Source organism: Symphalangus syndactylus, chromosome 5 (assembly GCF_028878055.3).
Source record: "Symphalangus syndactylus isolate Jambi chromosome 5, NHGRI_mSymSyn1-v2.1_pri, whole genome shotgun sequence".
NCBI lineage: Eukaryota > Metazoa > Chordata > Mammalia > Primates > Hylobatidae > Symphalangus > Symphalangus syndactylus.
This window is the reverse complement of record NC_072427.2, coordinates 39,021,400-39,165,578: the sequence shown is the minus strand read 5'-3', so window position 1 is coordinate 39,165,578 and position 144,179 is coordinate 39,021,400. Positions and strand designations below refer to the sequence as shown.

Below are 144,179 nucleotides of genomic sequence, written 5' to 3'. Positions count from 1 at the left end.
ACCATTTCATTATCTTTTAACATTACATAAAAATCATCTTCAAAAGAGAAAACCAAATTTCATGCTTGCATTAGTGCATCTTTCATGTTAAAGGTAGTTTTTTAAATAAAATTTTATATCTCTATCCAGTTTATTATTATTTTTTTTTTTTGAAACGGAATCTCACTCTGTCGCCCAGGCTGGGGTGCAGTGGCGCTATCTCGGCTCACTGCAAGCTCTGCCCCCCGATTCAAGCCATTCTCCTGCCTCAGCCTCCCGAGTACCTGGGACTATGGGTGCCCACCACCATGCCCGGCTAATTTTTTGTATTTTTAGTAGAGATGGGGTTTCACCTTGTTAGCCAGGTTGGTCTTGATCTACTAACCTCGTGATCTGCCTGCCTCAGCCTCCTGAAGTGCTGGGATTACAGGCATGAGCCACCACGTCCCACCAAGAATTTCATAAACTTTTTAGAACCCTTTACAATTTTCCATCAAATAGCAGATCAGTTTTCTAAGAACACTCTGTTATTCGGACACATGGGTCCAGATTCTGGCCCCACAACAGTATCATTTTAATGTTTTAATCTACAGAAAAAAGCTAAATAATTTCTTTTAAATCTTAGCCAACTTGTTTATACCCACAGAATTTTTTACAAGATCAACCCTTTACAAGCCCCTTCAGTTTTGTTCCATTACTCTTTTAGGTTAAGACAATCTTGAAAACCCTCTGAACTACACAAAATTACATTCCCTTTAACAAAAGCCATATTCCCATGCCTTCTTACCATCTTTTACCAAAAACACACTCCCTACACACCTTGTATGTAAAACTGTTTCTCCAGTGGTCTCAACTACATGTTACAATGTTAAATCTTAGCAACTTTTATTTTTAGTGAAAAACCTGGTAAGTAAGCGATTTTAATTTTGAACTGGGGTGGAGCCTAGGACATCAGACAGAAATGAAGATAAGCTCTGGCTTTTAGCACAGCTGGCAGGCCTGGCTCTCCATATGTCCCCAGGCCTTATCTATCACCTAATGCTCCAAAGTAGGTAAACCAAACAATTTTCAAAAGTCAAACAGTTTGACCTTAAAGCATTTAGCAAATCTGATATCTGACCTTAATTTAGACCAAATGCCTACATTCTCAAGACATTTTATTTTACTGATGATCTTTAAAACTGTCTTTATTTCCGAAAGATTACTAAAGTCACATGAACCAAAAGGCGTTAAAGTTTCTATTTTTCTGATAAAATATTTAAGCGCTTATTTTTCTAAGCCAATTAATCAGAGCTCTTTTATACATAAACATCACACACACACACACACACAAAACATATAAATACAAACAGACAGAAGATTCAGCACTTGTAAAATTTTTCATTTGCCAGTTTCTTGATTGGATGTCTGGCTTCAGGGTGGAGCCCTTGGAGGAACAGGGCTGGGAAAGCATGCATTTCTAGGGCCAAATAAGCAGCAAATAAGCAGCTGAAGGCAAAGACAGATCCCCAAAATTAAGGGTGCCATTTTATACTGGATCCTGGATCCCCAACAGGAGGGAAATACTGTGGGACAGGACAGTGCAGTGCTTCTACCCTGCATTCCATTCAAGGCAACCCAAAGCCAATCAGCCCATTTTGTAATCGGCCCATCTCTCACGGGAGTCTCATCTCCCAGTAGGGGGCAGGGATGTCTCCTTATCTTCCAGATGGCCAAGAGCGTGCGTCTCTGATCCAAGTGTGCAGAATCAAATATCCCTCCATAACTACTATTAGCCATCCCCTAAAGTATATTTTCTACCTAGTTATCATAATGTGAAGTAATTTCTGATACCTCCAAAACTCAAAACCATCGGATAACACAATGCAAAACAGAACAGAGCCTTTGATTTTGAGAGGGATCTATCCGCTTTTAATTCCTGGGGTTTCATGAGGAAAACAGAGGGTGTTTTTTCCTCCAAAATGGGGTCTGTGGTGCCTCCTCTGTTTTTCCCAAGGAGTCCCAGGCTACCAGAAGTTATCGTAGGGCCTCTCGTGTGCATTAAGAGAGGCAAGATGAAAAAAAATAGAGAAAAATAATACAGTCGACTGAGAAGAAAAAATCTTGTTCCAGAAAAACAAATTCCAAGAAAAGAAATACGTAAGGGCCTTTTAAAGATACCTATAGCTTGTTTATCCACTTTAAATTAAGCTGACTTTTAACCATAGCACTCTTAAAAAATATCCTTTTAAATTTTTTTATTACCAGACTTTAGCCACACCAAGCGACCAATTTTTGGCTTTTGAATTCTACCACAAGTAACTTCCCACATGAAATTAATCAGTTTTAACTAAGGTTATAAATTAACCATGGACACATAGATGTCTCAAAGAGATGGTAAGCAGTTTTTTTTTTTTTTTTTTTTACAAGATTTAGAATCTCCCCCAGGGTAGTTTAGAGAAAGGAAAATTCAAGACAGGAAATCAGAAGCTATCCATGGTGGGGCGGCGGAAGGCGGGGGAACCTCAATAAATGGCAAAGTTATATGAATAAAAAACCAGAAAGGAATTATTCCGGAAGCCAAGAATAGAACTCAGGCTGCCATTGTCAAAAAGCAAAGCCTTAGCTACTGAGTTACAGCATTGAGCAGTTTCTATTGCTCTTCTCAGAAGGAGCCTAGAGAAGCCCATTTCAAGCTTGCACAGGCTTTTAACTGCTAAAGATAATTTTTAGGGCTAACATGAATCTCAAAATTCCTGTCCTCTGGATGGCGGAAACCAAGAGAAAGTATCCACACATGGTCATAAGGTTAAACTCTTAAGGACACAAAACAAGACAAAGAAATTTCATCCGGTATGGGTTTCAGAGACCTGCAGCAAAGTTTGTAACTGACCAGCCTGCCAGGCTGGCTTGAAAAGTGGGCTTATAGGGGTCCTAAGCCCACATTCTATTCTGCGATACCCCTCTCTCCATTACAGTACCAGAAAGACAAATTCTTAGCACAAAGTACACCAGATTTGCTACTGCCTAACACTAGTCTCACAAATCCTTTTTCTATTAATCAAACCCTTGCAGAGAGACAAATAGTGACATTTAATATTTACCCAGACAGAGAAAGAGATAGAGAGACTAGAAACTTGGCTGGTAAGAATTTCTTACCCTTTTTGGTGGCCTATCAGGTTTCCGGGTTCCCTTTCTCTGCAGCTTCCAGAACGGAGTGGCTTCTGATGACCCTGCTCGCTTGTGCTACAGCTGTGGGGTTCAAGCCACTTTAAAAGAGAAAATCACCCTTTACCGTTTTTTGGAACCACAGGCAAGATTCTTAATTTACAAGATGATGCCCAAGGGGATGCATGGGGAACCGAATTAACATTTTCCATCCCAGCAAAACACACATAACAAAACAAACATTAATCACCTCATTCAGCACCCAATATCAGCCTGGGAAAGCTCAAATTTTTCCCGTTGGTCCCTGTTGTCTTTGATCTACTCCAGGTGTGGAGGGATGACTTCTGAAAGGTAATTCACAATGGGGTCTCTGGGCAAGGTGAAAAGCAGATAGTCACCCCAAGAGACAGGCCTTTAGGGGTCATGGAATGTGACCAGACAAATAAGGAGTGTTCTCTGAGTTAGACCTGCTGGACTTCCATCAGCAACCCCTCGGAGATCCCTTCCACATATACAAACACACACAAAGATGAGATAGACAGAAGGCCTTCCAAATCAGATCCCTAACCAAGAACTCCAAGAGTATGCCTTCCAAACTATCCTTCTATTCTCCGTCTGAGAAACCACCTCGAAATCTTCCTGATTGAGGATAAGTCTCTCAAACCAAGACTCTATCAGTTAGAACCAACCAAGACATCCCCAGGAGCCAAACAAATACCCCACAATGGGGCTACAGACACAGACACCCCATGGTGGAGCTACAAACAGACAACCCTCAATGGGGCTACAGACACCACACCACAGGGCTATAGAACCAGTTGGGGAAGAAAGGAGGCATTGGCAGCACCTAGGCTACTCACCAATCCAGACATCCCATAATGGGGCTACAGACAGACACCCCACCATGGGGCTACAGACAGACATCTTGTGATAGGGCTAGAGTTAAGGGACATCTCCCCAGGACTATTTCTCCACTGCAATTAAATCCATGAACATTGGGTCAGCAGTGCCCTGCCAGTAGAGAGAGTACCAGAGTCAGCCCCTAGTCCAAGAGAATTAGGTGGCCACTTGGGCTGGCTTCTGGATCCATTGCTGAAGGGGGGCCACTGAACCAGGGGCAGGTAGCCATAAAGGCAATCCTGGATGAGCCCCCAAATTTGCAACTGCCCAAGGGGTTCACCTTGCCAGCTGCCTAGACAGAGCCAATTCATCAAGACAGGGGAATTGCAATAGAGAAAGAGTTATTCACACAGAGCTGGCTGTGCAGGAGACCGGAGTTTTATTATTACTCAAATCAGTCTTCCCAAGCATTTGGGGAGCAGAATTTTTAAGGATAACTTGTTGGGTGGGGGGAAGCCAGTGAGCCAGGAGTGTTGATTGGTCAGGGATAAAATCATAGGGAGTCAAAGGTGTGTTCTTGTGCTGAGTCAGTTCCTGGGTAGGGCCCACAAGATTAGAGGAGCCAGTTTATTGATCTGGGTGGTGCCTGCTGATCCATCAAGTGCAGGGTCTGCAAAATATCCCAAGCACTGATCTTAGGAGCAGTTTAGGGAGGGTCAGAATCTTGTAGACTCCACCTGCATGACTCCTAAACCATAATTGCAAAATCTTGTGGTTAATGTTAGTCCTACAAAGGCAATCTAGTCCCCAGGCAAGAAGGAGGTCTGCTTTGGGAAAGGGTTGTTACCATCTTTGTTTAAACTATAAACGAAGTTTCTCCCAAAGTTAGTTCTGTTCTGTCTATGCCCAGGAATGAACAAGAGCAGCTTGGAGGTTAGAAGCAAGATGGAGTCAGTTAAGTTAGATCTCTTTCACTGTCTCAGTCATAATTTTGCAAAAGTGGTTTCACTGACAGCTTTAAGCCTGAGGTCTATCTTATAAGAAGGTACAGGGGGTGGACCTTCTGGGATACTGCTTCAGGGACCCATAAAAGCCTTGTCGCCTGTGTCTGGCAGGCAGATGCCTTTAGAGGCAATTAACTACAAATCTGTCTCACTACAGGTGAGGAAACCAAGGCCCAGAGAGATTTGGAGATTTTCCACAATGTTCCAGGGTCACACAATGAAACGAAGGGACAGATATTTCAGGAGCACATTCTTGCACTTCCGACACACCAGAGCTTTCATATACAAATCTCCTCCCCAGTGTGTCTGCACTGCCGTGGGCATCAGCAAATGGACTGGCTGTGCAGACACTGGAGAAGCAGGCAGATCTAGGGCCTAATATCTGTGAGAAGGGGCTAGGAACATGGGGTCTTGGATCTTAGTGAAGACCCTGAGCTGGGGGAGTAGATTGGGGCCGGAGACAGATAGGAGTGGGAGAACATTACTGCAGGCTGAGGGATCCCTCCTGGTGCAGAAAGGAGATGAGCAGATAGCTCTGACCAGCTCAGAGATCAAGTTTTTAATACTCTGATAGAGCAGGCAAGCCAGTACTATCAGTTATGGATAGTATTCAGCAGCAGGTAACCAAGACTCAAAAAGCTAAGGCTTAACAAAAACAAAACACAAAAGATGAGGCGTATCTTTCTGTCTTGCACTGTGCAATCCAGGGGTGATCAGAACTGGGGCCACAACTCCAAGGTACCGCCAAAGACTCTAGCGTCTCCTAGCTTTCTTCTCTGCCAAGTGCCTGTACTAGTGGCTTTCACCCTCAAGGTCACCTTGTAATCACAAGGTGGCCATTGGCTCTCCAACCAGCAGGGCCACATTCTAGATAGGAGAAAGGAGGAGGGGGAAGGGTGTCTGGCAGCAGAGTCAGCTTCCTTTTAAAGGAGACTTCTTGGAACCCCACCCACGAAGGGAACAACTTTGACTTTTGCCTCATTGATCAAAATTGGTCATGCGGCCAGCCATAGCTATAAGGGAGGTTGGGAAATGCAGATTTTGTAGCTAGTTCATGGCTCCCCCAATCAGGGCTGTGTGAGTAAGGAAGAAGGGAATCACAGATATGGGGTGAACAGACCACAGTCTCTGCTTCCTTCCCATAATTTGCAGGTGAATAAACAGGCTCAGGGAAGGAAGCAATTTGTCCAAGATTGCAGATAGTCAAGGGCATACCTGAGACCAGACTCCAAAATTGCTGCCTCTGAGACTGATGTTTCTTCCACTGTCTTCACCTCTTCACTCTGTAGCCACACACCTGGCCCCACACAATAAAGTTATTCTTTATTAAGCATTAACTATGCACCAGGTACTATGATAAAGTCTTTCGAATCTTGTTTTCATTTAATCTCATAACACCATTTGAGGTGAGCATTACACAATTCCCATTTAAAGAGGAAGCAACTGAGGCTCAGCTAGATTAGGTGACTGCTGCAGGTCACAGAGCCTGTAAGTGCAGAAGCAAACTTCAAACCCAGGTTCCCGACCCAGGCTGTGAGCAGTTAGTGCTTGTCATTAAAATGATCCAGGGACACCCCCAGTAAGCTGCTGAGTGGAGGTGGGTCTCTCTCAGTGACTCTGTAGTGTCAGGAATGCCTTAGTCGGCCCCGAATAGTTGGGCAACAAGCCTGGCATCAACTGAGGGAGCTCCCAGTCCCCTGCCCACCTGGCTAGCCTCCCTCTCCACAGTTCCCCATTCCAGCCAATTACTCCTAATGGAGTGATATGAAATGTAACTAACTCGGGGAAATATCTGTATACTTTAATTAAATCAGTTTGCAATTAGCCATCTGAGTAATGAGGCTAAGGTGTTTTATCTCCCTGCGAGCCAGCGGGCTAGAGGAACCATAGGCAGAGGTACTTTGCGTGAATAGCGTGGTCCTGGGGGCCGAACTCCTCAGGGATGTGGAGGCAGGTGCTGGAAGCCCCAGGAGAGGGTTTGGCCCAAATTTACTCTGATTAAATAAATATGGCACTTTAGAGAGGAGCTACTAATTTGTGGGACTAAATTTTTAATGGCTACAGCATGTTGTCTTATTAAAGAAATAGTGGGGACTTTCATCCAAACACTTCATGGCGAAGAGCTAAAAATTACACGTCCACTGGGTGTCCCTGATATCCCCAGACATGGCAAATGCCTGGCTGGACAGGTTGACCAGTGTGCAGCAAGGGGCTTTCCCAGGTGGCCTGCAGCTGGGATGGAGGCCAGCACCAGGGTAAGGTGGGTGCAGCGACTGCATTGAGAGCAAAATTTAAGGAGGCATCCAAATACTCAGTAATCAAACAATATTTTCATTTGATTTTTATTTTAATAGATGATAAACAAAATTTTTGAGTTTTAAATAAAGACAAGGTCAGCAACATTGCCACGCATCATAGCCATATTGGAGCCTCAGGCCAAAGGAAAAGTTGGTAAGTAATACTGATCTTGTCTTTACTTAAAGTTTTAATATTTTGTTCATCATGGATTTTGTGCATTAATTTTTATTTTAAAAAAGACTGTATTAAAATAGGATGTATCTTGATTACTGAGCCTTAGCTGTGTTTCTGGGGGATGAGGCCTCACTCACTTCACCCCTGCCCCACACCTGCCACTGGGCTGCCCCTCAATATTTGTGTCTTTTTCGGGAAGGTGCTCATTCTGTGTGCCCCTCCAAGACCCAGCTAGGTTCTTAGGGCTCTAAATGTTAAAACTTCATGGTGGCTGAAAGGGGGGTGGCACTTGGAACTCAAGACCCTTCAAGCAGAGAGCAGTCTCATGATGGCTCCAGCATGGCCCAGAGACCACAGGCATCTGGCCTGAGGTCACACAGCGGGTTTGCAGCACAGTTCAAGCTGGAGCTGGATTTTCCTGTTTCCCTGCAGGGCTGTTTCTCAAGGGAGGAGGGGCAGGCCTTTCAGGTGATCCAGGGTGAACGTCCCCACAGAGCCACCCTGCATACTGGAAGGCTCTAATAAGATGACCCAGGGCACAGAGTGTTGACTGGCTGTCCTGCCTACCCCCAGCGAAACCCTCTTCTCCCTTCCAGTGACTGGGCAGAGGCTGCCAAGTGACCCAGCTCTGGCCATTAAGACATAAGCAGAAGTCACTGAGTGTGGCTAATGGAGACAGACTCAGCTTACGTCTCTCTGGCCCTTTGCTTACTCTCTGCTTCATTCAGGTCTTTGCTCTCTGTCACCTCCTCAGAGAAGCCTTCCCTGACCATCTTATCTGAAATAGCAACCCCATCACTTTCCACTCCCTTTTCTTTTTTCTTTTTCTTTCTTTTTTTTTTTTTTTTTGAGATGGAGTCTTACTCTTTCACCCAAGCTGGAGTGAAGTGGTGTGATCTCAGCTCTCCCGCCTCAGCCTCCTGAGTAGCCGGGATTACAGGCACCCACCACCACACCCAGCTAATTTTTGTAATTTTAGTAGAGACGGGGTTTCGCCATCTTGCCCAGGCTGGTCTCCAACTCCTGACCTCAGGTCATCCGCCTGCCTTGGCCTCCCAGAGTGCTGGGATTACAGGTGTGAGCCGCCATCCTGGCCTCCGTTTCTTTTTCTTGCTGTGTATTTTATGGCCCTCATCAATCCCTCCCTGCCATTATGTTACGTAATTAATTGTACTTGCCTCCTCCACAAGAATGAGCTCCACGTGGGCAGGGCTCTCCTGTCTGGTTTCAGGCCATATCCCCAGGGTGTAGAATGGTGCTTGGCACATAGTAGGTCCTTAATAAATATTTCTTGAATGAATGGACATATTCTGAGCCACTGGGTGCCCAAACCTTTACTCCTGCCTCTGACATCTGCCAGCTCTCTGTGGTGGCCAGTTAACTTTGTCCCTGGAATTAGAATTTCTGCCTCCTCTGGCACAAGCTCTCAGTACCTAAATGTGAATTCCCATTGTTGGCCCTGTGCTCCTCTGCAAGGGACATGTCTGGACACCTCGGATCCCAGCCAGCTTGCCCTCAAGCTCTGCCACCACCAGCTCTGTCTCACCAGACACCCAGCCATCTCCATCCCCAGTTATGGCTGGGGACCCTCCACCAGGGACATCCTTTCCCATCCTTCTTCATTCTTATCCTCAGTGTCATCATCCTTGTGGGATCCCAGGCAGTGATGACACTGCATGAGGACTTTCCTCCTCCCCCGTTGGCAATACTTCAAAAGCCATTACCTCCTGGTTCTGATTTCCAAAATGGAGCCTGCCTCTAAGAAAACAAAATGAATGGGTTTGGTGTGCCAGCCTCCATTAACTGGCTACCCGAACTAATCAACAGCAGAAATTCAAGGAAATTGCTGGAGCAAATTGAGAAGCCAGATTATTTGGGTTTCTTGATTGAGATTGGAAGAATAATTATTTGAGGGTTCCATTTAATAAGCTTTGTTTACTAACCCCAGGTCCTGTTTTGATATTTCCACTTCTATTATTGGGGGTGGTGCCCCCCTAGGATAAATAATTTTGACATTATTGCTGATAGGGGCCGCGGAACTCATTTAACTCAATCCTTTCACTGTATACGTGGAGAAAATGAGGCTCAGAGAGGAAAAGGAGCTGCTCAAGGTTCCCAGGGATTAGAGACTCCAGCCAGGGTGCTTCCACTTGTAAGAAAACCAGCAAGCGGGTTAAGGAGCCCGAGGGCATCCTTCTGAGATGAGACATCGGTGCATCCTGAAGAAGGCTACAGAGTGTCCTCACCAGGAGAGGAAACACTGAGACAATTACCCTGGCAGGGAGAGCATGCCATTGTCTCCAAGGACCTGAGTCTTCCTAGGAAGGTAAAAATGGCTGCCGCATAGGTGCTCCCTTCTGCTTGGGATCCCCGTCTTTACCTCGTAATTACTGACAATGCCACGAGTCCCCGTACTTCAGAGAATTACCGACTGCGAGGGGTAGTCTGGGGAGGCTTCCATGAGGCCCGGGGAGGGGACAGGAATTGCCCAGTTCCGGAGCAGCCAGGGCTACAGTCCAGGTCTCCAGAGTCCCCAGAGAGGGTACTGCTCCCCACTCCACACTGCCCCAGTCCAGTTCACAGCACTGAGATGTTGGCCTGGGAGGCAGTGAGGCCAGACCTGGATGGCCAGCCCTGGCAGATGTCCTCTGGTCCTTCACGTGAGCTGGGGAACAGGGTGAGAATGGACAGTAAGTGATCTGGGGAACCAGAAGAGGCAGGGTGTGGCCAGGGAGGCTTCCTGATGGGACAGTGGAGTCTCTGTGCCTGAAGGAGGAAAAGATTTTGGTGGGCCAAGCCATGTTTGTCAACAGTAATACTGAGTGGGGAATCAGGGTAAATTAGAGGGGTCAGAGGAAACTCATTCCTTCTACACATTTTCTGATCCTTTATTAGGTGCTGGGTTCCTGCATCTGCCATTTATTTTAATCCTCACAGCAACCATCTAAGGAGGCAGTCATTGTATTTTCACTTGGCAGTTAAGGGAAGTGGCCCAGAGAAGTGACATCATTGCTTGTTCACACAGGAAATAGTAGAGAAGGAATTTGAACCGGGAGTAGATGTCTCTTTCCACTCTAAGATGTACAAACTGCTTATAGTGGATTCCTAGGAATAGGCTTTCAGGGAAGGCTCATAGGTGGGCCCATAGGAAAGGGGGTTCAGAGGGCCAATTATATTCTGGGCCACTGCCACTGTTGGGCCTGGCTCCCTCTTTGAAATATTCACAGAAAGTCTGCTGATCCCTCTAATTATTCATATGTTTGTTCTTCCCACAAACGCAGCCAGCACCTTCTCTGCGTCAGGAGCTACAGTGACTATTGGGGATGTAGAGGTGCCTGCTTCCTTCTGCAGCTCAAGCGTCACTCACATGAAATGACTGCAGGATACCTGACCAGCTCAGCGCAGCAACCCAGCTTCCCTGGGTGGCAGGGCTGCTTCCCCAGAGGTGCCATGTGTCTGATGGGCACCATGACAGTGGGTCTGGCACCACCACCATCTTTACCCCACACTTGCGTCAATACAATCTAAGCTGACGTTAGTTCTCTTAACAGTTATATGACATCTTTATTTTTTAAGTTTCTGTTTTAGTTCTCTTCCTTGCAAGATATACCACATCTTTAGTTAGAAATTCATTTATGGATTACTAAAACCTTAGGGATTTTTTTTTTTTTTTTTTTTTTTTTGAGATGGAGTCTCGCTCTGTCACCCAGGCTGGAGTGCAGTGGCGCCATCCTGGCTCACTGCAAGCTCTGACTCCTGGGTTCATGCCATTCTCCTGCCTCAGCCTCCCGAGTAGCTGGGACTACAGGTGCCTGCCACCACGACCGGATAATTTTTTGTATTTTTAGTAGGGACATGGTTTTACCACTTTAGCCAGGATGGTCTCGATCTCCTGACCTCGTGATATAAGAACCTGCTATATCACATCAAGTGTCCGCCATCCCATGCTCATGCTCCGGCAATTGATTGTTTGAACCTAAATGGGAAACTTCACACTTTTTGTCTGTTCAATTTCACTTTATTGCATTCAGCCCGTTTTTTGTAGCCTATTAAACACTTTTCTAATCCAGATTTTGTCACTCAAGTGCATCTGCCCCATGCCTGGAGATGCAGAAAGTCTGCCTTTACAGTCTTCATAAAAGGGAGTAAAAAGCGGAATAGAACAGAGATAAGGATGGGCCTACACAGTTTCACCAGAGACCTCCCTCTAATCAATTGCTCCATATTCTGTGTGCAGGGTTGATTAACCAGCTGTGTATCTGCATGTTTAAACTCTCTTCTTGCCTCACCTCTCCACTTTGTTCACCAGTCTAACAAGAGAGACTTACAAAATGCTTGGCAGAAATAAAAATGCATTAGGCCTAAAGCATCTCATCAGAAGGGAAGCCAGGTGAGTTTGGGGTAACTTTTCTTAGTGAATCCCCATTGACTTTTAGCAGTCACCATTTCTTTTCTAATGACTTGTAAACTAGGAGAACACTATCAATTGCAAAAGAAAGTTGTCCAAAGGGCAGCAACCCCTTTGCAGGTCAAGGATGACATGATTCTATTGTAGCTGGAGACCCAGCTTCCTCCAGATGCAGGAGGTGCAGATCTGGAAGAAACTCACAAAGAAGGCTGCACTGGGGAGGGTGTGCCAGGAGCAAAGCCACAGTAGCATTCTGGGAGAGGACAATTAAAAACCCAAATCTGGGAAAGATGGTAGAAACAGAATGAGCTGGGACCTTTGGTCCTACCTCAAGATTGAGGCCATGGAAGAGAATGGTCCATTGAGTACAGCTAGGGCTGAAGCCTAAAGCCCTGGACCAGAAGCAGGTTAGACACAAGACATGGGCGCACTGGGAGCTAAAGACACCAGAGGGTGTGACAGCAGCTGGAGCTGGGGGGTCGTTTTCAGAGCCATTAGACTTGCAATCATGCAAAGAGGCTGGTTTTTTTTTTTTTTTTTGAGACCGAGTCTTGCTCTGTCACCCAGGCACCTCCTGGGTTCAAGCAATTCTCTGCCTCAGCCTACCGAGTAGCTGGGGTTACAGGCGCCCACCACCATGCCCAGCTAATTTTTATATTTTTAGTAGAAACAGGGTTTCACCGTCTTGGCCAGGCTGGTCTTGAACTCTTGATCTCATGATCCACCCACCTTGGCCTCCCAAAGTGCTGGGATTACAGGCGTGAGCCACTACGCCTGGCCAAGGCTGGCTTTTTAATACAGATATGTCCCCTCAAATCCTGGTTAATTGCCCCCTAGGCATCGTGCCTGCAAATCTCAATACAACCACCAGAGGCGGCATTTGCCATATTTGATATAGGTTGAATTTTCCAAAACTTGCCACCTGGTGGCTGCTATTTGAACCACAGGACCGATGCTTACAGGAGACACATGGGTTAAGATAACACATAGGATAATGCTTAGGATAAATCATTCAATTTGCATAAGAGTGTGCCAACTTATTTAATGTTTGTAAATTCACAGTAGCCATAACAATTCTGAGTGGTGAGAAAACCACTTATGGAGGAGAAACAAAGAAAAAATACCAGTGGAAAGAATTAAATAGGAGTATTTATGTGTTGGGGATAGATGGAAGGGGCTGTTCAGACAAGACAGATGACAAAAGGCAGAAATTTAGAAGGAAAAGAAAATGGGTCAGCTTAACGAGATTAGAGGAGTTTCTGATCCATGCATCAGATGCAGCTAATCCCGTCACTCCAAGGGGCCTCCCTCACTTTGCCACTTAATTTAGTTCAACAAGCTTGTATTGAATACAGAAGTGTTTCTCAAGAGGTGGCCAGGCCTAAGCGATCCAAGAGTCTGTTCTTCATCAAGCCTCTCAGAGAGTTTGTCTCCTGACTTCTGTGACATGCTTTGGGTAGGAAAGATATCTTCCTACCTCATGCATTTTAAAAACATTATTTTTAATTGCAGTAAAATATACAGAACATAAAAGGTACCATTTTAGCCATTTTTAAGAGTACAGATCAATAATAGTTTTTTTTGTTTTGTTTTGAGACAGAGTCTCTGTCACCCAGGCTGGAGTGCAGTGGCATGATCTTGGCTCACTGCAACATCCACCTCTTGAGTTTAAGCAATTCTCTGCCTCAGCCTTCTGAGTAGCTGGGATTACAGGCATGTGCCACCACGCCCGGCTAATTTTTGTACTTTTAGTAGAGACGGGGTTTCATCATGTTGGCCAGGGTGGTCTCCAACTCCCGACTTCATGATCCACCCACCTCGGCCTCCAAAAAAGCTAGGATTACAGGCATGAGTAACTGCACCTGGCCCAGATCAGTAGCATTAAATACATTTACATTATTGTACAGCTGCACCACTATCCACCTTCAGAACTTTTAATCTTCCTAGACAGAAACTTCGAACCCATTAAACCTTAACTCCCCACCCCCTTTCTCTGCAGCCCCTGACAATGACCATTCTACTTTGTCTCTCTGAATTTGACTCCCCAGGTACATTGTATAATTAGAACCATACAGCATTTGTCATTTTTTTTTTAAGAGACAGGGTCTCACTCTGTCGCCCAGGCTAGAGTGCAGTGGCGTGATCATGGCTCACTGCAGCCTTGAACTCCTGGGCTCAAGAGATCCTTTCACCACAACCTCACAAGTAGATAGGACTACAGGCACAGGCCACCACACCTGGATTTTTTTTTTTCTTGTAGAGACAGGGTCTTGCTATGTTGCTCAGGCTGGAGTATTTATCTTTTTGTGACTGGCTTATTTCACTTAGCATATTGTCCTCAAAGTTCATCCATGTTGTGGCACATGACAGAATTTTCTTCCTTTTCAAGGCTGAATAATATTCCATTGTATGGCTAGACCACATTCTGTTTACACATTCATCTGTTGGTAGACACGTGGGTTGCTTCTACCTTTTGGCCCCTGTGAGTATTGTGGCTAGGAACATGGCTGTGCAACTATCTCTTTGAGACCCAGCTTTCACTTCTTTTGGGTATATACCCAGGAGTAGAATTGTTGAACCACATGGTAATTCTATTTTTAATTTTTGAGGAACTGCCACACTGTTTTCCAAGGCTACCTCATGCCTCCTTGTGAGGAAATGCCACCCCCACTTAAGCCAAACAAAAAGTCCTCCAAGGAACGAGAGGCAGAGCATTCCCGAGGTGGAATTCCATCTCCGGCTGGAAAGGAAGGGCTTGTATTTTCCAGTTGTACCTTTTGCTTCTCCCCCTCATAGCCCCCACCCTGAACACGAGTAGAACCCATATATTTAAGCCAAATTTTAAATACTCCAAGGCTGGAGTGAAAAGCCTCAGTTTCCTAGTGGGATTGGAGGAGGCTGAGGCCAGGTAGTGAGTTGGGGGCCACTGTTCTCCGTCCACGGGAAGCCTAGTCCTCTTGACCCTGGAGGAACCTGGGATCCAGATTGAAGACTGGATATGGAAGGAGAATACAAGCCAAGAGGTAATGGAAAGACACAAAACCAGTCTCTCCTTCTAAACATTTGGCCTTGCCTCACTGCAGACAGGACAGCTAGCTCCTCTCAGAGCAAAAAGGCCAATGGAACCCAGTCCTGCCATTACTTTATGCCACCTGCGGGGGACAGCCTGGCACAGAGGAAAGTGCAGCTTTGGAATCAGAGAGAGCTGGGTTTAAATCCTTCCTCTGCTACTTACTGGTCCCGCGATCTCAAGTATTCCTCCACTTCGAGGCCCATTTCCTAGTCCTCAAGGCCGGCAATGATCATGTCAAGTTCTTCACTTTGTTGTAAAGAAAGGTGACGTGACATAGCAGATGGACAGCATCAAGCACAGTGCTGAGAACTTAGGTATTCCATGGACATTCCCTTTCTTCCTTCATCTCCAATACTTTCTCAGTTATTGATTTAGATCATCTTCTCCCAGTTTTCTTCTCTCCAGGCTGCTAGGTGCAGACTTGGGCGCTGATCTTAGCAACAGTGTCTCCACTTTTGATTATTTCATGTCGGTTTCTGGGTCCCCATGTGTAGCTCAGACTCATCCTTCTCACTCCTCCCTATCCAAAGTGTGACTGGGGATGGGGGGCTGAAACCACCCCACCCCTCCCAGAGCCAATTCCAAGGCCAGGCAAGCCAAGTGGTGTCTCCTCTACTCTTTCTTCTGGATGCAGACTCTGTGAGGGGAGTTTTGGTTTTGCCAGCCACGACCAGGCCAGCCCCTCCCTTGTCTGGCTTTTGTTAGATTGTGTTACAACCTTACTGTTACTTAACTGTAGAGGACTTTGGGATGTGCGTGCTGTGTGTGTGTGAGAGAGAGTCTGTGTGTTAATAGTAACTTGTGATAGATGCCTTTGGCGCCCACACATTCAATAACACCCACACTCACAAAAAAAGAAGGGGGGAGGGGAGCCGTTTTTATGGGAGATAACATAACTGCTTGCAATTTGGCTATTCATTGTGTCTTTGGCATTTTATGTACTGCATTAGCGGAGGCAATTTCATGCATATGGATATAATGCATTAAGTGGAGGCATTTAAATATAGTGAAACTAATTTTATGATGATTAGTTGAAGGAAAACATTGCATTCGTATCATCTATATAGAAGCCAATTTGCATGAAAATGCCCAAAGTTGCTATGCCAACATTTTCTGTGCTGCTGGTCGGGGTCGTCTCCGAGTCAAGACTTTGTATTAAAAATCGGTCTCCAGTGCCCATGTCTTTTAATTCATTGCAAGCTGTAGGCCATTTGCTCACAAAGCGCTCGCAGTAAAACAAATGAATAGCTAAAATACTCATTTGCATGATTCCCATTTGAAAACGATTCCCCTGAAATTAAAAAAGCGTGTTACTCGGTTGTGAAGATGGATGGGCCAGTGAGGCGGGCAATTAATATTTTCAGCGTTCTCTTTAAAGCCCTCCCAAGACTGAGAACAGCACATGCTAGACAAATTGGGCCCCACAACAGTTTCAGGGCCTCGGTGGCAGCAGCTTGCTTCCACTGTCTCTCCTTTATCGTCTCACTTACATTATGCAGTAATTAAAACTATTTACCATTCCTACTTATCCGCCATCTGCCACCACGGAAGGTTCCTCTTCTTTAGAAAGGCTTCTGGAAGAGCGGCAAGAACAGGGGAAGTCTTGGCGCTGACTCTGGAAGGGGTCTCAGGGGTCTTTTCCTGCCCCTGCCATGCCCACCCATCCCTCCATGAAGCAAAGGTGTCAAGAGGTCATGGTGTGTGAAGCTGAGTTTCTGAGTGAGTTGGTTGTATGTGGGGTGGGGATGTTAGAGCACAGCTTCCTCCACCTTTGGGAAGGAATCTCGGCTTAGATCTGGGGTTATCTTTATGTCAAGGGAGAGCCTAGGCCTGGATCCTCCCACAGGTGACAGCCGAAAGGGGTCTGGGAGCTTTGGCCATGCAGCTGGCCATCAAAGCCACCAATTACAGTTGTACAGGTTGTTCACTGCACAAGCATAACCAACCCAGGGCATTGTGAAGGCTGAAGTCCATCCTGTGATCTGTTCATCCATCTGAGGTCCTTGTGGAGTATGTCTGCCCCAAGGGGCCACCTTCAAATGCACACAGAAGGCATTCTATGACCTAGCTGGACCCTCATTTGAGGGAAGCCATTTTGAAAGCAAACAAGTCTCTGCCCCCTTTTCTGTGGCAAATGATACCTCCCAGAGTGGTCATTCTACAATGGGACCTAGCTTTGCGCAGGCTTAGCATTTGCTTGCAGAGGCTGAGCTAGGCTTTCCAAAGAGCAGCCTCTTCTGTGGGCATTTCTACTACCTCCTGCACCCAGCCCCCAAAGCCAGCACAGACCGTGTAAGGAGAAGCCAAATGCAGTCAGAAATGGGAACTAGCTCTCTCACCAGGACACAGTTGCCAGCCTGGAGCCCACAGACTCGTAGCAGTTGGCAGGCTCTGGGAGGACAGGGCCTGTTTCGAGAGTGGTTTCTGCTTCCTCTTCTTTTCAGAGCCCACCCCAACGCTGGGCACATAGCACGTTTCTCAAAGTAATTGTTGAATGAAGTGGTCAGCAAAGTTTGCAGCCTTCCCTTCACTGCCCAGCTTTGAAGCCTCCTCTGAAACTTCATCGAGTAGACACTCTCAGCTCACATCTTCCCATTTTAGTGATCCTTTCCTGGTACAGAGCCAGAGGGTTTATATCTGCCTAGAATTGATCCTTTTAGCTGTGACCTTTCTGGCTGCATTCCTCAGCCCATGCCCCAAAGCCATGCACAGCAACAGGTGCTGTGTCTGCCCAAGGCCTGGAACACCCCTTCCCTGTCTTCTCATCTCTGACACTTCATCTCTGTTTCTCCAGCCTCCTAGGAAATGGGACCTTGCTTGCCCAGGCCCACAGACTCAGCTGTCTTGGCCTCAGCTAACTTATGTGGGTTTGAGTTGGTGCTTGGTATGACTGTCACACCCTCCATCACCAGGGGGCTCTGGAACCTTCTGGCCTTGGGCAGATCGGGGAGGATGTCTGGCCATTCATAATGAAGTGATAATGCTTTATTGAATATATTGGCTTGGGTTCCACACCGGGAAAGATGAATTTCAAACAAGAGCTTTGTCCATCAGTGGTGAGGACCCCATCTCTGGAGTGAGGTAGTGAGTCCTGTGTTGTTGTCACTAAGGATGTGGTGGCATCTGAGAGTCACACAGAAGATTCTCCACCCCTAACTAACAGAAAGGCCCCTGCTGAGCACTGAGGGCTCTTCTGCTGCCTAGGTGAACCAGAAACTCATTCTCACTAATGGGACAGAGAAGGAACATTCGTGGACCATGTGGGTCATAGAATTAAAATAGATAAGTACATACGTGGGGAAATGGCAAGACTTAACCTAGAGAACAGTCCTCTCTAAGGCCTGGCTATGGGCACGGAGGGATCGGGGGTACTTGTGTAGCATTTCAAATGCTGTCACATCAGCAGCTGCTTATACCACCACCAGGAAACACTCTTCCCACACAAACCTCACCACGGTCCACCCAGGCTCCTGCAGACTGGCCAGGGCACCAGAGGCTACCAGTTCACTGGAAAGTACACTGACCTTGGAGTCCATAGCCCTGGGTTGGAGTCTCCCCTCTGCCATTGACTATCTGTCTGATTCTAGGTTGGTCATTGAAACTATGCTACTCTCAGTTTTCTCATCCATGAAATGGGCTTCCATGCCTGCCCATCTTGAGACAGGTTGTCATGTGTCCATGAATTAATAAATATATAGGATTCCAGAGTCCACCCTGTATCCCCAGAGCAGGTGTATGTCTTCCCAGAGCAGATGGAAAGACGTTTGTATGCTGAGAGAGTCTCTGCAGATCTAAGATGACAGTTGCTCTTAGCCTGCACCTGAGTATAGTCCAGCTCTGCAATTCGGAGTCGGGCACTTGAAAAGCTAGGCCTGCCCTTGCTGAGGAAGGGCAAGACAATTAAAGGCATATCCAACATTGCTTAACAGCCACTGTATACTGAGCCCTGTGCTAAACTCCCAGCAGCAACTCTTAAGGTCCTTGCTCTACTGATGAGAAAATTGGGTCTCAGAGGATCCCAGAGGAGGAAAACTGGGGCTTAGAGAACCCCAGAGGATCTCAGTGGAGTCCTGGAGTCCAGTGCACTTCCTAACTCACTGTGTGACCTCAGGCAAGTCGCTTGCCCTCTCTGAGCCTCCATCTCCTCATTTCCATCCATCTGCTGCAATTCTCCAAACCACACTACCTTCCAAATCCTCTGCTGGCTGTTAAGCTTGCCTCTCCTGGCAAAGCATTATAATAATTATTATGAAGCTTTGTTATTAAGACGTGAGCGAGAGAGAAACATTCCTAGTTGCTGAGGAAGACATTAGTAAAAGTAAACCAGGAAGCAGGAATCTGAAATGGAAGGGAAAGAATGAGCAGAAAATTCAAAATCAACCCCGCGAAAACCTGCACCTGCTTTGTATTGGGAAGGAATTGGCTACAAGAAAAGAAGGGGGAAAAAGCCAACAACCCACTTAGCAACTACCGCTAAAGATCAATACTGGACCAAAATAGAATCCCATGTAGGAAGCGATCTTGCTTCACAGCCCCGGAAAGAAAAAAAAAAAGTTAACATAGAGAAGCCATTTAAAGCAGAAAAAAATATTTGTATGTAAAAGGAAATATTTTAGGTAGGAGTTGAATACCAAATGATTTTGGGTCTCTGTGGGGAGTAATGAGGCATGGCAAACACACAATTCTATATGCATGTAATATTATCATCGCACGCCTCAGAAAGCTTTTAAATCACAGAAATGCAGTTAGGGACCATTGTACAAAATAAACATCCCACTTGGTGTCTTGCTTGCCCTAAGTTCCTTGATCTAGAGCGGCACTGCCAGATTTTTACAGCCCCGTAAATTAACGTGGTGCTGATTTGATTGAGCTAAATTAATAAGACTTGTGCTTTGTTGCAAAATAACTATTACAGTATGTTGTGGGGACGCACTGCCGATAAGGAAATTGCTGCCTTTAACAATCCCACTGAAGTTTCATGGAGGATTTCAAAACCAATTTTAATTAAAACAAAAGCCGATGTGTGGCCATAATGTGGGTGTTAAGGAAAGAAAATGCAAAATGCCTTTTTAAATCCATTTTAATATGTCTTAAGGACTGGATGATCGATGTGGTAAGAGCCAGCAGCTGACACTGAGCTGGGAGGCTGCCTGTGCGCCTCGCTCCAGTGACAATGGCACCGCAGGCTCACCCGGTGGGCCTCTGCGCTGGCTCTCCATTTCCAGACCTGGGGTCATCTCCCAAGTTGAAGCTCTGGGGAAGGACCCCTTTTCTGGTGCTTTCTCAGTCCAGAGGACTGTGGCAGAAGCTGAGCTTCGTCCTCCTGGCCACACAGGCTGGAGCAGAGGTAGACAGTGCCTCAGCCTCCAGGCCTGGCTCCAGCTTCAAACACAGGTTCTCCCCAGCTCCCCACCCACCTGTGACCAGCTCCCTGGCCGCTGCCAACACTTAAGGCACCTTCTGGGAAGCCTGGGGATGGGGAGGATTTTGAATAAGAAACATCTGGAGTGCACTAGCAAGAGGAAGGGCTGGTGCCCTGAGGAAAGCGAGGCAGAGCAGTGAGGATGGAAAACCTGCAGACCACGCAGAGGAGACCCTAGACCCGCAGTGAGTGAGGGCCCCGGAGGCTCGAAGCTGGAGCCACTGAGGGCCTGGGGCCCTCAGAGAAGTCCCCAGAGCGGGGCAGGGAGTGCTGCTGTGTGCCGGGGCAGGAGTGTGAGTTTGGTTGGGACTTAAGAAACTCACTCTTAAGTCTCAACCTCCTTCACCTCAGTTTCCTCAGCTGTAAAATGGAAACAGTGATAGAATTTACATCACATAGCTGCAGTGAGGATTAAATGAGGTTGGTACCTGACACATGAATGCCTAAAAATGATAGTTGTTGATATAAAAAGAACAGCAACATATGACTTTCTTTTTACCTGTCATGTTTTCAATCAGGGACAGCTCTTATTTGAGGTCCTGCCATGTGATATGGACAATGATAACACGAACAGGTACCAATATTTAGAGGTCCTAGGATGTCTCAGGTGCTGTTCTGAGCATCTTGTTCACAAGCACTGTCTCATCAGTCCTCACAGCAGCCTGTGAGGGGAAAGAAGTGTCGCACGACGTAGGAAGTGGTGGAGCTGGGATTTGAACCAAACATGCGTGACTTCAAATGCTTGCTCTTGACCACTTGGAACGTCAGTGGCCTTCAAAATTCTTTGAACACAACCCACGGTAAAAAAAAACAAAAAACAAAAAAAACACAACTTTTCCACAAGACCCAGCATCATACACACACACACACACACACACACACACACACAGTTATTGGTAGGTTCCACAAAATGATACTCTTATTACATATGATGCATATAATATTTTTATTCTGTTCTATTTCCTTTTTCAAAGGAATTATTCATGACCCACTCCATTGTAACCCAGCTTTGAGACTCCCGTTTTGGAAAACGCTGTCTGCACCCACTGCCATGTGAGAAAGTCTCCGTGTGCCTTCTCATTTGACCATCCCCCCGGCCCCGGAGGGCAGGTAGTGGTGTGCCATTGTACAGATGAGGAACTGAGATTCTGGATAGATTAGTGATTTGGCCCTGGCCCCCACACATCCCCATGCCAGCACTGACCACGCAGCTTGTGAATGCTCAGGTCTCAGCTGTCCCTCTGTCCCCGTAAGCTCCATGAGGGGAAGCCCCATGTTGGCCTCGGCTCTTCATGACAGGGTGAACTTAGGCAAGTTATTTCAGTGCTCTGAGCCTTAGTTTACCTGTCTATAAACTGTGTTAATTCGGGTTGTCCCCTTCTTCTTGCTGCAGCCCAGAGGGGTCCAGAGGGCAAAGAGTGGGAGTGCCCTCACCAGGGGCTCTCACTCTTTGCAGGAGCCCTTGGGACTCTTCCTTGTGGCCTGATATTGACTGCATTTTTCCTCTTTGTTCCCTAATTTTGTCTTAAAATCACCTCTCTCCTTCTCTCCTCCTCTCTCTTTTTTTTTTTTTTTTTTTTTTTTTTTTTTTTTTTGAGATGGAGTCTTGCACTGTCCCCGGGCTGGAGTGCAGTGTCACGATCTCAGCCCACTGCAACCTCCGCCTCCCTGGTTCAAGTGATTCTCCTGCCTCAGCCTCCTGAGTAGCTTGGGTTACAGGCATGTGCCACCACACCCAGCTAATTTTTTGTATTTTTAGTAGAGATGGGGTTTCACTATGTTGGCCAGGCTGGTCTCAAACTCCTGACCTCGTGATCTGCCCACCTTAGCCTCCCAAAGTGCTGGGATTACAGGCATGAGCCACTGCGCCCGGCCTCTTCCTCTTATTTTTAGGTTTTTATTATCTACCTATTTTTTTAATCTCACATTCCTATTTGGATCCCTTTTAATCAATCCTCTCATTTTTTTTTTTTTTTTTTTTTTTTTTGAGATGGAGTCTCGCTCTGTCGCCCAGGCTGGAGTGCAGTGGCTCGATCTCGGCTCACTGCAAGCTCCGCCTCCCGGGTTCACGCCATTCTCCTGCCTCAGCCTCTCCAAGTAGGTGGGACTATAGGCGCCCGCCACCACGCCCGGCTAATTTTTTGTATTTTTAGTAGAGACGGGGTTTCACCGTGGTCTCGATCTCCTGACCTCGTGATCCGCCCGCCTCGGCCTCCCAAAGTGCTGGGATTACAAGCGTGAGCCACCGCGCCCGGCCAATCCTCCCATTTTTATACTTTAAAAAATTATTTTATTATCATTTTAACATTTTGAATGGGAGAAACCCTTTTAGTTACTTCAAGTGAATCCTTCTCACTTTACATATTTTTATGTAAAGCTAGCTTGGGGATGTTTGGGGGCTGGGACAAAATCACTACTTCAATTCCTCATCTGTGCAATGGCACACCACTACCCACCTTCCGGGGCAGGCAGGATGGTCAAATGAGAAGGCACACAGAGCCTTTCTCACATGGCGGTGTGAGCAGGCAGTGTTTTCCAAACCAGAGATTGAGTCTCAAAAATGGGTTACAATTTAGTGGGTCATGAATAATTTCTTTTAAAAAGGAAATAGAACAGAATAAAAATATTATAGGCCAGGCACAGTGGCTCACGCCTGTAATCCTGGCACTTTGGGAGGCCGAGACAGGTGGATCACTTGAGTCCAGGAGTTCGAGACCAGCCTGGGCAACATGGTGAAACCCTGTCTCTACTAAAAATACAAAAATTAGCCAGGTGTGGTGGTGCACGCCTGAATAATTCCAGCTACTTGGGAGCCTGAGGCATGAGAATCACTTAAACCCAGGAGGCAGAGGTTGCAGTGAGCTGAGATCATGCCACTGTACTCCAGCCTGGGTGACAGAGCGAGACTCTGTCTCGGAAAAAAAAAAAAAAAGAATAAAAATATATGCATCATATATAAGGGTGTTATTTTGTGAAACCTAATAATAACTGTGTATTTTTATTTCACAGGTTCTTTTTTTTAAGATTAAATTGATTTTATTATTTATAAACTCACTATTTTCTACTCTTGAATTCTTTGTAATGTGTTTTTTGAAAAATGTTTCATCTTATTCTCATTCTTTATTTTGACCTTTCACAATTATCTTATCCTACCTTTGTCATCTGACCCTGCTTTCTTTTTTTCAGAGATAGTGTCTTGCTGTATTGCCCAGGCTGAAGTGTCTTGGCACAATCATGGCTCACTGCAGCCTTGAACCCCTGGGCTCAAATGTTCCTGTGCCTCAGCCTCCTAAACAGCTGGGACTACAGGTGCATGCCACTATGCCCAGCCATCTGACTCTGTTCTTTATTTTCCCCTTCTCTTAATCCCTTTTTGTGATTCTTTCCACCTGGGAGTGGGCATTTACCACAAGAAACAGGATGAAAGGATGCAAAGGAAGTCATAAGAAGGACCCCATTCATACCTCGGGATAATGGGGCACCTTGGCCCCCTATATTTGTAGTTGTCAATCTGGCATGCCCATTTAAGGAAGTGGCTTCAAATCCCTCGCCCAGGCAGTCTCACAGTGAGCTCTCCCCAAGCCACAGTTCTCAGTGTGGCCACAGGACTGATCCATTGGACTGGAGTTACCTCCTGGCCATTAATGTCAACTGAGCCTCAAGAAGACCTGACCTCTTAAACCTGCAGTCTTCACTGTATCAAGTTCATGGATCTGGAATGACCGTGTCAACAGGGTGATACTTGTTGGTGTCACTTCCTAATGTCACTCAATTTGCCCACTTCTTTCCCCCTCCCAGTTTCCAGTTCAAGTTCACCTTGACTGAGATTCGGGATGGAGTGGTGATGTGGCCCCAGCCCTGAGACATTGCCATGCTAGCAGTGACTACACCACTTGTGAAGGCTTGTGTCTCAGCTGACCTGAGCAACAGCTTCTGGACTTTTCCACCCAAGTCCACTGTCTTCAATTTCTCTTCACCCAGAAGTCGGAGCCTTCTCTTTTGGAGTCCCATCTGATTTCATTTGCCTACTTAAAAGCCTCCAATGACTTTGGCCTTAAGCCCTTCTCCTCTCCTCCCTCCAACTTCATGCTGTTTCCTCCCATGATGTCTCCTGCTGTGTCCCTCTCAGGACCCTCTGAGTGCCTGGCAGCGGGCTGGGCATTGGAAATGCAATGAACACTCAAGGAGACTGCTCAGAGTTGGGCACCGCAAGGCCAGAGAGGAATCAGACTGAAGCCACGCCTTCAAGGGGCCCCACAGTCCCAGGGAAAGATATACCCTCCTCCATAGCCTCCAGGGACAAGGAGAAAAGATGAGGGGTACCCTGCTGCCAACTGGCAGCTCCCTGATGCTAAGGACTCCCAAGGTGCTAAGGGCTCAGGGCCATGCACACAGCAGAAGAATTCTAACTAGAGACAGAGACCTGAAGCCAGACATGTGCTGGAAGCTGACATCAGAGTACAGGGTAGGAACAGGGGCCAGAAAGAGGAATGAGGATGAAGAAAAGTGAGGCAAGTGGCCACTAAGCCAAGGTAAGTGAGGCCAGGCAAAACAACTGGAGGTCAGGACAGTCAGGACAACCTTCCCTGGAGAACGCAGACCAATTACATAGGTGCATGGGCAAGGCTCATGTGCACTGGGTAAGGCCCCACCATCCTCAGCAGGAGGTTTTGCCCAACAACCACCTCTCCATTACTCACTCTATCCAAGAGACTGGACTGTACCACCTCCTGTTTTAGTTTCTCCAACAGAGGAACATACTAACCTCAGGTTATGGAAAAAGCATTCAGCAGACTGACATTTCCAGTAATATGGCAAATTGGGTTACTTAGACCAACCTTCACAGTAGATACAACAGAAATGGTGAATAAAAGTTAAAATATCTTCTTAAAAGCATTTAGGGGTTACAAGACAGTAAGAAGTTACCAGTCCAAAAGCTAAATGAAAGTAGGGACTCTGAGAGCACTGAAGCTACTTGTGGCCTGTGGGCATTTGCTCAACCAGCAAACTTGAGCTTCAGTTTTGATACCATGGAGGGCTTTGGGGAAGAGAAGATAAAGCTCAGTGCTCAGCAAAGATGAGGAATCTAATAGGACATCCTCCTTCATAAAGGTGAGACTGCAAAGGTAAATCCTCAGGTAAGTGTGAACCAGAAGGAAGACTACCTTACCCCTCCCACACTCAGGGGCTTCAAGAAAAGTTATGAGAAGAGCAGGAAGGAAAACAGCCATTCATGAAAATTAGATTTACAGCCCAAATTTACATTACCTCAATGGTCAGAATAACCATTATGATTAATTTAATTTAAAGTAGTCTTGGACTGTCTTCAGGGTACCTGGCAGAAGCTACTCAGATCTTTTCATCCCAAACCTCAAAGAAGTACGAAAAATAATTTTCCTGAGGAAAATGAACAAATAACTCAGGTCAAAAATAACCAAGAACTTGAGTACACAAGGAAACAAGGCTCCAAGCGAGAACAGCAGAAACAGATCTGCAAGATTTCAGATATTGGAATTATCAGGTACAGAATATAAAGCAATGATGCTTACTATTCAGAAGGAGGAAAAAGACAAGATTGATAATATCTACAGGGAACAGGAAAATGTTTAAAAGAGAGAGACAGACTTAGCAGATTCTAAAAAGAAGGAAATTACACATCTAGAAATGATAAATAAAGGAAATACTCAATGGATAAGTAAAACAGCATATTAGATATGGCTGAAGAGAGAATCAGTGGACTAGATGAATCCAACAAAGAAAGAAAAGGAGATAGGGAATATGAAAAAGAGTTAAGAGATATGGGAGATAAAAATGAAAAGATATAATATACATCAAATTAGAACTCCAGAAGGAGAAGAGTGAGAGAACTGGACAGAGCCAATAATTCAGAAAATAATGGCTAAGAATTTCCAGATCTGAAGAAAGAAACCAATTTATAATTTTAAGATCAATAAATCCTATAAAGGTAAAATAAATGAAATACACATGTAGATTTGTCAGAGTGAAACTGGAGAACACCAAACACACACAGAAATTTTGTTTTCTATGAGAAAGTGATTTATTTCTACAGGATAGGTAACAGTGTATATAGGACTCACATTTTTTTCTTAACATATAGGACTAAGAAGATTGAAATATTTTTAAAGCTGTCAGTGAAGGGGAAAAACTAGATTACAACATATTCAAAAGATAAAAGCTAGATTAACAGGTTACTTTCAAAAGCAACAGTTGGGAGCCAGAAGACAAAATTTTAGCATGTGTTGAGCAAAAATAACCACTGACCTAGAATTCTGTAGCCAGTGATAGTGTCTTTCAAGAACAAAGTAAAATTAAGGCTCTCAGATAAAAAGGAAGAAGAAAATTGCCAGAAGTGCCTCACTAAAGGCAATGCCAAAGTTTGGACTAAAGGGAAAAGGAAAATGATTCCAGGATGAGGAGCTAAAGTATAAAAGCAAACAAAGAACAGGAGAACTGGGAACTATGTAGAAAAGACTAAGTAAGCATTAACTACTTTAAGCACTACTAATAATGTTATGTGGAATTAAAAGAAAAGATAGAATCTAAAATATGAAAACATCAACACATAAGTCAGGGGTTAAATGGATTTAAAGTGTTATAAGTCCTTTTTATAGTTTAGGAGAAAGATAAGGGTATTGATTTGTATTAGCTATTGATAAGTTTTGAATACATGTGTTGTAATTTCTAGGTGAACTATTAAAATAATAGAAATAGAAAATATATCTTTCAAATTGAGGAAGTCATTTTGAATTGTCAAAAATATTTCATTAATATAAAAACAGCAAGAAAGGAGAGTAAAAGAAACATAGGCAAGGTGAGGCATGTAGAAAGCACAAAATAATGTAGAAAAAATAAATGCAAATATACCAGGAATTACATTAAACACAAGTGGATTAAATATTCCTGTTTAAAAGACTCCAGATTGTCGAACTGGGGGTGGAGGATCTTTTTCCAGGGAAATTCACCCTCTTAGCTATTGGCTGGAGGCCTAAGTTCCTCACCCCATGAGCCTCTCCATTGGCTAATTGAGTGTCCTTAAGACATGGCTTCCCTCAGAGCAAGAGATCAAGAGAAAAGAATGAGGAAGTTGCAGTGCCTTTTATAGATGTTGACATTTCCTCTCTGGGTCTCAGTTTTCTCACCTGCATAGCAGATACGTTGGACAGATTATTAATGGCAAATGGGCTTCATCTTGCCAAAGAAATGCATTGGTGCAGTGAGAAAGGTTCTTAGGCTGAACCTAAAGTCAGGGCTATAAAGTGCAGCTATTGATTAGCAGGGGAGCAGGAGCCTGGCAGCTTACTTCCCATGTGTATTTTACCTAGACTGAAGGAAGGATCATGAAACCCAGGGGAAAGCATCTCAGTTTCCCTCCTTGACTAGATAGAATTATTTTGTCAACCCAAGCTCCTTACCTTATCAGTGACAAAAGCAGCCACTCTCCTAACACAGAGGCCTTGTCATCCCAAGCCCTCATGTTTGTCATCACTTAATTAAGAAGCATTGGCCAGGGCTCTGGGGATAAACCTGGGTTCAGATCTTGTTTGTCACTTCACATCTGTGTGACCTCCAGCAATGTACTCATCTTTAAGCCTCAGCTTTCTCAGCTATAAAATGGAGATTTCTCCAATTGAATGAAACATGGCAACTAGCCAACCAGTGCATCAAGAGTCATTGGCTCACGCACCGTAAGCCCGTCCTTGAGCTAGTGGTGTTTTGGAGGATAGAAAGAAATGGACTAGAGTCCCTGCCCTTGAGGAACTTGCTGTCTATTTGGGGAGACAAGTTACATGACACTGTTAGAGAACATTTCAAGCAAGTACAAGTAACAAGCACAGTGCCTAATGATCTGAAGTGACTGGATATGCTCTAGGGGCTCTGAAAGTGGGGTCCCCAGATCAGCATCACCTGGGAACTGGTGAGATATGCAAATTTTCAGCCCCCACACAAGACCTCTGAATCTACCACTCTAGGACCGTGTCCTAACATGCCCTCTCAGAGACTCTGATGCATGCTCAGGTTTGGGAAGCACTACTTTGGGAATTCAGGACACAGAGGGACCAGGAGAAGCCTACTGGAGGATCTGGAATTTGATTCATAAAGAATGGCTCATTGGATGGACAGAAGAAAGAGCAAAGGCAATTTCAGGGAAAGGCAACAGCCTGAGCAGGGGCAAGGAGGCAGGACAACTCGGCGTGCGCCGACACAGCAAGGGAACCAGCTGGATGGAACAGAGCACAAATGTCAGGAAAAGTAGCAGCTCACACTGAATAGGGAGGCCCTCAAATGCCCAGTAAGGAGCTTGGCCTTGGCAGGGCAGGCCACGAGGAGTCTGTGCAGGTTTTTCAGGAGGAGAGTGACAACAATCTAATACCTTTTCGAGAGCCGGCAGCCACAGTCCTTTCCCAGGTCTCACTGCATTCCTAACTCAGACAAATGCCTCTATTCGCTGGCATCCTCCCAAGAGATCCCAGTCACGAGGCAAGGAGACTGCCAGTCAGGGAGGTAGGGAGGAGGGCTAAACCGGCCTGTCTCCCGCAGAGGGCCTCTGAAGCCCCAGCCCAGCACGGGCCTGAGCTGCTCCAGCAGCCACGGGCCGTGAGCAGGTATTGAATTATGAATGGATGTTGCCCAGAAATAATTGCGAACATTATTGTCCCCCACACATGTGTGTCCTCCGCAGGGCTACAGCAATAGATTTTGTTGCTTTAACACTCCAGGGTCATTATAAATTAGAGCTAACACATTAACAGTGGGTCAGGGGACATGGGGAGAGGGAATCCCGTTCGCAAGCTCTAAAAGGGACAGATCCCTCAACGGCACACGTTGGTTACTCTCAACTGTTCCTTTCTTTTGATCTATTCCACCCATCCCTATTAAATAACTAATTATTTAACATCTTTTAAAGCTTTGTTATATATTAGAACAGGCAGGACACAAATGAGTGCTTTTAATAATATAAAAGCCCATTAGCTTCATTTACTGTTAATGTTAAAATAAACATGAGGCAATTTAGATATACTATTCCAATTTCACGGAAACTTTGATGTTTTTCTTCTCTAGTCACATAATTAAGGGAAAAACTACTAATGATATTAAGTTTGTACAGTGTTAATGACAGAAACAGGCACAAGCTGAAATTGCAGCCATTAATATGAAAAAATAAAATATTTAACAGGGGAGATAGATGAGTGCAATTTTAATAAACCAAAATGAAGAAAATTAATTTTAGAGAGTTCCACAGTCTTTCACATGCTACCATTACACCAGCTGTCTAATACATTATTTTTGTAGTCTGGATTATTTACTGATGGTCCGGAGGAATGCCCTGGTTTTTGCACATTGTTTTGTGGATGGTGAAGATTTTGCCTTTATTTGTTTAATTCTCTTCCTATTTCCTTCACTCTACCACCAGTCCCCAAACTGCAATGGCTTTCTTACAGTGTATGCTTTGACAGAGGACCCTTGCCAACAACACGTAGGTGAGACACAAGGAGTGGGGCACAGTAACCTCCTGAGGGGGCCCAACAGGGACCACTGGCCACCAGGGGCTGGGTGGTCACAGGAGCTGAAATGTTGGGGTTGCCTCAGAGGTGACAGTGGCTCCCCTGAGTCTGAATGGGGACAGCCACTGCTTTGTCTTCAGCTTGTCTTTATGGATCATCAATGAGTCTCTTGGGAGGCAGGGTCCTGTTCTCCAGCTTGCCACGTGTTATGTGTTAACAGTGTTTGCCGAAAATGTATGTCCACTCAGGACCTCAGAACGTGATCTTATTTGGACACAAGGTCTTTGCAGGTACAATGCAGGTAAGAATTGAGATGTGATCATACTGGATGAAGGTGGGCCCTAAGTCCAATGAGAGTGTCCTCATCAGAGACAGAAAAGACACCCAGAGACACAGAGAGAAGGTGGAGGCAGAGATTGAACTGATGCTGCTACAAGCCAAGGAAGTTTCCTGAGGCCACCAGACGCTGGCACAGGCAAGGAAACATTCTTCCCTAGAGGCTTCAGAGGGAGCACGGCCCTACTGACACCTTGATGCCAGACTTCTGACCTCCAGAACTGTGAGAGAGTACATTTGTGTTGTTTTAAGCCATCAAGTTACAGCAGCCACAGGAAAAGAATGTCTGCTGCAGAGTAGCCCCACAGAAATGAGATTCCCTGGCCGTCTCATGAAGGCCATGGAAGGGCTCAAGCAGCAGGCAGAGGGACAAGACTGTTGAAAAGGGAGAGAATGCAGAAGCAGAACTAGAGCCAGCTGCAAGAAAAGGAAGTCCAGCTGGCAGCAGGACATGGCACCCGTAGCACGCATAGCATGAGGCTACAAAGCCATAGCAACAGGAAATTATTCAGGCAATCCAAAGACATCATGAACGACCAACCCAGAGAAACAGGGAGGAGCTGTGGGGCCTGAGAGTAGGTACTAAGCAGGTTATCGAGCTGGTGGCTTGAGCCCAGGGAGGTAAGGTGCAGAGCCTGGCTCTCTCTGTGAGGCACAGGGTATAGCTGGGTTTTTGTGAGTGGAGCATTCAAAGCCCATTTGTCAGAAAAGCAGCATGCAAGTTGATGGCCAGTAACAGTAGCTGAAAGCATGCTTACTGTGTGTGAAGCAGGCCTAGCATTAGCACAACCCAGTGAGACAACTGGTTTTGGTTTGTTTGTTTTTCAAGACAGGGTCTCACTCTATCACCCAGGCTGGAGTGCAGTGGCATGATCTTGGCTCACTGCAGCCTCAAACTCCTGAGCTCAAGGGATTCTCATGCTTTGGCCTCCTGACAAGCTGGAACTACAGGCACATGCCACCATGCCCAACTAATTTTTTTATTTTTATTTTTTGTAGGGACGAGGTCTCCCTATTTTGCCCAGGGTGGTCTTGAAATCCTGGACTCAAGTGATCCTTCTGCCTCAGCCCCCCAAGGTGCTGGGATTACAGGCATGAGCCACCGTGTCTGGCCCAGATAACTGGTTTTGATACCCTCATTTTGTAGACGAGGAAATGGAGGATAGGAGAGGTGAAAACTGGCTTGAATTAGCATGCTGAGGGAGGGAGCAGATACTTATGCCCAGGAATCCGAGCCAGGGTCCCAGTCCCTCAAGACCACACTAGCTGTGAGGGGGGCTTCAGTTCACTCTGATTAATGTTGACCAATGTAGCAGCCCTGTGCAAGGCACTGTGGGGGTCAAGAGCTGAATAAGACAAGGCTGTGTCAGTACAGAGGCTGGTTCATAACAGAAAAGCAGACCAGGAACAAGCAGCTCACACAGGGAGATATCTACTTTCTCCCATGCCAAGAAACCAAAGTCATGCAGCTCCATGCATTTTTAGTTCAATGCTTAGTGATGACTTCCATGATTCAGGTGCTCTCCGTCTGTGTCGGTTACCAGGCTGTTATCTCAGTTCCAAACTCACCCTTCTACACTGCTTTGTGACACAAGGACCGGGACTCCAGAAATCACATTTCTGCTTTGACAACTGCTCCATGTTAAACCCTGGCAATACGGGGAGCTGGATCCCTCCAGCAGGGCTGGAGGAGGGAGAGGGACTTCCTGTGCCTTCCCAAGGGTTTTACTCTTCCTGTCAGCATTGCTCTAGCGATACTTCTTCACCTCGGCAGAGGCAGTTCCTCCTGATAGAAGGCAAATCTAATTTGCTGCTTTTTCAACACACAGCCTCATTGCACACTGCCTCAGAGTCTGGGTCTGCCCTGCTGGGGTCATCCTCTAAGCTCAGGGACACCCACACCAACCATGCGGCACCTCCTTCTCAGAGGTCTCCTTCTCTAAGTAAGTGTTAGTGACTCCCACCCCTTTCCTGTTTCTCCCAGCCCTACAAGTAGCATCTGCTTCTTGCAGTTGCTAACTCCCTTTTCACCCATCCAGTTACCCAGTTGACATGCTTTGTCCCTAGTTAACATGATTCATAATAAATTATCTTTGTTAACATAACTGGTATGGCTTCTGACCCCTGCCTGGTTCTGCCCTCCCCAATATGCTGGTGACATCACACCTCATGGTCACACGGTGGCTGCAGCAATCCCAATGGACAAAAGTTGAACAGGTCCAGAGGCAGAAAATTACCTCTTTCCTTTTGCCCCATGTCTTTTTAAGCACAAAAGAAACACTCCTGCAAGTTCTCCTAGCAAATTTCCCCTCTCATTTCACCAGCCAGAATCAGATCTCACGCCCTCTCCTCAATCAATCCCTACCAAGGGGAATGAGAAACTGTGATCAGCTTAGATGAATCAGGATCCATCTCTCTGGGGCTGGGGCTGTGGTCACTCCCATGGCCAGGCAGAAGGGGACCAGCTGAACGAAAGTCAGGCTTTGCAAGACAGGAAGAAAGATCGAGGATGGGGACAGGTCTTATCTGCTGTGACTACTCCACCATCCCGCCCTCTAGCGGGAGACGTCAGCACCTACAGATCCTGGTGTTAGGTGCTAGGATGGGCCAGGCGCAGAGGATGGGGCGTGATCTCTGCAGGAGATCCAGGGAGGTCTCACAGAGCAGGTGGGGTGTGAACTGACACTCCAAGCCTGGGTGGACTTTCTCAGGCAACAGGTGAGGTAAGACTTTCCAGATAAAAGATAAGGCCTGTGTGAAGTCACAGGTAGGTGGTGAGAATGTGACATAACTGGGAACAGAAAGTGGTTGAGAGTGATTTGAGCACGGTGGGACACAGGGGATGTGGCCTTCCAGGTCAGCAGGGATGGAACAAGGAAGGCCCGGTAGGGCATGTGGAGGCCTCGGTGGGTGGCTACAGTGCCTGCTTCAGGTCTGTAGAGGATGGAGCCAGGGCTGCAGGTCTGGAAGAAGGGCCTATGGGAGGTGAGCACCTTGGAGGCAGAGAACATGAGGACCCCACAGCCCCCATCTCTTATCCTATCCCTTCTTTCCTCCTTCCCTCCCCTTCTCTTCACAAAGGCATTGCCTTTGTTGATATCACCAAACAGAAACCAGACATAGGAAGTATAGTCTCTGCCCACAAGCAGCTTAACGCCTTTTTTCCCCTTCATTTTTTTATTATGGTAAAAAAATATATACGACACTTCATCATAATCATTTTTAAGTGTACATTTCATTGATATTAAGCATATTCACGTTATTGTGCAACCCTCACCACCATACATCTCCAAAACTTTTTCATCATCCCAAACTGAAACTCAGTACCCATTAAGCACAAACTCCCCATCCCCTCTTCCCCATCCTCTGGCAACCACCACCATCCTACTTTCTGCTTTGTGAGTTTGACTACTTTATGGACCTAATCTGAGTGGAACCATACCGTATTTACCCTCTTGTGTTTGGCTCATTTCACTTAGCCTAATGCCCTCAAGGTTCACCCATGTTGCAGCCTGTGTCAGAATTTCCTCCTTTTTAGGGCTGAATAATATTCCACTGTATGAATATGCCACATCTTGTTCACTAATCCATCTGTGGACACTTGAGTTGCTTCCACCTTTTGACTGTTGTGAATAATGCTGCTATGAACATGGGTGTACATATACCTGTTTGAGTCCCTGCTTTCCATTCTTTTGTGTACATACTAAGAAGTGGAATTGCTGGATTGTATGGAAATTCCATGTTTAATTTCTTGAGGAACCAACATCCTGTTCTCCACAGCAGCCACATCATTTCACAAGGGTTCCAGTTTCTCCACATCCTCACCAACATTTATCTTCCGTTATTTTGACAATAGCCATCCTGATGGGCATGCGCGGTACAGCCTAGCTTTTGAGCCAAGGCAAACCCATGGGCAAATGAACCAGTAGTAAAGCAGTTGAAATATCAGCAACCATGATGGGGAGACAAGGACTGCGCAGATAATGGAAAAGAGGCGTGTGGGAGGGGTGAAGGATGCCTCAGATCCTGGAGGACATGGTATCCCACGGCAACCTTGGGGGAAAGCCCAGCTTTGGTCACTGCCTGGTAGAAGGGGACATGTGGCCAAGAAAGGGGAGGGCAGGTCATGGGTGTTGTGTGCCGGTGGGGAAGGCCATGAATTCACAGATGGAGCCTGGCCCCAGGGCTTGTCAAAACAGAGCAATATTCCCAACCAACTCTTGCCCAACCTGCAGACCCTCTCCAAGGTCTTGCTTTCCAGGGCCTCTTCCACATCCTTCCTTCTCTCTCTTCCTCAGTTACAGTCCCAGGGCCTCCATCAGAGTCTGGCACATATCAGGACCTTAGTGAATCGTTATTAATGGAAGGAAGAAAAGATACATGAAAGATGGTGTTAGCCCCCATTTCACAGACAGGGAAACTGAGGGTGGAGCTGATCTCACTCCACGGAATTGCTGCCCAGCCTGGGTTTTCATGATGCTCCCCAAGCTCTGAGCTCGCTGCTGGCTACAAGGGAGGAAGCATCCCCTTCAGATGTCTGCTGCACAAATGCTACTCCCAGGTAGTGCCCCAAACCATTCTACTCCCCGCTCTGCCCACTCTCTCCCTCGGCCATGCCAACTGGTTGCAACCTTTCAAAGGAAACTCCCCAAGCAGAGAGGATGTTATGATTTTCCACCTACCCACCCATGACAGAATATACTTAATTACATAATTAATTAAATAATTTCAGGAATTAATTGAATAAATTCCTTTCACTTGCATGGAACCACTTGTTTTGGGGGCTCCACATATGCATGCATGTGTGAGAGTGTGAGAGAGAGCCCCCGGCAGCTCAAATGGTGGACACAGTCATCTGTTGGCTTCCTCGGCTCTGCTGGCCAGGAATCAAGCCCTCACCTGGAGAGCAGGATTCCACTGGCCTCACCCAGGCATTTAGGTTGTGATGTATAACAGAGCATGTGTGATGTCCCCAGCTGCCACTGAGATGGATCCAGAGGCCAAAGGGAAATGCATGAACTACTTTAGCCATCCAGGAATCCAGCATAATGAACATCCAAAGGTGTTTTATTCCTAGCTCACTGTTGCTTGTCTTTACTTATATAACATTTAATTTTTCCTTACATTAATTCTTGGGTGGGAATGTTTCCATAATTTCAGGTCCGAGGAAAGGGCTAAGTCTCTCTGTCAGCGAAGGGCTCAAAGTTTCATAGACTTGAGCCAGGCACAGTGGCTCACACCTGTAATCCTAGCGCTTTGGGAGTCTGAGACTGGAGGATCACTTGAGCCCAGACGTTTGAGGCTGCAATGAAGTATGATCATGCCACAGCACTCCAGCCTGGGGTAACAAAGCAAGACTCTATCACCAAAAAAAAAAAAAAAGATTGGAACCATTTGGTATTTTCATGACATGTTCACTTCTGCTTATTAAACCATGTCAAGGCAGATGGACAAGGATAATTTTGAGACTTGACAATGTGGGTGGTGAGATATGAGGGGCATGGTGGCAGAAAGAGCCCTAGTTGATGAGTCCAAAGATCCAGCTTCTCTTTTCCAGCTGTTGCTAACTCTTGGTGTGACCCAGACAGAGTCACTTCACCCATTGATATGGTTTGGCTGTGTCCCCACCCAAATCTCATCTTGAATTGTAGCTCTCATAATTTGTACATGTTGTGGGAGGGACCCCGTTGGAGATAATCGAATCATGGGGACAGTTTCCCCCATACTGTTCTTGTGGTAGCGAATAAGTCACATTAGATCTGCTGGTTTTATAAGGGGAAACACCTTTCACTTTGCTTTCATTTTCTCTCATCTGCCGCCACGTAAGACATGCCTTTTGCCTTCCGCCATGATCGTGAGGCCTCCCCAGCCACGTGGAACTGTGAGTCTATTAAACCCCTTTTTCTTATAAATTACCCAGTCTCAGGTATGTCTTTATCAGCAGTGTGAAAACAGATTAATACAACCACTTTGGGTCCTGGTTTTTGTAGCAGACGTTATCAGTGCCCCATGAATATCCCCTGTGTTTCTCAACCCAGGCACTGTTGACACCAGGGGCTGGATAATCCTTTGTTGTGGCCCTTTCTTGTAAACTGGAGGATATTTAGCAGTATCTGTGGCCTCCAGATGCCAGCCAGACTCCTGTCCATGCCATGTCCTCAACTTAGCTCCATGGCAAGGCTAAAACTACTTGAGTGCAATTGAGTGCTATCACCCTCTCAATGCATGGCCACAGCTAAGCTCAGCAAGGGTTTGTTCACTCACCAATTGCCTGACCAGGGACAGCAAAGCAACAGGGGCAGGGAGTATCTGACCCAGTGACCCAGGGGAGCACTCAGTGGGTATAGCAAAGTGGAGATGGAAACCAACACTTACTGAGCATTAAACTTACATTAAGCACATAACATATATTATCCAACTTCATCCTCAGGATAACTTTTTGGGACCTCTGTTTATAATCTCATCAAACAGATAGTCAGTAGTGACTCAGAGATATTAAGCAACTTACCCAAGGTCACACAGATAGTAAAGCACTGAGCTGGGATTTGAACATCCATCTGTCTGGCTTCAAGATCCATGTTTGTTCAACTATGCCATCAATCAGTCTCAGAAAATCTGTACTTGTGGTTGTGTGATATAAGTCAATGTGAGGTTAAGATTTATCAAGCTCAAGATAATTTCAAAGTCATCTAATCCAGTTACTCATTTTTACTGTTAGTAAACTGAAGCCCACAGCAGAAAAATGACTTGCCCAAGGTTGTGACAGAGCCAAGACCAGCCCCTGGCTCTGGGTGACAGCATGGCCCAGCCCCTTTCCTCTGTACCATTCTCCAGGGACAAGAAAGCTCCTGGGCTTGGGAAATCAGGGAAGCTCATCCAGAAGGGAAGAACTCTGGCCTAGTTAGAGAAGGGAAGGGAAATTTCCAGGACATAAACTTTGTTGGGGCACAGAGAACAATACCACAAAACATGACTTTTTGGCATGCTAAGCACTTTGAAGTAAGAAAAATTGGAAGGCCTTAATAGCTGCTTAACTTTCTAACCGTCTCTTGTTTCTCTTCCCACAACCCCAGTGCAAAGGGAGGCTGTTTCTGAAATTTTCTTGTCTGACTAAGGAAACTTCTTTCTAAAAGAAATACAATTGTCTTAAGACCCCCTCCCCAGGAATCTCATCAAATAACCGGGAAAGATTAACCACTGGAGAAGAAACTAAAAGTCATCACCACGCCCAAACAGGCTTTTTATCTATTTTTCTGAGGGCACCTCCAAAAGGCTACCTGGGAGTCTTTATCTGCATGATAAGACAATCTTTGCTCACAGTGAAGACCTGCCCTCACCTTCCTGTCACCTCCCCCAGAGCTCAGATGAACTTTGTCTCAGGCCATTGTCCTTTGGGCTCATCCATTTTCCTCTGAAAATCATTCACCATCCCTCACAATCGCCTACGTTCCCCCCATTTCTTTCTACCCTATCAAGAGGGTATTGAAGCCTCAAACATCTGGGCCTTCTTTGAATCTCACATTTTCAGGACTGTCACGTTCACATATATGTAAATATATTTTTAAGCCTTTTTCTCCTATTAATCTGTCTACTGTCAGTCATTTCAGCAAAACATCAGAGAAGACAGAAAGGAGCTTTCTCTCTGCCCCATGACTTCATGCCAAGTAATAAGCATATACTATCTCATTTAACCCTCTCACAGGCTCTTTGGATTGCCCCTATTGTACAATTGTAGGAAAAGATGTGAAGGTTTTTGAAATGGGAAAGAAGAAAGAGAGAAAGACAGAGAGAGAGAGAGAGAAAGAAGGAAGGAAGGAAGGAAGGAAGGAAGGAAAGAAAGAAAGAAAGAAAGAAAGAAAGAAAGAAAGAAAGAGAGAAAGAAAAGAAAGGAAGGAAGGAAGGAAGGAAGGAAGGAAGGAAGGAAGGAAGGAAGGAAGGAAGGAAAGATTACTGGATGTCATGAATAGTGGACTTTTCTGGGTTATCTGTGCCTTTTGTCTTTGAGCCATTTTACAACTCTATACATTGGAGAAAACTAATGATAACCCAAATGATCTTGTCCACAGAGAAGAAAATAAATGTTGTTTGTTGGAATGCAATTGATCATCATCCTAAGGATACTGGCCAATTTTGTAACTATTTATGGATTCATTTCAAATTTCCTATGTTTGTGTATGTGTGCTCTTTTGAATTCTCCTTTGGACTAGTTTTTAACACGTTACTGGTTCCTGCATTAATTAGTGAGTTAAATAAAATCTGTCGACACTTATTCATCTTTGTATTTGTATTAAAGTGACTTCTTTACCATATTAGTCTATTCTCATGCTGCTGTAAAGGCCTGTCCGAAACAGGGTAATTTATAAAGGAAAGAAGTTTGATTGACTCACAGTTCTACATGGCTGGGGAGGCCTCAGGAAACTTACAATCATGGTGGAAGGGGAAGCAAGCACATCCTTCTTCACATGGCAGCAGCAGGGAGAAGTGCTGAGCAAAAGGGAGAAAAGTCCCTTATAAAACCATCAGATCTCATGAGAACTAACTCATTATCATGAGAAGAGGATGGGAGAAACTGCCCCCATGATTCAATTATCTCCACATGGTCCCTCCCACAACATGTGGGGATTATGGGAACTACAATCAAAATGAGGTTTGGGTGCGGACACAATTATCCTTTAACATAGATGTCAAAACTTAAAATTTAAGCCAGGTGCAGTGGCTCATGCCTGTACTCTGAGCTACTCAAGAAGCTGAGGCAAGAGGATTCCTTGAGCTCTGGAGTTTGAAGTCAATCTGGACAACATAGCAAGACCCCATTAAAAAAAAACCTTAATATTTAAGTAACTTGCCCAGAGTCATAGCTTGTAAAAGCTACAGACTAAGTCCAAACCTCCTGTTTTTTCTGCTATCTGCCCCCATACCTAGCTTTACAGCCTTCCTTCTTATAGCTTCTGATTTGTAAGAGTTGTGGCTGTGTGGTCATAACTCACTAATTAGTGAAGGAACCAATAAGGTGTTCAAAGCTAGTTCAAAGGAGAATTTAAAACAGTCTTGGTTTCCTCAGTTTTCAGCTGATGACTCAAAACCTAACCCTGCTTAGCTCAGTTATTCATGTAGAGTCCTGTATATGGACGTACTTTGAGAAGAGTGAAAGCCCCATGCATGAGTAAGTGTATTACGATAAGGGAGGCCCACGGGGCTGTGGACTTGGAATTAGAAGATCTGAGGGCAAATTCTGGCTCCACCACTTAGCAGCCCTGTGACCTTCATGAAATCACTCAATCTTGTCTTAGACCCTCAGTCCCCTTTGTTGTCAAACGGGGACCCCATCTGACAGTTATGCTGCCAATATCCCAGAGCTATTTTAAGGACGGAGCAAGATAATGGATGTGCAAGTGCATTATAGACTGTAGAGCACAATAGTGAGGTTAAGCATTAGTGTGATTTTTACTGTGGTTAATGTCCTCGCTCCAACTGCTGCAGAGGGGAAGGGTGAGGAAGTTTGAATGCAGGAGCTCCTGGCCCCTCTCCCTGTGGCCTACTTCTCTGGGGACAAACCAGGGCTGCTAAGAACAGGGGCTCCCACCTTGAGCTCCCTGCCCCTCACTCTCCTCTTCACAGCCCTCAGCCAAGCCAGCCGCAGTGGTCAAGTCCACCTTCATCTGGAGGTGCTTTCCCAATGAAACCTGGGCCAGGGATACATTTTCCCAGGTCCTGCAGACACTGCTAAGCCAGTACAGATGTTCCATGAGAAGACCAATCACAAAACCCTTGCATCAGCTCATCCGTGCTTCCCAGTTACTCATGGCTGCATGATTTCCGAGCCCTGTCCACCTGGATATTTCCCTAAGGTGACTTTTCCAGGTGTGAGCTCACTCAAGCCCAGCCAGCTGGGCAGGTGTGGAGTTCCTACCTAGTGCTGGTAAGAACAGTGGGAGGAGGCCTGGCCTCTCACCCTCACCCTCCATCAGGAGAGAGCATCACAGAACTTCAGGGGGAAAGACAGGCAGAGGTGATCAAGGCCAAAGGACTCCAGCTCCAGCTGCTAGGTATCAAAATTACTGCGGGAGCTTTCAAAAATTCAGATTAGGCCAGGCACGGTGACTCATGTCTGTAACCCAGCACTCTGAGAGGCCAAGGTGGACGGATCACTTGAGGTCAGGAGTTCATGATCAGCCTGGCTAACATGGTGAAACCCCGTCTCTACTAAAAATACAAAAATTAGTTAGGTGTGATGGTGCATGCCTGTAATTCCAGCTACTCGGGAGGCTGAGGCAGGAGAATCGCTTGAACCCAGGAGGTAGAGGTTGCAGTGAGCCGAGATCGCGCCATTGCACTCCAGCCTGGGCGACAAGAGTAAGACTGTCTCAAAAACAAAAACAAAACCAGAAAAAAACACAATCAGATTAGAAAGCCCACACCCTCTAAGTCAGAATGTGAAATGGTAAGGCCAATAAGATTTATTTTTCAAATCTTCCCAAGGCTTCTAGGGCCCAGCAGACCGGTTTGCAAACCAGTCTTCTAAAGCAATCTTCTTTCTATTATTAAGAAGGAGCCCATGACACAGAGGTGTTAAGTTCAAGGTCTCTTGGGTCAGCTTTTGGATCCATTGTTCCAAAGGGACAGGTTCTTAGGGGGCTGGCATTTTCTTGGAGTGAAGCAGGAGCTGCTGCAGGGGCTAAGAAAGCAGGAAGGAGCTCTTTGCTGCATTCCAGAGCAGATCTGGCTGTGAACAAACGAGAAAGAGCTTTAGTGTAAGCCGGGCTGAATGGATAATTAAACAGATAGCAAAATGGAATGCAGTTGCACACACCTCCCGGGAGCTGGCTGGGGGGAGATAATATGCCTTCCTGTCGTCAGAAGGCACAGGAGGAAAAACAACTGGGCCTGGCCGTTGGCCATTTAACAATATTGCTTTTGTAAACAAGTTGAAAAATCCAATAACTGTAAAACTTACGGCATGTCCTTAAAAGCCTGTTGCTGTTTTCCGTATAAATGGATGAGCGTTTCCGACTGAAGGTGCTCTAATTAAACAGTCTGCATCCCCAGGGACTGCGAGGTCATCCTAGGGATGGAGGATCTGATCCCTCCTCTTGGCCTCAGGACCACAGGTGGGGGTGGCGAGCTCGGGGTGCACCCAGGCAGTGTTTTGTTAGTCACTGTGCTGGATTGTAGCTGAACAGCTCTCTTCCTTCCTGCTGTCTACAAGGACTCCAAAGAGCAATCCAGCACAAACTCAAAGAAACAAACTCTTACGATAGAAGCACGGCAGTGAGTGCCCACCAAAGAGGCAGCCCTTCAGGCTGGGAAGAGAGAGAAGTCTGGATCCGTTCATCAGAAAACACTTTGGTGGTGCAAGCAACAGAAAGGTAGAAAGTCTAGTTCTAGGCCTAGAGGAGCTCACAGTCCTGATGGGAAGAGAATGCACTCACACATGCACACTCACGCACACTCTCACACATACACACTCACACATGCATTCACACACATGCTCACACGTACTCACACTTATGCACAGGCTCACAAACTCACATGCACACTCATGCACATGCTCACACATGCTCACACTTGCACACATGCACAGGCTCACATACACACATGCACGCTCATGTACATGCTCACACATGCATATGCTCACATGCTCACACACTCACACATGCACACTCATGCACACGCTCGCACATGCTCACACTTGCACACATGCACAGGCCCACATACTCACACACATGCACACTCATGTACATGCTCACACATGCATATGCTCACATGCTCACACACTCACACATGCACACTCATGCACACACATGCTCACACATGCGCACACACATGCACTCACACTCATACACATAGTCACACACTCACATGCACACTCGTGTACATGGTCACATACATGGTCACACACACTCATGCAGGCACACACACATGCTCACATACAGTCACACACACTCACAGGATCACACACACTCCCATTCACACACACTCATGTTCACTCACACACACTCATGCTCACACACACACTCACACTCATACACACACACATCCTAAAAAGGGAATCAAGGGGAAGGAGCCCAGCATTGGTAAGTGGAACAGATAGGTGGTGGTGGGCAGGGGGCAGTGCTCTGGAGCTGGGGGTCTTCGTACAGGAATCACAGAAACTCAGGGCTAGGTGGGATTCCAAAGGCCACTTGGTGCAAAAGTCAGCTCTCACTTTCTTCCTCCCCTTTTCTCATCTACGTGGAGCACGGCCACACTTCACAGGTAATGGGCACAGTCCTCTGCAAGACTGTCCTCACTCCAGACATCAGCTGCAAGCTCATGGGTTCCCCACGCCACCTGCACTGTAACCAGTTGGCTACAAATTTAGGAGTTCCCATGATCACCCTCAGGTTTGATAATTTGCTAGGAAGACTCATAGGACTCAGAAAGGCACTATATTTAAGATTATAATTTTTTAAATTGTAGTAACATACATATAGCATAAAATTTACCATCTTAGCCATTTTTAGGCGTGAGTTCAGCAGTGCTAAGCACACTTGCATTGTTGTGCAGCCAATCTTGGGAATGCTTTTCACCTTCCAAAACCGAAACTCTGTGCCCATCAAACAACCATTCCCCATCCCTCCTTCCAGCTCCTGGCAACCACCCTGGAATAGTTTCAGTGTCCACAAATTTGACCCCCTAGATGCCTTGTATAAGTGGAATCCTACAGCATTTGTCTTTTTGGCCATTATAGTTTTATTATAGCAGAAGGTTACAAATCAGAGCCAACTAGAGAGAGAGAGAGACATGTATGCAAGGTAAGGGTGGATTTCAAATGCAAAGCTCCCACCACCCTCAGGGACACATCACCCTCTCAGCTTTGAATGTGACCAACTCAGAGGACTGCCAACCAGGGCAGCTCACCCAAGCTTCAGTGTCCAGAGTTTTTATTGGAGTTTCATATAGCCATCATTGATGGAATTATTGCCCACGTGATGGAATTCAGTCTCCAGCCCACCTCTCCTCCCCAGAGGTCAGACTGATGTACTATGACTCAAAGCCCCAGCTCTCTAATGCCATGACTGCTTTTCCTGACATAGACAGTCCTTATCCTGAATTATCTCATTAGTGTAAATGATGGAGGGGCCCACCGAGAGTCACCTCATCAGCAGAAGCTACTAAATGTGGTCTAAGAGGCTCACAGTGAATAGAAACAATAGGGCCCTATAACCCTCAAGGGGGGATCAGGGATGTTTTTCTAACAGCTCATAGGCCCTACTGCCTTGGTTGAAGGGTGACCCCCAAATATATTCCCACATCCAGGAACCTGTAAATGTGAGTTTATTTGGAACAAAATGTCTTTTCAGATGTAATTAAGTTGAGGATCATGCACACACTCACACATACTCACACTCGCACACATGCACAGGCTGACATGCTCACACACACACATGCACTCATGTACATGCTCGCACATGCTCACACTCACACATGCACAGGCTCACACATTCACACATTCACACATGCACACTCATGCACACGCTTACACTCACAAACACGCACAGGCTCACATGCTCACGCCATGGGAAGACAGAGGCAGAGACAGGAGTGATGCTGCCAAAAGCCAAGATGCCCAGGCCACCAGAAGCTGGAGGAGTGAAGGAAGGATTCTCCCCCAGAGCCTTCAGAGGGATCCCAGTCCTGCTGGCCTTGATTTGGGGCTTCTGGCCTCCGAACTGTGAGGGAATTGATTTATGTTGCCTTAAGCCACCCAGTTTGTGGTGATTTGTTACAGCAGCCACAGGAAATGAACACAGAGAGCCTAAATGATACCCCACACACGCCATGGCCTTCCCTCAAGACAGACCGAAAGAGGGACTAAAGGGACACTGAGGCAGGCACCCAGGCAGAAGAGACGTGAGAGGCTGGGGCAGATGGTGGCAGCATGGCCCACAGGCTTCTCCATCTTCTCAATGGCAGGAGAAGCCCCGGCCTCTGTTGCCCACTCTCCTCTGCACAGCCATCCACTGCGGGAAGAGCTCCATTCTGGTTAGTGAAAGCTATTCATGGTAAACCTGCTTCCTTTGCCAGTGACGAGTCAAGGGGTGGGCATGTGTCCTGGCCAGTAAAATGTGAGAGGAAAGATTTCCTGGTTTTTACAAAAGTGTGTCGGGGAGGAGACAGTTCCTTCTCTCCTGGACTTGTCAGGGTGGATGGAGCCACAGCAGCCACCTTGTGACCATGAGGGCAGAAAGCTGGCTCACTGAGGAGGGCCGAGGGCAAAACAGGAAAGAACCTGACTTCCTGATAATATTGTCCAGCCCCTGATTCACCAGTCCCGCCCCCTGGACTTCTTGTAGTGGTGATAATTAATTCCTTCTTTTGGGGCCTTTTGGGTCAGACTTTTCTGCTACTTGTGGCCAAAGCACTTTTACTCAATGGTTTTCAAACATTTTTAATAAAATCTCACTGTGAAAATATTTTACACTGGAATCCAGATCCATACAGAGAACTGAAACAAATAATTCACAAAATAGTATGTACAACACATTCGGATATTTTCTATCCTTTTTTTTTTCCTTTTTTTAGTTACTGGTCACAACCTAGCATTTATTGATTGATTTCCTGATCCATCAGTGGTCATGACACACAGCTTGAAAAGCACTATCTGACAAAAAGAAAAAAGAAATATTTACAGGGAGAGAGAAAAGTAAGTTGCCCCAGTGGAGGCAAAATCATACAGATCCTGCCCCAGACACCAAGATGGTGTCTTGGGGCACTGGTTGGGCACAAAGAAAGACAGGAGTGGAGAGGGACACGGCGGGTGAGTCAGAGAAACAGGGAGACAGAGATGGAGGAAGAGCCCCGCTCAGCCGCAGCTGCACACCCACAGATGTTGACATGGTCCCCCGAGAAGGGCAGAGTGGGAGGCAGGCAGAATCAAGTGGAAAACACAGAAGCCCAGGGTTGGGAAGGAAGAGACAAAGAGATACAGGAAATTAAAAACGAGATGCAGAGACAGAAGTGCAAGCAAGCTGGAAAGTGGAGATTCTAAGACCGAGACCCAAAGGAGACACATCCTAGACTAAACCAGAGCATGAGGGGCCTGTGCACGGGCCGGAGTCTTAGTGACCAGAGTCCAGCTGCAGGGCTGGGCTCAGCCACTGATGAGCCTGTGGCCTTGGTCAAGTCACTTCACCTTTCAGCCTCTGCTTCCTTCTCTGGGAAACCCAGCTGGCAGTCCCTCCTTCGCACGGGTGTGGAGAAAGTCAGGCTGCAATGAGAGCACCAGGACTTGACGGTCTCTAAAGGATGGACGGATGTCCGTCCGGAACGGCGGTCCACACAGACCCCCGCCCTTGGCCGGACAGAGAGCCTTTCGCTGCCACCCACCCACGGCGTCCCCAGTGTCCCTCTCCCGACAGTCCCCTCCCCCGCTTCTCTGCCCAAAGTAGGGAAACCCATTTCCCTGGGAACAGCTGTGTTTCCTCAACAAACAAATGTTCCCTTAAAACGTTTTTGAGGAAGAGCGGATGGTAATGAGCGAACATCTGGCCGAGCAGCACACTTTCGTTTTTGGCAGCTCCGGAGCCCGCCAAGTGACTATTCCCTAATGTTCACCACATCCCAGCCCCTGCTATTCCCAATCAGGCTTGTACCACTACGCCTCAATTAAGAGCAGATGTGGGGCTGAGCGAACGAGGAGGAAAAAATACCCTTCCCCAGCGTCCCTCTGCGCTGCTCAAAATCCAAGGAAGTGGTCTGAGAACTCGCAGCGGCTCCAGCTTCTGCCTTTCTAATTCATCCATCCATCCATCCGTCCATCTGTACATCTGTCCGTCAGTCCGTCCGTCCATCCATCCAGCTGCCTCTGCCATGGCCTTTGGGGATACAGATCTGAACAACAAATCGTTTACCCCTGTCTCCTAGACAGACATTCTTCTTCCCTATAATACAGGCATTGGCAAAAAGGCTCTACGAAGGGCCAGATACAAAATATCTGGCTTTGCAGCCCACATGGTCTTTGTCACAACTCTTCAACTCCACTGTTGCAGTGTGAAAGCAGCCATGGACAATACATAAATGGATGAGCATAGCTGTGTTCCAATAAAACCTTACTTACCAAAATGGTGGCAGGCTGGATTTAGCCCATGGGTCTAATTATAATGTCTACTTGGGCAAGAGGAGATATGTGGAAAAGCCTGGCCCAGGGAGGATGTTCCCCTAGTGCAGGAGCCCAGAGCTCTGCCACCAGACCCTGCCTCCAGACCCTGCAGGCCACCCCTCTGCCCCAAAAAGGCTACAACATTTGGCTTCTGCATTTTCATTTGTAAGGTGTCTGCCTCGCCTCCCTGCCCACTTGTCTATCTTCCCTCAGCAATCTGCTGACCCCTGCTATATGACAACATCTGAAGTTGAGGTATTCACATCTTGGGGTATCTGCTTTTACTGTCCCTCACCCACTGCACTGCATGAGCCCTCCTATCTCCTTCCCACCCTACTCTGGTGGACTCAATTGATTGGCCCACCCTGGGAAGACACCGGTGGTGATACCTGACCCAAGTTGGGCTACTCAGAGTCTTTCCCCAGGCTAAGGAATTGGACCAAGTGGGTCAGTTGGGTCTGGAGCTGATTTACACTGGGAACCAAGGGACCACCATCTTCTTCCTGCCTCCTAGACAGAGATGCAGAGAAAAGGGGGCTGTAGACAGTGCAAAACTGCTTTTGTCTGAATATTTGCCTGTCCCCTAAATTTATGTGTTGAAACCCTCACCTGCAAAGTGATGGTATTAGGAGGTGGGGCCTGTGGCTAGATCATGAGGGTGGAGCCTTTATAAATGGGATTAGTGCCCTTATAAAGAGACCTCAGAAAGGCCCTTGCTCCTTTCATCATGTGAGGATACAGTAAGAAGGTGCCATCTCTGAATCAGAAAGCAGGCCATCATCACCAGGTACAGAATCTGCCAGCAGCTTGGTCTTGGACTTCTCAGCCTCTGGAACCATGAGAAATAGATCTCTGTTGCTTATAAGCCATCCAGTTTATGGCAGTTTGTTATAGCAGCCCCAAGGTTCTAAGATAGGAATGAAATAACCCATGTGGAGAGAGGCTGCCTGGCATCCTAATGCCCTTTCAGACTGTCCCCATCCTGTCCTGAGCCCTGCCTACATTCTGGCCCTGTGTTCCCCAAAGCCCTCTGGATCCTTCTTAAAGAGTCTGCTTTTCTGTTTATACTGGGGGCCGGGCGTGGTGGCTCACGCTCGTAATCCCAGCACTTTGGGAGGCCGAGGCGGGTGGATCATGAGGTCAGGAGATCGAGACCATGGTGAAACCCCGTCTCTACTAAAAATACAAAAAATTAGCCGGGCCTGGTGGCGGGCGCCTGTAGTCCCAGCTACTCGGAGAGGCTGAGGCAGGAGAATGGTGTGAACCCGGGAGGCGGAGCTTGCAGTGAGACGAGATTGTGCCACTGCACTTCAGCCTGGGTGACAGAGCGAGACTCTGTCTCAAAAAAAAAGAACTGTTTACTGTTTATACTGGGTTAAGTTGGTGCTTGCTTCAATTAACCAAGCAAGGCATTCTGAACCACTTTCTGCCTCTGCACTCCATTCATACAATTAATTGGCTTTTGTGCCAGGGCTTGCCCTGCAGTAGATACCTATGCAAGTAAGATATGTCCTTGCCCTCCAGCAGCAGATAGGTAACAAAATAGGGGAGTTGGACTTCCGTATTCCTCACTCTTGCACAACCCACAATGTACTGATAAGGAGTGCACAAACTGCCAAGGAGGAAGGGGTATGAAGTAGGAGGTAGGGGAAATCTGAGAGCCTTGGCAGAGGAGGGACCATTTGCAGGCCTTGGAGAGTGAGTTGACTTTGGGCAGAAAAATAAAGGGGAGGGGGCGGTGCTTGAGTATAGAGCAACGTATTCCAAATTAGATTCATAGAACACTAATCCCAGAAGGGGTTTTGTGGTATCCATCCTCCCCTTCTTTCTTACCCATAGACCTCCGATTCCATCCAACTGATAATGTGCGCCTTAGAAATACTTGTTCTCCCAGGCTCCTTTGTAGCCAGAGTGATCATGTGACATACTTCTGGCCAATGAGATGTAAGCAGAAGTCAGCTGGAGGATGCTTCCAGGATATAAAGGTTCAAACTCACCTTTGCACCTTGTCTTCTCCTTCTTCCTGCCTGGAATGTAGCTGTGGTGCCTGAAAGGGCTGCGGTCATTTTGCAACCATCAGGATGAAAGCAGAGCAGGAAGCTGGAAGGAGTCTGGATTCCGAGTGCCATGTCTGAGCCACCACATCAGCCCTGGACTGCTTATTTCTGTACTGGTTCCTGGCCACTACTGAGGGAGGTGGTTCTCTTATTTGAAACTCAACACATTTCTAACCAATGCAATGTTTAATGATAAAAGAGTTCTAAGGACCAAATCAGTCTGTGTATACCAATTTCCACCGTCAGAGATTCACAAAATAGATTATTACAGGTTCTGAGAAACCTTAACATGAAGATCACTGTCTAACCCAATGTTTCCCAAAATGTCTGTTCACCAACACCTCAACTGCCAGGATGCCAATGGGCATGCCATGGAACACACTTCGGGAAACAAGCTATAGAGAAAGGAGTATGGGCTTCTGAGTCAAGAAAGATCTGGGTTATAATGCTGTGTGGCTTCAGGCATCTCACATAACCTCTCTGAGCCTGAGGTTCCTACTCCATAAAATGAGGGAGGGACATTACAGGTTACAGGTAATCCAGGTAAAGCGCTGGGCACTGTCTGTGGCTCCTAGTCAGTCGTCAACGATTCTTGTTAGCTGCTAGGATCACGTTTTGGAAGGAAGATAGCATCAGAGACAGAAGACCCTGGTTTGAGTGATGGTTTGCCATTTCCTTTCTCTGTGACCCTGGGCCAGTGACTGCACTTCCCCGAACCTCCGTGTTCTGAATGGCAGAGGAGGAATTACAATGTCTACTTGGGCAAGAGGAGATGTGTGGAAAAGCCTGGCCCAGGGAGGACATTCCCCTAGTGCAGGAGCCCAGAGCTCTGCCACCAGACCCTGCCTCCAGTCCCAGGGGCAGGCCACCCCTCTGCCCCAAAAAGGCTACAACATTTGGCTTCTGCATTTTCATTTGTAAGGCGTCTGCCTCGCCTCCCTGCCCACTTGTCTATCTTCCTTCAGGGATCTCCACTGAACCCTCCTGGTTGCTCCCCAGTGCAGAGCCTCCACTTCAGCCAGCCCTGTCTCCTCATCACTCACACCTGCAGTGCCCAGTGCAGCCTCCCAGCCTTGGCTCAGGCCAGGGTCCCCTCCAGCCCTCCCAGGCAGCCACGTTGCGAGGCTCAAACAAAAGCACAGGTGCGTGGCCTGAAGACCCAGACTGCATGTTCACACTGTGTGCAAGGCCTTGGGGAAATGGCTTCCCCTCTGAGCCTCAGTTTCCTCCTCTATAAAAGGAAGGGGTTGCAGCAAATGGAATTGAAAGTGAAGATGATAAGACTTGCTTCACAGGGTTGTGAGGAAGAGTAAATGAGGAAAAAAAGCATATCTATACGTGCATTGATGATAACATATAATATTCGTTGGTTATTATTAGTTACATTTTATTTTCTCAGCCTTACTTTTGAGGCCTTTCGTTCTCCTTAGTTATCCTCTCCCCTCTTCAGAGTGAGCTTGACTTTTTATTTGACATGTGCTGAGTGTTAACTGTGTGCTGGGTACCCTGTTTGTATTATCTTATTTCATCTTCCCCCAAATTCTATGAGGTAAATCCTCTTTTTATTCCTATGTTCCAGTTAGCGAAACAAGCTCAGAGAGGCTAAGTCATTGGCTTGGGTCAGATGGCATATATATATATATAGCAGATCTGAGGCTCGAATCTAGGTATTCTGGTGTTAAAGCTTATGCTTCTAACTACAGCGCTATCCTGCTTCCCTACTGGCTGTCAAAACCTGTCTATCAATCCTGACTCCAGGCAAATGAGGCAGATACTAACTTGCTCATCTGTCTCAGGAACAGATCTCATGCCATATTAGTCATTGACATGTTAGCGTGAACTGAAACACACTTTCTGAAGTTCTTTTCTGACTCATCTCAGGCAGAGGTCCCTGCTACCTCCTTTGTGTCCCCAAAGCTCATGTAATTCCCCAGCATAGCCTTGCCATGCTGCATTGGAATGATACTTGTCTGTCCCTCTGAACTGAATTTGTGGATTGGTCAAGGATTATATGTATTCATCTCAGTGTCCCCAGTGACCAACACAGCACCTGCCACTAAGCAGACACCCAATTAAATCTGATGAATGAACAAATGAAGTGAGTTAATCATACCTCCTAATGAAAGCCATATGCATAAATGAACCTTGAGGCAGTTTTCATTTTAGTGAAATGACAGTGATACGTACTTACAGTCAGGGCTGGTTCTACCAGGAAGGGGCTATAAATTAGGGAGCCCCCAAAGTTCCCTTCTATTCCCAGAAACGCTCCCTCACCTCATTGCTGCTCACTGTTCTAGCTTTCCTTTCACTGTGGGCAGACTTTCCTTCCCCTGGAAAGCCCTCTCCCTTCCTTTAAACGTCTGTTCAAGTCCTACCTCCTTCCAGAAGTCCTCCACCCAAATCCTGATCCATCCCCCTTGTCTCTGAACTCCTGGGTTCGATTGCAGCTCATTTTGTAGCCAGATACTAACAGAAACCAACCATATATTAAACAGGGAACACATTGGAAGGCGGTTGAGCAGCGCTCAGAGCTGACGTGAAGGCGGGAGACCCAGGCATAGGAAATGCACAGGGTAAGGGAAGCCAGGCATTCCGTCCCCAGCTGGATCCACACTGCAGGGTTTACCTGGTGAGGTGGCCACCACTGGCCCTGGGCCTTGCTGCGAGGATGAGCACAGAACTGCCCTTACTTCTTCTCATCACTCACTTATAATCCACTTCCAGCTTGGAAGAAGCAAAGGGGCCAAGCTTAGATCAGATGTCCACGTCCTCAGCGCAGCAAAGTGGGGCTATGTTCCGTACTGGGCCACACACCAGGGTGTGTTGCACAAACGCAGCAAGGGCTTGGGGCCGCTGCAGTCCATCCCTCTGGCTGCCCAGCCTTCATGCCCATCCCTCTCCTGTTCTCATGGTTTGCCAGGGCATGAGAAGTGAGCACAAGCAAGAAAGAGCTTTTTAGGAGGCAAACTCAGCAAGGCTTGCAGATGAATTGGATATGGGATGAGGGGAAGTACTAAAGCCACCTCCTGGGTTTCTGGCCTGCAGAGCTAAGGGGATGGAGATGTCATCAGAGGTGAGACCACTCAAAGAGGACTTAGTGTTGGAAACAGGTCAATAGCTCACTCTCCGTACACCCCCTCCAAAGCTCCCAGACTCACCTCTTCACCCAGAGCAGTTTCTCCTGGCTCTGCTCCATGCTGTCCTCTGGCCACACCTCTTTACCAGGCCACTATTTCCCATTTTAGGTTCCCTCTTCCTCAGCAAGCTCTCTCTAGCCTCAGCCATTAGTGCTTTTTCTTTCCTTAGCAATATATAGCCTGTAATCCCAGCACTTTGGGAGGCTAGGGCAGGCAGATCACTTGAGTCCAGGAGTTCAAGACCAGCAAGGGCAACGTGGCGAAATCCCATCTCTACAACAACAACAACAAAAAATTAGCCAGGCATGCTGCCGTGAGCCTGTAGTCCCAGCTACTTGGTGAGGCTGAGGTAGGAGGATCGCTTGAGCCTGGGAGGTCAAGGCTGCAGTAAGCCAAGATTGCACCACTGCATTCCAGCCTGGGTGACAGAGCGAGACCATGTACCAAACAAACAAGCAAACAAAAAACAATACATATAGGCCGGACCAGTGGCTCACACCTGTAATTCCAGAGCTTTGGGAGGCTGAGGTGGGAGGATTGCTTAAAGGCCAGGAGTTGGAGGTTGCAGTGAGTTGCAATCATGCCACTGCACTCCAGCCTGGGCAACCGAGTGATACTGTCTCAAAAAAAAAAAAAGACCAGGCACGGTGGCTCAAGCCTGTAATCCCAGCACTTTGGGAGGCCCAGGCGGGCAGATCACAAGGCCAAGAGTTCGAGAGCAGCCTGGACCTGGACAACATGGTGAAACCCCGTCTCTACTAAAAATACAAAAAGCCAGGCATGGTGGTGCGTGCCTGTAATCCCAGCTACTTGGGAGGCTGAGGGTGGAGAATTGCCTGAACCCTGGAGGTAGAGGTTGCAGTGAGCCGAGATTGTGCCACTGCACTCCAGCCTGGGCAACAGAGCAAGACTCCATCTCAGGGAAAAAAAAAATCCCACATTGTACTTTATTGCTTGTCTACCATGCACCTGGCACTGTGTTGGGGGCTGAACTCACCTCCTACCCATCCTGCTTATGGGCCGGTGAGGCAGGCACGAGCTTGCTCATCACAGGCAGAAACTCAGGTTCAAAGCTTAGAAAGAAACTCACCCAAAGGTTCACAGCCACCCCACAGCAGGGGCTGGACTCAGACTCGCATCTTTGTCCCTTGTCCCAGCACAGCCCACCCCACTTGGGGCTGCCTCTCTACAGGCCCTGGGAAGAGAAGCTTTTTCTAATTGGCTAATTCTGTGGGGAAAGTTGAGGGGGTGTTTGGGGGCAGGTAGGGATTGGCGTGAGAGATGGGTGATGGAGTTTGGCTTCATTCTGGGACCCCCAGGCCAGGCTTCCTTCTGGTGGTGCATCCCCCCCAGGAAGAGAAAGCATGACTCCACTTGGACAAAGCCCTCTCTGAAAGCAGCTGCCCAGGCTACCGGAGCCCGCTGTAGAGAGAGGCGCCTGAACCCCCAGCAGGGCCAGCTCTGGGGGGCAGGGAAAGGGCCCTGCTCTCCCTCTCTCGTCTCCACATCTTAATGCCAGAGCAGCGGCCATAGGGAGAAAGGGGGACTCTGCAACCTGTGCAGCATTGAGGGCCCCTTAGGATGGTCAGAGAGGAGAGGGGAGGACGGGGAGAGGAGACCAGAGAGGGATGGAAATGGTTCCCCACCTCCCTGTCCTGTCTCCTTCCCTCCCTCTTCTTTCCCTTCAGAATGTAGGAGCCCAGGGCCCGCTGCGAGGTCACAGTGCTGAGCCGCACTACCTGGCTCCAGGCTGTGGCAGGGGGCCCGGTGGGGCTGATTTGTGTCGGTGTCCAGTGTGTGTCAGGGGCAGGGGCAGCTGCCAAGCCGTCTTCCCAACTGCAGCTTCCCCCAGAGCCCCCACCTGCCCTGAGAGGCCTGATGGTTCCCTCAGGACACTGAGGAGCCTGAAGACTCAGCTGCTACCTTGATACGAAGCTCTCCCAGCCCACAGCATCACAATGTGTTCTCTGTAAGTTATGTTTTAAGATAAGACCTTCCATTTGGACTCAGTGATGTGCATTAAGCACAAAGCAGCTGCCAGGCTCCCTGCACACACCCATTTGTGGAGTCTCCCAAGAAGGCCAGGGCTGGCGAAGGATTTTCCCTTGCAAAGGAGGACTCTGCACCTGGAGCCATGAGGCCAGGCCCCAGGGGCACTGTGCTGGGCCAGGTGTCACTTGGCACCTTTGCTCTCCCCCGAGGTTCAGAACTGCTTTTCCCAGAACCCCCTTCTCTGTAGGGTTCAAGTTGGCAAGATCTGCAAGGTGGAAGTGAAGTGCAGGGCTTGGGGCCAGGCCAGGGACACGCAGAGAGGAGTCCCGGGGCCCTGGCTTGTCCCCGCCCCAGCAACAAACAGCTCCTGTTTCTGACTCCTGACCCTACCACCCATCAGCAACCCCCAGACCACCACCAGGTGCCTCCACAGGGTCTCGGTCTTCCAGGCCTCCTCACGAGCTCTGCCTCCACAGCTCCAAAGGCCAGGGCCTGAAACCCAGAGGCCCAGGGAATGAGCGGCCGAGCTGGGGTACGGCGCAGGCAGGTCGTGGGGTGTAGTGGCCACAACACAGACAGACAAATCCCAGCCCCATCCCTTACCTGCCTGTAAGAGCTCAGCGGGGTCACAGCTCCCCATGGAGCCTCAGTTTCCCCATCTGAAAAATGCGGGTAATAGTCTCTGTCTACAGAGTGGATGTGAGGGTTTGAGATCACGTCCCAAAGCACCTGACCGTGGAAGGTACCCCACTCAGTGGCACACTTCACAATGACCTCCTGTCATAGAAACACTCATGTTACCTGTTTTCTAGAATATATGCACTTTGCACATGAATGTACATTTAAAAAATAATAATGAAGAAAAATGAAACGAACTCCAAGTCTCTGCTGAGCCCCAAGCCCAGCTCCCTGAAAGCCTGGTCCCTCTCAGAGGAACACATTGAGTTCCTACAGCTGGTCTGAAACCTTCTTTACACTTGGGTCTAAGAAGTGTCCCAGTCCTTCAGTTTTCTAAATCAAGCTCACCTGTATCCCCATGCCTTCCATCGTACCCCCTTTAAAAGGGCCAATTTCTTTCTTCTTCTTCTTTTTTTTTTTTGGAGACAGGTCTCATTCTGTCGCCCAGGCTGGACTGCAGTGGCACAATCTTGGCTCACTGCAACCTCCACCTCCCAGTTTCAAGCGATTCTCCTGCCTCAGCCTCCCGAGTAGCTGGGATTGCAGGCGCCCACCACCACACCGGGCTAATTTTTGTATTTTTAGTAGAGAGGAGGTTTCACCATGTTGGCCAGGCTGATCTCGAACTCCTGACCTCAAGTGATCTGCCCACCTCAGCCTCCCAAAGTGCTAAGATTACAGGCGTGAGCCACCGCGCCCGGCCCACAAGGACCAATTTCTAGAGCATATCTGCAGCACTCTATATTCCCACCCCTTTTTCAATCCTACAAGAAGTTGCTCATGGACACGGTGTCCCAGGACATGAGGCAGAGCCGGGCCCGCAGCCCAGGCTGTGACATTGACATTGATGCTGCCCCTTCCTCTGCAAATGTCTGCTACAGGACCTCTGGCCCCTGCTGCATGGAGCCAGCTACTGATATGTTCCAGTCCGCTGGATGTGCCCAGAGCCACCAAAGACCCTTGTCCAGTACCCTGACCCCCACCACCAGCCCAACAAGGCCCTGCCTGCACTGGGGAGCAGGCACAGGACCCCATCTCAGGAACTCACAACCTCCTCATCTCCTCTCCCAGCAGAGTATCCAGAGCCACTATCCTCTTCCAGGTACTTTGTCACCCTCTCCCTGATCCTGAGGGCACCCTATCCCCCAGGCCTGCTCCCACCCCAGGAAAAGCCAGATCCACCCCAAGATGACCAAATCTGGTGGCAGCCCCCAAAACACAAACACTGTTACTCTTGCTCACCCCTCACCCACCTCTGCCCCACCCTAGCACTCAAAGGCTTAGATTTCCCTCTCCAAAAAGAGGGGCTGAGATGCTGCTTTCATTTTCCTCTATCACAAAACTAAACTATGATCTTAAATATCTTTTTCAACAATTCACTTTGTAACCTGCACGCTCAGGCCCCTGGGGCCCAGCTGCCTGCCCAAGATCCTGGAATTCCAGAGAAAGAGCTGCTGCCCTGCTAGCTGGCCACCAAGTGCCCAGCCCCCAAAGGTGGACTTAGCTCCCCTCTCAGATCGGACTCACTCTCTGTGATTTGTTAATGGTGACACTAACATGAGTTTGCATTCATCGCCCTGACAAGGGTCATGTCCAAAGTGGAATGGGTGGGAATAAACCATTCAAAAATCCATTAGGAAGGGAGCCCACCAGTGGCAGAGTGACTGTGTGATTTATCATTCACCCAGGATATCATCTATGCTTGATAGGGTGACCAGATGATGTATTTTCTGAACAGAGACACTTGTGAGCAAGAACGAGGGGTCATTAGTAATTATGCCAGGCAGCAGGTGTAAATCAGGCCTTCCCCAGGTGCCTCAGACATGTGGTCACCCATTAATTGGAAACTGGGACCCATTTTTTTTTTCTCTCATTAGCTCCTGTGAAAGTCCGGGCAAGTTTCATGGTTTCCAATGCAGAAATGAAGAAACTGAAGTTACAAGCAGGGAGGTGATGTGCCCAAGGCCGGGCAGAGGTTAGGGCCCTTCCCGCTGGGCTCCGTCCTCTGCAGCCCTTGTGGCTGGCCCAGCCCCTCATCACACTGGCTCACAGCTTACTTCATGTCCAGAGAACCTACAAGGGGTCTACCCCTCAGGGCAGTTCCCAGCGGCAGGGCCAGAAAGGGATTCTGGAACTCTGGAGGCTGAAGACACAGGTATCTTTATGATCTAGGTGAGGAGAAACCCTGGCCAGAGACAAGGGGTTGGATGAGATGACCTCTGAGGACATCTACAGCTGTAGAGGAGGAACCAGGTGTCAAGGGGTTGGATGAGATGACCTCTGAGGACATCTACAGCTGTAGAGGAGGAACCAGGTGTCAGACCCCACTTGAGGCTTCGTGCTGCATTGTGCCTTCATAACCACAAGAGGGCGCCCTCGCACCAACAAAGAAACATGCCTTGGCACGTTCTCCCAAAGCTAGAGCAAAGGCCCTTTCACTTTTTGTTACCTGTTAAGTTTTAATTATTTTTCATTTTGATATAATGTCATACATGCAGAAAAGTTGCAAGTACAGTACAAGCAATTCTCCCCCTCTCCCCGAACCATTAAGAGTAACTTGCTGAAATCACTCCCCAGGTTCACCAAATTCTTTTTTTTTTTTTTTTTTTTTTTCCAGATGGAGTCTCGCTCTGTCGCCCAGGCTAGAGTGCAATGCCACAATCTCGGCTCACTGCAACCTCCGCCTCCTAGGTTCAAGTAATTCTCCTGCCTCAGCCTCCCAAGTAGCTGGGATTACAGGCGCCCACCACCACACCCAGCTAATTTTTGTATTTTTAGTAGAGACAGGGTTTCACCATGTTGGTCAGGCTGGTCTCAAACTCCTGACCCCAGGTGATCCACCCGCCTCGGCATCCCAAAGTGCTGGGATTACAGGCGTGAGCCACCACGCCTGGCCACCAAATTCTTTAGTACCTGTTTCCCGTAAACAAATCATCTTCTAACTAACCTCGCTATAGCCATCAAAATCAGCAAATAAACAGTGAAGTATCACTGCCACATAATCTCCAGGCGCCGCACTGTTTTGCCATTTTCCCCATGATGTTCTTTGTAGCAAAGAATGCAGGTCAGAATCATGCTTCTCGTAGTTGTCAAGTCCCCAGTCGGCTTCCGTTTACAACAGCTCCTTGGCATTTCCTTGACGTTCCCACCACCGCGCTATTGTGGGATGCCCCTCAGTTTGGGGTTGTCTGATGTTTCTCATGACTAGATTCAGGTCCTGCATCTCTGGCGGGAATTCCGCAGGGCTGTTCTGTGATGCTGTCTCCGTGCTGCAGGCCACAGGTGGGGCAGGGTTTCCATTTGTTCCATTCCTGTTGATGTCCATTCCGATCACTCGATGAGGGTGGCATCTGCCAGACTTCTCCCTGCGACTTATTCTTTCGCTCTTTGTAATTGGTATGTATTTTCATGGGAGGCCCTTTGATACTATGTAACTATCCTGTTCAATTTATTGCTTTATTTATTCATGCGAATATGGACTCATGGTTTCTTATTTTACTCAATGGATTATAACCTGTTACCGACATTACATATTTTGGTGCTGCCAATGGGAGCCCCTTTGGGGTGGTGCCTGTGCCCTTTTGACATGTCCCCATCATTCTGTGAGCACTTCCTTGCCTTCTGGCCCCACAAGATGCTCCACACTCATCTTGCACTTTCTCTGCCCCAGTTCTGAATCAGCCATTTCTCCAGGGAGTCCTGGTCTACAAGGCCTTTCAGAGATCTTCAAGGGAAGCTCAGACCTAGATGCCAAAGTATCCAGAGAGGCGCCTGTGGGACCTCTACACTTGCTGCCCAGGGCTGCCTCAGGACTCTGCTCCTTGTATTCTGGTGCAGTGCCCCTTGGCTGCCCCAGCAATGACTCAGCCAGGCCGAGTGGCAGCTCGTGCTGCAGCTCTGAAAGGCACAGTAACCCTTGGAAGCAACCACATCATGCTGACTCTGCAGACGTATGGAGTGCATGAGCTGTGGGGCCATGGTGGCCTCCGTCTAGATTTCAGAAGATGTCATGTGATAGCCTGAGGGCCTAGATAGAAACCTGCCACAGGGGCAGAGCTGCCACAGCCACCACAGAAAGACTCACTAGTGCAATGCCTACTGGAGCCATGAGGGTGGAGCCACTCCTGAAACCCCAGAATGACAGAGCTACCAGTGTTCATCACATTCCCAGGAGGGCTGCAGGCACAAGACTCCAATCCATAGAGCCGCATTATAGGCCGAGCCCAGCAAAGCATAGGAGTGGGGCTGCCCAAGGCCTTGGGGGCCTAACCCTACTCCAGTATGCTCAGAAGGCGGGACATGGAGTCAAAGATTATTTTCCACTTTAAGATGTAACATGCACCCTGTCGGGTTGTGGACTTACTTGGGACCGGTTACCTCTCTTTTCTTGCCTATTTCTCCCTCTTGGAATGGGAATGTCTGTCCTATGTCTGTCCTACCATTGTATTTTCGAAGCACGTAACTTGTCTAATCTCATAGGTTCACAGCTGGAGAAGAACTTGTTTCAGAATTCATCATGCCTTGAGTTTTACCCATATCTGATTTAGATGAGACTCTGGACTTTTGGGGCTATTGTGATGGAATGAATTTTGTATGTGAGGACATGAATTTTGGAGGCCAGGGGCAGAATTCCGTGGTTTGAATGTGTCCCCCAAATTTCATGTGTTGGAAAGTTAATCCCCAATGCAACAGTGTTAAGAGGTGAGACCTTTAAGAGGTGATTAGGCCGTGAGGGCTCTGTTATCATGAATGGATTAATGTTGTTATCATGGGATTGGGTTTATTATCAGAGGAGCGGTATCCTCATTAAAAAATCAGCTCAGCCCCCTTCCTTCTCTTTCTCAAGTGCTCTCTCACCCATGTGCTGCCTCCCACCATGTTATATCAAGGCAAGAAGCCCCTTACTAGATGCACACCCTTGATTTTAGATCTCCCAGCTTCCAGAACCATGAGTCTTTTTTTTTTTTTTTTTTGAGACGGAGTCTTGCTCTGTCACCCAGGCTGGAGTGCAGTGGTGCAATCTCAGCTCACTGCAAGCTCCGCCTCCAGGGTTCATGCCATTCTCCTGCCTCAGACTCATGAGTAGCTGGGACTACAAGCGCCCGCCACCATGCCCAGCTAAATTTTTTTTGCATTTTTTAGTAGAGATGGGGTTTCACCATGTTAGCCAGGATGGTCTGTATCTCCTGACCTCATGATCTGCCCGCCTCGGCCTCCCAAAGTGCTGGGATTACAGGCGTGAGCCTCCGCGCCCGGTCAATAAATTTTTATTCATTATAAATTACCCAGTCTCAGGTATTCTGTTAAAGCAACAAAACATGGACTCAGACACTGGACCACCCCAGACCCCCACCTCCAAGAACACACCTACCTACGTTATGCTGCTCCACCTAATGGCTCTTGAACCATTGAGAGGAAGAGAGGAAGTGAAAAGGAAGAGCTATTTATATAATTTTTTCATAGGATCCTGTTCTTGTTTCATGATTATAATCTCGTCTGTTAAATTAAGTGTATCCTAAAGGCATCTTCTTACGTATTTTAAGTTTGACTTACAGGTTTCTCTGTACATAGTAAACTGCAGCCTAATTGGATGTGTAAACAGACTGTAACCTACTCTTGTGCCAATCACCAAGTTTTGGCCAATTAAAGATGGCCAACTCTTCAAACCATGTTTATATAAGGCAAATGCCAAGCTGTAACCAATCCAGCTGTTTCTGTACCTCACTTCCGTTTTCTGTACATCACTTTCCTTTTTCTGTCCATAAATCTTCTTTGACCAAAAGACGATGCTGGAGCTTCCCTAAACCTATTCTGGTTCCAGGGCTGCCTGATTTATGAATTGTTCCTTGCTTGATTGAACTCCGTTAAGTTTAATTTGTTGAAGGTTTTTCTCATAGCACGTCTCATCTATTTCTGGGGTAATGACAAATTTTCCTTGTTTATTTTGCAATTTCTTCCCTTGCAGAGTCTTATTCCTCTAAATTGCTTTTTTGTTTGTTTGGTAGATACATAGAGATCTTTCATGTTAGAGGCTCTCTTCAGCTGCCTGTGAATCCTCGGCTGTGGGCTCATGTGTATGATGAGGAACGAGCCAGCTAGCTGGAAGTTGGTTGTCAACTGCCGGTGCCCCTGTAAGGAGGTCTGCCAGGTCACTTAGTTGGGGAGCTCCTAATGTCAGCATCCCTGCCTTTTTGAGGTGCTCAAAATCTTCAGGAAGGACTATTCCAGTCTTCTGCCTGAAAGGAGAAGCCTGGCTGCTAGGGCTTGGGTGGAGAATAGGGGTGGAGGGCTAGGAGGGAGGTGGTGTCAGCACCAACACGATACCCTCACACAATTCTCTAGCAGGTGATATGGGACCTCTGCCCTCAACTTTTGCTGGTACCCATCTGTCAAGAGACCCTCCTATACCCCTTCAAGAAAATAACCCTCCAATCTTTGAGGGGAGTGAGAGATCTAGCTGTAGACATCAATTTAGTTAGAGGTAGAGAGAGAATCTGAGATCTGTCTTTTTCTTAAACAGACTTTCAGTCAGTTCCCTTATTTAGCCCCTCTTCATTTCCACTTCCAGAGGCATCTGGAGCCTCCAGTTTCTGAGCCTTCTAAAAATTCTGAATGTAAGCCTGGTTGACTCTTGCTTTTCCCACTACTGGGTAAGTATTCAATTTTCTTGGGTTTCATTTACAGTGGCCCATCTGCTTTCCATCTTCCAATATTTTGTTGCTGTTGTTTCTTCTGCTTCCCAGTCTTTACTGATATATAGATATATTTTAAGCCACTATTTACTGTTTTTCTAGTGAGTTCTGAGAGGCAGCAAAAGTAGATGTGGTTGTTCAGTCATCTACTTTTCTAGTCCGAAGGACAGACTGACTCTTAAAATTTTTTTTCCTTTTATTTTTACTTGACACATAATAACTGTACATATCTATGGGACACAGAATGATATTTCAATACATACATACAATGTGTAATGATCAAATCAGAGTAATTAGCATATGCATCACTTTAAACATTTAGTCTTTCTTTGTGTTGTGAACATTCAAAATCCTCTCTTCCAGTTTTTTGAAAATATACACTAAATTATTGTGAACTGTATTCACCCTACAGTGCTACAGAACCTTAGAAGGTATTCGTCTCTAATAGTTGTAACATTGTATCCGTTAACCAACCTCTCCTCTACTCTTCCCAGCCTCTAGGAACCACAATTCTATTCTCCACTTCTACCAGCCCATTTTTAAACTCCCACATATGAATGAGAACTTGCAGTATTTATTTTTCCATGCATGACTAATTTCACATAATGTAATGTCCTCCAGGTTAATCCATGTTGCTGCAACCGAGAGGATTCTATTCTTTTGTAGTTCAATATATTCCTTTGTGTGCACGACATTTATCCATTTATCTGTCTATGGACATTTAGGTTGATCCCATGTCTTTGCTATTGCGAAAAGTGCTTCAATCCAGTAAACATGAGGGTGCAGATAACTTTTCAATATAGTGATTTATTTTCCTTTGAATAAATGCCCACTGGTGAGATTGCTGGATCATATGGTAGTTCTATTTGTAGGTTTTTGAGGAAGCTCCATACTGTTCTCCATTGTGGCTTTACTAATTTATATTCCCACCAACCGTGTGTAAGAGTTCCCTTTTCTCCACATCCTTGCCAGTATTCATTATTTTCTGTCTTTTGTTAGCATGATAGCCATCTAACTTGGTGAGGTAGTATCTCATTGTGGTTTTGATTTGCATTTCGCTGAGGAATAGTGATGCTGAGCATATTTTCATATACTTCTTGGCCATTTGCATATCTTCTTTTGAGAAATATCTATGCAGGTTCTCTGATCATTTTAAAATCAGATTGTTTTTTGCCGTTGTGTTGTTTGAGCGCCTTGTATATTTGGTATGTGAGTCCCTTATTGGATGAATTAGTTTGCAAATGTTTTCTCCCATTCTACAGGTTGTCTCTTCACTGTGGATTATTTCCTTTGCTATACAGAAGCTTTTTTGTTTGATATATTCCCTCTTGTCAGTTTTTGTTTTTGTTGCCTGTGCTTTTGAAATCTTACTCATACAGTCTTTGCCTGGACCAATGTCCTAAAGCATTTCTTCTATGTTTTATTCTAGTAGTTTTGTAGTTGTGGGTCTTACCTATAAGTCTTTAATCCATTTTGATTTGATTTTTGTATATGGTGAGATAAGAGTCTAGTTTCCTTCTCCTGCATATGGCTATCCAGTTTTCCCAGCACCATTTATTGAAGAGGGTGTTCTTTCCCCAATGTGTGTTCTTGGTGCCTTTCAGACTGACTTTTTGATTGCCATTTGTGTTCATCCCAGCTCCTCAGCTGGACTGTGAGGCTTTGGCTAGACATCTGGGAGAAACTTGGTACCTCTTTGATGAACAGAGGTGTCCTTTCCACAAAGGATTTGGCCAAGGAGGGTCCTCCCAGCTCAATGCCACCTCCACCAGGAAGGCTTCCCTGACCACACCACCTGGAAACACTTTGTCATTTAATCATTCCTTTAACATGCCACAGATTAAAGTGGCCCTAGCCAGGACATCCATCCCAAAGGCCTGCTGACCTCATCCTGTCCCTGGAGACCCTATAACCATCCCCAGGCTGCTTCTGAGCCCTGTGCAGCCTTCTTCAGGGTCAGGATGGTGCCAAAGAATGGGCTCAGCTTTGGGGCAACTATGACTGCATTAGCTCCCAGTGTGGCTACTCCCTTCTGTGCCTATGGGCAGGCTTCCAACTGCCATGTCCACAAATGTAAGATGGGAATAATTAGTGCTGTTCTTCCCCTGCTCCTGTTTCCAGGTGTTTCTCAGCACCTGAGTGATTGCATGGGGGTCACATGACTCATTCTGGCCAATGGCTTCTGAGCAAAAATGATGTATGTCATTTCTGGGCTGGCTCTTGCAATCACTGATGCAAGGCCCTCCAAGCCTTTTCTCTGCCATGGGGACCAGCCGTGTTTCTGATGGCAGCTGCTCTGCCAGTCTGGGTTGCAGAGTAAGAACAAAGAGGACATGGAACAGAAGTCCCCGCCAGCCTTCAAAAGTCATAAGTGAGAGACAAACCTGGTAGAGGCCATGGAAATGAGAGGTTGCTGGAGCATAACTTAGCTTCCTTCGCTGATATACCTCGTGGAGCTGCAAGGAGTCAGTGGTGACCTATGTGAACCCACACAGGGCTCTGCCTGGCACTACGCAGGTATTCAAGAAATGTTATCTTTTTGGTGGCTCCAGGAGACCTGAGAGGCAGAGACTGTGTGACTCAGGCAGATGTTCCACATCCAGACACAAGAGTCAAAGGTCACTGAGGGGGTCGACAGGGACTCCTCAGGGACAAATAAATACACACTTATTCTGCTCCCAACTCCGGGCTGGGCTTAACCAATGGGCACTGTGCAACTGCCTCTCCGAGGAAGGGAGACTCTCACTGAGTCGATTGATGGGCAGGGGAAAGGCATGTGATGGGAAGAGAGGGTATGTGATGGCACAGGGGAGATTATGGGGATTGCAGGCTTGCCCCATCCCCCAGCAGAAGGGCAGTGGCGGAGACCTGGGTGAGTGGCAGTGCCCTTTCTGGCTTTTTAACACCTGACTGGAGCTCTCAGACAGGGTGTCCCCACCACTCCCTCACCCAATAGGCTGAGCACAGGCACCTGAAATTAGCTCCAGCTTCACCGTTAACTGGCAGTTTGACCCTGGGCCTCAATTTCCTCATCTGTAAAATGAGGATCATACACACGCTTGGCCTGTGTACCCCACAGGAGCCCTGTGAGACTCAAATATGAAAATGGGTATGACAGGCCTTTTAAAACATGGCAGTTCTTTGAGAATGCAAGTTTATTTCAGAGAGTTAAATCTTACCCTTCCCACAGAGCTGAGCAGAGCAGATCATTTTATCCCCATTTCAGAGACAAGGAAACAGAGGCACAGAGGTTAAGTGACTTGCTCAAGGTCCCACAACTGGTGGGTGGCAGAGTTGGGGTCACGATCTGGGTCCTGTGAGTCTGAATCTAGTCTCTACTTCCCCAAGTCATCCCCCTACAAAGACCCCCATGGAAAGAAAATCCCTGTGGATCTGAGTCCACTGGAAAGGACTTCCCCAGCCTTCAGGATCCACTCTTTTGGAAGCAGGTAAGGAGACACGCCCCACAGGTACAGATAGGAGTCCTGCCTGTGGCTAACCTGACGCCCTAGTATTCAGGGAACAGAGTGAAGCCCATGATGGGCCGAGGCTGGAGTTGAACAATATGGAGCAGAAACAGCTCACTGGCTGCACCTTCTCACAGTGTCAGGCTCTTTCTGATCATGAAAGTGGACTTGCCCTCAATTCCATGTGCCGAGGAGCTGGGTGACTCACAGAGCCCTCAATCTGCAGTTGTTAAACATATCAGGCCTCCATCTGCTCCCCAGTCTCAGCCCCTGTGCAGCCACCTGTGACTACACCTTCCTTAGTCAACAAGCAAGTCAATATACTGGGGACATTTGGTGGGTAAAAGCTGTTGAAGATGTTGGGGGGCTGTGTGCTTTTTCTGGCACCAGGATCAAGGTGACTAACGCAGGCATGGGTAATCATGGGAACAACCCCTCCTACTTAGGCAGCCTTGATAGTCTTCAAACATTTTTGTACATATGATCTTGTTGATCTCTGCAAGTATTTTATAAGGTGGGGAAGACAGAAATATTCACCCTGGGGCACAGAGAGGCTTACCTGGGCAGAGACAACAAACAGGTGGAGCTCAAGCCATTCCTCAATTCCTTTGCTAGTGGCAGACATCATTAATCAATCATGCCATTCTTTCCAGTTCATCTGGGATGAGGCCTCAGAACGTCTCAATACAACCCTTTAGGCAGCCACTACCAATCGATTAAGGATTGCTATCCTAGGTGTAGTAGACGTCAACAACCTAATCAGCTGGGTGACCTTGGGCAATTCTTACTGGTCTTCCCAATGGAAAAACAGGAAGATGGACTAGAAGTCCTGTGTTTCTGTGGAATGGCCTGTTGATAAGTCCTGTTTCATACTTCTTTGCTTCTTTCCACACAGTAGTAGCTCAGTATCTTGTTACCTCTTGCATGGAATCCCTTGGTGGTCTCCTTTCTGGGCTCTAGTGCATTGTGGAAACTGTTGCCTGTTTACCCTTCTTAACATTGTCTGCTCAAGAACTTCCACAGGGAGGGGAACATCACATACCAGGGCCTGTCAGGCGGTTGGGGGTAAGGGGAGGTAAAGCATTAGGATAAATTCCTAATGCATGAGGGGCTTAAAACCTAGATGACAGGTTGATGGGTGCAGCAAACCACCACGGCACAAGCATGCCTATATAACAAACCTGCAAGTTCTGCACATGTATCCCAGAATTTAAAGTAAAATAATAATAAAAAAAAGAACTTCCAAAGGCTCTCCCTGCCCTTCCCAAGAGAGTCCCACTGCAGAGTGGCCATGCTCTGGCCCTTCTCCTCATCTCCAAGGAGATGCCAACTTGACAACTCAATGCCAAGACTCCTCTTTACCCATCTCAGCTTTCAGCCAAAGGGCGCATCCGTTTGTTCCTGTGTGTGGCCCACACTATTCCCATCCCACCCCCAGGCCTTTGCCCATGCTGTTCCCTGTGCCTGGGGAGGCCTGCCCTCACCACCATTCCTCGTGTCTGCTTCTCAAAACCTCCTCCATCTTAAAGGCCATCTTAGCCAATGCTACCACCTGCTTGACAACTTCAATGAATTCTCCACAACAGGGGGTGCCCACTGCCTCCTCTAAAATATTAGTGCTTTTTTTTTCTCTTTCCACATGCCTGTTCGTGCCCCTCCTTCAACTTTCTGACTTACTCACCTAGGAAACTCCAGGTGACTCACAGCCAGCACTCTGGGCAACAAACAGGAGACTTGCCTTCCTTTCCAATAGCAGTCATGATGGAGGCATTTCCCCAGACCTACTATGCACAAGATGCCAGGGTGGTGGAGAGGAGCATCTGGCAGGGGCTCTTGGCAGTCACTGGAGTTCTTTCTCCCTAGGGAGGGATGCAGCTATCAGAGGGGTGGCTTTAGTTCTGAAGGGAGATGGGCTTTGCAATGTCTGCACTTCTGAGGGGTATGAGGAGAGGGAAGAGAAAGACTGAGGCCAATGAGGGAACAGAGCTTCTTTCTTCTCTCTAGAAAGCCCACATCTTCCTCCTCTCCAGGAACCGTCACTAACCATGCACTCTTACAGAGAACTTGCTGGAGAGAGTGAGAACCCAGACCCTGCCTTAACCATAGGAACAAAAGTGACAGACACTCACAGGCCTTAGTGCCCGTGCTCAGGCTGTTCCTACTATTGGGGCTGTACTTCTACTCCGTCTCCTCAACCCCTTCTAGGTCTTCCCAGCTCAGTGCCACCTCCTCCAGGAAGGCTTCCCTGACAACCCCACCTGGAAATGGCCTGTGCGCGTGGACTTCCTTAGCCCTTTCACTGAGCCTCTGGTAGAGTATTCAGCCAGTCCCACCTCCCTGTGGTCACTTATGTTCAAGTGACACTGCCATCACCTAGTTCCATAAGGCCTTTGAGGCTAAGGTCTATTTCTGAGCCTCTCTGACTCCCCTGGGCCTAGACATGCTGACACATTGGGCACCCAGAAGTGTCTGTCGTGCAGAATGAACAGTGAGCACCAGGCGTGAGGCAGAGGCTCTGGAGGATGTCTCATGGCGTCCTTTCTGAGAAGTTGTCTAACCCTTGCCCTGCCTTCCAGGGGAAATGGCCCGGAAAAGCCAGCTGGGCCTCAGAGAGCAGGAGAAAAAGATTTTGGCATTCTCCGCTGCCCCTCCTGGCTGAATACCTTCATGCCGAATTCAAGGGAGTGATCATAAAAACCGGAGCCTCCTTGACTTATTTCTAGCGCCAAAGCCAGGTGTCTGGGCTCCCCCTCATACCTGCTCTCACACCTGTGACACCAGTGGGCCTCAGGCTATTTCACCTGGAGTAGGGAAGACCCATGAAGATGCCAGCTAACTCAGAAGGGCAGTGTGGCAGGCCTGGGTTAAATCCTAGCTGTCACTAACCAGCTGGTGACTGTGGGCAAGGGACTTAGTCTTTCTGAACCTCCATTTCCTTCCTTTATTTTTTACTTTTATTTTTTGAGACAGGGTTTGGCTCTGTCACCCGGGCTGGAGCGCAGTGGCACAGTCACGGCTCATTGCAGCCTCGACCTGCTGGGCTCAAGCAATCCTCCCACCTCAGCCTCCCAAGTAGCTGAGGCTACATGTGTGCACCACCACACCTGTCTAAATTTTGTATTTTTTGTAGATATGGGGTCTCACTATGTTGCCCAGGCTGGTCTCAAAATCCTGAGCTGAAACGATCCACCCACTTCAGCCTCCCAAAGTGCTGGGATTACAGGCATGAGCCACCGAGCCCAGCCTCCTTTAAAATGGAGCTAATAATCACAAAAAGACAAACACTGTAGGATTCTACCCACATGAGGTTCCCAGAGTGGTAAATTCATAGAGACAGAAAGTAGAATAGTTACTAGCGGCTGGCGGAGGAGAGGATGGGGACTTGGTGTTTAGTGGGCCCTGAGTTTCAGTTTGCGATGGAAAGTTCTGCAGATGGAGGGTGGTGATGGTTGCACAGCAATGTGAATGCTCTTTCTACTGAACTGTACGCTTAGAAATGGTTATGAAGGGCCGGGCGCGGTGGCTCACTCCTGTAATCCCAACACTTTGGGAGGCCGAGGTGGGTGGATCACAAGGTCAGGAGATCGAGACCATCCTGGCTAACACGGTGAAACCCCGTCTCTACTAAAAATACAAAAATTAGTCGGGCGTGGTGGCAGGCGCCTGTAATCCCAGCTACTCAGGAGGCTGAGGCAGGAGAATCACTTGAACTGGAGAGATGGAGGTTGCAGTGAGCTAAAATCGCACCATTGCCCTCCAGGCTGGGCGAAAGGGCAAGACTTCGTCTCAAAAAAAAAAAAATAAATAAAGAAATGGTTCTGAAGATAAATTTTTGGTTACATGTATTTTATCCCAATTAAACATTTTCAAAAATCTTTTAAAAATTGGAGCCAGTGAGAACACTTATCTTTACCTCATGGGGTTGTGGTGGGAATCAATGAGCAGATCCCACCGTCACTGGGTCCAGTGTCTGGAATGGAAAGGACGCTTAATAAGTCCTGTTCCCTGCCTCCCGGTCCCTTCTCCCTGGAGGGGAGGCCAGGGTCCCTGTGGCTGAGGCTGCAGCGTGTGTCAGGAGGCAGTGGCAGTGGCCCAGCTGCTCACAGTGGAGGTAGTGAGCTCCCCGACAGAGGCAGTGTACGAGTGGCAGAGGCCAGGCAACTACACGCGGCGGTGGATGTGGGCCCTCGGCTCCCTTCTCACCCGAGAGTTCAGACAGTTTCTCAGCTCGACCTGTCTTGCCCTACCCCGCCACCATCTTCAGTGGCTGCACTAGGGTGTCCTGGTCATTCTATCCTCTGCCAACCAGACCACGTCTGGGAGCACCCACCACACGCCTCCCTGGGCCAGGCAGGCTGTAGGGGCTATGACCAGCCTCCAGGAGCCTATGGTCAGGTGGAGGTGAGTGAGGGAGGGAACAGTGGCAGAAGCAGTCAAGACAGGTGGCACTTCCTAGGTCCTGGGTTGGGGACAGAACAGGGAAACGAGGAGCAAGGTGAAAAGAATGGCGAAAACTGCAGGGCAGACAGGCATGGGCTCCATCCAGCCCTCTTGTCTCTGAGTTGGTCTCTTCCTCTGGAAAGTGACCTGATCATAGCGCCTCTTCCATAGGGCTGTGACAATAGACGACGCAATGCAGAAAGCGCTTGGAGCACAGCGGACCCTCCACAAATGGTGGTGGATGTCGATTGTTAGTTTTTGAGTGTTGAGTGATGTGTGTGTGTGTGTGTGTGTGTGTGTGTGTGTGTGTGTGTGTGTGTGATTTGCTTTTGACAGACAGAGTCAGAGAGAAGAGCCCAGTCCTCACCTCAGGAAGGAAGCTGGCATCCCTCTTGGGGCAAGATGTCTTCCAAACTGCCCTCCCCACAGCTCAGCCACCACCACTGTCCCGTCCCTTCTTCGGAGCAGGATAAGAAGCCCAGAGACCCAGATCCCCAGAACTTCTGCGAGCCCCTAAAGAAGTCCCCACTTCAACAGTCCTCCTTCCCGGTACAGTCCTCCTTCCCTCTTCTCAGCCCAAGAAGAGCCCCCTCCCTGCCCATTCACCATAGAGGGTCTTTGGCTCTGCTGGTGTCCAGATGTAAACGGAAAGCTCGCTCAATTTCCTTTGTCCCAGGGGAATTTACTCAACCATAGAAAGCTCTCAGTCAAGAGGAAACCTCTGCTGGTTGTCAGAAAGCAATTCAGAAGTGACAAATTCCCAGGAGTAGTCTTGGAAACCCACCCCAGGACAGCCCCTGGCAGGTGACAGTGGAGAGTACAGTGGTAATCAATTCTCTATTTAACTTTCTATGAACACCCCTCAGTTCCCAGTCAGAAGCCAGGAGGGTATGGTTTAGGTGAGGTTAGGGTCCAAATGAGACTAAAAGCCAGGACCAGCCCCTACAGTTTCCCACTGGCATGGTGACAATAATCATCACAATGATTGTACAGTAACATCGACAATAAGAACGTTTATGTCTTTCACCCACTTTTTGATTAGATGGTTTATCTTCTTGTTACTGAGTTGTAAGAGTTCATTGTAAATTCTGAATATAAGTACCTTCCTGGGCATATGTTTCACCAAAAAAAAAAAAAAGACCTAACACATATTGTGTACTTGCTGTGGGTTGCAACAATGTTAGTGCTTTGGCCTCAGTTAGCTCCCTCAATCTTTACCATGACCAATGAAATAGACACTATTATTACTCCCATTTTACAGAGGAGGAAACTGAGGCTCAGAGGAGGGAAACCCAAGCCACATAGCTGGCCCATGGAGAGTAAGATTCCAGAGCCCACCTCACAGCCCCCCAGGTACAGTGGATAAAGGAGACAAACCCTGCCTCAGACACCTGTGGGGCTCAAATGAACCAGTGTGTACAATGGTACTTAGTAAACTGTGAGTGTGAGTTCAGAATAAAATAAAGGGTTCCTGGACGGGCGTCGTGGCTCACGCCTGTAATCCCAGCACTTTGGGAGGCCAAGGAGGGCGGATCACGAGGTCAGGAGTTCGAGACCAGCCTGACCAATATGGTGAAACCCGTCTCTACTAAAATTACAAAAATTAGCTGGGCATGGTGGCACATGCCTGTAATGCCAGCTACTTGGTAGGCTGAAGCAGGAGAAGCAATTGAACCTGGGATGCGGAGGTTGCAGTAAGCCAAGATCATGCCACTGCACTCCAGCCTGGGCGACAGAGCAAGACTCTGTCTCAAAAATAAATAAATAACAATAAAAAAAAGGGAACCCTCTCTAGAGGGCTCCCCCAAACAAAACACATAACCCATCTTTTTCTTCATGAACAGTCAGCAAGATCAAAGGAGGCCAAGAAAGGAGTGGGCTGAGTTGGAACCGGGCTGGACTCATTAAAACCAGTCAGCATTGCTTTGATCTGAACAGAACTGGTTTGATCCAGTTGGATTTAGCCAGAACCCCTTAGAACCAGTCAGAATTTGTTTTAAAAGGTCCAAATTGGTGTGATCAAGTCATATCATGTTAGAACCAGTTTACATCCTGAGATGATCGACATTGGAACTGGCTTGGACTGGTTAGAAGCAGATTGAGCTGCTTCTGTGACTGGCTAGAAGCAGCCACTGGCTCTGGTTTTACACCAGCATGCTTCAGTAATGTATTTATTCAAAGCTGGGTTGCAGTGGGATGAGATGTGAGTAGGAAGAGGGAAGTGGCTTTGGAAGGTCAGGGAGTTACAGCCAAGCTTGGCTCTGCCTGGGGAGGGCCTTGAATGCCAAGCTGAAGTGCATATGATGTCACGTCCATATTCAAGCCATACATAACCCTGTGGGGTGCTGCACGGGCCATATGCTGTAAATCAATTCACCTCTCACCCAGTGATTAATGGGAGGGAAGCTTTCATCACTTGTTCTGGGTAAGTTATTGCATATGGAAGCACATCTTTGATTTTATGAGTTCTTGCTGGAGCATGAAATTTCTTGGAGGAGGTTCCCTGAGGAATGTGGAGCCCCGACAGTCCCTGTTCTCCATCCCCTTCCCCCTCACAGATCCCACTCCCCACTTTCTCCTTGCCCACTCCTCCTCCTGCCCGGCTTTGTCTCTCCGGGAGCCTCTGCTGCACCTCCCCAAGCCAAAGGGCTCACCAGGGCTTGGAGGAAGGGCTGGGGGAGGCTGTGCTCGCTGCCACCTTCCGCTTAGGAGAGCAAGGACTGATGGTTCTTTGTAGACAACAGGTGTGAGGAAGGAGGGAGGAATGGCACGGAGCAGAGACCAACTTGCTATCCTGGACAAGAGAGAATCCAGATAGTCCAAGCCAACCTACTGAGGGCAGGGACCCGAGGAGTGGAGTGTGGCCAGGACACCCAAGGGGCTTCCTGTCGTAGCTGCTCTACAATGCCAGGGTGGCTCCAGATGTGAGTCCAGTTAGAAATCCAGACAGTTAGAAATTCTAGAGAAGATCCTTTGAAATGCACACAGGTTGGACCCTCATTTTTCCCAGAGTCTCTGAGTGGGAGGGACTTGCCAGGCTACACGACCCAGACGAGAAGCTGCTCCAACCCCCAGTCCAGAGGGCTGCCTCTCTGAGGAAGTGATGTCCGTCTTTTGGGCTTTTTCATCCACCCTGCCTGCACCTGCAGCACTAGCCTGACACTTCTCAGAGTCCCTTGGGGAACTTGTAAGCTCAGATCACCATGACATTGAAGCACACCGGCCCTACAGGCTCTGGAGCCAGACAGACCTGAGTCTATGACCCTGCTTTACTAGCTGTGTGACCTTGGACAAGAGTCTTTGCCTCTCTGAGTCTTAGCTTACTTGGCCACAAAATGGGATCACACTAGAAGTCAGCTCATGGCATGGTTGAGAAGTTTAAATGAACTCATATGCACAGTTGATGATATTGCATGTTCAGCTAATGGTGGAATCAATAATATGTATTGTTAGCATTTATGATAATTATAACTATTATTGAGCCTTTGTCCTTAGTCATGGAGGCACTAGAGGAGGACTCTGAGGACTTGTGTTAGTGTCCCTGCTCAGGCACTGTCTCGCTTGCTATGTGGCCTCAGTTTCCCCATCTTGAAAGCGGGGGTAAGTCCTTCTGCTCTGACTGCCAAAGTAGTTATGAGAATCCAGAGATGTGAATGGGCTTTGAAAGCTGAAGAGTGTCAAATACACAGTCTGTTCTGCTGGACACAGAGAATGACTGCCCATCCCCCTCCGGGATGCTGCCAGCAGTGCGGTTGGTGGGCACAGATGGCCCCAGCTGTCAGCTCTTTCAGGGTCTGCCTGAGCTGCAGAGACCCACCTTGCCTGAGGTCATGCCTTCCCCAGGGCAGCCCACAGCTGGGGACTGAGCAAGGCCAGGGATAAAGACAGCCATTTGGGTCCACCATGGGACATTCTGATGGGCACTCGCTGAGGCTTCGCCAGGCCTGCCTTGAGGTTCAGCTTGTCCCTCTGCCCATCCTCCTTCCGCCCTCTTCCTCATGTATAATGAACTCCTGTGTGTTCACCCCTCATATACATCTTGCACTCCAAACGTCACCTCAGTGTCTGCTTTGGGGGAACCCAATCTGCAAAAGCTATATAATAAAAAGGCTGCCTCTTGCTGACACAGCTATCCTTACCACACAGAGAAGGCAGCCCCAGGGCCTGAACACCCCTCCTCTAAAACGGGCTCTTTAACACCTGGCTCAGAATCCTACAAATCTGGAAATACAGTTTGCTAGCGGTTAGACAGTTTAGATGGAGGCTCTCCAAGTGAGTTTTGTTAGAGTTGCAGGGAAAGCTGAAAGGCAGAGTGGAAGGTGAGGAGAGCTGCAGTCTTAACGCACCCCTCTTTCTAGAAGCCCCTACAGGGGGACCCTCAGCAGTGAATGTTTTTTGCACAGCAATGACCTGATACTCATTGGTCTACCAAGGCCACTGGTCAAACCACTAACCTCTGTGGGTGGAAATGGAGTTTGCCAATTCACCATGAAATGAGGGAAGTTGTGATGATATCATGAATTTTAGGGAATTAATGATACTCATCATAATTTTTTGCTGTTAAGAGAACTGCATAATGCTGATTATAGATTGCAGGGGGTTTGGTTTTGTTTTGTTTTTAAGGTCCTCACTTGGCAAAAGAACGAAGAAAAGGAGCTCTACATCTTAGAAATCCAGGTCTGGGATGCACCGAATAGTTCCGAATCACCTGGACGAGGCTCCTCACGGTGCTGAGGTGGAGAGCAGGGCTCTTCAGCCATGGACATTTCTGGGGCAGCCAATGGTTTGCAACTGCCCTTCTTGGGGCCTCACCCTGTTCGTAGCTTTGACTGTAGGCAGGGAGACCTCAGTGCCCTTCCAACTCCAAGATGTCTGCAGGGAGACTCAGTGCTCTGCATAAGGTGGTGTGCTGTGACACCAAGCAGGCCTTAGGCACCTGCCCCTCCACCCCCTTCACAGGTCCTCCACACCTGGAAGGGGTCATGAGGGCCAGGATGGGTCAACAGCACCCCTCAGTGAGCTGTGGGCCTTCCCACAATCATTCCTGAGCTGATTGCCACCTGCTCGCCTGCCAGGTGCCTGCCCGTGTGTCCCCAGCTCTGGGCAGCCATTAATGACATGTTGCAGCAGTTTTACGAAGCGTGGCTCAGAACAATTTTACACCTCATTTGATTTATGTTCTGGGATTCCTTCCTCTCTCAGAGGTTCCCTCCTTCTGGAGAGACAGCGTGTGTCAGCCACCCTAGTTCCCCTGTGCTCCCACAGAGCAGACAGACCCCAGGTCCTGAGCAAACAGCGCCATGACCTCCCTCCCAGGCTTTCTCTCCAGGTGACATCCTTGAGCCAGGACATCTGTGACTGAGGCCTCCTCAGGTGGCTCAGTAATGACCGAGAGAATCCCAGAGCAAGGAACGACCTCAGAGATGGGTAACCAAACCCCAATCTACAGGCGAGGAAACCGACGGTTGGAGAGAGGACTCGGGTCCCTTGGGACCCTTCTGAAGGTCACAGAGCCAGTCCGTGTCTGGCACCTGCCTCTTCTCTCCGCGGCAGAGGACAGGGTCTGCACAGGGAGTTGAGGCCAGCCACGAGCCGACCTTCCAGGCAGCAGAACCACTAGACTAGACTCTCCATGGGGCATTGATATTGCTGAGGCAGAGGAATGGGCAAGCTAAAGGATCGCTTGTCCGCCTCCCTCATTGCAGAGGAGGGAAGGGAGGCTTAGAGAGGGAGAGTGACTTGCCTCAAGACACACAGCCAGTTAGGTGCAGAGTCAGGGCTAGAACGCTGGCTTCCAGAACTCCAGGATTTCATCACTTTCTCCCTAAGAGGCAAGATCATTTCCACAGCTGGATCCTCTCCTTCATTCATTTTTGGTGGCCTCCCAGGAGCCAGGCGTGGTGTCAGGCTGGGAGGATATGGTGAGGACATGGCAGGCCCAGTGGCTGCCCTCACTGCCTGCAGCTCCGCGGTGGAGGTCAATAAGCACTTGGGCTACGATGGCGCAGGGTGGTGAGGCTGTGAAGACAGAGTGTGGGTCCCAGAAGCAGATCTTTTCACCTCTACATTTGGGGAACTCCCCTCACAATGACTCCTGGTTGAAGGCCAAGCCCACCTCCCACTATAGAAGTTGGTATGGCCAGAAACTCACCATCCCAGCCTTCCTGAGGTATGTGACCAAGGTTCATCCAACTAGAAGTACCTGTCCCAGTTTAGACTCAGGAGCCGATGACATGAGGAAAGAGAGGGCAAGGGTATTCTCTGTGGCCACAGGGCTGGGGCAGTTATGGTGAGGTCGAGGGCCCAGGGACGGAGGCAACGCAGATGGCATTGGTGGTGCAGACCACAGTGTCCTGGGTTCAGCACTATCCTGGAGGTGACCAGTCGTGGAGCTTGACATGGATGATGTTCCTGCTGTGTAGGTCTAGGATAATGCCCCAGCTCACCTGGCGGACACACGAGGCTCTTGATATCTTTAAGAACTCTGCCTTTTGGTCTGGAAACTTTGAAACATGCACCAAGATAAAATAGTACAAAGATGGCTACCCTCAGGTAGCCACCACAGAGCTTCAACAATCATCATCATCCGCCATTATTGTTCATCTTCCTTCTATGCCTCTCTACACACATTTTTTCTCAAAATAATTTTAATTAATAGACTTCATTTTTTCAGAGCAGTTTTACAAAAAATGGAGCAGACTGAACCAGAAGTTCCCATATACCGTATCTCCCACCCCACACGTAATTACCCCTATCGTTAACATCTTGCATTGGTAGGGTACATGTTTTACGGGTAATGAACCAATAGCAATACATTTATTGTTATTATTAATTATTATCAACAAAAGCCTATGCTTTATTCAGATTTCCTTAGCTTTTATTTAATGCCCCTTTGCTCTTCCAAGATTCCATCCAGGATCCCATATTGTGCTTAGTCTGTATGTCACCATAGGCTCCTCTTGGCTGTGACAGTTTCACAGACTTCCCTTGTTTTTAATGACCTTGACAGTTTTGAGGTGTATTGCTCAGGTATATTGTAGGATGCCCTCTACTGGACTTTATTTTTCCTCAAGATTAAACTGGGGCGATGAGTTTTTGGAAGGAAGATCACAGGGTAAAGTGCTATTTTCATCACATCATATTCAAGGTACATACTATCAATCATGATTAATTGCCGTTGATGTTGACCTTGATCCCCTGGATGAAGTAGTGTTTGTTAGCTTTCTCCACTGTAAACTTCCTCTTTTTTCCCTGCTTTCCATATGACTCTTTGGAAGGACATCACTATGCATAGCATATACCTAAAGAGTGGGGAGTTGTGCTCCCCTCCTTTAAGAGTGGAATATCTACTTTTATTTTATTTTATTTTATTTTATTATTTTATTTGAGACAAGTTCTCACTCTGTTGCCCAGGCTAGAGTGCAGTGGCATGATCTCAGCTCACTGCAACCTCCGCCTCCCAGGCTCAAGCAATTCTCCTGCCTCAGCCTCTCAAGAGTAGCTGGGATTACAAGAACACACCACCATGCCCAGCTAATTTTTATATTTTTTGTAGAGATGGAGTTTCACCACGTTGCCCAGGCTGGTTTCGAACTTCTGGGCTCAAGCGATCCACCCGTCTTGGCCTCCCAAAGTGCTGGGACTACAGGTGTGAGCCACCAAACCTGGTCATAATTTATTTTAAAGCAACTTCCAGACAACCCATCATTTCATTCATAAATACTTCAGTAGATATCTGTAACAGATACAGACTTAACCCACACACACAACTGTGTTAGTATTTTCACCCAACATCATTAGCGATAATTCTTTAATATCATTTACTATCCATATTCAGTTTTCCCTAATTGTCTCCAACATGTATTTCTATGGTTGGTTGTTTCATGTCAGGGTTTTCGTTTTGATTAGGGTCATTTCTCCTGGAGAACTTCAAACATTCTGGTCTTGGCTGATTGCTATATTATGGTTTTATTTAACATCTCCTCTGTCCTCTGTATTTCCTGGAAACTGGTAGTTGTGTCAGAGGCATGATCAAATTCAGGTTCATTATTTTGGTACGAATCCATCGTAGTGATGCATTCAACGTCAGATGTCCCTCTTTTCGTGTCGCTATGATTGATCAGGGGTTGAGACTTGTCAACATTTCTCCTCATGGATTTAGCAGCTGCTGATAATTGATGCCTAGACTCATGGCCTCTTAATGAATTCCTTTCCTTCTTAAAGAAAGAAGTCAGCCAGGCGTGGTGGCTCACGCCTATAATCCCAGCACTTTGGGAGGCTGAGGTGGGCAGATCACTTGAGGTCAGGATTTCGAGACCAGCCTGGCCAACATGGTGAAATCTCGTCTCTACTAATAATACAAAAATTGGCCAGGCATGGTGGCACATGCCTGTAACCGCAGGAGGTAGGCTGAGGTTACAGGCATGCGCCACCTCAGGAGGCTGAGGTAGGAGAATTCCTGGAACCTGGGAGGTGAAGGTTGCAGTGAGCCTAGATTGCACTGAGGTTATAGGCATGCACTACTTCGGGGTACCTGGGAGGTGAAGGTTGCAGTGAGCCTAGGTTGCACTGAGGTTACAGGCATGCACTACCTCGGGGTACCTGGGAGGTGAAGGTTGCAGTGAGCCTAGATTGCACTGAGGTTACAGGCATGTGCTACCTCGGGAGGCTGAGGTAGGAGAATTGCTGGAACCTGGGAGGTGAAGGTTGCAGTGAGCCTAGATTGCACCACTGCACTCCAGCCTGGGCGACAGAGTGAGACTCCAAAGCAAAGGAAAAGAGAAGAGAAGAGGAGAGGAGAGGAGGGGAGGGGAGGGAAGGGGAGAGGAGGGGAGAGGAGAGAGGAAGAGAAGAGAAGAGAAGAGAAGAGAAGAGAAGAGAAGAGAAGAGAAGAGAAGAAAGAGAAGAGAAGAGAAGAGAAGAGAAGAGAAGAGAAGAGAAGAGAAGAGAAGAGAAGAGAAGAGAAAAGAGAAGAGAAGAGAAGAGAAGAGAAAAGAGAAGAGAAGAGAAGAGAAAAGAAAAGATCTATTTCTTGTGACAAAAAATCTGACGGGTAAATCCTGGATGCCCAGTCTGGTGCTTTTCAAACTCCACCTGGCAGATGCCTGTTTAAGTGCTTGCTCCTGAAACAGGTATAGCATGGAGGTTTAGAGTGAGCACAGTGGAGCCAGAACTGCCTGAATTGAGGTCCCACCTCTACCACTTATTAAATATATGCTCTGGACAGCTTTCCTCGGTTTCCTCATCTGTAAAATGGAGATGCTGCTGATAATATCAATGCCTAGCTCATAAGATTATAATCAGAATTAAAGTACTTAATATATACAAAGCCCTTGGACCACTGTCTAGCACACAATTAAGCACCAATAATTGTTAACTGATAGGATAACACTAATAATTTTTTTTTGAGACAGAGTCACACCCTGTCACCCAGGTTGGAGTGCAATGGCACAATCTCAGCTCACTGCAACCTCCACCCCCAGGGTTCAAATGATTCTCCTGCCTCAGCCTTCCAAGTAGCTGAGATTATAGGCACCCGCCACCACACCCAGCTAATGTTTGTATTTTTAGTAGAGACAGGGTTTTACCACGTTGGCCAGGCTGGTATCAAACTCCTGACCTCGTGATCCACTTGCCTCGGCCTCTCAAAGTGCTGGGATTAAGGCGTGAGCCACCACGCCCAGACAACAATAGTAATTTTTATTTTATTTTATTTCCTAGTTCTCCTCTGACTCCACATCTTCTCCTTGGGTAATTCCACCCATTCCTGTGACGTTGACTATCATCTTCCGATACCTCAATGCCAAGAACTGACTTGACTGAAAGATACACCGTTGATATAGTAAATTTATTATGAGGGTGGGGACAATCTAGCAGACTTTTGGTTGTGGCCCTTCCTAGTCATACAGTTTGATTTGCATACATGCCCTAGGGGAAAGGACATTTGAAGAAAAGCTTGGGCCTTGGCCCAAGGTTCTGGGTGGTGGAAACTACATTACCAGGACAAGAAGATATATTTGTCTCTGCTACACTTGGCGGGTGGCCCCGGGCAGGCGGAGAAGAACTCACTCTTAGATAAAAGGGGTCAGTAGCCATGGTGACCCACCAGGACGAGGCTGAGAAAGTGGTCCAGTGTCTGGGTTATTGAGTGGCTATTCCCAAACACGAAGTTAAAGGATCTGGATGTTTTCTTTTTTTTTTTTTTTTTTTTGTTGCAGTTACAAGATTTAATAGAGTGAAAACAGAGCTCCCATACAAGGGGAGGGGACCCAAAGAGGGTAGACGTTGCCAGCTCGAATGCCTGGGTTTATATCCCGATCATTGTCCCTCCCCCGTGCTCTCAGGCAGTAGATGATTGGCTATTTCTTAACCTCCTGTTTTTGCTTAATTAGCATTTTAGTGAGCTCTCTTTACTACCTGATTGGTTGGATGTGAGCTAAGTTGCAAGCCCCATATTTAAAGGTGGAAGCGGTCACCGTCCCAGCTAGGCTTAGGGATTCTTAGTCAGCCTAGGAAATCTAGCTAGTCCTGTCAGTCCCCCCTCTCAACAGGAAAACCCAAGTGCTGCTGGGGAGGTTGGCTGACATCCTCTCTGCTTCCTGCTGAATTGGGGCATAGTGGGGGTCGTGCAGTTGAGATTTCCTCGGGAGGGGTGCCTTCGATGTCATTAACATCGGACCATGGGCTCCAGGCTGGTCCAGGGGTACGCAGTAGATCTTAGTCGTGGACTGCATCTGGGGCTCCAATTGAAGAACCATTTGTAGTTTTACAGCTTTGATTCTGGAAGAAGCAAACTTAACAAGGACATTAAAGATACAAGGATTGAAATGTATGGCCTGCAGTGTAGGGGATTATTTCTTTGGCACACTTCACAGGCCATGACTGTCTGCTCGATAGTTTTGAAAAGGCCTTGTCCAGTAAATAATGATTTGGCCATCTGATGGGTGCTATCGATGCCTAAGTGAAAGTTTTGGTGAAGGGTTTTAAGTGATTTCTGTTGGTTAGCTGCAGGCAAAAGTATTTTTCCTTCTTCGGTGGCTAGCCATCCTGAGGGGAGGAAACTGTGTTCTCGTGAGCTTCCCCATTCTATTTCTCCTGCTGAGTGCTGGGTCTTGGTTTCCCAGAGGGGATTACCCATACTAGGGGTCCTTCTATAAACATTTCTAATGGAGGGTCCCACTTTGTGGCTCTTTTGGCGGTTCCCTTCTATTTCCCTTTCCTTTCCTTTCTGATGACCCTGGCAGTGTAAGACTGCCACCTCTTTAGGTTTCTGTACAGCCAATAATAATCTCCTAATGGCTTCCTGATGTTTGATAGGTGTTCCCTCAGAAGTTAGGAATTCCCTTTCTCTCCATATTGCTGCATGGGCATGGAGGACTAGGTATGCATACTCAGAGTCTGTATATATATTTACCTTTTTTCCTTCTAATTCTAGTGCCCAAGTGAGGGCTATTAGTTCTGCCAGCTGAGTGCTAGTTCCTGGAATGAGAGGATTACTTTCAAGTATTCCATTATTACTGACCACTGCATACCCTGCTTTTCGAAGTCCTTTTTCTACAAAGGAACTCCCATCAGTATACAAGTTGAGGTTGGGATCAGTCAAGGGAACCTCTAGAAGGTCCCCTCGAGGGGCGTAGGTTTGAGCAATCACCTGTTGACAGTTATGTTCTATCTTTTCTTCATTGTCTGGAAGAAATGTGGCTGGGTTAAGAGTTGCACAAGTGCAGGCCGGGCGCGGTGGCTCACGCCTGTAATCCCAGCACTTTGGGAGGCCGAGGCAGGCAGATCACAAAGTCAGGAGATCGAGACCATCCTGGCTAACACAGTGAAACCACGTCTCTACTAAAAATACAAAAAAATTAGCCAGGCGAGGTGGCAGGCACATGTAGTCCGAGCTACTCAGGAGGCTGAGGGAGGAGAATGGCGTGAACTGGGAGGCGGAGCTTGCAGTGAGCCGAGATCGCACCACTGCACTCCAGCCTGGGTGACAGAGTGAGATTCTGAATCAAAAAAAAAAAAAAGTTGCACAAGTGCACAGTCGCAGCACTGGCCCTTCAAGTAATAGAGCCTGATATTTAAGCAAATGGTTGCCTGACAGCCACAAGTCTCCTTTAGCAGTGAGTATGCTGTTTACATCATGAGATGTCCACACAGTAAGATCTCTTCCCTGTATTATTTTAACTGCTTCAGATACTAAGATTGGTACCGCCACCACTACCCATAAACAATGAGGCCAAGTCTTTGCCACTACATCAATTTCCTTACTCAGGTATGCCATGGGTTGCAAGCTGGTCCCTTGGACCTGTGTAAGGACTCCTAGAGCTATTCCTGTTTTTGCTGTGACATGTGAAGAAAAGTCTTGCCCCGTCGGCAAGCTTAACACTGGGGCTTGGGTTAGGGCCTGGAAAGCCGCTTCTGCTTCAGGTGTCCACCTTACTAAATGGGTATTGGCTGTCTGAGTTTCCTTAATTAGTGTATATAATGGCCTGGCTATTTCACCGTACCTGGGAATCCATATTTGGCAGAAGCCTGTTATGCCAAGGAACCCCCTTATTTGCTTTAGGGTTTTGAGATGAGGATAAGCCAGTATAGGCTGGAAACGTTCCTCACTGAGAGCCCTGGTGCCTTTGGATAATTTTAGCCCTAAGTATTTAACCTGCTGTGAGCAGAGCTGAGCCTTTGGTTTGGAAACTTTGTAGCCACAGGTGGTGAGGAAATTTAAGAGCGCTTGGGTGGCTTGGTAGCAGAAGGTTTTTGAACGGGCAGCTAAAAGTAAATCATCCATGTACCAAAGGACAAGAGTGTCCAGGTATGAGAACTGGCTCAAGTCTTGGGCTAATGCCTGGCCAAATAGATGGGGGCTATCCCTGAACCCTTGGGGTAAAACAGATGAGTTGAGACATTAGGTTCGAAGGATCTTCAAAGGCAAACAAGAATTGAGAGTCAGGATGTACAGGGATGCAGAAAAAGGTATCCTTAAGGTCCAGGACTGTAAACCACTCTGCTTCCTCTGGTATTTAGGAAAGCAGAGTATAAGGGTTAGGTACAGCTGGGTATAGAGGGACAATGGCCTCATTGATAATCCTGATCTTGCACTAAGCTCCACTGTCCATTGGGTTTCTGTACTCCTAAAATTGGAGTATCGCAGGGGCTACTGCATGGCTTTACTAGGCCTTGGCTTTTAGGTCCTTAACAATCTTTTGGAGTCCCTGTTGGTCCTCGGGTCTAAGAGAGTACTGCCTTTGGTAGGGAAAGGAGGCAGAATTCTTTAACTTGAACAGGACGGGCATTCTTTGCTCGTCCATATTGTCCTTCTGTTGCCCAGACTTCAGGATTAATTCCTTCCTCAAGCAGGGGACAACAAATGGGTGTTCCTTCTCCTATGTTCAGGTATATAATGGCCCCTGCTTTTGCTAGAATGTCTCTCCCTAACAAGGGAGTGGGGCTTTCAGGCATAATTAGAAAAGCATGTGAAAAGAATAAAGTTTCCCCAGTCACAATTTAGTGGCTGGGAGAAGTATCTAGTGACTGGCTGTCCTAGGACCCCTCGGATAGTGACAGATCTGGAGGACAGTTGTCCAGGACAGGAGGGTAAGACTGAGAAGGCCAGTACGGTGTCCAAGAGACAGTTAACCTCCTGGCCCTCAATGGTCAAGCATACCTGAGGCTCTGTGAGGGTGATGGCATGGGCTGATGCTTGCCCCAGGCACCCTCTGTCCTGCTGCTGGATCATCTGGTTTGTGGCTTCTGACTCAGAGGACCTTCATCCCCTGGGACAGTGGGCCTTCCAGTGATTCCCTTGACATAAGGGGCATGGATGAGGGGGTGGATTATTTCTATTCAGACAATCTTTTTTAAAGTGTCCTTGTAGACCACACTGGAAGCAAGCCCTACTAGGCATTCGATTTGCCCAGCTTTTCCCTTTTCCAGAGCCTCCAAAATCTGCTTGCCTGAGGGTCATGACTAAAGCAGTGGGCTTTTTTTTTTTTAATCCTGTTTGTCCCGTTCCGCCTGCTCCTCCTGATCTCTATTATAAAAAACCAAGGTTGCCAAGTGCAATAGGGTTTCTAAGTTTTGCTCCGGGCCTAAGGCAGACTTTTGAAGTTTTTTTCTAATGTCTGCAGCTGACTGAGTGATAAAGTTGTCCTTTAGGATTTGTTGGCCTTCAGTAGAGTCAGGTGACAGGGAGGTATGCTTCCCCAATGCCTCCCTTAGTCTCTCCAGAAAGGCGGTAGGATTTTCTTCCTTTCCCTGTGTTATAGTGGACATCATTGAATAATTCATAGGCTTCTTCCTAGTTTTCCTTAGTCCTCCTAGCACGCAAGTTAGCAAATGTCTGAGGCACCAATCTCCATGTTCTGGTTTTGTGTCCCAGTGAGGGTCTACACTGGGAACTGCCTGCTGACCTGTGGGGAATTGTTCTCTTTCCTCTGTTGCCATCCTGTCATTGGCCTGACTGAGATACCAGAGATCGCCAAACTCTAGGGCTGCAGTTATGGCGGTACTTCTCTCATTTGGGATTAGTGTCTGATTTAGCAGTAACATTATATCTCTCCACGTCAGATCAAAGGACTGTCTTAACCCTTGTAAAATGTCAATATAGCCATCAGGGTTATCAGAGAATTTACCTAGGTCTATTTTAATTTGCTTCAAGTCTGAGAGGGAAAAAGGTACATGCACTCTGTCTGGGCTGAATTCTCCTCCTCCCACTGCTCGGAGGGGGCATAATCGGGGAATATTGGTACTCTTTGGTTTGTTGTTTACCCCTTTGTCTATCTCCTTTTGGACTGTTTGGGTTGAAGGGGGGTTCTTACTAGTTGGGAAAGGAGTCGGGGTGGGGGGCCGCTGGGGTAAGGAGGTAGACTCTGAGGGCTTCCAGTAAGGCATAAATCACACTTTTTACATAATTGCGAGTTGTCTCTTAATGAAAAGAAAGTTTGTACATATGGCACTTCACTCCATTTGCCTTCTTTTCTACAAAAGAGGTCTAGCTGTAAGATGATGTTGTAATTTATACTTCCCTCAGGAGGCCAGGTTTCTCCCCCTTAAAGTGGATATCTGACCAGGCGGTACTGCAGAAGAATATAAGTCATTTCTTTCTTAGCTTCTGAGGGCCAAATTGGTCCCAATTCTCCAGAATACATCTTAGGGGCATTTTTGCCTTGGGGGGAACATTTCCCATCTGAAAAAAGAACATAGGAATGCCAGCACCCCTAGTCATTTTCCGACGAGCATTAGTCCTAGAGTGTCCTCTATGGTCCTAACGTTTATTCCTTTCCAGGGTGCGTAACCACCTGTGGACTTCTGCTTGTCGGAGTTACGCTCACCGATGTAGCAGTCCTGCACCTGTTTTCCCGCCTTTCTTGACCACAAAGAAGGGGGTGCAGGATGCTGGATTCTAGTGGTCCTTTACCAGCATACCCAACATTGCCTTTGTGCTCAGAGGTGAGTTCTAGAGCTGGGCTGGGTTCTTGAATATTTCATAACAACCCAGCTGCCCCATCAAGATGCATTCCCATAAACAAGAGTTGTTATGCAAATTCATTTCAGAGAGGGTGTAGGTAAACTTTTGAGTCAGGATTGAGATAGTTTTTTGATTCTGTAAGTACTTTAAGGCTTGGCTGAGTGCAAACAGCTGTCACATTTGAGCAGAACAATTATTAGGCAATTCTCCTAACTCTGCTTCCGCAAGAGTCTCCCTATCAGTTACTGAATACCCATTGTGGGTTTTTTTTCAATCACCTGGGAAGAACCATCTATTGTCCTGTCCTGAAGGGAGTTCCTCCTAGGTCTGGTCGGATCTTTGTATGGTAATTAAGATTTAAATCCCCTGTTAGGTAATTTGCTGGGTTAAGGGAATTTTCAGTGGTTAATGTTAAATCAACTTTTTCTAACAGAAGAGCCCCATACTTTAAGATTTTAGTTAGTAAGCTATCTTTTTGCTTTTTTGACTTAGGATTATTCTGAACTGGTGAGGTGTGCTCACAATGAGGTTCCCTCTAAAGGTTATTTTTCTACTTTCTTCTGTTAGCCAAGAAGTTGCTGCTACAGATTAAACACATTTGGGCCATCCACAGGTTACTGAGTTAAGGATTTTTTATAGGAAGGCTACAGGTGGTCAGTGGTCTCAGAGTTTTCAGGCTACACCCTTGTTTACACTGACAACAAGGTAGTATTAGAGTATTATAGGGTCACGGAAAAGACCTTCAATTATCAGTTATAGGTTTTAAATTTACCCTGGCTTTTAAAGGAATAGGGCACACTGTTTTTTCTTTAATACTTCTGCCTTTCTCTCTTTGACTCCCTCTTTGTCTCTCTCTCTTTCTCTGTCTTTTCTCCTAGCCCTTTACAAACTTGGGGCCCTGGCAAGGGTGGAAGGGAATGGGTCCCACATAACTGCCCATGTCGAGAGCTGTATGCCTAAATTGGGAGAGACACCCGAGACAAGATTCTCTGGGTCCATAGCCTAGGGGCTTAAGGACTCAGGTAGAGCTTCCTTAGATCCCTTTGGAGATACAACTTGCTAGAGGAAATGAAAGTCTGAACCATTAGTACCTAGGAGGCAGGGATCGGAGGAAGTAGATTCAGAGGTAAGGAGAATTTTGGGGCTACACTTTAAAGAAAGTTGTGGTCGGACCCAGGAAGTATGGGTCAGAAGGAAAGCTAGGGGTGAACGCATGGGGGACTGTTGAGTAGAGACTTCTGGCTGCGGCATGATCTCAACCGGCTAACGTCGGGGTTCGGGACGACAGCTTTTTACCTCTAGTCGGCCCTCTGCTTCCCCAGGAGAATTGAAAGTGGAAGCTGGTTCAAGGCAGACCAACACACCCAACCCAGAAGGGTTGGGGGTTGTTAGAAAGCCCTTTCCCAGACAGCCTAACACCTGAGTCTTAATTCTGGTGGCCATGCTAATCGTTTTTAGCTGGCCAACAGGTGCCCAGTATTTTCCTCCAATTCTAAGGAAGGATAAGACAGAATAGCAAGCAAAAGTGGTCCAATATTACTCAGTGCTTTGGAGATCCTTCGTGGTTGCCAAAATGTTACCGGGGGGTCCTTGCTCCCAGAACTCCCAAGATGGTGGTGGGCCGCTTCCAAGATCGTGGCAAGCCTCTTGGATTCCAAGGAATAGAATCTTGGGCCATGCGGTGAGTGTTATAGCTCTATTAGAAGCCATGGGTCATGGAAGAGAACCGTGGAACCCAACAACTAGTGTTCAGCTCAATTAGGATGAACCAGTGCTTAGCCGTGCAGGAACAATGGCAAGCTTTTAGCCCGATCAGGAGCGGCAATGGGCGCCTTGCTGGATCAGGAGCACAGCGGACACCCTGCTGGATCTGGAGGGGTGGAAGTCAGTGGTGGGTCTGCAATGGTGGCAAACAGCAGTGGTGGATGGTGAGCAAAAGCTCAGCTCGAGCCGTAACAAACATGGACCAGAAGAGTCTGCAGTTGCAAGATTTAACAGATTGAAAACAGAGCTCCCATACAAAGGGAGGGGACCCAAAGTGGGTAGCCGGACATTTTCTTTTAACAGAGATCTGTGGCAGTATAACTGCTCTTAGGGAGCTCAGCAGGAATCCCACTATAAGTGCATGTGGAGAGAGACCTGTGGACAAGGGATGTGAGTTGTGCTGACAGGTAGGCATGTCAGCACTATTGCTGGAGGCAGCTCTTCAGCACTGTAGTTCCACTCAGGTTGCCCCCTGAAGGGCAGGGGGTGAAGGGAAACGCTCCCAGGGGCAGAACTTTGAGCAGGGCACCTGGCTGTTTATCTTGCCTGGAAGAAAAGATAACTAAAGGATTGGATTAGATCTATGTTGATTTATGGACAGAGGCTAATAATGGTTTGTTCAGGGACTTGGAGGAAATGCAACTGGAAATTTGATGACAGGGAGTTCTGGAAAGGAGATATTTAGATGGACCTCTCCAAATGGACTCAAACGTGAAGATATTTGTATTCCAAGTGAATGCTTAGCAAAGAGCAATCTCAGCAAGCATGATCTTAATAATCAAGTGGGCAAGATGACCCATTCTGTAAATGTCAGTGGACTCATAACATCCAAAACCTCAATTCATGCTATTGTGCCTGCAGCTCATATCCAGCATGGAATGAGGTTTTGCATGGGCCCAGCAACATGGACTTCCATTTATCAAAAGCAATCTGGCTACAATCACTGCCAAATACCCAACCTACCTACCAATAGCAGAGACCAACATGGAGCCCCCAACATAGCACTACTCTCTAAAGGGACCAGCCAACACCTGGTGGCAGGTTGACTAGGTTGGACACTTCTATTTTGGAAGCAGTAGCCCTTTTTATCACTGGACTAGATATGTTTTATGGATGTGAGTTTGCCTTCCCTGCCCACAATGCCCCTGCCCCCATCACCATCCATGGACAGAATATCTTATTTACTGTCATGGTATTCCACACAGCATTGCTTCTGACCAGGGAACTCATTTCACAGCTAATGAGGTGCATCCATGGGCTTGTGCTCATGTAAGTCACTGGCCTTAAGCATCCACCTAATAGAACAGAGGAATGGCCATTTGAAGATTTAGTTATGGTGCCAGCTGGGGGGAGCTTTTTGCAGGACTTGGGTAATGTCTTTTGAGATGCAATATGTTCACTGAATCTCAGTATATGGTGCAGTTTCTTCTGTGGTCAAAACTCAGAGGGTGCAGACAGACTTCAAGAGGTAGAAATGGCAGTGGCTCCCCTCACTACTATTCCTAATGACCCACATTTTTGTTTCCTGCCCCTGCAACTTTGGGATTCTCTGGTTTGGAGGCTTTAGTTCCCATGGAATTTACAGAAAGAGAAATACAAATGGGTAAGACACATGTGCAAAAGTGATCAACTCACAAGTAATCAAATAAATGCAAGTTAAAACAATAAATATCACTTTACCTCTTACATCCATAATGCTAAATGGTAATAATATCTAATGTTGATATTAGTGAGGATAAACAGATTTTCTCGTATGCTCTTTCTAGAGAAAAATATATTCCAAAGGTCTTAAAATGTGCATCTCTTTGATCAAGTGATTCTACCTTTGGGAATTTAGTTTAGTGGCTCCAGTCTGGTTTAAAGCCCAGTTTTTGGAACCAGACCAACCTGGGTATGAGTTCTGTCTCTGACACATACAGCTGTGTTCATAGGGTAAGCTGGATCTCTTCCAGATAAAGTAGAATACACAGCAAATATATGGTAGCTATTATCATCACTTTTAGCAAACAATTATCGGTGTTCCCAAAGAATTAGCCACATGGATGTTCATCATGGTATTGTTTTTAATAGTAGAAACTTGGAAACCAATTGGACACAGTGGCTCACACCTGTAATCTCAGCACTTTGGGAAGCCAAGGCAGGCAGATCACTTGAGGCCAGGTGTTTGAGACCAGCCTGGCCAACATAGTGAATCCCTGTCTTTACTAAAAATACAAAAATTAACCAAGCTACTATAAAAATTAGTCCCTGTAGTCCCAGCTACTTAGGAGGCTGAGGCATGAGAATCACTTGAACCTAAGAGGCGAAGGCTGCAGTGAGCTGAAATCATACCACTGCTTTCTAGCCTGGGTGACAGAGCAAGACTCTGTCTCAAAAAAAAAAAAAAAAAGAAAAAAAATTGGAAGCCACCTAAATATTCATTAATTGAGGATCACCTAAAAAATTATGATGCATCAGTTGAATAAAATACTATAGATCAGCCAGGTGCAGTGGCTCATGCTTGTAATCCCAGCACTTTGGGAGGCTGAGGCGGGTGGATCATCTGAGATCAGGAGTTCGAGACCAGCCTGGCCAACATGGCGAAACCGCATCTTTACTAAAAATACAAAACATTAGCCAGGTGTGGTGGCAGGCACCTGTAATCCCAGCTACTTGGGAGGCTGAGGCAGGAGAATTGCTTGAACTCAGGAGGCGGAGGTTGCAGTGAGCTGAGATCGTGCCATTGTACTCCAGCCTGGGTGACAGAGCGAGACTCTGTCTCCAGAAAAAAAAAAAAAAAAACCTATATATTGATTAAAAATATTTATAGGAGTATTTAATGAAATAAAATGGAAAGATATTAACAATACACTACTAGATGAAAAAGCAAGTTTTAAAATATATACTATATAATGTCATTTTAGTGTTTTTTGAAAGTTATATGTTATGCATAAAACTAATGCTTGCATGATGTAAAATATAGTGGACATAGTTATTATTCTGTTTGAGAGATAGGAAATTGGGTGATTTTCATTTTCTCCTTCGACTACTCCAAATTCTCCACATTTATTTTGGAAATAACTGTGTTTTGCATTTCTAATGTTAAAAAAAATACCTCCCCCCTCAAACCAATGTGGGTTTTAAGATTTCAACTTTTATTTTCGATTCAGTGGGTACATGTGCAGGATTGTTACAAGGATATATTGCATGGTGCTGAGATTTGGGGTATGACCAAACCATCACCCAGCCTTCCCCTTCCTCCCTCCCCTTTCTCATAGCCCCCAGTGTCTGTTGCTCCCATTTTTTTTTTTTTTTTTTTGAGATGGAGTCTCACTCTGTTGCCCAGGCTGGAGTGCAGTGGCACAATCTCAGCTCACTGCAACCTCTGCCTCCTGGGTTCCAGTGATTCTCCTGCCTCAGCCTCCCAAGTAGCCTCCCAAGTACAGGCACGAGCAACCACGTCTGGCTAATTTTTGTATTTTTAGTAGAGATGGGGTTTCAACATATTGGCCAGGCTGGTCTCGAACTCCTGAACTCGTGATCCACACGCCTCGGCCTCCCAAAGTTCTGGGGTTACAGACGTGAGCCATTGTGCCCAGCCTATTGCTCCCATCTTTATGTCCATGTGTACCTAATGTTTAGTTCCCACTTACAAGTGAGAACATGCGGTATTGGGTTTTCTGTTTCTGCGTTAATTCCCTTAGGATAATGGCCTCCAGCTGTAGCCATGTTGTTGCAAAAGACATGATTTCATTCATTCTTTTTTTTTTTTTTTTTTTTTTTTTGAGACAGAGTCTCGCTGTCGCCCAGGCTGGAGTGCAGTGGCGCGATCTCAGCTCACTGCAGGCTCCGCCCCCCGGGGTTCACACCATTCTCCTGCCTCAGCCTCCTGAGTAGTTGGGACTACAGGCACCCGCCACCTCGCCCAGCTAATCTTTTGTATTTTGGTAGAGACGGGGTTTCACCGTGTTAGCCAGGATGGTCTCGATCTCCTGACCTCGTGATCTGCCCGCCTCGGCCTCCCAAAGTGCTGGGATTACAGGCGTGAGCCACTCTTTTTTCTTTTTTCATTCTTTTTTTTTCCCCCTGAGACAGAGTCTCGCTCTGTCACCCAGGCTGGAGTACAATGGCGTGATCTCAGCTCACTGCAACCTCCGCCTCTTGGGTTCAAGCATAGTATTCCACGGTGTATATGTACCATATTTTCTTTATCCAATCCACTGTTGATGGACACCTAGGTTGATTCCATGTCTTTGCTATTGTGAATAGTGCTGTGATAAACATACAAGTGCATATATCTTTTTGGTAGAATAATTTATTTTCCTTTGGCTATATACTCAGTAATGGGATTGCTGGGTCAAATGGTAGTTCTATTTTTAGTTCTTTGAGAAATCTCCAAACTGCTTTCCACAGTGGCTGAACTAATTTACATTACCACCAACAGTGTATAAGCATTTCCTTTTCTCCACAGCCTCGTCAACATTTATTATTTTTTAACTGTTTAATAGTAGCCATTCTGTCTGGTGTGAGATGGTATCTCGTTGTGGTTTTGATTTACATTTTTCTGATGATTAGCGGTGTTGAGCATTTTTCCACGTTTGTTGATCGCTTCTATGTCTCCTTTTATGAAGTATCTATTCATATCCTTTGCCAACTTTTTAATGGCATTGTTTTTTGCTTGTTGATTTAAGTTCCTTTAGGTTCTATATATTAGATCTTTGTCAGATGCATAGTTTGTGAATATTTTCTCCCATTCTGTAGGTTGTCTGTTTACTCTGTTGACAGTTTCTTTTACTGAGCAGAAGCTCGTTGGTTTAATTAGCTCTTACTTGTCAATTTTTGGTTTTGTTGCAATTGCTTTTGAGGACGTAGTCATAAATTCTTTGCCAAGGCCAATGTCAGAAGAGTATTTCCTAGGTCTCATCTAGGATGTTTTAGTTTTAGGTCTTTCATTAAAATATTTAATCCATCTTGAGTTAATTTTTGAATATGGTGATACGTATGGGTCTAGCTTCAATCTTCTGCATATGGTTAACAAGTTAACCCAGTGCTGTTTATTGAATAGTGAGTCCTTTCCCCATTGCTTATTTTTGTTAACTTTGTCAAAGATCAGATGGCTGTAGGTGTGCAGCTTGATTTCTTGGTTCTCTGTTCTGTTCCATTGGACTATATGTCTGTTTTTGTAACAGTACCATGCTGTTTTGATTACTATAACCTTGTAGGATAGTTTGAAGTTGGGTGATGTGTCTCCAGCTTTGTTCTTTTTGCTTAGGATTGCTTTGGCTATTCAGGCTTTGTTTTGGTTCCATATGAATTTTATAATAGTTTTCTCTAATTCTCCAAAAAATGACATTGGTAGTTTGATAATAATGGCATTGAATTTATAGATTGCTTTTGGCAGTATGGCCATTTTAACAATATTGATTCTTCCAATCTATGAGCATAAAATGTTTTTTCCATTTGTTGTGTCATCTATGATTTCTTTCAGCAGTGTCTTGCAGTTCTGCTTTTATTGATCTTTCACCTCCTCGAATAAATGTATTCCTTGGTATTTTTTAGTATGGCTATTGTAAATGATATTGAATTCTTGATTCAGCTCTCAGCTTGAACATTATTGGTATATAGAAATGCTACCAAGTTTTGTACATTGATTTTGTATCCTGAAACTTTACTGAAGTTATTTATCCTGTCTAGGCAAACCAATGTTTTAAATTCAGGCAGACAGAGAGGGGAACAGGTGAACTCTGCATACCTGATCCCAGGCAGGATGCATTCTCCTGCATCTGGGAGGAGGCTGGCTGGCCAGAAGGGGATTTAACTACATTAATTCTGTGACTTTCAGTTCACAGCCCCTCCTTGGCATGATCCCATCCCTATTCCAGCTGTCCCCAGGATGCTGGGTCTGTAATGGCAGGGAGAGAATTCCCTGGCTCTGCTCACTGACAGGATGGGAGAATGTCCCAGCAGCTGCCTCCATACCCGAGACCAGACATGCCATATTCAGGGCATCCGACAGGAATGTGGCGGCCTGGGAGAAACAGGCCCTGACCCAACACCCTGGGCCTGTGTGTATTGGCTGAGGTTCACAAAGACGCTGGCCTTCAGTCCAGCAGATCGAAAATATTTTTCAATGGAGCCCCAGTATTTGACTGGAGAAACAATAATATTCCTTCTCTGGATGTCAAACATCCGGATAAACAGAAGCCCTTTTTTTCCGCCTCCTCTCTTCCCTGAGTGTTACAAAGGGTGCTCTGACATAGGGTTTTGGAAGAGACTCACCCAGCCAGGGTGAGGGCCAACCTGAGCCACAAAGAGTGCTTATTTTTTTAAAAAAGAGGGAAATATGTGGCCCGTTGCAGGTTTGCTCAAATGGCCTGGTTTCTTCAGGAGCAAGGGTGTGAGACCTGCCTCTTGAGATCGGAGAACTCAGAGTGGTGTGGTGGCTGCCACTGACACTTGTGGCCTGGGGGTCCAAGCCCCATCCCCAGCAGAAGGCTGGGGCGTGGCTGGGGAGGAGCATAGAAGGGAGAAGTTATCTTACCCAGAGGCAGGGTTGTGGTGCAGCCAGAGGCAGGGTGCATATGGGGTCAGGAGTAGAGAGGGAGGTGGAGGGCAGACATTAATTGAAGAACTCCTATTATTTGCATTGAACTGGAACCCAAGGATTACCAAGCCACAGAAAGTCAATCTCACCCAGCAGATGGACAAATCCAGTGGATGTGGCTAAGCCCAGAGGTTAAATGAAGGCATTCCTAACAAGTCCTTTACGAAATAGAATACATTCAGGAGATCCATTGGAGAATTTCTGGGAAATAAAGGAGAGGGAATAATGACCCAAACCCTTCTCAAGTCTCACAAGGGATCATGAAAACTTTCCCAATTCCTTGGGTTCCTCTGAGCACCATCTTAGCCCAGAACAGTGACCCCTCAACTGGGCTTTTTGTCCCATAACTCACTGGCTAGCTCCATATCACTGTCACAGTCTGCTTCCTGACACATGGGCCCTGTAGCCCTTCCCAGAGCCAGGGCTAAAACACCTCCTTCAAATGCTTCATCATGGTGTCTCATCCTGAGACAGCTGACAGCCCTTGGGGCCAGACCCACTGACCTGTCTTCCCTTTGGTGAGACACGTTGGCTTTCCCATCTTGATGTCAAACCTTAACTCTGTAATAATCACATTCTCACAGGCAGAACTAGTATTCATTCAAGTATACTTCCATCAAAGATGCTCAAATTGAAGACTTAAGTGCTCTCATGTGATGGGATAAACTTGAACCTCTTCATCAGAACTTCTTGGAAAACCTAGTACAGAGTCCTCCATATTTATATGGACTGGATTTATCCCAACCCCTGGCAATGTATAGAAATCCTGACTCCTTTGCAGACTTCATCACTGAGCCCTGTTGATTCCACTATGAAACACCATCGCCAATCTGTCCCTTATGCTCCATCTTCATTGCCTCTCCTCTGGTTCAAGCCACCTTTATCTCTTTGCCTGGGTTATTGCCATAACCTCCTCCCTGCTTCTACTCTGGTCCACATCCAATCCCTTTGCTGCACAAGCGTTCCTTAAAACTCCTTCCTGGTCTGCCATTGCCCTGAGAATATGATGCAGGATCCTCATCCAGTGGCCCTACCATCTGTTCATTGCTTGCAGCTCACCTCCATTCATGGTTCTCTTCCCACCAGCCCCAGCCACAATGGCTTTCTCTCTGCCTTTTTATATGCCCACCATGTTCTTGCTCTAGTACTGTTCTTACTTCAGTACTGTTCCCACTGCCTGGAACAGCCTCCATCCCCAGGCTGGCTCTTTGTTACACTTTATCCTATAAGTCCAAGCTTCAGAAAGGCTTTCTCTGACCACTCAAGACAAGAAAATTCCTCACAGTATTCTCCTCTTTCCCCTATGGCACTTACCAGACATTAAGGTGTGCATCTAACCAGGCTTTCACTTGTTCAATATCTATCTTGACTGCTGGCCCATGAGCTCTTTTACAGCAAAGATGATGTCTGCATAGGTCATCCTTTTGTGGTGTAATCCACATAATATATGCTCAAAAATATTTCCTGAGTTATTAAGTAGGTAGGTAAACTGTCTTTGTCTGTTTTGTGTTGCTATAACAGAATACTTGAGGCTGGGTAATTCATAAAGAAAAGAGGTTTATTTGGCTCATGATTCCAGTCGCTGGAAAGTCCAAGACTGGGCAGTTGCATCTGGTGAGGGACTCACGTTACTTTGACTCATGGTGGACAGGGGATAGGGAGCCAGCATCTGCAAAGAGATCACATGATGAGAGAGAAACAGAGAAAGCAACTGAGGAAGCCAAACTCTTTTTAACAACCTGTTCTCAGGGTAACTAATCCATTCCTGTAAGACTGAGAACATGCCCACCCTCACAAGATGGCATTAATCTATTCATGAGGGATCTGCCCCCATGACACAAACACCTCCCACCCAACCCCACCTCCCATCCAACCCCGCCTCCCAACACTGCTACATGGGGGATCAAATTTCAACATGAGTTTTGGTGGGGGACAAACCACATCCAAACCATAGTATAAACAAAAGAGAGAGAGTAGGCTACAGTAAGGCAAAGGACACCAGGAGTCAGCTGATTTAACAACCACCCAGGCTCTGAGAGTCCTTGATTGGCATCTGAGATCAACCACATTCTAGCGGTGTGACATTGGGCCAATAACTTAACCTCACTAAGCCTCAGTTTCCTCATCTATAAAATCGTGATTATAAGACTTTCCTCACTAGGTGATTTTGAAAATTAAAGGTAATGTATTTTGAGAGTCTGACCCAATGCCTGGCACTAAATAGATCTCTTCATTTACACTAAAAACACATATTGAAAGCATCCATGGGCTGGACCTGAGCTGGGGTCTAGGGGCCACACAGGCCCTGCATTCAAGGAGGACACCAGTTAGAGGCTGTATAAATTGCAGCTATTCATAGTAATGGAACTACTAGTAGTATTAATAAACAAAATGTTAGGAAATTCTCTAGCCAGAGTGAATGAGCCAAGCCCTGTGGAAGCCTGCCTGGGAAAACCAAGGACATGAGAGAAGGGAACACGGTGTGAAGCAAAATACAGGAGCCAGTGTGTGTTTTACTATAAATTGTCCTTTGATCTTTTTTCATGGTTGGCTTCGATTTTCCATTTAACTGAATTCAAGAATTCTCTGACGAAAGTTTTCATTCATAGAATGGATATTTACGTGTAGGTTGCTTTCAGCAGAAGGAGGTTCAGAGGTGACTGCAACATGCTCTCTACCCTCAAGAAGCTTATAGGGGAACAAGACACACAAAAAATCCAATCACAAGTCAAACCTAAAAGAGACACAGGTGAAGAGGATGGAGATTCAGAGGTGGGAGCCACAGGCTTCATGGCATGTGGCATCTGAGTAGACTGGAGGACACACAGGAGGAGAGAGCATGGCAATGGGAGAAGTTTGGGATATGGAGTCAGACGACCTAGCTTAAAATTTACCCTTAGAAAATCCATAGTTTCTCTTAGCCTTGGTTTTCTCACCTGTAAAATGTGAATAATAATAGTAATAGAACCTCTCTGCATTGTTATGATTATTTTATGTCATCATCATCATACACACACACACACACACTCACACACTCACACACTAAGGTTTCCTGAGAAATGTCAGAGCCATGGGACTGAGAAACATCTATTGAGATTCTGGTGAGCTCCCTAGCATCTCGTCCTCATTCATTTCCTCCCCTAGCAGTGGCAAGGTAGACTTTCTAGGCCTGGAGGGCATGTGCTTAGTGACGGGTGACAGTGGTTGATGACAGTTGTGCTGCCTCGTGCCTGGCTCACTGCTCCACATCCTTCTACTTAATCCATCTGAGATAGAAATAACACTTCTCAAACTCTCAAATGCAGTCGGAGGACTTTCAGGAACACTTGGGTGGGTCCAGCATCTGAGCCCGGGTGGGCCATCAGCCCAGGCTGCCAGAGATGCCAGTGGGCTAAAGTGGGGCAGGGCAGACACTGGCCAGCTGTCCACCCAACCCATTTCCAGTTCATCCTGAGCACACGGCTAGACTGCATTCTTGCAGCTGAGCGTGGCCAAGCAACCTAATTCTAATCAATGAAAAGTGATAGACGTGTGCTCTTCTCAGGCCTGATGGATAAAACCCTTCCACACTCCTTCTCCTTCTGGTTAACTCCTTCTGGTTAACGGTGCTCTCTAGCATGACTTTGGAGGCCAATTTAAAGTTGGCATGCCTGCCATCAGCCAAAGTCTCAGAACCACTGCATGGAGAAGGATGCCCTCACGCTCACCATGTCTGACCCCAAACTAGAACAGCCCTGCAGTGTTAAATGAGGCGACATAAACTTGCATTATATTTGGGTCTGTTTGTTACAACAGCAATACTCACTAATATAGAAAAGCAGGGATCCCCTGCCTGAGGAGGACCAATGTAGGAAAGGCCAAAGAGCAGTTAGAAATCAGCATCCTGAGAGAACGCAAGATGTTGTGACCAAGGTGTCTAAATATCAAACGCAAGTCTGTTGGGGGTATAAATGGAGTTGAGGGTTAGCATCTAGGCAGGGCAAGGTCAGAAATACAAGGAGATGGGTTACAGGTGGCTGTTGAAAGCAGCGCTGTTGTGCCCAGCTAGTTCTCATGGGTTAAGCAGATTTGAAGGTTGAGGTCAATGCTCTTGTCGTTGGGCCTGTCCCGCATCTCAGCTTTTACCTTCTGTACTCAATCTGTTGCCTGAAACCCTAGGGCCTGGTAACTAGGACCCCGTGGGCCCTGGGACAAGATTGATAGCTGATATTCGGTCTGATGGTCCAACACTGTTTTACAGATGAGGAAAAGCAGACCCAGAATAAATGAAGGGGCTAATTCATAAAGCCCAAATTGATCTTTCCACCTGGTCTTGGCCAGGGCACACTGTTTCCAGCAAAATCCTGCCTTTTTAATGCCCTGGCCAGAGCCTCCCCAAAAGGACCGCTTCTCTTCTCCCTCCCGTTCTTCTGGCAAGCTAGGTTTCCAGGCCTGGCCATTGAGAATTTAAAAGAGCTGGTTTCTTCTGGTCCCAAAGAAAAACAAGCTGGCCAATTTTCTGTTAGTCCCAAGGCAGCTCCTCACTGCCCTGGAGCCAAGCAGACACTGGCCAGTCTGTGTAGAGGGCTGAGGCTGCAGTACCCACCAGGCGGTAATGGCTTCTCGGAGGGAGCTGGCTTCGGCTCAGGCCATTCCGGGTGGGGGGAGAGGAAACTGAAGACAAAACTGTGCTTCTCGTAAAGGTCTAATTCTAAAAATAAAGACAGAGTTAGCCTAGTGAGTGTCTGCAGGAATGCTTGTCTGAGTAGAAAAGTAACAGAGCAGTGCCGAGGTTCTTGAGTTAGGCAACCAGACTAAGAAAAGTGTACAAAGTAAGCCTTCTCCTGACAAGATCCGCATCCCAACAAGATCAGAGCTTTCAGCTTCTGATAAATCTGTTAGGAAGAGGAAGAGTTTGAGAAACTTAAAGCTTGTCTCAAATCTAGTAAAACAATAAAGATAAATTATTTGTTCTTGTATCTGGAAATTTCAGAAATGTGGGCTTCAGGCAAGGTTTGATCCAGTGAGTCAAAGATGTCACCAAGCATCCAGTTTCTTTATGTCCTTCTTTCTGCTTTCCATGGAATCACTGGGTTGCTAGAAAAAGGAAAAAAAATACAGGATGTCTTTTTAAATTTCACTTTCATATAGACAATTTGTTTTAGTATGAGTATGTCCCATGCAGTATTTGGGACATAATTATACTAAAAAATTATTTGCTATTTATATGAAATTCAAGTTTCACAGAGTGTCTAGTATTTTATCTGACAGTCTTATCCTAAGATGAGCACATACTCTCTCTCTCTCTCTCTCTCATAGCTCCTTGTGGTTGGAGATAAGAGAAGACAGTTCTCTTTCAAAACCTCAAGCAGACACCTCCTTGTATCTTCTTGGACTGAAATGGTTATTTCTGAACAAGTGTCTATAGCTGGAGAATAAGATAAACTGATTGGATTAAGGAAAGGAGGCAGACTGAAATGGCGAAATAGAAGCTTCCACTGATCATTCTCCTTGCAGGAACACCAAATTGAACAACTACTATCCACATAAAAATATCTTCTTAAGAACCAAAAATCAGCGTATGTACTAGCTTGGCCACAGTAGGGTAGAGCACCAACTACACTGTTTCGGTCCCAAATTCCAGGCCTCAGCTGCATTTCTGGGCCTGCCCTGTGCCAGAGGGGAGCCCACTGCCTTGAAGGGAGAGTCCCAGGTTTGGCAGCATTCACCACAAGCTGGCTGAAGAGCCCTTGGGCCTTGAATGAACATTAGCAGTAACCAGGCAGTACTTGCTGAGGCCTAGGGTGGTGATGGACATGGGGAAAGGCTCCTCTGCTTCTAGAAAAAGAAAGGAAGAGTAGAAAGGACTTTGTCTTGCCTGGATGCCAATTCAGCTGTAGTAGAAATAAAGTACCAGGTGGTTTCCTAAGGTTTCCGACTCTAGGCCCTGGCTCCTGGATGGCATCTCTGGACCCATCAGAACCAGGGGAAACTCACTACCCTGAAAAGAGGGATCCAAGCCTGGCTGGCTTTGCCATCTGCTGATTGTAAAGCCCTAGAGACTTGAGTGAACATAGGTGGTAGCCAGGCAGTGGTTATGGCAGGCCTTCGGTATGACCTAGTGCTGTGCTGGCTTCATGTCTGACCCAGTGCAGTCCTAGTGGTGGTGGTCAAAGAGATGCTTGTGTTACCCCTCCTGCAGCTCTAGGAAGCTCAACACAGAGAGACTCTGTCTGGGAAAAAATAAGGAAAGAGAACAAGAGTCTCTGCCTGGTAATCTAGATAATTCTTCTGGATCTTATCCATGACCACCAAGGCAGTACCTCTATGAGTCTGCGAGAGCCACAGCATTACTGGGTTTGGAGTATCCCTAATGCAGATATAGCTGCAGTGACCAAAAACTTAGATCACAGCACCCAAGCTCTTTTGAATACTTGGAAATCCTTCCCAAGGAGGATGAGTACAAACAAGCCCAGACTGCCAGACTGTGAAGACTACAATAAATACCTAACTCTTCAATATCCAGACCTCAGTGAACATCCACAAGCATCAAGACCATCCAGGAAAACATGAGCTCCCCAAACGAACTACATAAGACATCAGTGACCAATCCTGGAGAGATAGAGATAAGTGACCTTTCAGACAGAGAATTCAAAACAGCTATTTTGAGGAAACTTAAATTCAAGATAACACAGGAGGAGGAATTCAGAATCCTATCAGATAAATCCTATCAGATAAATTTAACAAAGAAATTGAAATAATTAAAAAGACTCAAGGAGAAATTCTGGAGCTGAAAAGTACAATTGGCAAACTGAAGAATGTATCAGAGTCTCTTAACAGCAGAATTGATCAAGCAGAAGACAGAATTAGTGAGCCTGAAAACAGGCAATTTGAAAATATACAATCAGAGGAGAACAGAGAAAAAAGAATGAAGCATGCCTACAAGATCTAGAAAATAGCCTCAAAGGAACAAATATAAGAGTTATTAACCTTAAAGTGGAGGCAGAGAGGGAGATAGGAGTAGAAAGTTTATTCAAAGGGATAGTAACAGAGAACTTCCCAAACCTAGAGAAGGGTATCAACATTCAAGTACAAGAAGGTTATAGAAGAACATCAAGCAGATTTAATCCAAATAAGATAACCTCAAGACATGTAATAATCAAACTCCCAAAGGTCAAGGATGAAGAAATGACCCTGAAAGCAGCAAGAGAAAAAAAACAAATAACATACAACGGAGCTCCAATGTGTCCGGCAGCAGACTTCTAGGTGGAAACTTTATAGGCTAGGAGAGAATGTCATTACATATTTAAAGTGCTGAAGGGAAAAAAAACCTTTTACCTTAGAGTAGTATATCCAGCTAAAATATCCTTTAAACATGAAGGAGACACACTTTTCCAGACAAACAAAAGCTTAGGGATTTCATTGACACCAGACCTGTCCTATGAGAAATGCTAAAGGGAGTTCTTTAACCTGAAAGAAAAGGATGTTAATGAGCAGTAAGAAATAATATGAAGGTACAAAATTCACTGGTAATTGTATGTACACTGAAAAACACAGAATATAACACTGTAATTAGTGTGGAAACCTCTCACATCTTGAGTAGAAAGACTAAAAGGTGAACTGATCAAAAATAATAACTATAGCAACTTTTCAAGACATAGACAGTACAATAAGATATTAATATAAATAGAAACGACAAAAAGTTAACAAGCAGAGGGATGAAGTTAAAGTATAGAGTTTTTATTAGTTCTGTCTTTGCTTGTTTGTGAGTTTGTCTATGCAGTCAGTGTTAAGTTGTCTTCTATTTAAAATAATAGGTTATAAAATATTATTTGCAAGCCTAATGGTAACCTCAAATCAAAAAACATACAACAGGTACACAAAAGATAAAAAGCAAAAAATTAAAACATACCACCAGAGAAAATAACCTTTACTAAAAGGAAGACAGGAAGGAAGGAAAGAAGGAAGAAAAGACCAGAAAACAACCAGAAAGCAACAAAATGCAGGAGTCAGTCCTTACTTCTCAATAATAACACTGAGTGTAAATGGAGAAACTCTCCAATCAAAAGACATAGAGTGGCTGAATGGAAACAAAAACAGGACCCAGTGATCTGTTACCTATAAAAAACATATTTCACCTATAAAAACACACATAGACTGAAAATAAAGGGGTGGAAAAAGATAGCCCATGCAAATGGAAACCAAAAGAGATCAGGGGCAACTATATTCATATGAGATAAAATAGATTTCAAGATGAAAACTATAAAAATAGACAAAGAAAGTCATTACATAATGATAAAGGGATTAATTCAGCAAGAGGATATAATAATTGTAAATATATATGCACCCAACCCTGGAGCACCCAGATATTTAAAGCATATATTATTAGAGCTGAAGAGAGAGACCCCAATACAAAAAGAGCTGAAGACTTCAACACCTCACTTTCAGCATTGGGCAGATCATCCAGACAGAAAATCAACAAAGAAACATTAGGCTTTATCAGGACTATGGACCAAATGGACATAATGGTTATTTACAGAACATTTCATCCAATGGCTGCAGAATACATATTATTCTCGGCCGGGCGCGGTGGCTCAAGCTTGTAATCCCACCACTTTGGGAGGCCGAGGCGGGCAGATCACGACGTCAGGAGATCGAGACCATCCTGGCTAACACGGTGAAACCCCGACTCTACTAAAAACACACAAAAAATTAGCCGGGCGTGGTGGCAGGTGCCTGTAGTCCCAGCTACTCAGGAGGCTGAGACAGGAGAATGGTGTTAACCTGGGAGGCAGAGCTTGCAGTGAGCTGAGATTGCACCACTGCACTCCAGCCTGGGCGACAGAGCAAGACTCCATCTCAAAAAAAAAAAAAAAAAAAATACATATTATTCTCCTCAGCATGTGGATCATTCTCAAGAATAGACCATATGTTAGGCCACAAAACAAGTCTTTAAAAATTCAAAAAAATTGAAATTGTATTGAGTATCTTCTCTAACCACAAAGGAATAAAATTAGAAATCAATAACAAGAGGAATTTTGGAAACTATACAAACACATGGAAATTAAACAGTATGCTCCTGAATAACCAGTGGGCCAATGAAGAAATTAAGAAGATATTGAAAAATTTCTTGAAACAAAAGGTAATGGAAACACAACATACCAAAACCTGTGGGATACAGCGAAGGCAGTACTAAGAGGAACATTTACAGCTATAAGCATCTACATCAAAAAAGCAGAAAAACTTCAAATAAACAACCCAACTACGCATCTTAAAGAACTAGAAAAATAAGAGCAAACCAAACCCAAAATTAGTAGAAAAAAAGAAATAATGAAGATCAGAACAGAAATAAATGAAATTGAAATGAAGAAAACAATAAAAAAGATTATTAAAATGAAAAGTTGGGTTGTTTGTTTGTTTTGAGACAGAATCTCACTCTGTCACCAGGTTGGGATACAGTGGCGTGATCTCTGCTCACTGCAACCTCCGCCTCCCGGGTTCAAGCGATTCTCCTGCATCAACCTCCCAAGTAGCTGGGATTACAGGCACGTGCCACCATTCCCAGCTAATTTTTGTATTTTTAATAGAGACGGGATTTCACCATGTTGGCCAGGATGGTCTCGATCTCTTGACCTTGTGATCTGCCCGCCTCAGCCTCCCAAAGTGCCGGGATTACAGGCGTGAGCCACTGCACCCAGCCGAAAATTTGGTTCTTTGAAAAGATAAACTGATTGGCTTGGTAAGGAGAAAGAGGAAAGACAATGGATGTTTGAAAGTGCCCAACATATATATACTACGGTGGACTTCCCAGTATCAGTCACAGAATCCAAGTTCCCCAAGGTTAGATGGGGCACTAAAGATCACTAGAGGATTAGTTCAAACTGCCATATGAATGACAATTTGAACTATAATATAGTTCAAATTTATAATACCTATAGTTATAGTTCAAGTTTATAATATCTCAGCCTTTATGTTCATCTCTCTACTATCAGGGATGTTACTTCCTTCCAAAAACTCATTCCATCGTTGGTTGTCCCTGGCTGTTGGACATCTAGCTGAAATCTTCTTTCCTTGTATCTTCCACTCATTGGTTCAAATGCTAACAAGAGGGATCTCTCTATAGGGCAGTTTCTAAACCAACTCCAGATGAATAATCACCTACTATGCACAAGGCCCTAGGCTATCTGCTTTAACATTGTCCATCTTAGTTAATCCTCCCAACACCTTTGAAATAAGCAAGTCCCTCTTTATGGAAACAGAAACTTGGGAGTTAAGCCATTCATCCCCAGAATACACAACTAGTGGCAGAGCTGGATTTGAACACACATCTGACTAGATCCAAAGCCAACCCTCTTACCCCTTCATCACGATGAGGAACCAACAGCTTTCAAATATCAGATGGCAGGGTCCCAGCTCCCTTCCTTTCCAGACTGAGCATTCCAGAGACTTTAGACCCTAAAGTTGGTGCCCCAGATAGAGCATGCTGCTCAGATGTGGTCAGAAAAACAGAACGTAGCCAGGGATAAAAGAACTATGGGGATGGAGAAGAAAACAGCCCCGAGAGCTTCACATACAAGTTACTCATCACTTGATTTCATCCACTTGTTGACATCAAGTTGAGTGCCTGGTATGTGCAGACACCATGTGAGGCAATGAGGATGAAGAGAGAAAGAGGGAGAGTGAGCAAATGAGTGAAGAACAGAGAGAGGAAGGGAAAGAGAGAGAAAGAGAAGGGAGGAAGGCAGGAAGGAAGGAAGGAAAAGGGAAGGAAGGAAGGAAGGAAAAGGGAAGGAAGGAAGGAAGGAAGGAAGGAAGGAAGGAAGGAAGGAAGGAAGGGGAAGAGAAGAAAGGGAGGGAGGAAGGGGGCCAAGTGTGGTGGCTCATGCCTGTAATCCCGTGCAATCCCAGCAGCACTTTGGGAGGCTGAGGCGGGAGGATTGCTTGAGCCCAGGAGTCTGAAGCTGCAGTGAGCTATGATTGCACCACTGCACTCCAGCCTGGGTGACAGAGAGACCCTGTCTCTATTAGAAAAATAAAATAGGCTGGGCGAGGTGGCTCACACTTGTAATCCCAGCACTTTGGGAGGCCGAGGCGGGCGGATCACGAGGTCAGGAGATCGAGACCACCGTGAAACCCCGTCTCTACTAAAAATATAAAAAATTAGCCGGGCGTGGTGGCGGGCGCCTGTAGTCCCAGCTACTCGGAGAGGCTGAGGCAGGAGAATGGCGTGAACCCGGGAGGCGGAGCTTGCAGTGAGCCGAGATTGCGCCACTACGCTCCAGACTGGGCGACAGAGCAAGACTCCGTCTCAGAAAAAAAAAAAAAAAGGAAAAAGAAAATAAAATAACAATTTTAAAAAGGAAAAGAAAGGAAGAGCCTAAAGCATGAGGGAGCTCATGGCCCAGAAAAGAAAACAGATGTAAAATCAATAATTACTGTAAAATGTTATATATGTGTGTATTTATATCTATATATCAGTATAGATATATGTTGATATATGTTTACTTACATATATCAATATTTTTATACTGATGTATATATAAATACAAGTATATAGAAACAGATACAGAAACATTTGAATATTTAAATAGCAGCATAACTAGGGTGCCGTGAGTCTGGTCACGGGGCAGTCCATGGGGAGATGGCAGGCAGGCCAGGCAGGAGGAAAAGCCTAGGCAGGGCACAGAGGGGCAGACATAGCTTTCACACAGCTGAGGATTCAAGAAGAACCTAGATGGAAAAGTATTCCATTCAAAGCCTGCCGCACACCAACAGGACTATTCTTACCTTAGTGTTGGAATGACAGGACCTTTGCTTCCCAAGGCACCCCTGAACTGGGCCTGCCTTCCTGAAATCCCAGGCTGTTTCTGCAGAAAACATTCTCTCCATACATTTAAAAAATTGGTGATTCATTCCCACAGAGAGGAAACTTATTTTGGCATTTGAAAACATAAATGGGCAAAGGACACAGGCGGCTCACATAAAAGGAAGCGTGGTTAGTAAACAGACTCAAGGAAACACAGTCAACATGGCCAGTAATCAAAGAAATGCAAATTAAAAGAACTGAGGTGCACATTTCCACCTATTAAATTAACAGCCATAACAAAAAGGTTGAGATGATTATATTCCATTCTGGTGAGGTCTGGGGGAAAGCAGTAGCTCTGACGTTGTTGGAGGTAGGACCAGCCCCGCGATCTGCAGAGTCCAGTGCAAACTGAAAATGTAGGGTCTCTTCTTCAAAAATAATAAGAATTTCAAACGGCCAGGCACAGTGGCTCATGCCTGTAGTCCCAGCACTTTGGGAGGCCAAGGCGGGCAGATTGCTTGAGCTCAGGAGTTCAAGACCGGCCTGGGCAACATGACAAAACCCCATCTCTACAAAAAATACAAAAATTAGCTGTGTGTGGTGGTATCCGTGTCCCTGGAGTCCCAGCTACTCAGGAGGCTGAGGCAGGAGGATCATTTCAGCCCAGGGAGGTTGAAGCTGCAGTGAGCCGTGATCATGCTACTGCACTCCAGCCTAGGCAATAGAGCAAGACCCTGTATCAAAAACAAAAAAAAAAAAAGAAAGGAAAATTCAAGATGGCAACTGCATAGAATTAAACCAAACGCTCTTCTCTTCTAAGTCCTCACTGGAAGTCCTATAAATGAGTGCAAGCCTGTTATGGGAAAGGCATCCCTTCCCCTAACAAAGTGGTCTCTTCACCTGAAAGAAGATGTCATCCTCTCCCACCTACGTTGAGACTTTATCATCAACTGTCACTTCTCCCTTGAGATTCACCCTGCTGCTCTCGACTCAGATTTTCCCATCAGCATTCAACATATGCACAAGTCCTCCTTTCTGAAAAAATACATGAAACCAAAACTCCTTCCTCAAGCCCTCACTCTGCCTTCTATCCTCCCACTCTGCCGTCTCAGTCACATTCTGGAAAGGCTGCATAAACACACTACCCTCATCCCCCTATTTCTCATTCATTTTCCCACCCTGTTTGTTCATCATTATGTCTTGCCAAGGGCACCATTGATTGACTTCCATTTGCTGAGGCCTCTCAGCAGCATTTGACACTGGCAACCACTCTCTCCTTCCTGTCACACTCTTCTCTTGGCTTCTGTGACATCATGTCCTCCTGATTTTCCTCCCACATCGCCTGCAGGCTCTTTGGCCAGCTGTCTATATACTGATGACTCATAAGTTCATGGCTCTTACCTAAACTCTGCTCTGAGTTTCAGACACACAGTCCAGTTGCCCACTTGATGGTTCATCTTGTCTATTTCAAGGACACCTTGAATTCCTTATGTACAAAACTACCCCAATCTGGTCCTCTTCCATGGATCCTTACGTCTGTGGATGGTGCTATCATTCCTCTTTCTTACACCAGGAATCATCCTTCTGATTCCCTTCTCTCCTCTCCTTCCTACTATATCTTAAGTCAAAGCCACTACCAAATTTTGCCAATTTTACCTCCTCAATAATTCCTAAATGCATCCCCTTATCCCCATCTCTATCCCCGTGCTCATCATCTAAGCAACTATCATCCTTCATCTGGACCACTGCAAAGCTCTCCATTGGTACCCCCATCCTTTCTCAAGCTCCCTCCCACTACACAACAGCCAGAGTGTTTTGAAGCACACATCCTGTTCAGTAGGATCCCGTTGCTCTCAGGATAAAGACCAAAGCTCTTCACATGGCCCACAGCCCATGCATGGTCTTGCCCCATGCTCCCCCACCCATTTGGCTCCAGCTATTGCAGTCTTCTTCCGGTTCCATGTGCTTTACCAAAAGGCATTTGCACATGCTACTCCCTGTGTCTAGAATTTTGTTCCTTTCCACCTTTGGTCTAGTTAGCTCCTAGTCATCCTTAAGCCCCAAGCACAATCACTTTTTCCCTAGGAAATCCTTCCATTAACCAACAGGCAGAGGAGAGTTCCACCATCAAATACTTTTATAGCTCCATGCCTGTCTCCTTACTAATACTTAGCATGGTTATAATTGCATCCATCTGTGTGATGACCTGATGGAGTCTCTCTCTGCAACTAGACGGCAGGATCTATGAGCATGGGCTGTATGTTTTTCCTCACCGTTGTAACCCTAACACTTATTCAGTGTCTGGCAAGAAGAAAGTGTTCAATAAATATTTGGTGAATGAATGAATGGAAATCCCTTTGACAATATATTTTGAGAGCTATAGAAATTACAGCTATAGTTATGTTTTGATTCAATAATACAGCTCCTAGAAATTTATCCCAAGGAAGTAATCCAAAAGAAAGAAAATATTAAATATATTTATATATATGAAAATATTAAGTACAAACTTTTTCTAATAGCAACATTTTAAAAAACACATGGATATCTATCAATAGAAGAAATGTTGAAGTGTGGTAAATCCACAGAATAAATAACATGGTCATTAAAAATAATTGTGAAGACTAAGTAGCAATGTGAAAAACAGATTACAATATTACAATTGTTTTTCAAAAGCTGAATGCAAAATTGGATTTCTACAACTACGTAACAATGTTTTATGCATGCAGACAAGTACCAGATGGGAACAAGGAAAAATAAATGAGTTGAATTGTCCAAAGAGTATATTATGGTTGAATTTTCCATTTCATTTTGATTTCTCTTTGTGTAGTTATAATATTGTTTTTATATAAATGGTACTTTAGTGTAATCTATACATTTTATCTAGCAATAGGTTGAATAAAACAGCAATGTTAAACTAAGAAGCCATCAAAACATAGCTAGTTACAATTGATTCACTGCTCAGCGGAGTCACAAATGCCTAATAAATAATGTTATTTGAGAACAACCTTATTAGCCACTTTAAAAATAGATCTCATAACCATATATATATATATATATATATATATACACCCTATGTTTATAATGTTTTATGAACATTCATGTACATGTCTTTGTGTGGACATATGTTTTTGTTTCCCTTGGGTAAATACCTAGGAATAGAATGGGTGAACTATATGGTAGGTATGTGTTTAACTTTTTCAATAACTATCAAACGGTTTTCCAAAGTGATTGTGCCATTTTACATCCCCACTAGCAGCGCATGAATGCTAGTGGAATGTAAATGTTCCACATTCTTACCAACATGTGGTATGATGGTCGGTCTTTTTAATTTTAGCCAGTCTAGTGGGTGTGTGTTGTGGTTTGGATTTGTATTTTTCTAATGATTCATAATGTCAAAAATGTTTTATATTCTTATTTGATATCTGTATCTAATGTTTGGGGAAGTATTCATTCAAATCTTTTGCCCATTTTTAAATTGAGTTATTTTTCTTTTAACTGGTGAGTTATATATTTATATATTCCAAATACAAGTTCTTTATTATATATATTTTGCAAATTATTTTCTCCAGTCTGTAGTTTGCCTTTTCACTTTCTTAACATAACATGGTCTTTTGGAGAGAAAATTTCAAAATATTTATGAAGCATAACTCAGCAACTTTTACTTTTATAGCCTGTGCTTAGCCCATGATCACTAGATTTTTTTCCTTCTGTTTACAGAAACTTTATAGTTTTAGGTCTTACATTTAGGTTGGTGGCCCATTTAGAGCCAGGTTTTGTAGTTGGTGTGAAGTAAGCATCAAGGCTCACATTTTTGCATATGGATATCCAATTGTTCCAACACTATTTGGTGGAAATATTAACCTTTCCTCACTGAACTGCCTTAACATCTTTGTCAAAAATCAATTAACCTGGGGAAAGAATAATTTTTTCAACAAATGGGGCTGGAACAACTAGATATCCAGGTGCCAAAGAATGAAGTTTAAACCCTACCTCATACCATGTACAACAATAAACTCAAAATGGATCAGAAACCTCTAAGTAAGTGCTAAAACTATAAAACTCTTAGAAGACAACATAGCAGTAAATTATTACCTTAAGCTAGACCATAGTTTCTTAAATATAAAAATTAAAGAACAAGCAACAAAAGGAAAAGTAGATAAACTGAAACACATCAAAATTTAATTGTTTTGCAAATATTAATAATAGCATCAAAAAAATGAAAAGCAATAACAAAGACATGGAATCAACCTAAATGTTCATCGATAGCAGATTGGATAAAGAAAATGTGGTACATATACACCGTGAAATACTATGCAGCCATAAAAAAGAATGAGATCGTATCCTTTGCAGGAACATGGATAGAGATGAAGTCCATTCCCCTTAGCAAACTAACCTAGGAACAGAAAATCAAATTCTGCACACTCTCACTTAGAAGTGGAGCTAAATGATGAGAACACATAGAAACAAAGAGGGGAACAATGGACACTGGAGCCTATTTGAGGGTGGAGGGTGGAAGGAGGGAGAAGATCAGAAAAAATCACTATTGGATACTAGGCCTAGTACCTGGGTGATGAAATAATCTGTACAACAAACCCCCATGACACGAATTTACCTATATAACAAACCTGCACATGTACCCTTGAACCTAAAATAAAAGTTTAAAATATTTTTAAAATAATAAAAATGATATTTTTAAAAAAGTGAAAAGACAATCCACAGAATGGGAGGAAACATTCGATCACATATCTGATAAGGAACTCGTGTCCAGAATACATTTTTTAAAAAACCAATCTCTTACAATCTAATAATAAACAGACAAATAACCCAATTTAAAAATAGGCAAAGGCTTTGTAGACATTTCTCCAAAGAAGGTCTACAAATAGCCATGAATAACATGAAAAAGTGCTCAGCATCATTACTCATTAGGGAAATGCAAACCAAAGCCACAATTAGGTACCACTCCACACCCAGTAAGATGACTACAATAAAAAAAAAAAGGATAATAACAAGTGTTGGTGAGGATGTGGAGAAAGTGGAACTCTCATCCATTGCTGGTGGGACTGTAAAATGGTGCAGCTGCTTTGGGAAACAGTTGGGTAATTCTTCAAAAGTTAAATATACAGTTACCATATGACTCAGCAATTCTACTCCTATCTACTCGAGAGAAATAAAAACATATGTCCACACAAAAATCTGTACATGAATAGTCACAGGCGTATTATTCATAATAGCCAAAAAGGGGAAACAACCCAAATGCCCATCAATGATAAATAAACATGATGTGATATATTCATGCAATGGGACATTATTTATCAATACAATGGAATAAAATATGGATACATATACAATATGGTTGATCCTTAATACATTATGCTAAGTGAAAGAAGTCTACATATTATATGATTCTATTTTTTTAAATGTCCATTTATATCAAAAATATGAGGCAGAATGGGCAAATATGAGACAGAAAGTAGATTAGTGATTGCTTAGGGCTAAGGGTTGAGTGTTGGTGGAGGAAAATGGGGGAATGACAGCTAATGAATATGGGTTTTGTTCTTTGGGTAGATGAAAATATTCTATAATTAGATTTATTGATGATTGCACAACACTGTGAATATATTAAAACCATTGAGTTGTGACTTAAATGGGTGAATTGTGTGATGTGAATTATCTATCAATAAGATTGTTAAAAAACTAACTGATCATATACGTGTGGATCTATTTCTGGATTCTATTCTGTTCCATTGAGTGATTTGTCTATCTTTTTTTTCCGCTAAGCCAAACTGTATCCAGCTTTATGAAAGATGTTTTCCATAAACAATCATAGTATTTCAGGCAGGACATGGGCAGACAATTGTTAACAGTGTATGACAACTTTCAAGTTCCCTTCTTCAATGGACTACCAAAAATCAGAAAGCCACTATAAAACCCAAGAAGTCTTCATCTGATGATCTGAACAGAGAAAGTTTAGAGGGAAGGTTGACATTTCACATTTAGCATGTTGTTTAACAGCTTTTCACAAGCCGACCCTGACTTTCAGGAAGTGAAATAAAAATGGCAGAATTTATCTGAAGATCCACAATCTAGAAACGGAACCACTGCTTTTTTGAGGGGTTCCATCTCAGTGGCATCACTGGAAAGTCCAGATGGTCTGACACACCAGTAACCAACAATTGAGGGTCATTCCCCAACAGGTGTCTGGGCTTAAGGGAGTTAAGTCTATGCTGAAAGGTGGAAAGGGAGAAGAGGGCATAGAAACGAATTTGTTTTTCCATCCCACGAGGCTTTTGTGCCAAGGGGCCTTGTGTGTCAAAGTCAGGGAATCCCTCCTCCTGGGAGCCAAGAGCAAGTTTCTCAAAACTAGAAGGGGAAAGGGTTTTCCTCACGTCAATCCAGCTTCAGAGACATTCTGTTAGTGACATATGCCCCTTCCCCAAAAAAACATAATGAAGTGTTCTGTGTGCTAACAACGTAGCTTAAGAAAAGGTAAAACAAAATTCTGCATTTTTATAAAATTTGATAAAAAATAGCATTTCAAACTGTAAAAAAATTTCAAACCATACAATCACCAGAAGTACACAGTTATCAAAAATGCACACACTTCACTTGGCATCTGCAGCACCTTCAGCTTTCTGTGTCTGGTCTGTTTGGGCATCTCCATTTTCTGCAGGGTTATTCCCCTCCTTGCCAGCCTGAGCTTTTCCCTTTTCCCGTTTGGTACCTTCTCTCCCTTCTTTGCAGAGGCCTTTTTAGGTTTGGAGTCTGGCTTTGGAGGAGCAGGTTTAGCAGAAAACCTCGTGGATCTTCTCTGTGGTTCGTCCTTCACCTTAGCTCCATCTCCTTTAGCATCACCTTCAGCCTTTCTCTTGGGCGCGGTGGTGGCGGCAATGGCAGCGGCGGCGGGACATAGGCGCTGGGCGCGGGATGCAGCAGCACACAGGTTTTGGTCTGTCCAGGGGTCGTTCTTGCCTCTTGTTCTTCACCCTGCTCCGATTTGTCTATCTTGACACCAATACCACGCTATCTTGATCACTGGAGCTTTATAGATTTGGAAATTTGTGCAATTTCAACAACTTTCTTCTTCTTTTACAAAATTGTTTGGGCTGTCATACGTCGTTTTTAGAATCAGTTTGTTATTTTTACAAAAAACAGCATGCTGGGTTTTTTATTGGGATGGTACTGAGTCTGTAGATCAACTTTAACAGAATTAACAGCTTAATATTACTGAGTCATCTGATCCATGAGGATATATATCTCTTCACTTATTTAGGTCATCTTTGATTTCTCTCAGCAATATTTTCAGTGCATGGGTCTTACACATCCTTTGCCACATTTGTCCCTAAGTATTTCATATTTTTGAGGACCCACAGAGTTTTAAAAGAAATATATTGGCAGAAATACTGCTGGATTAGACTGAAAGGGACAGAGACAGTACAAAATGAACAGAGGCTCTTTGAACCCCTCAAATGCTACTGGCAGGGAGCAGACTGAGAAAGCTGCTCAGTTGTGAACATGTGCAACTTTTCATTTAAAAATATTTCTGGTTTTTTAAAACTTTAATTTCCAATTCTTTGTTGCTGGTGTATAAGAATACAATCGATCATCCAAAAAATTGATCTGTATCCTATACATTTCTTTTTTCTTTCTTTTCTTTTCTTTTTTTTTTTGAGAGGGTGTCTTACTCTGTTGCTCAGGCTGGAGTGCAGTGGCATGATCTCAGCTCACTGCAACCTCCACCTCTTGGGTTCAAGTGATTCTCCTGCCTCAAGCTCCCAAGTAACTGAGATTAGCCACGCCTGGCTAATTTTTGTATTTTAGTAGAGACTGGGTTTCACCACGTTTGTCAGTCTGGATTACAGATGTGACCACCACGCCCGGCCTGTATCCTATAAATTTCTTAAATTCACTCATTAGTTCTAGCGGCTTTTTTGTAGACTCCTTATAATTTTCTACCTAGACAATTGTGTCATCTGCAAATTAAGAGTGTTTTATTTCTTCCTTTCTAATTTGAATGCATTTTATTTTTTGCTTTATTGCACTGGCTAGAACTCCCACTAGAATGTTGGGTTAAAGTGGTGAGAGTACACATCACTGTCTTATTCTAGGTGTTAGGTGAAAGCATTCAGTGTCTTACTGTTGTGGTAGCCAGCCTCCAAGATGGTACTGATGATCTCCATCTGCTGGTGTTCATATCCTTGTTAGTCCCTGTGTGTCCGGATTGGTTTGTATGACCAATAGAATAAAGAAGTGATCATGTGTGAATGCAGAGACTAGATCATAAAAGGCATTGTTACTTCCCTCTTGGTCACTCTCTTTAGAATAGTTTGTTTTGAGGGAAGCCAGCTGTTATGCCAAGCAGCCCTCTGGAGCCTCTCGTGACAAGGAACTGTGGCCTCCTGACAGTAGTCAGTGAGGAACTGAGCCTCTAGCCAACAGCCACATGAAAGACGCCATGTTAGAGGTGAATCCTCCATCCCCAGTCAAATCATAACTGCAGCCCTGGCCAGCAACTTGGCTACAACCTATGGAAGGCCCTAAGCCAGAACCACCCAGGTTCCTGGCCCTCAGAAACTGCACAGAGGAAAAAAAAAAAAAAAAAGCTTAAGCTGCTAAGTTTTGGGTAATTCTTTATAAAGCAATAGATAACTAATAAAGACTTTGGTATTTAGAAGCGGGAGGCTGCCATAATAAAAACTTAAAATTTAGGAATGGTTTTGGAACTGAGCAATTGGTAGGCGCTGGAAGGACATTGAAGAGACTGCTGGTGAGGACTTAAAAGTAAATGAGGAGCATGTTATTGGAAACTGGAGGAAGGAAGATTCTTATTATGTAGTTACTATGTAATTCTTATTATGTATTCTTATTATGTAGTTAGCAACACTGTCAGCTGTGGTTTTGTGGAAACTAGAAAATGTCACTAGTGAACTAGGTAATTGGGCTAAGGACTGTTAGCCAAGACTGTTGAGGGTACTGCCTCATAGCTTGCTGCTTATAGTAAAATGCTAGAGGAAAGATTGTTTGTTTGTTTGCTTGTTTGTTTGTTTTTAAAAAGGAGCTGAGCACAGTGGCTCATACCTGTAATCCCAGCATTTTGGGAGGCTGAAGTGAGCAGATCACTAGGGCCCAGGAGTTTGAGACCAGCCTGGGCAATGTGGCAAAACCTCATCTCTACAAAAAATTCAAAATTTAGCTAGGTGTAGTGTTGCATGTCTGTAGTCCCAGCTACTCAGGAGGCTTAGGTGGGAGGATCGCTTGAGCCCAGGAGATCGAGGTTGCAGTGAGCCATGTTCATGCCACTGCACTCCAACCTGAGTGACAGAGCAAGACCTTGTCTCAAAAAAAAAAAAAAGAAAAAAAAAAAGGAGGCAGGACTTGCTATTTATGAAGATTCCCACCTCTCTAGATAGCAAACAATGCTAAAATTAAGAAATAGCTTCTGGGGCAAATATTAAACCCAGGGGCCTCTCAGGAAGTTGTGTTCTTAGGGTGAAGCTGAGGGAGGAGTGTGACTGTGAAGTCCTTTGCTAAAACCTGAGAAAGATTCAAAAGGCAGTGTTTCACAGTACCGTTCAGTCACTCTGCAATTCTGAAGATTTCATGGCGTGACTCACTAGAAGTGAATCGCTAACTGGGACAAGATTCCAGAGCCAAATAACTGGATGAGCAAGAGGACACCGAGAGGGATGTGTGGAACAAGTAATTGTTTCCAGGAACTGCCAAGAGAGTAGAGGTTGTGGCGTGAACATGGCTCAGGTTCGAATCCCAGTTCTGCCGCTTATTGGCTATGTGACCCTGGGTAAGACACAAGGTTTCCTTAGCAGTAAAATGGGCATTAAAGTACATACTTTCTAGAGTTGTTGTGAAGGTTAAATGGTTTAATATATATAAGCACTCAGAACAATGCCTGACATCTAGGTTATGGTAAAGAAGTAATAGTTGTCATCATTATTTAGGAAGGTGAAGTGAAAAAAAACCCTATATTTCTTATAGCGAAGCTGAATGTGGCCCAGCTGTTAGAATTTGAGCGACAAAAGGAATTATGGTCTCATGTGTTGTCACAGTCTATGGAGGCTCTCAGAAGCTATCAAAATAGAGCAGTCAACCAAGGGACAAATGTGAGACCAGGTCCCAGAGGTTTAATTTGCATCTGGCAATTGAGTGACACAAAGAGCTGGGAAGTGAAAAGGAGAAATTGCTGTGGTCTGAGAATACTTAGAGTCCACTAGACCTGGAAGGGGTATTTTCTTTGTTTGTTTGTTCTGGAGATGGAGTCTTGCTCTGTCACCCAGGCTGGAGTGCAGTGGTGTGATCTCAGCTCACTGCAACATCTGCCTCCTGGGTTCAAGCAATTCTCTTGCCTCAGCCTCCCGAGTAGCTGGGATTACAGGTGCCCACCACCACTCCCGACTAATTTTTGTGTTTTTAGTGGAGACAGGGGTTTCACCATGTTGACCAGGCTGATCTCGAACTCCTGACCTCAGTTGATTCACCCACCTCAGCCTCCTAAAGTGCTGGGATTACAGGCTTGAGCCACTGTGCCCAGCCCGGGAGGGGTTTTTATATAAGCATGTCCAATATGATCATTTCTGTCAGAGAAAGGAGCTTAGAGGGGAAGTGACTCTGCTAGTGGTGGCATAGCTGGGCCTGGCGCTGAGGAGTCCATGGTCTTCTGGTGCCTGCAGCACTGAAGTGGACATCAGCACCCCCTTTCCTCTGTGATAACCAGCCTGGGCAAGGCCTGCTCAAAAATGGCTGGTACTGTCAGAGAAGAGCTGAGATAATAACAAATGCTAATATAATTTTCTATGCCTTTAGCTTGCATTTATTAAGCACTTACTATGTACTAGTCACAATCGTATTAGAATAAACCATTTGGGGCCTATAAAAATGACAATTTCACCAGGCATGGTGGCTCACAGCTGTAATCCCAGCACTTTGGGAGGCTGAGGCAGGAGGATCACAAAGTCAGGAGTTCGAGACCAGCCTGGCCAATATGGTGAAACCCCGTCTCTACTAAAAATACAAAAATTAGCTGGGCATGGTGGCGGGCGCCTGTAACCTCAGCAACTTGGGAGGCTGAGGCAGGAGAATTGCTTGAAGCCAGGAGGTGGAGGTTGCAGTGAGCCAAGATGGCGCCATTGCACTCCAGACTGGATGACAGAGCGAGACTCTATCTCAAAAAAAAAAAAGACAATTTCATATAGGTCAACCTAATATTTTACTTAATTTAATCCTGATAAAATTCTATGTGGCATATACTATAATTATCTCCATTTTACAGATGGAGAGACTGAGGCACAGAGAGGTTAAGTGGCTTACCCAAGGTCACACAGCTGGTAAGTAGTGGAGACAGTTTACCAATCCAGGAGGTCTGACTGTAGAGCCCATACTTGCAAACTCCTTCTTTATACACTGAGGTGGCTGTGCCCACAGTCTTAAGGGGCTGGCCCTGGCACCTGTCCCCTACCCCAGCCCTCAAAGCCTGGTAACCAGCTTTCCTCAGGGAGTTAGATCAGCCCTAACCCTCCTGGAGCCTTATCAGAAAGAACTCGTGCTAGAACAGCCCTGTGATCTCTTGCTGGCTGGGCTGCAAGACAATGGAACGACTCGTGCGCATCATGCGTTGCAGTGGAGACAATGCGTTTCTCCAAACACAAACCACCAGAATAACAAACACTGCTGACTTCCATAGCACCAAAGTCTAAATATTGAAGTGGAGCATCTGTGCCTCGCCACGTGTGGTAATATTCCAGTGGAAAAAAGCCGGCAGCTGCTATTGTCTGGATTCCCCAGAGGGAAGATCTGAGGCTGTTTCTCTGGTCTTGTGAGACTTCTGTTGCCTCTCCCAAGGCCTCAGCCTGAAAGAGGGATTGTTTGATGTCAGACAAACTTGGGGACCCCAAACATCCCCTTGCAATCTGCACTGGTCTATAGCAAAACAACCAAATAATGACAATGTGGAGAGGTTTTCCTAAAACAAAATGTATTCCATTTAAAGAGTCCTATTCACGATGCACCGCTTCCTTCTCACAGTGGCCCCTGCACTCTGTGTCAGCTCCATTCCCCTGTCTGTACTTAGCAGTTTCCTCCTCTGACATATACCCTCTGCATTGCACAAGGGCCTTCGCCAGCCCTAACTATACTTCATAACTTTTCAGTCTCGATTTCCATTACTCATGGCCTCATTCTCTCCATATTTCTTTGCTCATATTCTCTTGAGAGAATCTGACTGGCCTATATGCCTCTTTTTAAAATTTTTTCATATTTTATAGAGTTAGGATCTTGCTGTGTTGCCCAGGCTGGTCTCAAACTCCTTGCCTCAAGCAATCCTCCCAGCTAGGCCTCCCAAAGTGCTGGGGCTACAGGTGTGAGCCACCACATCTAGCCCTAGCACACCTCTTTTTAACACCAGACCATGTTATATGTTGTTGGCCAGCCAATCAACCACCTGCCTTGGGGCCAGGTGGCCACAATGGGTCCAATAAGCTGGCAGGGTCATATGGCCCTAAACAGGGTTCCCTTTTGCAGCAGGTAGTGGCAGCAGGACAGTTCCCCTCAGAAGGGATGTAAAAGGCAAGTGCTATAATTGACATGGCTGGTACAAAAGTCCGGTTCTAAGGTTTTGTGCCAACACTGTATTGGTATTTCTCAGTCCAGGAAGGTCAGAGTCGTGGCTCAGGAAGATCCACCCAAGACACGCAAGGGATACTGCAGCACTGGGCTCTGTGGGGAGAGGCAGCCAAGGGTCAGACACCCGCTAAATGAACAGGATTCAGCGCAGGGGGCTGGTTGCAGAGTCAGAGAAGAAGACACAGATTTAGACCTGTCTAGGAAGAAATCAGGAAGCCTTGGTGAATAACAGGTCGTTCACAGGTGAATTAACAGGTGAATAACGTGGCATCGTTCACGGAGAAAAAGGACAGGAGAAGAGCAGATTTGGGAGATGAAGGAGACATGGGCGTTCCCTTCCAGCATGAGATATGAGACATTCTACTACATTTACCATCAGAAAGTAGGCTGTTCAAGTGCCAACTTTAGGAAAGAAGTCGGGGTTGGAAGGACAGATGTGACAGATGTGGGTGGACGAAACCATGGAGTGGGTGATGTTGCCCTGGGAGAAGTGGAGCATGTGACTGACAGCAAGTGAATGAATGACCTGGTCAAGACTTGGGACTTGCTCATGTTTCATTCCTCCCCAAGTGACAAGCACTCACTGAGACCCTGCTTTCAGATAAGGCAGAGTGCTGAATGGAAAGAATAAGGATATGGGCTCTGAACACAATGCCAAGTTCAATGGTGGGCTCTGAAATGTACTAGCAATTGGCCTTTGGGCTTTGACCTTAACCTCTTGCAGCCTTCGTTTCCTCATCTCAAAACGGGTGTAGTGATATGTACCTCGTCAGGTTGTAGTGAGGATTTAAAAAGGTAGCAACAGTAGAGTTCCAAGCAGAGGATTTGGTGTGTGTAGCAGGCATTTAACAGAACTTACAGGGCTAGGCACAGTGGCTCACCCTGTGATTCCAGCACTTTGGGAGACTGAGGCGGGCGGATCACCTTAGGTTGGGAGTTTGAGACCAGCCTGACCAACATGGAGAAACCCCATCTCTACTAAAAATACAAAATTAGCCGGGTGTGGTGGTGCATCCCTCTAATCCCAGCTACTCGGGAGGCTAAGGCAGGAGAATCACTTGAACCCAGGAGGCAGAGGTTGAGGTGAGCTGAGATCATGCCATTGCACTCCAGCCTTGGCAACAAGAGCAAAACTCCATCTCAAAAAAAAACAAAAACTAAAACGAAAAACAGAACTTACAGACTCCTGCCTCCTGCTGAACGCAGCTGTGAAATACTCACAGCATATTCTGGCAAAGAGCAGAACAGAGATTCTGGGGATGCCATACCCCTATGGCCAACGGCCTCTCCAAAGGACGATAATCTCATCTGGAGATAATGTCAGGAGTCTACATTTGAGGCCTGGGCCAAATAGTACTCCTGCTCCCCACCCACATGCCTGGCACATGCCCTCTGTGCCAGGCTGTGCCCATTCATGTGGGTTCACTCCCCAGTGGGGGCTTCCCTCTTGCAGGACTCCCTCAGGCCCCCAAATCTGCATACCCCAGCCCCATCCTCCCCCTGCCTGCAGCTACCCAGGTACTGGCCACTCTCCAAGGGTAGTATCCAGTTTCCAAGTCTTCCAAACTTCCCATGAGCCAAGAGCTTCCATTCTGATGTGTATACTAGTGTCATGCAGACAGAAGTCACACAGGAAAAGGTATTCCCTTTAGTTAATGTCAAACATTCAACACTTGAACATTAGTTTACTTCATGTCATAAGATTTCTTCAAAGAAGTTCATAGAACTCTATTGGGAGAAATAAATGAAGATGAAAATAAGAGGAAGTTATGCCCATTCCAGCCTAGAAGACTAGAAATAGCAAAGGCAACAATTTACCTTAAGTTTCTGTACAGATTTATTTATTTATTTATTTATTCATTTACTCATTAATTTTGTTAGTATTGTTTTTGGAAATGGAGTTTTGTTCTTGTTGCCCAGGCTGGAGTGCAATGGCACAATTTCAGCTCACTGCAACCTCTGCCTCCCCGGTTCAAGCAATTCTCCTGCCTCAGCCTCCCAAGTAGCTAGGATTACAGGCATGTGCCACCACACCTGGCTAATTATGTATTTTTAGTAGAGACAGGGTTTCACCATGTTGGTCACTCTGGTCTCGAACTCCTGACCTCAGGTGATCCGCCCACCTCAGCCTCCCAAAGTGCTGGGATTACAGACATGAGCCACCGCTCCCAGCCAGATTTAATGTACTACCTATCAAAGCCCCTAAAGGATACTTTATAAGACCTTGATTAAATGAATAGTGATGTCGTTACCAGATTAAATGGTTAAAAAGACTAAAACTTCTCTTGAAACGGTATGATAGTAAATTTAGCCTACCAGATTTCATAACATATTACAAAGTGACAATTATCCGAACTATATGGTAACAATGGGGAAAAATGATCAGTGGAAAAGATTAAACAATCCAAAATTAATCCAATATATAGTAAAACTAAAAATAGTTCAATAATCCAGTGAGGAAAATAATTATCATATAATAAATGATTTGGAGAGAATTGTAATGCAGAGAAGAGTTACTTACACTTTGTACCATTTTCTGCAATAAATTGCATGAGATTATGTGCCTGTCTGAAAAACAAACCATAAAAAAGACTTGAACATGCAATCCCACATTGATCGTATTGGAAGAAAATCCATAATCAGAGACAAAAAAAATTCAATTAAAAAATAGGAAACTTTTGCTGAATAAAATATAGCACAGTCACAAGAGGAAAATAATAGCCTGGAAGAAATAACAAACCAGAGATACATCTAAAATTTATTAATTTTTGCTTTTTTACAAAAAGCTGAAATCAGTGCCCAGATTCACTCCGTAAGCAACAAAGGAGGTGAACAGACAGTTTACACAGGAAGCACAGATGGTAAATCAAAACATGAAAAAGTACATAGTTCTAACAGAAACGAGAGGAATGCAAACACACAAGCTCTGAGTATCAGTGCATGCTTACCAAACTAGTGAAAAGAAAATGAAATCATCAAACCCTGAATGGGTGGGGCTGTGGGAAAGAGGCAGGATGGTATAGAGAGGCTCAGGGCTGACCTGCAGCCAGACAGCTGGATTAAACATGGGCTACACCGGTGCCACTTCTGAGACCTTGGGCAAGTGACTTATCTCTCTGTGCCTTGGCTTCCTCACATGTCAAATAAGGTGTAAATGAGTTGATATATATAAAGTGTTTGGAACAGTGCTTAGCATTTAGTCAGTACTCTGTAAGTGCTATTATTAATATTTGTGTGGAGTGGTGGTTTTCTCTCAACTGTAGTAACAGGGCATGGACTTTGGAGCCAGAAAGATCATTCTTTCAACAAATATTTGCCAAATGCCAGATCCAGGTGCAAATCCCATTTCCATTAATTACTAGTAATGTCACTTTGTGAAAACTGCTTAGAAATCCTGAATCTCAGTTTCCTCCATCAGTAAAATGGAATCATAAAATCTACTGCCTAGTGCTGTTTGAAGTGTAAAGAGATACTACATATAAAGTCCTAGGATGGCACTGGCATGTAGACATCCTTAATACATATTGGATTCTTCACTCCTCCTCCTAGAACGTCAGTTCAGCCCAGGTGTCCAGCCCAGATCTGTGATCATGCAATTTGCCCTCCTCTGCCTGCCAGCTCAACCCGGCTAAGATCTTTAGAGGCCCCAACCCCTGAAGGCCCATTATGCCATCTACCTCCAACATATGTAAATCAAAAGAATAACATCACCAATTCATAAAATAAATGTTGGTGCTTTTTCTTGTTGTCATTGTTGTTGTTTGTTTGTTTTTTTGAGACAGAGTCTCACTCTGTCACCCAGGCTAGAGTTCAGTGGTGCAATCTCAGCACACTGCAACCTCCACCTCCTAGGCTCAAGCAATTCTCCTGTCTCAGCCTCCCCAGTAGCTGGGATTACAGGCGCCTGCCACCACACCTGGCTAACTTTTTGTATTTTTAGTAGAGACAGGGTTTCACCATGTTGGCTAGACTGGTCTCGAACTCCTAACCTCAAGTGATCCGCGCCTGCCTTGGCTTCCCAAAGTGCTGGGATTATAGGTGTAAACCACCGTGCCTGGCCTAAGTGTTGGTGTTTTGATGTGCCATGCAACTTACACATGTGCTGAAATATAATTGTTTATTTCTGTGTTATCTTTCTCCCTCTTTTTTTTTTTTTTTTTTTTTTTGAGACGGAGTCTCGCTCTGTCACCCAGGCTGGAGTACAGTGGCACGATCTCGACTCACTGCAAGCCCCGCCTCCCGGGTTCACACCATTCTCCTGCCTCAGCCTCCCGAGTAGCTGGGACTACAGGTGCCTGCCACCAGGCCCGGCTAATTTTTTGTATTTTTAGTAGAGACGGGGTTTCACCGTGTTAGCCAGGATGGTCTCGATCTCCTGACCTCATGATCCGCCCACCTTGGCCTCCCAAAGTGCTGGGATTACAGGCGTGAGCCACCACGCCCGGCCATCTTTCTCCCTCTCGATTACTTCTTTTGGTCTGCCTGTTTGCTGTTGATCTTTTGCAGGTGGCTAAGCCAGCCCAGTGGGTCATCCCTGCTGCTACCAAATCACCCCCATGACATGCAGGCCACACCAACTTCAGATTCCTCCCTCCCCAGGGGAATTTACATTTTAGGTGGTGGGGAACAAGAGCTCCTGGGGGCCGAAAGCCTGTCACAGAATTGGCACCCAGTAACTATTTGTGGAATGAAGGGGTGAATGGATACGTTAAATGTTTCTGAACAGTGGAATTTGAGCTGCCATGGGAGGCAGAGGGGAGGGATAGCAATGCTATTTTTGCTATATTTTAAAATCCCCACTTCTCTTTAATGGAGAGACAAAGTAACCAGAACTCCTCAAATCACACTAGGTAAATGCAAGGCTGATATTTAACAGGTCGAGTGGCGCAGATACTGACCTGTCAGAACAGACCTGGAGAGCCATGCTGGACTCAGCACAACCCCTTCGCTTGTGGATAGTGGAAGCCCGGGGGTTCTGAAGGCAGGGGCTACAGAGGAGGGGACACTAAGGGCTTGAGGCAGCTGCTAGTCATCAGCTGGTATGAAAACATTTCAGTACTCAAACAGCAAGCACAGCAGTGTCACACACATGATAATTAAACGTCAGCTCAGGCTAGGTAGCTGCATGAGAATCAAGAAACTTCTGCCACTTCCCCTCCCTCGGCCCCAATTTCTCATCTACAAAACAATAAAACTTACTAATCTTCAGGTTCACTCTAGTTCTGACTACCTGTGATTTTAATATAATAATAAGGAGAACAATTTATAAAAGCCAGCCTGGTATGGCAGAAAAGGCACATGCTCTGAAGCTGGTAGATCCAGTTCAAATTCCAGCTGTTACTGTGAGGCTTGGGTCCAAATCAATTAACTTCTCGGAACCTCCACTTTTCATTAATTCAACAAACATTTATGGAGCCTTTTTTATGTACCAGGTCCTACGGACACTTTTGTGAACAAGACCCAGTCCCTTGCCATCATGGAACTCGCTGTTCTACCAAGGACTCTTTGGATGCAAGTGACAGAAACTGGCTCAAGCTGGTTTAGGCAAAACCAGAATGCATCATAAGAATGTAGCAAGCCTGGGGGGGCCCAGGATGGAAAGCAACCAGACCTTGCTTAGAATCTGAACAGGAAGGCCACCAGCCTCTCTACCACCCTCAGCTATCTGCTGCATTACTCTCTTCTCCCCCTCAACCCCCTCAGTTCTGATAAGCCTCAGTTAATATGACATCTCAATTCTAAATTCTCCACAAAGAATCCCAGCACTTGGCTGGGCACGGTAGCTCATGTCTGTAATCCCAGCACTTTGGGAGGCTGAGGTGGGTGGATCACCTGAAGTCAGGAGTTTGAGACCAGCCTGACCAACATGGCAAAACCTCATCTCTACTAAAAATACAAAAAGTAGCTGGGTGTGGTGGCTACTCCACACCCGGGATCCTCCACAGGCACACTCTGCCTCCCGGGAATCTCTTGAACCCAGGAGGCAGAGGTTGCAGTGAGCCCCGATCGCACCACTGCACTCCAGCCTGGGTGACAGAGTGAGACTCCAACTCAAAAAAAAAAAAAAAAAAAGAATCCCAGCACTTTGGGAAACCAAGGCGGGTGGATCATTTGAGGTCAGGAGTTCGAGACTGGTCTGGCCAACATGGCAAAACCCTATCTCTACTAAAAATACAAAAATTAGCAGGGCGTGGTGGTACACTCCTGTAGGCCCAGCTACTAGGGAGGCTGAGGCAGAAGAATTGCTTGAATCCGGGAGGCAGGGGTTGCAGTGAGCCGAGATCACGCCACTGCACTCCAGCCTGGGTGACAGAGTGAGATTCCATCTCAATAAATAAATAAATTCTCCACAAAGAGAACCTGATTGGCCCAGCTTGAGCCACATGCCCACTCCTAATCCAATCACCTAAGACCATAAGGTGGGACCACTAAGTACAAACATGGCCTCAGGGACTCACCCATGTGGATGGGGGAGGGGTCCAAATCCCCAAAAAAGGGAGGCTTGTAGATCCTGGTGTCCACTTCACGGTCTCATAGGGTAGATATAAAGATGAAATGAAATTCCATGTAAAGTGACTGGCACAGAGCCTGGCAGACATAGCTGGAGCACCGTGCCTCTGTGCCTTGCTGATAATTGGTGCTTGACTAAAACATGTGCTGAATGGCGGAACAATATTATTAACAATGATACCTTTCATGTATTCACCAACTTTATGTCCATTCCGTTCATTACTTCCTCTGTTGCCTGGATTGTGAGCCCCACCTTGCTGAGTGGACTTAAAACAAGTTAGTTGGGCATATGTGGCTCCCAGGCTGAATGGCATCCACATGGTGGGTGCCTGATGTGCTGAATGGATGAATGAGTGAATGTTCTTCCACCCAGCCCTCAGTGCTCTGCTGAGGCAGGATGGGTAACTGGAAAAACGGGGTCTTTGGAATTTGTCTCCTTTTCACCTAGATCTTTTTTAGAAGATCTTTTTTCCCCCTTTGTTTAGTAACCAAAGAACCAAGAACTCAGGAAGAGATCAAGGACTGAGTTCAAGTCCTCCCTCTCCCCCCAACCCCCTCTAATTTGACGACTATCATTGAGATACTGACCTCCCCTCTCTGGACTTGGTTTCTCCACTGGCAAATGGATATGGGTGCATGATGATGCCTGCTTGGCTCTACGTGTTTGGGAGGATTGGCCAAAGTCAGAGGTGGGAAAGGACTGACAAGGCCTGGCCTCAGCCCTTCCCCACCGCCATCCACAGGGGAATCTTGGGTCTCTCTGATCAGGCCCCTGCAGCCTGGCGGGAAGAGATCTCCAGGCCTTCCGCCCAGCTGCTCCGTGCCCTTGGGAGCCCCTGCGTCGCCAGCCCACGACCAGCCGATGACTTTACCGGCTGTGTGGTTGAAACCCGAGCTCTCCTGCCAGGACTTGAACAGGAAGTTTTTTCCTGTGGTGGAAGCTTTTGTTCTCCAAGTCGAATTTCCCTCAGCTGACGTCAGCCCCAACTTAGGCCCAAGCCCATAGAACCTGCAGGGGGGCTGACAGAGGGCTGCCTTGCAGGACAGAAGGTGCAGGGTTTCAGGCACTGATGGCTGTCTCCACCTTCCTCTTCTTCCTGCATTAGCCCGCTGTGGCCTGGGGTCAGCTCCCTGTCCACTGGCTCCGAAGGAAAGTCCTGGGAAACTCATTCATTCTGAGAGGGGTTAGAAAGGTGGGTGGAACATGGTTTCTAATTTTGGTCCAGTCACTTACTGTTAGCTGAGTGACTTGCGCTGGACACGTAACCTCACTGGGACTCAGTTTCCTCATCTGTAAAATAGGAATAATAGTCCCTCATACCTCCTAGTAGTGGGTATCAAATGTAAAGCATTAAAAACTGCCTGGTACATGGTAAATGCTCAGTGAATATGAGCATTAATTTTTGTCCTTATTATCCCTCCGGTGAAGAGGAAATTAGATGTTGTGTGTGAGGTACCTACAGAGGGTCCAGCTCAAAGACAGAGGCAGAAATAATCCCTTTACTAAGGGAAGATCATGCTTTTCTGCTGTAGGAATCCGGCTGTGCTTTCCCTCCCAGGAGCACAAGGCTTCACATAGATGACTCTGTTTGTTTGTTAAGACTGCCATAACAAAGTACCACAAACTGAGTAGTTTAAACAACAGAAATGCATCCTTTCGTAGTTCTGGAGGCTAAAAGTGTGAAATTAAGGTATCCAGCAGGGTTGGTTCCTTTCCATGGCTGTGAGGGAAGGATCTGTCCAGGTCTCTCTTTTTGGCTTGTAGATGGCTGTCTTTTCCCTCTCACCATCTTCCTTCCTTCTATGTGCATCTCTGTGTCCAAATCTCTTCTTCTTTTTTTTTGCGGGAGGTCGGTGCGGAAGGGCAGGGTCTTGCTGCATCACCCAGGCTGGAGTGCAGAGGTTCGATAAAGGCTCACTGCAACCTCAAACTCCAGGACTCAGGTGATCCTCCTGTCTCAGATCCTGAGTAGCTGGGACCACAAGCACATGCCACCACACCTGGCTAATTTTTTTTTTTTTTTAGAGATGGGGTCTCACTATGTTGCCCAGGCTGGTCTCAAATTCCTGGGCTCAAGCAATCCTCCCACCTCCCAAAGTGCTAGGATTACAGATGTGAGCCGCTGTGCCCGGCCCAAATCTCCCCTTTTATTTTGTTTTTGTTTGTTTGTTTGTTTTTTGAGATGGAGTTTAGCTCTTGTTGCCCAGGCTGGAGTGCAATGGTGTGATCTCAGATCACCACAACCTCTGCCTCCCGGGTTCAAGCGATTCTCCTGCCTCAGCCTCCCGAGTAGCTGGGATTACAGGCATGTGCCATCATGCCCGGCTAATTTTGTATTTTTAGTAGAGACGGGGTTTCTCCATGTTGGTCAGGCTGGTCTTTAACTCCTGACCTCAGGTGATCCACCTGCCTTGGCCTCCCAAAATGCTGGGATTACAGGTGTGAGCCACCGCGCCCAGCCCCCACTTCTTACAAGGACACCAGTGTTGTTGGATTAGGGCCCACCCGAATGACCTCATTTTGATTTGCTTACCTCTGTGAAGGCCCTGTCTCCAAATGATGTGACACACTGAGGGTTAAAACTTCAACATATGAATTTCAGAGGGACATAACTCAACCCATAGCAATGACCTGGGGGAAAGGACAATGCTTAACTGGAAGGTGGATTTCAAGTCTTAACACCAGAATAGAGAAGACAATTTGGAGGAGAAAGGCCTCCTTGAGGCCTGTCAAATCCTCCCTCGAGCATGGCTATTTACATAAATACAATAGTGTCATGTTTTCAAATGTATGTATGTATGTATGTATGTATGTATGTATGTATGTATAGTGTCATGTTTTCAGAACCTAGTTATGGGACCCAAATAATTAAATTACTTGTTTTCCACTCTAAACCTCTGTTCCCCATTCCTAATTTCATCTGCCAATATCAAACATGAAATCTGAGATTCCCCAGTAAAACTATGCCATCCTCAATTCCTTGGCAATGGAGTTGCAAAGAAGGAGCAATGGATAGGGAGTTGATGGAGCTAGATCCACGCACTTGCTATGTGATCTTGGCCATGTGACCGCCTCTCTGGGCCTCAGTCTCAATTGTAGTTTGTGTGGTTGTGTATATGTGTATGCACAGGTGTAAGAAAGGTGGAGGGATGGGCTGGGTGTGGTGGCTCACGCCTGTAATCCCAGCATTTTGGGAGGCCAAGGCAGGCAGATCACGAGGTCAGGAGTTTGAGACCAGCCTGGCCAATATGTTGAAACCCGATCTCTACTAAAAGTACCACAATTAGCCGGGCATGGCGGCATGCCTCTGTAGTCCCAGCTACTCAGGAGGCTGAGGCAGGAGAATCGCTTGAACCTGGGAGGTGGAGGTTACAGTGAGCAGAGATCGTACCACTGCACTCCATCCTGAGCGACAGAGCGAGACTCCTTCAAAAAAAAGAGAGAGAAAGAAAGAAAAGAAAAGAAAGAAAGAGAGAGAGAAAGAAAGAAAAGTGGAGGGAGACGATCTGACTTCTGACTGCTGCTCTAACCGGAGGGTCATGGGACAAAGTTGGTGCACCTTCTTTGAGTGTCAATTTCATATGAAGGTAAGCAATTTCAAATATAATTTTAAAACCCCAAAGCACCCAAGTATGTCAGAGTAGAATGCAACACTGCATGCGCTTTTATGCTGAAACATGAGGTTTTAGAGAAATTAGAGATACACTAGACTTTTAGTGGCTGCCGCATACTTCATTTCATAACCCTGATCCCTGGTGTCTGAGCTGTTTCCTGTGTGCCAGTAGGGGCTCTTCATTGGAAAAATGTGAAATGCTTTGGACTAGATAATGGCAAAGACATTCCAGTTCAGAAACCAGAGAGCTTGGACCTGAACTCACTTCTGACACTGACAATCGCCTCCCTTCATTCAGCCACATTTTCACTATGCATGCAACAGCCAGGCCAGGTGGGAGGCCTGCACCAATCAGAAAAGATGCAGCTGGACTTTGGGATGCCAAGGCGGGCGGATCACTTGAGGTCAGGAGTTCGAGACCAGCCTGGCCAACATAGTGAAACTCTATCTCTACTAAGAATACAAAAAATTAGCCAGGCATGGTGGTGGGTGCCTGCAATCCCAGCTACTCGGGAGGCTGAGGCAGGAGAATCACTTGAACCCAGGAGGCGGAGGTTGCAGTGAGCTGAGATCGTGCCATTGTACTTCAGCCCGGGCGACAGTGTGAGAATCCATCTCAAATAATAATAATGATAATAATAAATACAAAAATTAGCTGGGCATGGTGGTGCACACCTGTAATCCCAGCTATTTGGGAGGCTGAGGCAGGAGAATTGCTTGAACCTGGGAGGCAGAAGCTGCAGTGAGCCGAGACTGTGCCATTGCACTCTAGCCTGGGCAACAACAACAAAACTCCATCTCCAAAAAAAAAAGAAAAAAGAAAAGATGCAGCTGGGAGAAGAGGTGCACAGATGGTGGGCATGGAAGCAGAGGAAGTCGAATCAACCACTGGAGGAAGCAGGCTCTGGCATTTCTGTGGGGAAATGTCTCGGGGCTTCCCCCATCTTCCAGTTCCTCTGATGGTCAAAACCATAGGAATCTGAAAGCGAGAGCTGGCTGGGCGTGGTGGCTCACGCCTGTAATCCCAGCACTTTGTGAGGCCAAGGCGGAAGGACTGCTTGAGCACAAGGGTTCAAGACCCCCCTGGGAAACATAGTGAGACCTTGTCTCTACAGAAAATAAAAATAAATTTAAAAATTAGCCAGGCATGATTGCGCATGCTTGTAATCCCAGCACTTTGGGAGGCTGAGGCAGGAGGATCACTTGAGCCTAGGAATTCGAGGCTGCAGTGAGCTAAGATCACACCACTGCACTCCAGCCTGGGCAACAGAGTGAGGCTCTGTCTCAAAAAAAAAAAAAAAAAGAAGAAGAAGAAAAGAAAAAGAAAAAGAAAAAAGAAAGTGAGAGCCCGCCTTTCTCTCAAGCTCCAGCCCTCTCTTCTCTCCTTCACAGCCAAGCTTCTTGAAGGTGATGTGTATCCTTCTCCACTTGCTGTACTCTGGCTTCTGTGCCCCAGCACCCACTTAAACTTGATCTCCATAACGTCCTGAGCACCCACCTCCTTGCTGCTAATGACAGTGAGTACTCTTCCGTCCTCATCTCACTGGCCCTCTGGCAGACTCTCTGGCTTAACAGTTACTGCCTGCCCTTTGCTTTCCTCCTCACTCTCCAGCTGCTCCTTCTCAGCCACACAGAAGCTTCTCCTTTCCCTGGCAGCTCTTCCTTCCGCACATCCTCACCTGCTCTCCCAGATCAACCTGTCTCTTTGCAATGATGGTCTCCAGTGTCCATCCCAGGCCTAGAGCTCTGCTGGACCTTCCAGCCTGGCCACCTGGCTTTCCCCTGGACATCCCACAGTCCTTTCAAACTCAGCAAGGATCAAGGGGGGTCAAGGCCTTCCCCTGGACCCCGTCCTTCTTCCATCTGTGTTCCCAGGCACTGAAACCAACTGCGGAGCTACGCATGGTGCCTCCCTCCCCTTTGCCCTCCTCTCATTTTATCTATAGATTAATTGGTTAGCTTCAGTCTCATTCTGTGAATTGCACCTCTTAGCATTCTTCATTTCCACGTTTCAGCTGTTCTTGACCACATTTGGGCTCCCTCCAGCTGCTCCAAATCCCACAGCTGCCACTTAGCAATGCTCGTTCTCTTTCCTGCAGTGCCCGCCTCAGTCAGGCCTAGGTGCATCCCTAGGTGCTGATTTCAAGACAGCTGAGTTCCCTTTAGCCGGACACGGTGGCTCACACCTGTAATCCTAACACTTTGGGAGGCCGAGGTGGGCGGATTGCCTGAGCTCAGGAGTTCAAGACCAGCCTGGGTAACATGGTGAAACCCTGTCTCTACTAAAAATACAAAAAATTAGCCAGGTGTGGTGGCACGAGCCTGTAATCCCAGCTACACGGGAGGCTGAGGCAGGAGAATAGCTTGAACCTGGGAGGTGGAAGTTGCAGCAAGCTGAGATCGTGCCACTGCACTCTAGCCTGGGTGACAGAGTTAAGACTCTGTCTCAAAAAAAAAAAAAGACAGCTGACACAGGGTGCCTGAGCTCATGAGAGGGGCACAACAGCACACAGAGCAAGGCAGGAACAAGGCAAGTCCCTGACAGATCTCATGAATAAAAACTAGGAACCAGCCCAGGACTCAGGACTAGACACAGCAAAGAAATCTCGCTCCTCATCTAAGCTCTCACCTGCCCATGAATGTCCTGTGTGGTCAGCCAGCCAGAAAACCTATCTCCACCTCTCCTCTGTAACACATAATCAAGAATCGGATTTAAGGAACTGGCTGGCAAGCTGGGTTGGGAGGAATTTGCCCAGGACAGATTGATTCTAGATGACTGATACATAGGATTTTTAAATCTGAAGGCCAAGGACCCTAATGAAGATCTCCTTGGGAGAGCTGGTATGAGCAGCACTCTCAAGTCTCCCTTCCAAATGTCTTGAAAATATCCTGTCTGAGGCCATGAAGTCCAGCTCTGCTTGGCAGGGCTTAGTGGTGAACAACCGTGGTGGTTCTCAACAGTGATTCTCAACAGGGGCATATTTGGCAACTTCTGAAGACACTTGTGGCTGTCACATCTTGAGTCAGGGAGAGGTGCCACTGGCATCTAGTGAGTAGAGGCCAGGGCTGCTGCTAAACATCCTACAATGCACAGGGGAGTCCCCAACAAAGGATGACCTGTCCCAAAAGGTTATCAGTGCCAAGGTTAAGAAACCCTACTATGAAGTCAGACGGCTTGGCTTCATACCCCAGATCCACCTGGAGCAACTCACCTACCTTCCACTGGCTTTGGTTTTCTCCACTTTTAAAGGGCTGGATATTTATATCTACCATAGGGTTGTTGTAAAAAAAAAAAATGAGATAACTTGTGAAAGGTACTTGGAAACATTCTTGTTATACAATAAAGCATTCAAGAAAGTATCCTTTTTGCTGTTAACCGCAGCACAGTGAAGATACAGATCTTCACTGCCAATCCATTTAGATATAGATGAACATTTCCATCTTGTCATCACATTTGGCAGAATCAGGAAGTCCCCATGCCACTGTGGAGGCTTCACTTCACTCTAGATTGAGCTGTGCCTCTGAGACCCACAGGGACAAGACACTCAAGCTTCTACCTGGATGGATTTAGTAGCTCCCCTCCTGGCTCCCTGGGCTTGCTTCCTTGTCAGTCTCTGCAGACTCTGACCCAGAATCAACCCCAGACTCCATTGCTGGGCTCTTCCCCACTGGCAGCTGAGTCCCAAGCTGCTCCAACTCAGCTGTCCTTGACCACGTTTGGGCTTCCTGACCACCCTCTGGCTGGTGCTGTGGCCTCAGCTCACCCCATTATTGATGCTGGCCGCCTGAGTGGCCTCAGCTGGCTTCCCATCCATCTAGGGCACTAACAAACACTGGAGAGTGGTACATTTCTATTTTTCTAGCTTCTAGTTATACCTGATCTGTACTTGGAATTCTTTTCTTAATTATTATTATACTTTATTATACTTTAAGTTTTAGGGTACATGTGCACAACGTGCAGGTTTGTTACATATGTATACATGTGCCATGTTGGTGTGCTGCACCCATTAACTCGTCATTTAACATTAGGTATATGTCCTAATGCTATCCCTCCCCCTCCCCCGACCCCACAACAGGCCCCGGTGTGTGATGTTCCCCTTCCTGTGTCCATGTGTTCTCATTGTTCAATTCCCACCTATGAGTGAGAACATGCAGTGTTTGGTTTTTTGTCCTTGCGATAGTTTGCTGAGAATGATGGTTTCCAGCTTCATCCATGTCCCTACAAAGGACATGAACTCATCATTTTTTATGGTTGCATAGTATTCCATGGTGTATATGTGCCACATTTTCTTAATCCAGTCTATCATCATTGGACATTTGGGTTGGTTCCAAGTCTTTGCTATTGTGAATAGTGCCGCAATAAACATACGTGTACATGTGTCTTTATAGCAGCATGATTTATAATCCTTTGGGTATATACCCAGTAATGGGATGGCTGGGTCAAATGGTATTTCTAGTTCTAGATCCTTGAGGAATCGCCACACTGACTTCCACAATGGTTGAACTAGTTTACAGTCCACTTGGAATTCTTTAAAATACTCAACAAAAGAAAAAAAGATAGCAGTAGTGGAAAGTTTGTAAGAAGGAAAAGGGAGGTGAAAAGCATTTTTAAAAATTTTTGAATTACAAATATACCTACCTTACTTTTCACATGTACTGTATATAAAAAAGCATTGTGGCTAAGTGTATTGGTTTGCAAAACACACCCTGCCCGCTGCCAAACATGCTTTAATTATTTAGGTAGTAGAGTTGGGAGGGGAGGCAGAAGGAGAGAGAAGGAGAATATTAAAAATCCTAGAATTTGTATAAAAGGAGAACCAACACTTTCATGGGTTAAGCAATGAAAAAAAAATAGCTAACCTTTTATTTTAAGGAAAAGTCAGTCTCCCAAAGGCAGAGATTGAAATGCACTATCACTTAGGGAACAATCAGCTTGACCAAGCATCCCCAGCAACTCCCTCCTAGGACTCTTGCAGTCGGAGGGGTCAGCCTGCATTCTCCTGGTGGCAGCACAGCAGGCTCCGAAGTGCCTGACAGTGAAGTTTAAGGAGCAGAGTGAGGCAAATTCCTGCTCCAAACCTGCTCTTCCATTCTACAGACAGACAGGAAGAGGAGTGACACAGCTTGCCAACTCAGCCAGTCATAAAAGATTGATCCGTTTCTTCCAAACTGATGGTTCCTCTCTTTAGGAAATTGGGCACTTGAAGAAGCTTCTCCCATCCCAGTTGATTCTTCTGTGCCCATTTTCTCAGTAGCAAGCCATTAGCATGATGTTCAAGGAACAATCATCTACTACATGATGTACTGACGCTCTGTTTGATCAAACTGGGGCTTAAGAATAGCTGTGAAGGGCTAGGTGTGGTGGCTCATGCCTGTAATCCCAGCACTTTGGGAGGCCGAGGTGGGTGGATCACCTGAGGTCAGGAGTTCGAGACCAGCCTGGCCAACATGGTGAAACCCTGTCTGTACAAAAATTAACCGGGCCTGGTGGCAGGCGCCCGTAATCCCAGCTACTTGGGAGGCTGAGGCAGGAGAACCACTTGAATGTGGGAGACAAAGGTTGCATGCAGTGAGCCGAGATCGCGCCACTGCACTCCAGCCTGGGTGACAGAGAGACTCCATTTCTAAATAAATAAATAAAATAAAATAAGATAAAATAAAAAGAATAGCTGTGAGATGGAAGAGCCTGCAAGTTTCCCTGGGAGCTTGTGGCACACAGAAGACCCCAGGACCTTGGCCTTAATGGGGTTAGGTTGCTGGGACTGGGGCTGGCTACTTCCACTCTAGAATAATAGTACTGAAGGCCCCTTTGTTCATTTACTACTTTATTCATTCAGAGAATATTTATTGAGCATCTACTATGTGTTTCCAGGCACTATTCTAAGCACTGGAGTTACAGTAGAGAACAAAACAGAAGAAGTCCTGCCCTCATGGAGCTAATATTTTAGTGGAGTGAGACAGATAATCAATAGAGTAAGTAAGAGATATAATCTGTGAGGGTGTTAAGAGCCATAGAGAAAAATTAAGTAGTGGAGGGGGCAGGGTGTGTGGGGAAGAGATGTTGCATTTCAGAGAGTTCTTGGAAAGCCTCACTCAAAGCTGATGTTTCAGTGAAGACCTGGGAGGTGAGAGGTGCTGTACTGACACCTGGGAAAAGAGTGCCCAGGGCAAAGCAAACAGTCAGTGCAAAGGCCCTGAGGCGGGCATGAGGCTGGTGTGTTTGGAAGACCAGGGATGACATCAGATCAGAGGAGAAGTGGGGGTAGAGGTAGATCTTGATGCAGGACTTCACAGGCTGCCGCAAGCCCTTTAGGTTTTTCTCCAACTGAAATGGAAAGTCACTGGAGGGTTTTATGTGGAAAAGTGACACCAAATATTTTATGAATCACTGTTAGCTCATTTCTCAATTATATTATTACCACCATTTAAAGGCAGGGAAACTGAGGTTTAGAAGGGTTAGGAGAGTTTCCCACAGGCACACAGCATGAGCTGCCAGAACTTCTCTCCTTTATTTATTTATTTTGAGACAGAGTCTCGCTCTGCAGAGTGCAGTGGCGTGATCTCGGCTCACTGCAACCTTCGCTTCCCGGGTTCAAGCGATTCTCCTGCCTCAGCCTTCCGAGTAGCTGGGACTACAGGCGTGCGCCACCACACGCGGCTAATATTTGTATTTTTAGTAGAGACAGGGTTTCACCATGTTGGCCAGGATAGTCTCGATCTCTTGATCCACCCGCCTCGGACTCCCAAAGTGCTGGGATTACAGGGGTGAGCCACCACGCCTGGCCAACTCCTCTCCCTTCTAATCCAGGGCTCTTGGTGCTCCTGCATGTGGTTTCCAAATGTTCTCAACTCTTCTCCTGCCTGCGAAGGGGAGGCCAGAGCCTTGAAGCTGGGAAAGGGGCAGGCAGGGCTGGCTCTTCTCGAACCTGGATTGCTGGGCACCTGTTGTCCAGCATCATTTGAGGGCACGTATGGTGAGTGTTATGAGAGACTATCAAGATGCTCTCAATGATTCCTGCTGAACCCAGGTCCCGAGTGCCCAACAGGCCTCCATTTGAGCAATGCGTTGGCCATTGCTTGTAGCTGCTATTCATCTAGGAAGGTCCCGGCGCTGGCCCCTGTTTCCACCTCCCCCAGCCCTCACATGTGGATCCATTGGTTTCACCTACAGTTCCAACCTTGGCCTGGTTCACTGATCGATCAGTCTGAGGCTAGAAGCACTTACACAGCTGGAGAGCAAGTCGCTCTTTCTACTGGCACCCAGCACTGTGCCTGCAGCACAGAAGTTGTCACACACCTGTCATCCCCTTGGGCACTGGGCCTTGCCCTCCTGTGTAGCCCTCAGCGGGGTCAGCCTGGCTCCTCCTGTGGGGGCTGGGGGCTGGCCCCAGAGCTGCCCTGGCTAAGGCCACAGGGTCATACTGGAAGTGAACAAACCAGCCTCAACAAATCCAGGAAACAGACCCAGGTAGGACTGTGAAGGGCATGGCTGTAGTGTGGGGTGTGGAAGCCCAATTTTGGGCTGCCCAGAATTTCCCAGCAGGCTTGGGGGAGGGGTGGTGGCAGCTGGCCCAGTGGAAGGGAACCTCCAACCACCCTAGAAAGATTGTCCCACTTTCCTTGTGGGTCAGCACCTCACAATGTCATCACCAGAAGGGCTTTCTTCCCCACGTGGATTACATAGCAGGTAGATGGATTTGTGCTTGCAGACAGAGTGGCCAGAGTTTTAAAGGCTGTCAGTACCCTATAGCCCATCTCAGAGAAAAAGACAAGGAGAAGCAAAATTAGAAGGAAAGAAAGAAAGACTGTAAAAGTTAAACAAAACCACCCACAAATAGCTTGAGGCAGAAAAAAGATTGTACCATGTCATGGCAATCGTGGACAGTTTGGCAGCTGAGGGAAAGATGACTCATTCCTAGGCTCCGCTTGCATAATCCTCCCCAGCCCAGGCAGGAGAATGAAACTAGGAAACTAATGCAATGACATTTAGTAGCAAAAAGGAAGCCCACACAACATTTGTGCAAGGCCATCCAAAAATAGCGGGCTCCTCCATGCTTGGATTTTGAAACTATGCATTTCGCTTGAAATGCCTGAGTCGTGGCACATTTTTCTTGGGCCACCCACACCCTAATTCAGTTCATTTCAATTTAGCAGACATTTAATGCAGGCCTACTGTGCTCCAGGCTGTGTGCTAAGGATTTGGGAGTGGCAAATAAAGGATGGGGGAGACACTAAAAGGAAAGCGTGAAGGGAAGAATGAATGGACTCAAACCCCAGCACGATCCCTTACCAGGTCTGAACCTCAGTTTTTCTGTCTATAAAGTGGGAACAATGCCCACCTCATGAAATTGTGTGAGAGTTAAATGAGAAGAGCAAAGCCATAGGCACTCTTGAAAGGAGTCCTCAAATCCGGTCAGGGTGATCAGGAGGGCCAGCATGGAAGAAGAGGTCTTTGAAATGAGCCTTGACTCGTTTTAACTGAACCGAACTGCCAGACTGAATAGTGGCAAGTATTTCTTCAGTGCCTGCTGGGTGTCAGGCCTGGTGCCAGGTCCTGAGAAAGGACAAAGGAGAGAAACCCATCCTCAAGCAGTAGTAATCCTAACAGTAAAAACAGTAAAAATAATGCAGGGAAGCAGCTAGGCATAACGGTTGTGGGTGCTAGTTCTGAAAACAGACTCTCTGTGTACAAATCCTAGTTCTTTTACTCCCAGCTGTGTGGCTTGAGCGAGTTCTTTAACCATTCATTCTATGCTCTTGTTTCCTTTTCTGTAAGATTAGTATACAAATAGCAATTCCTTATAGGGTTGCTGTAAAAATTAATTGCAACAGTGCTTGCAGAGCACTTACCCTAGTGCCTGGTGAAGTGGTCCGTAAGGGTAAGCTGCCACTATCTTCATTGTCACCATCACCATTATCTTCATCACCATTATCACCATCACACATCACAGAAGAGAGGGAGGTACAGAGTCCTCCAAGCAGAGGAGAACATGGAGAGTCGGGGAATGCCAGAGGAAGGAATGGTTATTCTTGAAGTGAGTTTGGAAAGACAAGAAGTTTGCCAGTAGGATTCTGGAAGAAAGAGGTATTCCAGGCAGGGGGACAATATGAGAAAAAAGCATGAATGTGCAGAAGATAAATGTTCAGGAAACAGGAAATGGCTCAGGCCGACAGCCAGGCTGAAAGGATGGCCTGACCAGGGAGAGAGAGGGCAAGTGGGAAGGGAGTGAAAGTCCTTCCTTTCTCGGCCTTTTACACACACCCTCCTGGCACATGCCAGGCAGTTAGGAAGCCCTGGGCCTGGACATGAGCACTGGCTCTCTCACAGAGCCCTTTCTGACCTTGGCTTCCTTCCAGGAGACGTTAAGACACAGCCTTACTGAGAATGCAGCCACGGTTACTATCACATTTATTGAGAAAACTATCCCGTATGTTACTCAGAGCTCTTTGCATACAGATGCTCAAGATAAATTCAACTTAGAATTCAGCCAGGAAAAAACATTGATAAAAATAATTTGTAACTTTCATTCGGAGTTTACAACATGCCAGCCTCTAAGTGCTTTACATTATTAGCTCATTTAATTCTCACAACAACCCTATGAAGTAGGCACTATGATTGCTCCTGTTTTACAAATAGAGGAACTGAATGATAAAGAGGTTAACTCATTTGCCAAAGCAACATAGCTAGTAACTGGCAGAGCAAGGGCTCACGTTCTGGGAGTCAGGCTTTAGAGCATGTATTCTTTTTTTTTTTCTTTTCTTTTTTTTTTTTTATTTGAGACAGGGTCTTACTCTGTTGCCCAGGCTGGAGTGCAGCGGCACAATCTCAGCTCACTGCAATCTCCACCTCCTGGGTTCAAACAATCTTCCCCCTCAGCCTCCCCAGTAGCTGGGACTACAGGTGCACGTCACCATGCCCAGCTAATTTTTGTATATTTTGGTAGAGGTGTTGTTTCACCATGTTGGCAAGGCTGGTCTTGAACTCCTGACCTCAGGTGATCTGCCCACCGCAGCCTCCCAAAGTGTTGGGATTAAGGTGTGATCCACTGCGCCTGGCCAACATGTGCTCTTTCCTAACTCCTTTGTAATAAACAGAACTCTTGTCCTTTCTGTGTTTCCCTTTTTGCTTTGGCCACCTGGAGCCTCTGCTAAGTTTTCAATAAAGTATAATATCTTTCCTTAGCCCAGATCCTCTTTCACAATTGTTTTTTCCTTTAAAGCCCCCTGGTCTCCAGATCCTGACAGTCAATCCACTGGCAGGATTGACACTTCCCACTATATTCTTCCTTGCAATTTGTGCTCCAGCTGCTCTGGGAGCCTCACTTTTTCCAGAATTCCTTTGCATTGTCGTACCTCTATGCCTTTGCTCATGCCAGTCCTCCTACCTGAGATGACTTGCCTTTTTTTTTCTTTTTTTAAACTTAATGACATGGAAAACTTATCATTTAGTGAGTGGAAGAAGTAAGTTACAAAACTACATATATAAAAATACAGGCCGGGCGCAGTGGCTCACGCCTGTAATCCCAACACTTTGGGAGGACCAGGCAGGCAGATTGCTTGCGGCCAGGAATTCGAGACCAGCCTGGCCAATGTGGCAAAACTCTGTCTCTACTAAAAATATAAAAATTAGCTGGGCATGGTGGTAGGCACCTGTAATCCCAGCTACTCGAGAGACTGAGGCAGGAGAATTGCTTGAACCTGCGAGGCAGAGGTTGCAGTGAGCAGAGATCACGCCATTGCACTCCAGCCTGGGCCACAGAGTGAGACTATGTCTCAAAACAAACAAACAAACATAAATAAATAAACTCCCATTGTTGGTAAATAGTATTTGAAGTGAATATATGAAAAACCTCTGAAGAGATATGCACCAAAATAACATTGTTTAGATCTGAATGGCAGAATAACAAATTATATTTATTTTTTTCTTGGTGATTTCTGTTTATTGAATGTTCACAGAAAATACATATCATTAAATTGTTACTTTTAAGAAAAATGTAAGTTAATTTTTTTTTCATTAAACAATTTTTTTTTAAATGACTTATTACTCGGTCAGGCGCGGGAACACTTTGGGAGGCCAAGGCAGGCGGATCACAAGGTCAGGAGATTGAGACCATTTTGGCTAACATGGTGAAACCCTGTATCTACTACAAATATGAAAATTAGCTGGGCATGGTGGCAGGCGCCTGTAGTCCCAGCTACTCGGGAGGCTGAGGTAGGAGAATGATGTGAATCTGGGAGGCGGAGCTTGCAGTGAGCCGAGATCGCACCACTGCACTCCAGCCTGGGCGACAGAGCGAGACTCCATCTCAAAAAATAATAATAATAAGTAAATAAATAATGACTTTTACCATTTTGACCTTTCTTAAGTATGCAATTTTATGACATTAAGTACATGTGCATTGTTATGCAACCATCTAGGATGACATTCTAACCTCATTTCCAGCTTAGCCGCATTCACTATCTTTCCAGGACTAGAGTAGTTTTCACCTTCTGTTTAAAACTTTCTCTCTCTCCTCCCACATCCCCAGCAGAAATGATGGCTCATCTCTCTCCACTCTCCTGTTATGGGGAGTGTGTCACTATGCGTCACTCATGTCATTCTGCAATAGTAGTCAAGTAAGCAGCCCCTAGAGCCTTCATTTCCTGTATTTGATACCTACTATTTGTGTCCTAGCATAGCTGGGGCAAGTCACTTAATCTATCTGTGCCTCAGTTTCTTCAACTTTAAAAATAGACATTATCAGAATGGCTATTACTAAGACGTCAAAAAATAACAGATGCTGGCAAGATTGCAGAGAAAAGTAAACTGTTACACACTGAAAGTGGGAATGTAAACTAGTTTAGCTGCTTTCAGTGGAAAGCAGTCTGGAGATTTCTCAAAGAACTAAAAATAGAACTACCATTCGACCCAGCAATCCCATTTCTGGGTATATTCCCAAAGGAATATAAATCGTTCTATTATAAAGACACATGCACACATATGTTTATCTCAGCACTATTCACAATAGCAAAGACATGGAATCAACCTAGATGCCCATCAGAGGTTGACTGAATAAAGAAAATGTGGTACATACACACCGTGGAATACTACGCAGCCATAAAAAAGAATGAACTCATATCCTTTGCTGAGGCGATTATCCTAAGTGAATTAATGCAGGAACAGTAAACCAAATACCACATGTTCTCACTAATAAGTAGGAGCGAAACATTGAGTACACAGGGACACAAAGAAGAGAATGATAGACATCAGGGCCTACTTGAGAGTAAAGGGTGGGAGGAGGGTGAGGACTGAAAAACTACCTATCAGGTACTACGCTGATTACTTGGGTGATAAAATTACACCAAACCCCTATGACATGCAGTTTACCTATGTAACAAACCTGCACGTATATCCCTTGAACCTAAAAGTTGGAAAGAAAAAAAATAGACATCATTAGTTTTACTTCACAGATAAGGACACCAAAGCTTACAAAGGTTAAGTTTGCCCAAGATCCCAAAGAGGATAAGTAGTGAAACACTTTTAAAGCAAGTCATCTGGCCCTAGAACGCACATGTTTAATCTGTGCCCCTCTAAATAATAACAACACTGCCATTTATTGATCACTTATTATGTGGCAGGCTCTCAGCTAGGTATGTGGCACAATAACCTATTTAATCCTCATAAGTAGCCCCATAAAAATGGTTATTTGTAGCTTTTTTTTTTTTTTTTTTTTGAGATAGAGTCTCGCTCTGTCGCCCAGGCTGGAGTGCAGTGGCACAATCTCAGCTCACTGCAATCTTTGCCTCCTGGGTTCAAGTGATTCTCCTGCCTCAGCCTCCTGAGTATCTGGGATTACAGGCGCCCACCACCATGACGGGCTAATTTTTTTTTGTTTTTTGTTTTTTGTTTTTTGATTTTTTGAGACGGAGTCTCACTCTGTCTCCCAGGCTGGAGTGCAGTGGCATGATCTCAGCTCACTGCAAGCTCCGCCTCCTGGGTTCACACCATTCTCCTGCCTCAGCCTCCTGAGTAGCTGAGACTACAGGTGCCCGCTACCACGCCTGGCTAATTTTTTGTATTTTTAGTAGAGACGTAGTTTCACCATCCTGGCGAGGCTGGTCTTGAACTCCTGAACTTGTGATCCACCCACCTCAGCCTCCCAAAGTGCTAAGATTACAGGCATGAGCCACTGTGCCCAGCCCCGTAGCCCATTTTACAGATGCAGAAACTAAGGCCCAGAGAGGTGAAGTCATTTGCCTAAATTCCTCAGCAGAATCAGAATTTGGTGACTATAAAGAATGCCTTCTTATTCACTACAGTATGCAAAAAAATGTTTGATTTCTCAAGTCTGTAACTGTGGACTCAATTAATGACCACAGATTGTTCTTATGACAGAAAAGGGCAAGGCTTTAGAGTTCAAAGACAGGGATTCAGCAAGGACTCGAAAGTATGGAGAAGTCTTCACAGAAGAGGCTGCACTGAGCCCTGCAGACTGGCGGTGGCAGGCCCATCCTATCTGGGGCTGGCAGTGAAGATGGGACTCCTCTGAAGCTGTCAGTTCTCAGTTAAGATTAATGAGACTGAAGCGGGATCTGGGCCACAGCTATTGCCCAGGAGATACCACTGAAAGCCAAAGCCCAGCTAGAGAAGGCCAGTGTTAAAGATGAGCTCAATTCAGGAGATGCCCAATTACAGCAGGGAGAACACTAGAGTCCAGGTCCACAGGTGCACTCAGCAGGTGTCTGAGCAGGTGGCTGGGTGTGGGAAGGAGAGAGTGTGGGAAGACTCCAAATGGGCCTCTCATGGGGCCTCCTTTCCACAGTTACAGGCTTCTCTCCTGGAAGCCAAAGCCCTCCCCACCATGGGTGCCCCTCTGTCAGCCTTAATGACAACTCAGGCCTCCAACAGGGTAAGATAACAGGAAGCATTCCAGGGAGCCAAAGGATAAGACAGGGTGAGCAGGGTGTGATGTGGAAGAGTGAAAGGTGGTGATAGAGGGGAGGAGACAGACAGAGCACAGAAAGGGGGAGGGAAAGGGTGCTTTGGAAGCAGCTGTTTATTTACAGTTGAGGCCTTCCTGGGAAATCAAGGTCACCTCTTCCTAAAGCCAGTTCTCCAGGCTCTGCTTGTCAAAGCTTTGCTAGTTGTGTTCAGGTTGTGTGCTTGAAAGTAACATTGCTGCCCTTTGGAGGAAATGCTAGTTAACTCAGGCCTTCTGCAGACAAAGCCTGGCCTTCCCACCTGCTGACCCCTTTCTTTTCTGGTGATCACCTGCTGGGTTCCCCCATTATGTCCACTCTACAATGAGCATGGTGATATGTGTGTGTGTGTGTGTGTGTATGTGTGTGTGTGTGTGTGTGTGTGTGTGTGTGTGTGTGTGTTTCCAAAGGAAAGAGGGCTGAGCACGGATAACAGCAACTACATCTATCATCTTTTAAGCTTTACCCTGATCCAGGACTGCTCTCAACTAATTCTCACAATGATCCCACAAAGTAGATCTTTTTATTAACTCTTTTCACAGGTACAGAATCACGGGTCACACAGCTAAGAACTAGCTGAGCTGGAACTTGAGCCCAGGCCTGCCTGATTCCAAGACAATTAGTCAAAAAGTCCTCTCTGGGGGTTGCGCTGAGGTGGGAGCTTCATCTTTTCTGGTTTCATCCTGAAACACTACCACGTGTGGCTTACTCCATCATCCCCTTTGAACCATTAACTCTACCCTCTACCCAGCCCTGGAGATGTACAAAAGCTAAAAAAAAAAATAGACAAAACATGGTAACAGGGCATCAACAGAGACTCTGAGGAGCGGTACTTGGTCCAGATTGAGGGGAGGCTTTTAGGGACTATTTCTTGAAGGATGAAACATCTAAGCTGAAACTTGAAGGGTGGGTAGGAACAGACAGGTAGGGACAGTGAAAAGGTATTTAGGCAGAGATGAGAGTCTGTGTGAAGGTCTGGAGGCGTGGAATGCCAGGGCTTCTTCAGGAAACTCACTGGTGATTTGGTATGGGCGGACCCCTGGGAGTAGAAGAAATGCAGTTGGTGAAGGTTGCAAGGACTTACCTATCCTCCTACGGAACTTGGACTTCATCATGAGGAGACGACAGGGAGGCACTGAAGGATTTCAAACAGGAGAACAATGAGTTCAGACTCCTGTTTGAGTTGAGCACTGCTCTTCCTACTTTCGGAAAGGCAGCTGTGACATTGTGGACAGCACCTGGAGCCCTGATGTTTAATTCCGAATTGGACCTTAAGCAAGTCACTTCCTCTCTTGGAACTCAGTTTCCTTATTTGTAAAAACTGAAGAGGTTGACCAGATGGCCACTTGGATCATTTCCAGCTCTTATATTCTAAGAAAAAAAAAACTATGACCTCTCCAGGGGAAACAATGAGGATACCAGATCTCTTTCTGGTTTTTTGATTCCTCTAGAGTATACTATAGAACTGAAGAAGGCAGTCAGATATAAGAGTTTAGAGTTCAAGACAGAGGTCTAGCAGGAAAGAAACATTTAGGAGCCCTCGGTATACACAACATTTGAAACCCTAGGTCATCTCATCCAGTCCCAAGGCTTCAAACATCATCTATACCAAGAGATCTCAAATTTCTCTCTCCAGTCATACCTCTCTTCCAAACTCCAAATCACACATCCCACTGCCTTCGAGGCACATCCACTTGGATGTCCAATAGGCACCACCAACAAAACATGTCCAAAATGGAACTCCTGATCTTCTCACTCTACTACCCTAACCTACATCACCCTCACCTTCCCTATGTCAGTTCATGGCAACTCTATCCTTCCAGTTGTTCACGTAAAAAATGTACACATCAGCCGGGCGTGGTGGCTCACGACTGTAATTCCAGCACTTTGGGAGGCCGAGGTGGGTGGATCACGAGGTCAGGAGATTGAGACCATCCTGGCTAACACGGTGTAACCCCGTCTCTACTAAAAAATACCAAAAAAATTAGCCAGGCGTAGTGGCAGGCGCCTGTAGTACCAGCTACTCGGGAGGCTGAGGCAGGAGAATGGCGTGAACCCAGGAGGCGGAGCTTGCAGTGAGCCGAGATTGTGCCACTGCACTCCAGCCTGGGTGACAGTGGGAGAATCTGTCTCAAAAAAAAAAAAGTACACATTATCCTCAGTTCCTCTATAGCTCATATACTCCCTATTCAATCCAACCTGAAATATATCCAGAATCCACCTCCATCACTACCACCAGGTTCCAGCCAACATTATTGTCTACCTGGATTAGTGAAACCATCTGCTTATTCCCCTCATGGTCTACCCTTAATGCTGCTTTTTAGAATATCAGCTAGGTCATGTCAGGATTCCCCAGTGACTTTCTTTCTCACCAGAACAAAATTCAAAACCCTTACCCTGACCTACAGGGCCCCACGAAATATGCACCCTTCACTTCCTCTCTGACCTCATCCCCTACCACTGTCCCCTTCACTGTGCGCCGTCCAGTTCTTTGAAGTCCTGCCTCAGGGCCTTGGCACTTGCTCTTCCCTCTGCCTGGAATGCTCTCACCTGGAGCACTACAGCTCCATCACTTGCTTTGGGTCTCTGCCCAATGTCAGCTTGTGAGAGAGGCCTTCCCTGAGCACTCTCACTAAAATAGCACACCTCTGCCACACTTTGTCCCTTCACTCTGCTACAGTCTTCATTTTAACACTTATCACCATCTAATGAAGATATTTATGTATTGTCTGCCTCCCCACCTACAATGGAAGTTCCATCACCACCTGGACCTTTTGTTCACTGCTTTGTCCGCGATGCCAAGAAAGCTGGCTGGTAAGTTCTCAGTGCTTTTCATACGAATATGAATAAAACAACGTGGCAAGGTCACATGTCTAGAAAGCATAGGGCAGAGATTTGAATCCGGACACAACCTGCTTGAGGGCTTCAAGCCGAACCACTGTGCGGTTCTTCCTGTTGATGACGGGGCGGGCTGGGGAAATCTGAGGTCCCTCAGCAATTCAGTCCTATACTTAGGGGAAGAGCCGCGGGGCTGGGGGGCGGGTAGGTAAGGACAAGAACAC

General features: G+C 46.1%; 2 long non-coding RNA genes across 2 annotated transcripts; both read right to left on the bottom strand.

The window, feature by feature from the left end:
- Nucleotides 1-40,637: 40,637 nt before the first annotated feature.
- On the bottom strand, nucleotides 40,638-66,226 carry LOC129481761 (uncharacterized). The gene is made up of 3 exons (XR_008657503.1): nucleotides 66,051-66,226; nucleotides 51,562-51,813; nucleotides 40,638-40,928 (listed from the first exon to the last, which is right to left on the bottom strand). It is a non-coding gene; the product is annotated as an uncharacterized lncRNA (long non-coding RNA).
- A 27,933-nt stretch (nucleotides 66,227-94,159) lies between these two features.
- On the bottom strand, nucleotides 94,160-136,341 carry LOC129481760 (uncharacterized). The gene is made up of 3 exons (XR_008657502.2): nucleotides 136,009-136,341; nucleotides 97,205-97,309; nucleotides 94,160-94,288 (listed from the first exon to the last, which is right to left on the bottom strand). It is a non-coding gene; the product is annotated as an uncharacterized lncRNA (long non-coding RNA).
- Between the last annotated feature and the right edge of the window lie 7,838 nt (nucleotides 136,342-144,179).